This window comes from Thermobia domestica, chromosome 11 (assembly GCF_964235325.1).
Source record: "Thermobia domestica chromosome 11, izTheDome1.hap1.1, whole genome shotgun sequence".
In the NCBI taxonomy this organism is placed as follows: Eukaryota; Metazoa; Arthropoda; class Insecta; order Zygentoma; family Lepismatidae; genus Thermobia; species Thermobia domestica.
In genome coordinates this window covers 257035906-257180084 of record NC_137464.1, presented here as the reverse complement: position 1 = coordinate 257180084, position 144179 = coordinate 257035906, and the positions used below count along the sequence as shown (strand labels likewise).

General features: G+C 36.2%; 2 protein-coding genes across 2 annotated transcripts in view; both read right to left on the bottom strand.

Annotated features, from left to right (window-relative positions):
• The window catches only part of LOC145664969 (arylsulfatase G-like), a 54801-nt gene extending 5729 nt beyond the window's left edge, over nucleotides 1–49072 (bottom strand). Inside the window, exons 1-9 of the mRNA XM_081732122.1 lie at nucleotides 48659–49072; nucleotides 14990–15177; nucleotides 14075–14218; nucleotides 11638–11788; nucleotides 9085–9278; nucleotides 7840–8012; nucleotides 3832–3981; nucleotides 2879–2969; nucleotides 1–2040 (exon numbers count right to left, since the gene is read on the bottom strand). The exon at nucleotides 1–2040 is cut by the window's left edge and continues 5729 nt beyond it. Of these exons, the coding sequence (XP_081588248.1) occupies nucleotides 1766–2040; nucleotides 2879–2969; nucleotides 3832–3981; nucleotides 7840–8012; nucleotides 9085–9278; nucleotides 11638–11788; nucleotides 14075–14218; nucleotides 14990–15177; nucleotides 48659–48924 (1632 nt within the window). The 5' untranslated portion in view covers nucleotides 48925–49072 and the 3' untranslated portion in view covers nucleotides 1–1765. The remainder of the gene's footprint in view (nucleotides 2041–2878; nucleotides 2970–3831; nucleotides 3982–7839; nucleotides 8013–9084; nucleotides 9279–11637; nucleotides 11789–14074; nucleotides 14219–14989; nucleotides 15178–48658) is intronic.
• Nucleotides 49073–55073: 6001 nt separating this feature from the next.
• LOC145664968 (sodium-independent sulfate anion transporter-like) lies at nucleotides 55074–122821 on the bottom strand. Its single transcript, XM_081732121.1, is given in 14 exon segments — nucleotides 55074–58182; nucleotides 60096–60249; nucleotides 64043–64216; nucleotides 66024–66169; nucleotides 67168–67308; nucleotides 68894–69055; nucleotides 70600–70767; nucleotides 72860–73037; nucleotides 73844–73945; nucleotides 73948–74066; nucleotides 79217–79412; nucleotides 85420–85661; nucleotides 88262–88414; nucleotides 122690–122821. Coding segments are annotated over 13 exon segments (1920 nt in total). The 5' UTR covers nucleotides 88380–88414; nucleotides 122690–122821; the 3' UTR covers nucleotides 55074–58162.
• Between the last annotated feature and the right edge of the window lie 21358 nt (nucleotides 122822–144179).

Sequence of the window (144179 nt, the reverse complement as noted above, 5' to 3'; positions counted from 1 at the left end):
AACGTGTAAATAGAACAAAATATTGTAGATTTCGGTACAATGAGGTTTTTGTGACGGCAGAGCTTTCTGAGTACAACTTAGAGTTAAACCTGAACAAGACATTATAGAAGATTATAATTACAAGCACTCTACTCCAGGCTAGAAATAATTTCTGCATGTTCAACTGTACAATAATTTGCTGATGGATATTATAGATGCATATTATAGGATCAAGATAAAAATTTACTTTTAACAACATTGTATTAACTTATAACACGTAACCTACATCTTCAAGGCTATTGTGGTGGACCCTTCCTCAGTGTGTAGGATTCCGCTACACTGCTAGAGTACGTTTGTTTTATCTTGGCGTACTTCCCGCCAGTGCTTTTGGTTGGCCTTTAAACAGGGCCGTAACTTGTGGGGGTCAGGGAGGGCAACTGCCTCCAGGGAACGTGCCCGCCGTTCGAGGGGGACCCATTTTGAGACAAAACTTTCTTACTGCATATAACGATACAAACATGAAATTATAAATGAAGCATCAAACAGGTTCACTACATTACATAAACAAAGCAGCACACAAAATGTAAATAAAAATGAGTCGTTGACCCATTTCAGTAAAAAAAAAATGTCTACTATTAGGGGCGTTAGAAATAATATGTATTCGTATGGCTTTGAGATTTGTCAATATTGTCCCCCTAATTAATTTGTCATGTATGGAACGGGCCCAGAGGCATAACTAACGGCTCTGCAGACCTTGCTGTGCGGGAGGGTCCACAGGCTCCGGGAGGCACATAAAGAGTAAGAGAAAGATGGAAAGAGGGGGCCCAGGAATTAGAAAAAGAACTTTTCTATGGGGCCCAAATACGCGTATTAATGCTTGTCCCCAGAAAAAAAAATCTAAGTTACGGCGCTGCCTTTAAAGTATTTTCTGCTAGCACTCACGTGAACGTTTCAATCCAATAGATGTATTATTGGTTTTATCGTGTAGGTGACATTTCTTGTCAGCAACCCATCAAATGAGATCATTGCTATTTGGTGGGTAGTTGAAGTGCTTAGTTTGCACACGTCAGTGATTTGTGAGTGGTGTGGCATTTTGCTGTGTTTCCTGGCGTATTCTAACTTTCAACTTAACCATGGCGTGGCAACAACGCGTAGCAGATAGATCTATCCTTTTGGAGGGAAGCGTCCAAGAAGAAACAAACGTACTGTAGACTTACGACACGATGAAGGGATTTTTCACTCTAGAAAATCCCGTAAATGAAGAAATTTTTTACTCTGGAAAATATCACAACTCGAAGAATATGGAAACCTAAACAATTTTGTTCCGCACCAAGTGACATAGGACAAACACTTTTTCCACCTAGCACCGGTTTTTCAAGAGGGAACATTTGGATATTTTTGCCCTACGTAACGCCGGAGTATGGGATAAAATGGTACAGGCTTTCATTTTATTCGAGTTATGGGGATTTTCGAAAGGGAAAAATTTCCTTCATCAAGTCATAAGTTTGGTAGTGTATCAAAACACTACACACTGAAGAAGGTGACAGAGACCCCTTGAAACTGTAGTACAAGGATGTTAAGGTAAAAGGTGTCTTTGCCTTTTACATGTTTTATAATTGATTTTTGACCTTACTCACCAATGACTTATCTTTTGCACTATAAGTTCCAACGTCTTTTATATTTCAATAATTGCCTCTTTAACAATTCTTCTAAATTTTATCATAATCATAATAGACTATCATCCTGGACAAACATAATCCTTCTTTAAAATATGCATTATTCAGTTTTAGTCCCAAGGACATCGACATACAATATCATCCTTATTGCAACAAGGTCTCATTGTCCAATTACCATGGTAGTCAACATGACTTGTCTTATCATGTCGAACATCCTCCATTAAACGATCTAAGGCTTCACGCATTTTCACAGCCATTGTACTGTATTCCTTTGACTGGGGATCGATCGGTGACCTTTCTTGAGGATCCAGAGCCAGATTAAATAGCAATGGAGGAGTTAGTGATCTAGGCCTAGGATTAACTCCGTTACAGTCAGGAGAGCCACCTGAAAAAAACACAATTTATTATACTCTTATTCGCAAATTTTCATTAATCTAAGAATACTCGCTTTCGATTAGGGAAAGTTAAAGGTCAAATACCAGTCCTATTCAACACAATTCCGCCTCTTTATGAGTTCCCAGCGCCCAAAAATCACTTCTGTAGGTGTGTTATAGAAGGAACATGTCAATTACCCATGTCGAACAAAAATATATAATTTTCATAATGAGAAAACAGGCAGAGTACTAGAATTTAAATGTATATTTCATGTTTACACCAAAGGATATTAATAAATCACCTTCTGCCCTGGGGACTCATTCCTTATAAGTCTTCGCAACATTTGCTATTTCCAACGCAAAGAAATGAAACAGAAATGCTGTGTTATTGTCGTAAACTAAAACGCAAATTTTGAGTTGTTTTTATTCAAATCGTTCGGCATAAAGCCTTTAATGATAAATTATTAGTTTTGGATCTTCAAGTAGAAATGTTGAAGTGATATTCTCTTACGAAAGGGTTTATATACAACATAACTAAAAGTAATGATAAATTATTAGTTTTGGATCTTCAAGTAGAAATGTTGAAGTGATATTCTCTTACGAAAGGGTTTATATACAACATAACTAAAAGTAATGATAAATTATTAGTTTTGGATCTTCAAGTAGAAATGTTGAAGTGATATTCTCTTACGAAAGGATTTATATACAACATAACTACAGGCCGATGGTTGCTGGAAAAAGGAATAGAGTTTGTAAATTGGGGTGTTCAGAACACACGTGAATTAATTCCAATAGATTCCATGACAAACAATTTTTTTTTAATCTTATATAATAGAGTAACGACATTACCTGTATAGTAAATCATTTTGTAGTTATTCATTCTGACTGCTCCAATTTGTCCTGGAATGCCTGCAGCACCACTATTTGGATGAAATAGAAGCTGGAAATAACAAGACAACAGGATAATCTACTGCGTAAAGATCATTATTTAATAAACAATATTTTTTTAAATAATTAATAAGTACACAGGTCAAAGCAAATCAAGAAATGATACTCATTGGGTATCGTGCAATATCCAAATTTCCGACTTCTAATTATTGATACCATGATCAAGCTACATAAAATTTACTTCGAGAGTAGCTCATTGGAATTCTGTTCTAAACGAGAATGCTATATTTACATTGGTATAACAAACCTTAACTCTCAAATGATTTGTAAAATTTAGGTTAAGTATTCAATTTTACAACTTTTGACAGCTCGATCAACCAGTAGAATTTAGCATCTGGTTGGTATTTAATTGGGATACAACCAAATCAGATTACTAAAGGGTTAAAATTTTCCAGTTAAATATATTAAACACACAATTTTATGTTGTAAATAATATTAAGTTAAATTTGTTAATGCTAAACACACAAGCATGTTGAAAGATTTTTTGTCTTAAAGTTTAGGTGCTTTTACGTTGATTTTGAGGTGACTTATTGATGGTAGAGAAAACGAAGTGCAGATACAGTGCCGTGCCGTGGAAAATCAGCGCCCGGGACGAGAGTATAGGACGGCGCCCTTCCCTCCGTTTGTTCGACAGATCAGGCGCGAAGCACAATAAAATTTTCAAAAATAAACCCTGCTTTTCCTTGATTTTGAGCACTTTTTATTACTTTTTCCTTCCATTATATATATATATACAATCCTTTCCTCCCGAATTTTGCGCCTCCCTTACTTTGGCGCCCGGAGCCGTCGCCCCCCCCCTTTCCACGGAACGGTACTGTGCAGATCTCCTTTAGAGACTTAACAGAGAAACTCACATCATGTCCGTGTTGATTTTTTCCAAGTAACACTGACTGGACAGGTAGGCCATCGTAATTACGATCCTCTGGCAGAGATGTTCTGGCCAAAGCAGCAAACGTCGGCAGAATATCTAGCGATGAAAGGAGAGCCTTCGTCACTGAACCTGGCTGGAAATAAAAACATATTAATTTAGGAGTTACTAATGCAAAAAGGAGAAAAAAAAACTTTGTACTACATATGAATAGTAGACGGAAAAAAGGGGCTCATTACAATATTTGCAAAAAACCCACCACCACCCGTTGCTGCTAGATTGTACTTCTAAGTGCACTACAAATATTGTGAAAAAAAAAGTGACTTGTTGCAGAGAAACTTACACAAGAAAAATAGGTATACAAGGAAGAAAGGCGCCCATCAACATTTTAAATTGCTTCTCCTGAAAAAAAATGTAATATGTCGATTAGGCCCTTCTTTCCGTGTATTCTTCATATGTGTGAACATTATTTAGTCTCCTAACGTCGTTTGGAAACCATCATATCTTTTCCTTCATTCATATTATCAAAGATTCCTCGTGTAGAACAGACGCTTAGTTACCGCAGTATATCATCTCAAAAATCGGTAACTATAAGACCACAGCATATAATTTCTTTCACGTTAATTACTTTAATCGTCCACTGGTTTTTTCATGAAATTAAGTTATTCTGGCTTTCTTGGATGAGAGAAAGGTATTTAGCTCGCAGCTTTGGGGAATGTAATTTACATCTTATTTGAAGCTGGCAGGACAGGTGCGGATCTTCAATGCATTCGAACTCCATCAGCGAGATCCCGATCCAGAAGACAAACGTTGAGTGTGTTTCAAACATTTTGTATTAATAGTGTATGTTACTGAGCGGGAAATGATGCTATGGATAACTTACTTTTCTATTTCTTTTAAAAAAGAAAAATATAAACAGGGCATAAAGTGTCCAGTTTACTTGTTTGTGCTATAATGTAACCTGACTATTATTTGGAAGTGTTTCAAAACAATGAAAAATAGTTTCAACTCATATTTTTCGAACAGATGTCACCGTATGAAATAGTTATAAACTCGTTGCATTTTAATTTGCGTATTCAGACCTTAACGCAAGAGCCCGATGGTCACCTGTTCGGGGGCCCCGCGAGCACAATTACAAGTATTATGTGTAAAATTTAGTTGTAGGCCCCAGCACACTGGTTTACCCAGCGGTCCATAATGTTAAAACGCCACAGTCGATATCACACACTGATTTTGAGCTATGACGTCAGTGACACAAATTTTGAGTTTGCGATCATCCTGTTTACTGCATATTACGTAAATCATCGTTTCCGACCGTTAGCCTCGCACTTTTCCTTTTAAGGCTCACCATCAAAAGTTCTTAACGCATATTTTGCGTTATTCCACAAATTTTGTAACGACAGTTACGAAATAAGGCCCCTAGTGTAGATAAAGGTTTAGAAATATATGTCGCTAAGTAAATGCGCACCCAGAAATTTTAATTGATGTTGGGACTTCAAAGTCGAAAATATACACCCCATTCTTTTTCGAAGTTTATATATGTATTAATACCTATGTCACTAATACATTTAATGTTCGATGTTTCGATGTGAAACGATGCTATGAAATCTTTATGTTCAGTAATAAGTTGATTAAAGAGCGTTTTCCTGGAGGATTTGAATAAATGGGGAATCAAAGTATTTTACGAAAATGCTTTCAACTGGTTATCCAGGTTATGGACGATCGGTGAAATGTTCGGATGTCATTTTGAAGCTTTGGTTTCTACCTGGCCACTAGACTTCCAGTGAGCAGAGGCGGATCTACAAGGTGAAAACTGGGGGGGGGGGCAGTCAAACCCCAGACTATGATAGGTATATGATGAGTTTACTATAAACTTTCAAACATACAGTATATACATAATAGCTTAAATTAATTTTGTCACCCAAAAAACTGGGGGGGTCCTAGGCCCCCCGATCCCGGCCTAGATCCGCCACTGCCAGTGAGGGCTATAACCATTGATGAAATACAATATGAAGAACAAACAATGAGTTGCAACTACAATTTCTTCTGGAGGCTGCAATTAGAAATAGCATCGACATTCTATATTAATAGTCAAGAATAATAAAGCCAAGCGGATTATAATATTCGTTTATATTTGCCATAGTTTAGCAATTGAACTTGCGTATTTGTGGTGTTAGAATTCATGTGTTCCTCCCTGTGTTTTATTATTATTATTATTATTATTATTATTATTATTATTATTATTATTATTATTATTAATAATAATAATAATAATAATAATAATAAAATTTAAATACGCCCGAGATGTAAGAAATGAATGTGCTGAAGCAAAAGACGCGATTCCCCTCTCTTCCACGTGACGTCACAACAACGAATGCCTGTTCAACTCGTACTTTTGGTGCATCTTGCGTTTTCCCTTTACGTAGTTTGAGGGAAGTTTTTCTAACCTAGGGAAATTTCGTAAGTAAATTTACCAAAAAGGAAAAAGGGGATTTTTCGATAAAATTGAAGATGCAGGGAAATTCTCACGCTAATTGATTGACCAATACAAATGCTTAAACTTTTCTTTTTTCTTCGGAAATAAACCAATACCGGTACATTAGTAATAGTTTCTGTGTGTGTGTGTGTGTGTGTGTGTGTGTGTGTGTGTGTGTGTGTGTGTGCATAATTTGCACGCATTGTTCATTGGCTGTATATGTTTGTTTAAAAACAATAGAAGCAAAAACCATTGGACAAAAAAGTAGTTGGCACTTCCTTTAATAGCCTATATTAATCGTACTTCTGTTATACGAATTAAACACTCAACAAACCAGGGAAAATTTGAAAAGAAAAGGGAAATTTTTGTTAGTCGAGGGAAATTTTCTTAAAACCTACGAACACTGGATTTAAGACGTTTAACATTTACGAACATCAGAGGTGGCTCGTCAGGAAAGGCACATCTGTAAACATTGAAGTTTTAATGCTTCAAACCAAGAGAAGAAAAACTACCTAATGTTCGAATTGTTGTACATAATAATTATAAAATTGAGTCACTGATTTCCTTCTTCCATTAGTTTCAAGTGATAATCGTTTAGAACCTTATGCATAGACGTTTTGACGAATGAGTAGTGCCGTACTAATGGTTTGACTAACACATGGTTATCAGTTTTTTCAGAATCTCTGATTAACACGTAGTACTTGAGAAAGTTAATTACATGTGACTAATTAATTTAAAGCAGAGGGTTCTCGTTTTTAGCCTCTTTAAACTTACATAATGAGAATACAAAGGCAATTAATTACCAGTCTTTCTTTCGAACCTTTCACCTCATCAGGTGAATTAATTGTGAGACAGCTATTAAGCTCAGTCCTCTACAATAGCAGAAGTGATTCTTAAAGTGAACAGTGAGAGATGAGTAAAAAAAAATCCAGTTTTCTGAGGGATACATACAACTGATCGATAAATTATCTTCCGTTATAACTACAACATAATCCTTCTATGGTCAGTAATATTAATTGATTTCTACTTATTCCCCCTTTAATACATCTCTCAGAAATGAATATGTTAATTATAGTTTAATTTCCTAACTATTTGTAAGTTGTTATGATGTCAAACCACGAAGAATACATTTGGAATTTCGTATTTCACATATTTTCATTTTTATAGACTACGCATGCGCACATCTAGATTTCCATAGTTGCCATATTTATTTTTCGAACTCGATGTATTGGGATTATCGTTAACGGATCGGATTATTAGTTAACCATACTGAAATCAACTTATTAGCTGAACACCAAGCAGACTCTGAATTCCAAAAAGTACCCTCCTTAGTACGGAGTTAATACGAACTAACTAATAGCGTGACTAACGCTTGGTTAACGAAGTTCTCCGAATATTGCCCTAAGTTTTTCATATGTGATTTCCCTTCCGAGCCGCCACAAAAATAAGTACACATAGCTTTCTTCAATTGGCATGATCCTAAAGTTAACTGTAAATTCTCATAATAAAATCAGATACCTGGACATCTCTAGGAAAGTAGACAATGGATGGAACTCGATGTCCTGCTTCCCACACTGTTTGTTTCGATGCACTTCCCCCACCGCCCCCTCGTTTGCTACGCTGCCATAAACCTTTAAAAGGTCCCGCTGAACCAGCGAGATTGCACTTCACTTCCCATGGTCCATTGTCACCTACAAGGAACATTAAATTGTTGATGTTAAAGACTATTACCAAAGATTGCAATTGCTGTACAAAAGTTACACTGAATTGAAGCTTACTGGTAGAGTTCACACCTGTGACGCGAAGAAGAGAAAATTCTATCTGAATCATACGACGTATGCAGTGGCGTAGGGAAGGGGGGCCAGAGGGGCCGCCCCCCCCAAAGAGGTCCGACAATGTACTTTGGTACTTTGAGGTTTGCAATTTTTTATATTTTTTTATGCTTATATATTTTTTGTTTGTAATTTTTTTATGTGTACCTATAACAGCACTTGCCCCCCCCCCCCAAACACACATCCTTGCTGCGCTACTCGACGTATGAGTCAAGTGAACAACACATTTCTGCGTTCTCTTGTTCCCAGCACTTTCTTTATTCCACTGATGATGATTTATGGATAAGACAATCAAAATGTGTACAAATGTTTAACCTAACACTAAAATTTAACACTACAACAAATAATAACAAAATAACACTTTACACATCGAATTTTGTCACGTATAAATACAGATCATTCCAAATGTTGTGAACAAATTACTTTAATACACACTTTAGTAAGGGTTAAAAGTGATCTAAATAGGCAGGGGGACGTTTGACGACACGCCGTCCTCAAGCCTACCTTTGTCCATTGTATTTTTTTTTTTTAAAAGAAAGTAAGGGACGCCATAGATATTGTTGAAAGTGGAGGGAACAACGTCCGCCTGCGTTCCCCTTCAATCCCCTGACTTTAATTATACATACCAGTATTATAATAGATACAATTAATATTAAAAATAATAGGTACTTGGTTATAATAATCTCTTTAATTTAAAAGAAGAAGCGTAGTATTTATGTATTAGAAGTGAAGCACATACTAGAGAGTTAATAATAGAAAAGTACAACATTCAATTTCCATATACGAAAGCTTTAGCATAAATTATCTTTCTCTACCGCAACAAATAAAAATTCTCCGCAAAAATCAAATATATTAGAAACTACACTGTAACATTCCTGCTCGTGGGCAATTATAGTTTTTTTTTATCTATGTGAAATTAGAGAACACTTACTTAGAAACCAGACCATAGTATCGTTCAATGGTCTTTTGTCAACGGCTGCTCGGATACGACCAACCAGAGCGTCCATTTCACGTAAAGTGTCTGCGTAAGTTCCTCTCCCTGTTATGTTGTCAAATTCATGTCCATGAGCTAATGGCACGTGCATGTGGGATAGAGCAACGTATAGGAAGAACGGATCATGAGGCCTAAGAACAAAAATAAACACAATGATTTACAAAAAAACACAGTATTCAGTTACTGTTTAAATATTCAATAACAACCCTACTATTAAAACTAACTATGGACTAAGATGTGTAGTATCTGAGTTTCTACGTCACTCATAGTTATATCGTTGTATGGTATGTACCCTACCTAGGGGCGCACCCACAAGCAGTGACTTGCTTGTAACTGCTCCTTCCTTCTAACTGTCCATTGGGATACCCAAAATCTTTAGAGAATATAATGAGCTAAGCCCATTAAGCTTGATAGACCTCAGTTTCATGTTCAGATCTCTCTGTCCCCTGAGTATCTACCACGTACATACTTGTTGAGTGGGCTCCCCTAGCAAGTACGAGCATCAGCGGTTTTTGCAGCCGAGTGTTACAATGTAAGCTCACTTCCCGCTCGAGGTTAGACCCCAAGTTACTGATCTGAAGATATGATATAAAATGTGTGATATTACAGCTCAAGAACGACTATAGCAGACCAGACATGTTATACAGCAGTTTAATTACACATCATGCGCAGTTATATCTGCCTTTTCGCATCAATCCGGTATCTTGTAAATTCAAGTAGAGCACCGAAAATTGGAGTGTAACGGACCCAGAATCTTGCAGGGAAAACCTGGATGCTTCAATGCCATCAGATTCTGTACGTTAATAACCAGCAATATCAATGACATTAATATAAAATTAAAATTAGCAATCTACTTCTGAGTCAAGAATTTCTAGTATTATTGTTATTTTAAAGTAGGATTTTGTTTTATTTAGAGTCGCTGGGAATTTTAACACCAAACCGGTCAGTTGCCCTGAGTGAGGCTTTCCTCATTCACACCAAGCAACTTTCGAAATGTAACTTAACACAATGGTCCCAGACCGTTTCCTTCCTTCTCGATTTCTTTGTTCCCCAATTCCCCGGGTAGAGTGATCGCCAAGGGACGTCATCCCTCATATGTGACAAGTTAACATCGTCATAGATGCCAAAATCTAATTCCTAATTCTAACCCTTAATCCCTAATCATCAAGCGTTTTCTATGTTTTATAGGTGTTTAGGCTTCATTTATCCAACCTAGGTCAGTCTAACATCCCGGAAATAATTCAAAATCCTAGAATGGAAGTGTTGAGATCTATACCCATAACATTTATTTATTTTGAGGAATTCACATCCCCCGTTTCTGCATATGTATCCAGAATCTCCACCATGCGCATATGTAGATGACCTATTTGCTAGTTGGCCACTGCAAAGTATACCTGTACTTTGAATAATACAGAGTTTTATATCTTACGCACTCCAATTTTCTGTACAGGTGGATTATAAATGAATTTCGCCCATTTACGAAAGTAGTATCAAAGGAAAGTGAAATTCTGTACTTCAATTGAAGTACTTTGCAATAATTTTCATTACCTTAGAAAATTATTTTGTATACTTAAAAATGTGTTTTGTTTATAATATTATTCTACAACTGCTGCATCATAGTTTTCTGATATCTATTACATACAATAGCAAATATTGAATTAAGGTATTTTAGTGGATTCTGACTGTCACAATAAACTTTAACTTTAAAAAGGCTGTTTTGATCATTACGAAATATCGAAATGTTTTAGATACGTATTTTGTAATTTTAATTCGTTATTTTTTCTAGCAGCAATAGAGGATCCATGGGGCTATGAGCAGTGTTTCTTCCAGACATGTCTTTAGGGGGCACTGCCCCCCTCGGATCTCTGAGAATGTCCCCGGAGGAGACCAAAATAATACGTCTATAATATAATAATAAATAGAACAGTACCAGCAGTGCCCCCCCGGGAATACGAAGTGTACCCCGCCGGAGCATAGTTTCTGAAAGAAACACTGGCTATGAGCATACCATAATTAACAATATTTAATACAGTGAAGCTTTGTTTCGCGATTTTGGAAATTCTTACTTCAGTCAAATAGATTTGTCTTTCCGATATAATCCCGATCCTATCAACATTAAATAGGCCTACTTTTATAAAATTTTCTGTCCCTATATGTTTGTTAAGAAACGTGGATTATTCCATGAATAAATCACAATAAAGATCTATTGTTAACCCTGTGCTAAATGTCCAGTTTGCGGATGAAAAATTCCAATAAGATCAAAAATAAAGTTGTTTAGAATTACCAGCTACTTTTGCAGGCAACTCAAACTGTTGTGCGAATTTTTTTTTTTTTTTTTTTTTTGTCGCAGCACAGGACGGAAATCTATTTTCATATGATCAAAAGATAATAATAATAATAATAATAATAATAATAATAATAATAATAATAATAATAATAATAATAATAATAATAATAATAATTCTCACGTGTTTGTTAAGTTTGACTCACCCGCTCAGAATGAAATTTTCAGCAAACAATCCATACATAGAAGACAACTTCTGAAGAGGTGCTGGTTGGTGAATAATTGTTTTGTTGGAATACAAGGGTAATGCCAAATCCTCAGTGCAGGCAAGGGAATTCTCTTCACATTTAACACCACCTATACATATCGAAGAAGGAAGAGAAACAAAACTGGATATTAAAGACAAATTAGGAATAAGTGGAAATTTTAGTTTCTACAATATACATAGACATAAAATAAATTCATACATACATATTCTATAACATAAAATTTATCACCACATAAATATTTAAAACTATCCCTTTCCTCGACACACACTCGCGGAACTGGTCATAGAGGTTCCGGAATGTCCTAGGAAAGTTGTCCACTGGAATACTGTTCAGCCTTGCAGTCATATTCGCTTGAATCGATATAATATTCTCAGAACGCACCCCACTGAGGGCATATTTGAACTTACGGGGGGCTAAAAAGTAAAACAAAGCAAATTACGCGAACATGCAGGGTGCACAAGGATTATGACCCATCTTTTAGGGGGGGAAACTGGCACACAAGAAAACAGGTAAGGGATGACGCATTCCTTATGCGTCAATTTTGTCCCAACAAAGCATTATGGTTCATTAAAACACATTATATTCACCTGCTTTGGCCCTAGTGGACGTGATGCTCTTCCTAAGCAGAAATCTGTTCTCAAGGAAGGTGGGGGGTGTATTGAGAATGTTGCATCAATTCAAACAAGTGTGATGGCGATAGTTTACAGCATTTCAGTGAATGAATTTCTTTGAGCATTCCAGAGCCTCTATCGATTCAAACAAATGTGAAGGCTGTACTGAACAGCATTTCAGTGAATGAATTTCCTTGAGCATTCCAGAGCCTCTATCGATTCAAATGCGATGGTGCTGGAACTGTTGTCAACTCAAATTGTCTTAATGTAAGTAACTGTTTCGTAAAATAAAATAACTACTTAAGTTGTATTATTGAGCAGTACATAATAGATTCTGTATAGGTTACAGACGATCTTCCTATATGTATGTTAAGACAAAGTTGATACAGCTATTAATAAAAATGTAAATATTAATTCTCAGATGAGCTAAGGTTAGGCAATTTAGAGCCCTGTAAAAGAATTCTGAAGAATGATAGGGTAGTCAATGTGAATCACTATCCTATATTACACAATCTGAAGGATAGTTTCAGGGAAGGATAGAGAAATGGTTGACGCTAGGAATTATAAAGTAGCTACTAGTCTACACAGTAATCCTATGTTTTATGCTAGAAAAAATTATGGTACAGCTCTTCCTGTTCTTGATTGTAGACTTTTGAATACGAAAGGAGTAGCACCGAAGGTGCAGGTTGAATCAATTCAGGCTTTGCTGTATCTAATGTCAAGTACTAAAATTTATACGTGTTGTAATTTGAAGGATGCCTATCACCAACAAGCCTTGAATTCAGATTTTTATGCATGTACAGCTTTTCTGAATGAAGGTCGACATATGTGTGGACTCACTGGCCGACATATGTATGAAAAATACCGCATCAGTCTTAGTTATTTGGGTAATAAATCAGTGATTTGGGTTAGAGACTATAAAATGTCTGTGCTTTTATTTAGATGTCCAGTAAATTTTCTCTGATAGCTATTAACCTACCCACCCAGAGTACCTTGAGTATGATCTAAGTATTTGTCGTAAAGCAAATAAAACTTTAAACTTTGTCCAGACTAGGTTTATTACTAGAAGTATGAAATACTTAAGTCATATTGCTGACGGTAAGAAGATAAAATTTGATCCAAAGGCTAATGATGCTATTATGAGGTTTTGTGAACCAAAATATTAAGAAACATGTTTGTAAGTTGATTTTAGGCACTTGTGAAAATCCCGGCGGAATGAGGAGGACATGTCCCCTCCAATCCTGGAACTGGGGAACTTTCCCCCCAATAATCCGATTTAAAATGTGTTTATTGAGGAGAAATGTGATGATTTGTGCCCGATTGCAACAAAGGAAAGTGAGATGAAATTGATGTCCCCCAGAATAAGTCTCAAATCTGCCCCCCTTCCAATGTTGAAGACAACTCTACTCCCCTGATCCTCCACAAAATTGTTTTTCAACTAAATATACCCTAAAAATTTATATAAACTAAATATAAATATTTTGAACACCGCTTTAAAAAATTATGGGACAGTATCCTATGCTATGGAATAATTAAAATAGTTGCTTACAAACGTATTTCCAATTTGTACATAAAAGCATAGAATCTTTTAATAACTTACATTCTAAATTTATATTCCTTTGTAAACCCCTTACTTTTAGTGCAAAGCAACTGTTTTACGATAGGTAAGAAGCAAAATGAAATAGCACGCGGTTCTAAATTTAGAATAAAGGTTCGAAACGATACACTAAATATAAAATTGGAAACTAAACGTTTCTAGTTACCTTTGGGACAAGGTGCACAAGGAGGCAAATTCTTTCCAGGAGGGTCTGCACATCCCATGTCCACGCTGTAAGGAACTCCCAAATACTCGGTGAACCCTTTGTCCAATGGATGATGTCCTTTCGTTACACCCAGGTGCCATTTCCCTGTTGATGTACATTATTATTATTAATATTACTGTAATTATTATTAAAAATAAATGGGTTAAACACTGTAAGGAGAAATTGTATTGTGAGAAATGTGATAAAACGTATGAAGGAAAACCAACATAATCATAATAGGTATTCTGCCATTATTGGTAAGTAACTTGCCGCAACTGAAAAGTTTGCATGCTCTACGGTCTTCAGCTAATCTCTCCGACTTTACACATGATTTTTCTGATATGATACTGTCCATGAGCTGCAGTCTCCCTCGCACCTTCCCTTTCTTTCCTGCCACCATACCCTCTAGCATGTCTCAGAATACACGTTCTTCTCAAGCAACGAAAGAACGAAGGTTACAATTTATGAACTATATGAAAGAGAAATCATGAACGGAAGTGTCAAGTAAAAATTGCCACCCCCTGATTTCGATATACACACGTTTTACTTAATAATATAGTAATATACTTATTAATGAAAAAGGTAAAACTACGTCGGTGTGCTGTATTCAAGATATCAAATAAATTTTCTCAGCATCACATTTTCCCTTGAAACCTATTCATCCCGAATGGACCAAACAAAATCAAATTATAAATATTTAATGTCTATAGATAAATACTTTCACACTTGCTGTTAATTCATGAGTTTTCACAAGAGAGAATGTGTGTGTGTGCCTCGTATTTGCATACATGTGTATAGGTGGAGGGAATCTCCATTTTATTTATGAACTCAGTTAAGACATAATCAAATGTAAAAAAAATAATGAACTTCACTTACCTACCATTCCAGTGCGGTAACCAGCAGATCGCAGCACTTCCGCGATTGTTGTCTCATTAGTTGGAATGCCACCTGTGGCTGAATCACCAAAGTTCTGGACGATTCCAGTTCTCAAACCAAGGCGCCCTGTTAACAGAGCTCCACGAGATGGCGCACACAATGAAGCCGCGACGTGGAAATCAGTCATTCTGTGAACAAGTGTAAAAGAAAAATAAAATATTCTTGCGTGTAATGGTAGTGGGCTTAAGAAGGGAGAGTTGCCTTTTTATAACTTTGTTTTGCGTGGTAAGACCTGAAACTGAAAAAATTTTGCCAGTCCAGTGAAGGTCTGATTAAAATCTGGCTAAGTTTTACTTTTATCACTTTTTTCCTAACTGTAAAATTTGTTTGGTATTTACTTCTAAAGAGTATTTACTTTGTACTTGGCGTTAGAAGCATGCCAGGAAATCTGTCGATGGCTTGTCCAACTCTTTTACCTCCAAATTACACTCTACCAATTAGAATCCAGTTTATTTCAAGTCTTTACGAAGCAGAGTTGGGGTATTTGCATTCCTTCTATTACGTTAAAAAAATAATTGTACAGAAAAAAAGTTTAGTAACTAATTTCAAGTTCTCATTTGCAACAAATATGATAAATCAATGGTATTGTGTCCTCTATATCCTCTACAAAACGTATGGGAAGTTCATTACTCTATGGACACTTTCAATGTTTTGTTTCATAGAAGTTAACGTAGTTGTGCCAGGCTAAAGAGAAATATCATGATAACTTCTTTCAAACTTTTATATTTAGAACATTCTTCCTTGTTTCATACTGTAATAGTTACAAGGGTATTGCACCAACGAGAAGAATTCCCGAGCTAGTTTCGTCCCTTGACAGAGTTGGTTGTACGTAAAGACAATATCAAAACTAATAGAACTCCATTGATTTCGATGGCTAATTTATTTGTTAAAAATAAACGATGAAAATTACTACACAGAAATCATAGCCTGCATCCTCTTTCTCATTAGAAATAGATTTTTTCCTTATAAAAGTAACTTTTAATAACAAGAAATACAATCTATTATATAAAAGAGAACGCACAAATCCTTTGTTAGCTCATCACGCTAATACGGCTGAACCAATTTCTTTCATTTTTGGGGGGTTATTAGGATTTGGACCCTAGATGGTTTTTATCATATCACTTTAATTTTTAATTACCAGTGTCTTGAGATAATTGACCATTCAAGTGTCCATAACGTACAAATCCTTTGTTAGTTCATCATAGGTATAAAAATAAACGTATTTATATGCAACCCGCATGACCGTGTCACTCGGCGGGTTAACATAAATGACAGGCGCTATAATGTTAACATTTACTGCAATTTGAAAGCGAAAAAGTAAAAATTATCTAAGTAACAAAGTTTATTGCGTTCCGGGGTGACCGCAGCGAAGCGGGGTGAACGCTGCTAGTATGGGTATAAAACAAACAATATTGCAATTTCGTCACATTATTTGCTGCAATGAAGATGGAACTAGGCACTTTTGGTTTCAAGACTAGATATATTCATAAGATGATTACAACAAAGGTAGTCATTTACATCCCAAGTATTGTCCCTTGGTACATCAAGACGAATGTCCCTTGGCACGACCATTGCTCAATTCATAAACAAAACCAAATTCTAGAAAGACACTGCATAGTAAAAATTAAAATATCTAAATATAGAAATAATAAATAGACGTTTTAAATATACTACAGTATTTGCTTGTCACTTAAATCTACAATGTGGCCAGAAAGCCTCTTTACACCCGAACTAAATGTATGTAACAATATAAGATGTTACGATATTTAAGATGTGAACCTACCATCTTGATCATGGATATAGCAACAGGGCTCGTCATGTGAATTGCCACGTGATTGCTGTGTAATTGTCTTGTGATGCCCGCGGAGGGAAGAGAATGAAGTCTGTGCGTTGACCAGTTCATTGTCTCGCCTTTCCGTGTTTGGTGAAGAGCAGTGGCACGTCGGTCCATGAACGCTGCCTCGAAGTTCGGACCTCATGACACCAGACAATGCCCTGTAGAGTATGATCAAATCACAATTCAGGAAGAAGCGATACGTGGACAATGATGTTCTGTGGACAAATGCGCTTGAAGTTTTCCAGCTTGTGATGCCACATCTGCTAAAGCGGATGAGTAGGAGGACGTGGAAGCTGTGCAGGGATAATGGAGGTGCACATATGGACGTTTTGGGCACACAATTGTAGGATTAATGTATCGATGAAATAAGTGCAGATAAAAAGGGATTTTCTGGCAACCCTGCATATGCAGGAAGGAAAGTAGTTTCAAATGTCGAAATAAAAATTTACTTTTATACACGAAAAGCATAAATGGCCTTCTTCCTAACCTGTTTTGTTACTGTATGTAACTATTTCATGGTATGCAAATTGATATGCTTAGAAAATTCAGGAGGACCGTAGGAGCCATGTGTCAAACAAAGTACATCCTATTCCTGACATGAGCAACTTCCCCTACTTGGAATAAATTTGAAAATAAACGATTTATAAATAATATAACGTTTGGAGGAAAAGATAATGCCACGTGTATATAAACAAACATGATCTAATTAACTGACTTTGCTGCTTTTTCTTATTCTTGTTCAAATTATTCATACTAGTAATATCACGGAAAATTAGCTGTTATTAATGACATGACAGTTTGTATTACAAGATTATGTTTTACTATAACTTTGTGCACATTATGCATTAAATATGGAATAAAATATATTTTAAATTAACAACACTGAAGCATAGCTCACGTCGTGGAGCCTTATTCCGTAACAACCCTCGCAAAATTTTTGAATCGAATTGGTCATCGAATCAGTCATAGAAAACACTCTGTTGCCTTTAAATATCCCAATAGCAAAACTAATATCCCCGACTTCATGATCAATTTTGAGTACATCAGCATAATTACTCAACACCTAAGAAACTTTGTCATTTGGATATTCAAGCGGGAGGTCCATGATGTTCAATATTCACTTCAGTATTATTAAGAATGCAATTATGGAAATGAGTAAACAACAGTTTGTTCGGTGTATTTGCAAGAAATTGTTTATGTAATGCACTATTTTAAAATCGGATGAATATGTAATAGTCCTCATTGTGTAGCTACAATGCCTGCATATCTTGGGATATATTCTCAAAATATTGTAGCGACCCCAAATCTTCTTATTTTTTTCCTTTTTTGCATTCTCTTTTTTATAACAAAAGAGACACTGACTAAAGCTTAAAACCCACATTATTTTAAATTATAATTTGTAACTGTTTCGGATATCTCTTTTTTATGCAAACGAATTAGTACTTTAAAACATTCAGTTTAAATACGAATTCCAGCTTGAATATTTTTGTCTTCTGTTTAGTTAAAACGATTAAGTTGTGTTCCTCGTTTAATCTATTTATCTCCCCTTCGTTGGCCTCGAGATCAATTCTGTAGTTTATAAAGATCCATTTCAGCTAAAAAGCAGAATATTTATATTCCTAATCAACAAATATATATAATATGTAAACATATTATTAGTACTATTACTATTAATATTATTCGTAGTATAATCTTATGAAGAAGAAGCCTGTGTAATCTTTATGTTTTAAAATCTCTTCTTTCTTGCTTATCAAGTTAGATAAGATATTTTTCTTTTCTCAATATATAGATGTTATGTATGTTTTAACACTGTGGATTCTTTATATGAAGGCTGCTCAATATTACAAACATGTAAAATCCTATTGTATTCAACAACTATAATATTACTGTGTATAATTCTGGTATTATTCAATGTAATAGTAGTATCCAGAGCTGAGGGTAAATCACACACACCCACAAGGACACTTTGACCATCAACCACAGACATGCATGCACACATCAGGACCCTTATTCTGTAATCAATTCCGCACAGCCTACAACGGCTGTGCTTATCTTCTGTAACGTGTACCAATCAATATATGTGCTTGCTTATCTTATATGTTCTCTTGTTCCAATCAACGTCTTTTGGTTGCACGCAGAGGAGTTTTTCTCAACTTGACTTTGGCTCTTGTGCCGTGTGCTCACCAATGAACTTTATTTTCAAGATGATAAAACTATTTTGTTCTTCCCCAGGGAACTTTTTGGTTAATACGCATGACCAACCTTTAACCTTACGGGACGAGTGCAACTTCTGCGCCCGTTATATTTTTTTCCGAACGTCACCTGGATTGGTTTCGAGTGCAAAGCTACAAAAAAAATCGCTTTGAAAACTCAAAATGACGTCTTATGAAAATGCTTTTACGGGAAAACAATATGCAAATAATCTCCTTTCATTTAAATCAGTGATACGATCTACCTTCAACATTGTTCGTGGGTTTAGCACTATTTATTTACATACCTGTATTTGCAAAAATTACATTAGTCAGTTTAATCTGACGAAAACTTAGCTGATTTTTCTCCTTGCGTAGTGTGTGATTGTCAGGACCGGATTTACAAATTTCTAAGCCCTAAACCAAAGCACAATTCGTCGCCCTAGTCCCTCAAAAATATTATTTGTAATTTCTCTTAACTAATATCTTGCTGGAGAAAAAATGACATCTTCCCTGTGCTTGCAGATGTAGAAGCACTCGAAGCCATCTTGTTTGATTGTTAAAGAGTGTCCGAGTTTCCACCATGTGCGATGGAAAAAGTAGCATTGCAAATTTTGCAGTCAACTTCATAGATCAACTTCGTTGCTTTCAGAAAAGGATACTTCTCCTTCAAATTGAAAGAAAACGTTACTTCCATGTAAGCATTCTCGTTGTTACAAAATTGGAACATTTCACTTATTACACTGAGAAAAATGATTGGGTTGAAACGTGACCACGCGGTGTGGTTAAAAAGATTTAAACCAAATTGGGTTGTTTGGGAACGATGGGTGGTCACTTGCAACCCAATTGCATTAACTGTTGGATCAACAAAATGACTATATGTCACTGGAGAGTATTTCAAACCAACACTTGAGTCATACCTGGTTAACGAAAAGTGTCATGATGCGCGAAACACATAGTTTAAAGGAAGCTGATTAACATGAACAATTAAGTACTACAAAAATTACAACACATGTATATTATTTACTATCTATTCAGACGAAATTATACAGAGTTATATCTTGACAGAGTACGATTACATTAGCAACGTTAGCTCCGGTCCAAGCGAAAGGCTACAGAGGTAGAAAATAGCGCCAAAAAGAAAAAAAATCATTGCATCGAAACCATAATGCATGAATAGCAGTGCTGTAATCTTTTTTCCCACCTTATCTGTTATTCTTATGTCCTAGCATATAAGAATAATAGATGACGCCACTGTTACTCATGTAACTGTTGTCAGACTATTAATAAGTTTGAAAAACGATTATTTTGGCCAATTATAGGAAACATAGAACATTATTTGTTGCTTCGCACAAATGCCAAATATATTGCGCAAAGCTTTAAAATAACTACTTACTGGCTGTGAGAAATAAAAATATTCACAACCAGTAAGTAATTATTTCTGATATGCTCAGAACACGATGTATCCTTGGTCGATCATCAACTCAGAATTCAGGGTCGAATCATCGATTCATATATCTGAGCTTGATTCTTAACGCTCTGTGAGCATCTAATTGTTTTTTGTTCATTTAGGGAGGATTGTTCTGCTCTAGACAATCGACATCCCCTTGCAGTCCGTATTGCTGACTCAAGTGGGAGCCCGTGGTCATCATCATCTAATCGTTTCTTCATCTCTTGTTGTGGAGGGCCAGTGCTTGCACTGACCGACATCTCCGCGAGGACGTATTGCTTCCTCAAGTGAGAGCCACAGTGGGCTTCCTCTCGCTCTTCATTCATACTACTGCCTAACAACACTTTCATCTGAATCGCATCGTTGCTAGTTTAGATCATCATCATGCCCCCCTCCCCGACGGGAGCGAAGGGTACAACCACGAAACCAGGTCATTCTGCTGGTACGAAGACCACTAAAGCAGATACCTCTAAGCAAACTGAATCTCGATCTCGCTCACGATCTCCGATTGGGCACTCCAAGGAATCAGACGCTAAGAAACCAAGACACTATAGCTCTGATGGAGAATGTTCCAATGCCACAGTGACTGCGAGAAACTCCGAGATGGACTGGGCTAATGCGCCATCCTCTCCTACTTTGCCAGCTAACAGAGAAACCATGTATAATTTCATCCTAAAGAATTTCGATACCAAGTACCGGACTGCACGTGCCATCTTTATGCAAATCAATAAATATGTTCCGCGCGCTGATGTCCACCAAATCATTCCTACTAGGGATGGAATCATATTGAAATCGCCTAACCCTAACTTTCATATTCATGTTAGAAACAAAGCTACCTATGAAATTTTTGGACCCCAGGCTGTGTTGTCACCTCTCAATCCGAGCCAACGGAAAACACCTCCGCCACCTCGTCGTCCACCACTTCTCTCAGTCGTTATCCGAGGCATTGAACCCGAACTCACTGACGATGAGATCTTTGATGAGCTGCGATACGAGGGCCTGGAAATCAAAAAATGTATTCGAATTCGTAACAACAATGGCCCTACCTACCTTGTGCGTGTTTTGACCGACCAGCAGCAAATAATTGATCATCTTTTGGCTAACGGTGCTTATATATATCGCCGCCGCTACAAGGTAGAGCCTTCTCGCACGCCTCCACCTCTTCCAATACGATGCGAGAAATGCCAAACCTACAACGATCATTACACCCATAATTGCACAAACACCGTCAAATGCGGGTACTGTAGTGGCAATCATCTGACCAGAAATTGCCCCAATTCAAGCGCACCTCCTCAATGCACCACTTGCCCTGAAAAGCACCCTACATACAGTTACCGTTGTCGTGCCAAGCCCGCACCTGCACCTGATAAGCCAGAATTAGTAGCACCTATCAAAACTTCTGATGACAGCACCCCACCTGCAAACTCACTGACACATCCTGTCACAGTAGAAGACCTCTTACGATTCATAACTCTTACTTTACAGAACATCCTGCCATTTCAGCGCCAGCACGTCCTCAACCAAATCATTCACTCCGCCAAACTTCTTTACAATCTCACATTACACGCCACATACAGTGGATCCAACGTTCATTTCCAAATTCAACCCATTGAAACGGCTGTTTGAACATGCTCCGTAGTATCAGTGCTATTTCCATACTTCTGGTCCACATCATTATGGCTTACAATTTCTTATTTTTGAACATAAGATCTCTTATTACGCATCAAGTACTGTTTCAACAACTTCTTCTGGAGGAAAACATCACCGCTTTTGCTCTCAACGAAACGTTCCTGGCTCCCTATATACCCTGCTATATTCCTAAATACGTTCTCCATAGACATGATGGACCGAACGGCGCTCGTCTCCATGGAGGTACAGCTATTGGCTTGCAATCTCGCATTCCCCATCGGTCTATTATCCTACCTCCTGCTTTTCAGTTGCCCGAATACAATGTTGTTCTCTTATATCTCAGGAATCATACTATAGCTTATGCAACCATCTATGTCAGGCCGAGACAGGATATACCATATCAGTTTTTTCAGTACCTCTCTGACACCTATCGTAAATTCATTATCATGGGAGACATCAATTTTCACAGCCGGCCTCAACACGAACAACAACGATTTTTGAATTTCGTCACGCTTAATACGACCGGCCACTTCCATGTACTTCCTCGGCCAACTCGGCCATCTAGCAATACCACACCTGATATTGTTATATCCTCTACAACACTCAACTCTCATATCAATATTGACGTTTTGGATTCCTTGGGGAGCGACCACGTTCCTATCAAGCTGTCTCTTGCTACCAACACTTCTTCACACCATACCATACCGAAGAGAAAAGTTTATATGTATCATCAGGTCAACTGGCCAGCGTACCAAGCGACCATCACCGCAGCACTTTCTGATACTTTAGAGCTAACATCACAACATGACCTAGACACTGCCGTGCAACATCTCACTCAGACCTTACAAACAGCAGCTGATCACCACATTCCAACCGCATATATTTCCCCGCACAAACCGAAACTTCCTCCACGATACCTTTCTCTCATAACTGCAGCTCGACGTGCCTACAGAGAATACACTCGCAGCCGTAATTTAGAAGCACTTCGCCTTCATAGACAATATCTTCGAATCACTCATAACTACATAATCGCATACAAACGCCTTCACTGGACCAGAACTTGTAATAAACTCAACGAAACATCCCATCCTACCAAATATTGGCGACAGTTCAATCAACTCGTTGGCAAATTCCAAAGGACACCATACCCACTAGTTGTAAACCAGCAAGCACTCTCTTCTGATCAGGACAAGGCCAATACCTTTGCCGCCCACTTCCAAAATATCTTTACTCCCTTACCTGGCTGGCATACTCCACAGCGTTTACTTGCAGAAATCGATCGGTTATCTGATCCTAACTTAACACATTTGCAACCACATCATAGTCACGCTCTGGAACCAAATAATGCACTCACAGTACCCATCCAACCGCCAGACATCCAGTCTACTCTCCTTAAAAAACGAAATACTGCACCAGGCTTTGATGGGCTTACCTATACTCTCATTAAAAACGCACCTCCTGTTGTCTTCACCATCCTCAGTTTTATTTATACATTTATACTCCGTACTGGTTTTTTCCCCATCACTTGGAAGTACTCAAAAGTATTACTCTTTCCTAAACCTAATAAACCACCCTCTGACGTTACCTCTTATCGACCTATACAATTGACGTCTACGTTCAGCAAAATATTTGAACGTATATTAGTGCGTCGTCTCCACGATCACTTAGAGACTAACGCTCTTCTACCATTGCATCAAGCTGGATTTCGCCCCAATTTCAGCATTCTGGACCCCCTGTTACGTCTCAGCACCTCTATATACAATCAATTCAACCAGGGTCATCCATCATGTCTGGTTACATTCGATCTAGAAAAAGCATTCGATAAAGTTTGGCACCAGGGTCTTATATACAAGTTATACTCTTTCCAACTTCCTCTCTCTTACATACGAACTATACACTCCTTTCTCACAGCCCGACTTGCTTACATATCGATCAATGATGCTCTGTCATTTCCAATATTCCTTAATTCTGGCGTTCCTCAGGGATCTTCTCTCTCTCCTCTGCTGTATTTGCTATATGTCTCCGACTTACCAACTATTCCTGGTACACAACTTTTCCAATTCGCTGACGATACTGCATTTCTCGCTGTCGGACGGACAATTACTGGTATCCAACAACGCCTTCAACAGTCAATTGACATATTTGTTGACTGGTGCAACGTTTGGCGTTTGGCTATCAATGCTACTAAAACACAAGCTATCGTTTTCTTACCATCTGGTCGTCGATCTAGAGTACACCGAAATCCTCATTTGTTACGACTTCATGTTGAGAACTCACCAGTCACCATCCATAACACTCTTAAGTATCTGGGCATTGTGTTCGATTCCAAGCTTACTTGGACACCGCACCTTCTCACTGTCATCGAGAAAGCCAAAAACAGACTTAACTTACTGAAACGACTAGTTGGTACCACGTGGGGTCTACATTCAAATCTCCTCCTAAACACTTACAAAGTTTTCATGCGTCCGGTCTTAACCTATGGTCACAGCTTGGTTGCCAGCTCCTCCTAAGTACTATCGAAAGCTAGCAATACTCGAACGCCATGCATTTCGTTTAGCCTTCCGTATCCAGCTCCCCCACCCAACCCGTCTACTCTACGACCGTATTCATTTTCCCCCGCTCTTATCCCATCTTGAGGCTCTCCGCTTAAAATACATTACGAAACGCATTACAACTGCTCATCCAGTATTCCTGAACATTCTCCGCTATGATAGAGACTATGACACCCCTGCTGTTTATTATCCGACACCTTTACAACATCTGATGACCCTGTATCATTTGAACATCGGCCGCGAGAACGTCGATCCGGAAGTTTTCGACATTTATCATCCTGGCACAGTTTCACCGCTCATCTATCCATCTCATGCACAGTAAATCAACCACTAACAGGGCTGCCTTTGTCTTCATTAGTTCCTGAGTCGCCCCAGGAACAGAAGCTAACAGCATTCGTCTTACTAACAATACCCATGTGTTGTGACGTCATAGCACTTCACCCTCATGACATCTACCACTCTTCCTGTCTTGCCTACCGTCTATTTCTGTGATTTCACCGTATGTTTTATAGCTCCAGATGAACCTGAATCATCGCATCTGTGTTTTGTTATGTTCTCTTCATTTCAGGCGCCGAAGTTAAGGAACGACTACGACTTATATGTCAGCCAGACGATCTTCCTTAGCATCCATGGCAGATGAAAATTGCCCTCACTTAATTGATGCCCATCCCTATCAGTGAACTGAATAAAATGTTAAATAAAGATGACTAAACACCACCTAGACCCTCTCATATTAAAATTGATGCTCCTATACAATCCGACCTCTTCCCGAAGAAAGGGCGCAACCCTTTAAGCGGGTAAACGTAAAAAAAAAAAAAAAATATCCTTGGTAAACCAGCTGCAGAGATGCTAAAACCCGAGCTCACTGTACCTATCCGCATTCATAACATAGATTCTACTACTCCTCCTCCTAGCTCTGCACAACAACCCATCACCATCGATAAATTTTTGTCATTTCTCACTGTAACCTTGCAGAACATACACCCATTTCTTCGTCAACATATCTTCCAACAAGTACAACTCGCTGCTAAATCTATCCTGCATGTCAACTTCACTGGCACTTACTCCAACAACTATGCTCATTTTCATTCTACAGTCTATGAATCTGCAGTCTAAGTTCTCTCCCCATCTCTTCTCATTATTTTTCATTATGGCAGTGCATTTTCTCTTTCTGAATATTCGATCTCTACAAAAAAACAAGCCTTTGTTTGAGCAGCTACTTCTGTTAGAACACGTTCATTGTTTTCTTCTCAACGAAACGTTTCTCACTCCTAAAATCTTCTGCAAACTCTCACCCTATCACATTCTTCGACACGATAATACCATTCCCACCCGCCGTGCTAACGGTGGCGTAGCTATTGGTTTTCCTCACTCTATTTCACATAGAGTACACGCTACTGGTGATACATCTCTGCCTGAACATCTTATCGCCACTATATATTTCAAACAATGCTACGTCACTGTTGCTACCATCTATATAAGACCAGGCCATCCTATTCCTCTAAGTTTCTTTCAATATATTTCTGACAACTTTCGGACCTACATCATAATGGCCGACATAAATTACCATAGCCGCTCCGATAATCAAAAACGCACCTTTTGCCATTATATTCAGACTCAAACGACGGGATTTATTCATCCCATTCCTAAACCAACTAGACCGGCTTCGAATACAACTCCCGATATAGTCATTACATCACCCAATATTCTCTCCAAGCTCACTCTTTCTGTGCTTGATCCCCTTGGGAGCGATCATATCCCAATTAAAGCTACTCTTCAAAATCCCGGTACACCTCAACCCGCTCCGCCTACAAGTCCCCGCACAGTGGCTCGTTTCGACCGTGCCCGTTGGCCTAACTATAGGGAATACCTTTCCAACAGGTTAACACCTTTATCCGCTCCAACTTCAGAGTCTGAACTATACGACACTATTGATGAGATCACTGATAGTATTCATCAGGCGTCCTTGCAGTATATCCCTCAAACTACAATTGATCCCTATAGGCCAAAACTACCGCCACAATACATACCTTTAATACGTCGTTCCCGCCAACTTTATCGAGATTTCACTCGCACGGGCAATCTGGAATCGCTTCGTCAACATCGTCAATACCAAAGGGCAGTTCATAATTATCTCGTGGCATACAAGACCAGAAGCTGGATAAAAACCTGCAATACCCTCTCTGATACAGCACATCCAACTAAGTACTGGAAACGCTTTCATCAGCTCACCGGTAACACCACTCGCTCTTCATACCCACTCATTCTCAATGATACGCCATTACACTCTGACGTGGACAAAACCAATGCCTTCGCTGACCAACTTCAAGGTGTCTTCACGCCTCTTGGACCTGCCCTCTCAGCTCGCACTCACCCTACTGACCGGCTCAATCTCAACTCACCATCACTCCAACCTCATGTTGATCATCTTCTCCCCGACAATTCACCCTTGACAGCTCCTGTTACCGTCACCGAAATTACTACCACCGTCGCTCGTAGACGCACCACCGCTGCCGGGCTAGATTCTATTACGTATCGTCATATCAAAGAAGGGCCATATATCCTCCATTATCTTCTGTCTCTCATCTTCACGTTCATCCTCCGTACTGGTTTCATCCCCAACGACTGGAAAACATCTAAAACTTTAATGTTTCTGAAACCGAACAAACCAGCTTCATCTGTGTCTTCTTATCGCCCGATTCAACTCACCCTTGTTTTCAGTAAGATACTCGAACGGATACTTGTCTCTCGTCTACACACCCATCTCGCTGATCACAACCTAATTCCCTTTCATCAAGCCGGATTCCGTCCGAATTACAGTATTAATGATCAACTACTACGCCTGACCACGTACATCACTGCCCAGTTTAATCAATCTAAGCCTTCCTGTCTTGTCCTTTTCGATTTAGAAAAGGCTTTCGATAAAGTTTGGCATCTTGGCCTTCTCTATAAACTATTTTCTTTTCGACTGCCAATGTGTTATATTCGCTTCATTTACCATTTTCTCTCAAGTCGCCTCACCTACGTTTCCATTAATAATGCTCACTCTCACCCTGTATTTATCCATTCTGGTGTTCCTCAAGGCTCTGCTCTGTCCCCGCTTCTTTACTTACTCTATGTAGCTGACTTCCCTACTCTCCATCCAAATGTCAGCCTTTTTCAATATGCGGATGATACGGCTTTTCTGGCAACGGCAAATACCATTCAACGCATCAACCACATTCTTCAAACTGCCATCGATGCTTTCCTTCAGTGGTGTGATACGTGGCGCCTCAAGCTTAACGCCAATAAAACTCAAGCCATTATCTTTCTACCACCAGGCAAACGCAGTCGGGTCCATCGCAATCCCTCAAACCTCAGTATTGAGATTGCAGGTACACCACTTGCTGCTAGTCCCACAGTCACGTACCTGGGCATCATCTTCGATTCACATCTGAAATGGACTGCTCATCTGAAAAGTCTTGCTCTAAAAGCGACCAACCGACTAAACTTACTTCGACGCCTAACTGGGACTACCTGGGGACTGAAACCTAAAATCCTACTTAATACCTACAAGGCATTTTTACGTCCTGTTTTGACTTATGGCTTTACAGCCTGGCTTTCCGCACCCGAGGCATACTACCGCCGACTCCAAATTCTTGAGCGCCACGCCCTACGCCTTGCCTTCCGAATTAAATTACCCAGCCCTACCCGGGACTTATATGACAAAACACCTTTTCCACACATTCTCTATCACCTAGAAGACCTTAGACTCAGGTACATTACGAAGCGATTCCAGACTCACCATCCATTGCTCTTTGATGCTATGCACCACGAAGCCACTCTCCGTAAACCATCAACAATTCTCCGGCATTCTCCACTCTCTCTGCTGTTTACTCTGTTCCACTACGTTCTCCCACCAAATAGTCCAGACTTTCAACTTCTTGAAGACTTCCTCATTCCACTCCCCCCACCACACATCATTCCATCTCATGTTGCACAGTGACTTCCCCGCACTAACAGGGCTCCCTTCGTCTCCATTACGTCCAGAGCAGCCCCTGGACAGAAGATAACACTCATTCGTCTCTCTAACCCTCGTCTATGTATGGTGTTGTGATGTCAAGTGCACCTCATTGTTTCATTTTCATTTTCACTGATGCTCTACTCTCTCCACTCTCATATTGAATTGCTCGCCAGTGTACATTTCCTTTTCCAGACCTGATGATTATGGTTAAAGTCCATAATGTCCTCTAATGATAATGAAGTTCAAATATAATAAAGTTAATAAAATCTCCTTTGCCTGACAAAAATAGCCTCACACCTAAAGTTCCTGTCAACTCCGCATCCCAAATAAAGGGCGTAACCCTTTGGGTGGGTGCTAGCTTCGGCTAGCAAAAAAAAATATCCTTGGTATGCACACACTACATCCAGCATACAAAACATTATGGAATAAACTGCGTGCGAAGCTCAAGATGCTCACACAGCGACAATATCAACAGTACTGGGAAGATACTTTTCGAAATATCACAGCAAATGATCGAAAAATTTGGACATTCTCTAAATCCTTTCAGCGTGCTACAAATGCTTCCAGAGCTAGAGTCCTTCAAGGCCCACAAGGACTGACTCAAGACCCACAGTCGCAAGCGGACATTTTCGCTGACTCCCTGGAAGAACAGTTCCAGCCTAACAAATCACGTCTTGATCCCTATCTCAAACAGCACATCCGAACCACACTCCATAGCCTAACTACACAAAACCCTATACATGACATCATCTTAGTTACACCTCGAGAAATAGAAAGACACATCAAATGTCTGCCGGCGAAGACAGCATCCGGGCCCGACAGGATTCGATCTGATATCCTAAAACATCCAACCAGAAAACTACTGGTCTTCCTAACCTATTTATTCAATGCCATCTTTCACTTATGCTATTTCCCGAAGACCTGGAAGGAAGCTCGTATTATCACCATCCCCAAGCCCGGGAAGAATCCACTTCTCCCGGAAAACTATAGGCCAATAAGTCTTCTGTCACACCTAAGTAAACTCTTTGAACGTGTGTTTCTTTGGAGGCTGAAACAGCATGTAGCTACTAGAGACCTTTTACCATTTCATCAGTTCGGTTTTCGTGCACAACATAGCACTACTACACAACTCGTGCGAGTAGTGGATCATTTAACAGTGGCTTTCAACAGAAAACAACACACCCTTGGAGTCTACCTGGATATCTCAAAAGCCTTTGATAAAGTATGGTTAGCTGGACTTTTATATAAACTATACACGCAAGGTTTTTCAGATCGTCTTCTGCATTTACTGCGTTCCTACCTCATTGGCAGAAAATTCCATGTGTCTGTTGACGGTGTTAAATCCACGTCTAGACCTATTAAAGCAGGTGTTCCACAAGGCGCTGTACTTTCACCGCTTTTATATAATCTGTACACAGCAGATATCCCGACCTTACCCCATTGCTTTATTGCAACATACGCCGACGATACTGCCTTTTTCACGACCAGTAGCTCACTTGCACAGTGTTACATATACATGCAACGCCAACTCATAGCTTTTCAAGAATGGGCAAGACGTTGGAGAATCAAAATTAATGCAGACAAAAGCTGTGCTGTCATCCACAGTCGGAGACGCATCCGGGTCCATCAAAATCTAAACTATGAGAACACACGCATTCCTCATGCTACGCACGCCAAATATTTGGGTGTAACTTTAGATCGTAGTCTAACGTTCGCCGCACACATTAGAGACATAAAACAGAGAGCATTACGAAAAATCTCAGCGTTGTACCCCATCTTGCGCTGTAGCTCCCTTTCTCATGAGGTCCGAGTTCACATCTTCAAAATGATAATCCTGTCTACCATCTCTTATGCATGCCCTGCCTGGCAACATGCTTCCCATAGTCAAGTACAAACTCTCGAAAGTGTGCAAACTCGAGCTGGTCGTATAATCACTGGTCACGACAGATATACACGAAACAGCCAGATCCTGGAAGACTTAGAGCTACCCACTGTCAGAGACGTTCTACGGCATCTCCACAATAAGTTCTGGCGTACTTTACCCAGACATATAAATCCAGCTATAGTTAATATCGGCACCGAATGCGCACTGCGGAACGTCCATCGAACACCACGCATTTAAAATCTCTCCAGAACTGGTAAAGAAGTCATAATCAGCTACTCTGCGACAGTTGCAGATGTAGTCTCCCATACATACCAAAACAATAGTAACATCCAACAAACCACCAGCACATCTTGATATATTCTTTATAACATATTACTCATGGAGTCAGGGGCTCCGGCCCGATACTCTATACATAACCACAAAATTACCGTGACCGTGACCGTGACCTTGGTATACTTTCCCAGAGCTTTGCTTTGCTCTGCTCTGAAGCGCCACTAGAGCATAGTGACGAGTTTTGTAATTTCCTATCCTCTATCCTGGTCACTGAAGCTTGATCTCTGTGTGTATCGGTTGAGAGACTAATCTAGCCCAACTCATCAGATATCTACGCAGGTTGATAGCATCTTTGGCCCACCTAGACCACTATCCAAACGGGTGGTCTTCAAACCTGTAACCTAGACGACCCCTGCTATGGCATCTGGACAAGGCCCCGGTCATTCTGGATTACCTTCTGTTGTTGTACAGGGCCCCTCTCTGACGGCGGCAAAGCTTGATAAGCGCAAAGCCCGCCAAGAGTCAGAACCGAGCGGTACAACGGGTCAATCTGCAAAAGCTAGTTTTGCTGCTGCATTACAGATGACACCTCCAACGAAACGCCATCATACTTTGAGTGAGTCTTCCTCTGCATCTAGCAATATGGATACCGAGATCACTGCCAATACATCATCAGCTAAACCTATCGTTCATTCTTTTCTCCTAACAAACTACGACGCCAAATACCATGATTTGAAACAGATCTATTTACGTTTACTTAAGTACGTGCCACGGTCGGATGTCAAGCAGCTCATACCCACCAAGAATGGTATTATCATCCGATCCACAGATCCAAACATGGCAACCACACTTCGCAATACTTACTCTTTTGAGATCTTTGGCAAATCGGCAAACCTTCAAAAGCTTACCTCTCAACAAGCGAAACAGCCTCCACCTCCTCGCAAGCCTCCGGCTCTCTCTGTAGTTATCCGAGGAGTTGATCCACAATACACTGATGCTGAGATCGCTGAGGAACTCAACATAGAGGGTCATTCTATCATTAAATGCATTCGCATTAAGAACATATCCGGACCAACCTACATGGTCCGTGTTCTAACAAATAACCAAGAGACCGTGGATGATCTCCTTAGTAACGGTGCTTTTATATACTTAAAACGGCATCGAGTAGAACCATCCCGCTCACCACCTCCACTTCCAATGCGTTGTGAGCGATGCCAATTCTATAACTCGCATCATACCATCGACTGCAGGAACCCTTTGAAATGTGGGTACTGTGCCGGCCCACATTCGACTAAGTCGTGCACCAACCTTACTAATCCACCGCAATGCTCAGCTTGCCCAGATCAGCATCCTACCTACAGTTATAAATGTAAGGCCAAACCTGCTGCCGAGATACTTAAACCAGAGCTCACTGTTCCTATATGCATCCATAACGCCGATTCTGCTACACCACCCCCTACTTCTGCAAATCAACCGATTACCATTGACAAGTTTTTGGCATTTCTTACTGTCACATTGTAGAACATACATCCCTTCCTTCGTCAACATATTCTTCAACAAGTGCAACTAGCCGCAAAAACCATCCTGCATGTAAATTTTACGGGCACATACTCCAACAACTTCGCACACTTCCATTCTACTGTATATGCATCTGCAGTATAACTTTCTGCTCCGTCTAATTTCCTTACTCTTCATTATGGCAGTTCACTGTTTATTTCTGAACATTCGTTCTCTCCAGAAAAACAGGCCTTTGTTTGAACAGCTGCTCCTTGAGGAACACATACATTGCTTTCTACTTAATGAGACATTCCTCTCACCGAAAATATCCTGTAAAATTCCATCTTATCATCTTGTCCGCCACGACAATGCCGTTCCAGCCCGCCGTGCTAGTGGCGGTGTCGCAATTGGCTTTCCATCAACTATCTCTCATCGGCTACATGCTACCGGAGACCTAACGCTGCCTGAACATATTATTTCCACCTTATATTTCAAACATTGCTACATCACGGTAGCCACCATCTATATACGACCCGGCCAACCTATTCCTCTCAGTTTTTTTCAGTATATATCAGACAACTTTCGCAGCTACATTATCATGGCCGATATTAACTACCACAGTCGCACAGATCACCAAAAGCTTACTTTTCGCAACTATCTTCAGACCCGCACGACAGGTTTCTTTCATCATATCCCTAAACCGACAAGACCGGCATCCAACACAACTCCTGATATTGTCGTAACTTCACCCAACCTTCTTTGCAAGCTTACCTTGACTGTCCTTGATCCGCTGGGGAGTGATCATGTCCCTATAAAACTCACTCTTCAACAACAGAGACCTATTCAACCACCTCCAACTGCTCCTCCCCGTTCAGTAGCTCGTTTTGACCGTGCTAATTGGCCTAAGTACAAGGAGTGCCTTTCAAATAAACTCACGTGTGTATCAGCCCCTACTACAGAGGCAGAACTTTACGATGCCTTACATACCATCACCGACAGTATACATCAGGCATCCGCTCAATCCATACCCCAGACTACAGTAACTTCCTACAGACCTAAGCTACCGCCTCAGTATTTACCTTTAATACGCCGTTCCCGCCAGTTCTATCGAGATTTTACTCACACAGGTAATCTGGAATCGCTTCGGCAACATCGCCAATACCAAAGAGCAGTCCATAACTATATTCTTGCCTATAAGACCAGAAACTGGATCAAAACTTGTAATAATCTCTCCGATACAGCCCACCCAACTAAGTACTGGAAACGATTTCACCAGCTCACTGGTCAAACCTCTCGTACTTCTTATCCGCTCCTCCTTAATGATACGCCCTTACACACTGACGAGGAAAAAGCCAATGCTTTGGCTGACCAGCTGCAAGGGGTATTCACTCCTCTTGAACCTGCCCTTACAGCTCGTCGTCATCCTACAGCTCGGCTAAATCTCAACACACCATCACTCCAACCTCATACCGAACATCCTCTACCCGACGATTCACCTTTAACAGCTCCTATCACTGTCGCAGAAATTACCACCATTATAGCTCGTAAGCGTAACACTGCTCCAGGGCTAGATACTATTACCTACCGTCATATCAAAGAAGGGCCGTACATTCTCCATTATCTTCTGTCTCTTATTTTCACGTTCATTCTCCGTACTGGATTTATCCCTATCGATTGGAAAACATCAAAAACATTAATGTTCCTAAAACCGAACAAACCAGCCCCCTCTGTGTCTTCCTACCGCCCAATACAACTCACCCTTGTTTTCAGCAAGATACTCGAACGAATTCTTGCCTCACGCTTACACATCCATCTCACCGCTCACAACCTTATTCCTCTTCATCAGGCTGGATTCCGTCCAAACTTCAGTATTAACGATCAACTTCTCCGCCTGACCACGTACATTACTGCTCAATTTAACCAATCTAAGCCTTCCTGTCTTGTCCTTTTCGATTTAGAAAAGGCGTTCGATAAAGTCTGGCACTTAGGTCTTCTATACAAACTCTTTTCTTTCCGCCTTCCAATATGTTACATTCGGTTCATCTACCATTTTCTCTCCGGTCGCCTGACATATGTTTCCATCAATACTGCTCTCTCACACCCGGTGTTTATCCATTCTGGTGTTCCTCAAGGCTCGGCTCTGTCCCCGCTTCTTTATCTACTGTATGTTGCTGACTTTTCTGCTCTTCCTACGAACGTCAGTCTATTTCAATATGCGGATGATACGGCTTTTCTGGCAACGGCAAATACTATTCAAAACATCAATCGCCTCCTTCAACCCGCCATTGATGCTTTCATTGAATGGTGTGATACATGGCGCCTCAAACTTAACGCCAATAAAACCCAAGCCATTATCTTCCTACCACCAGGTAAACGCAGTCGGGTTCATCGCAATCCATCCAATCTCAGTATTGAGATTGCAGGTACCCCACATTCTGTTAGTCCCACAGTCACATATCTGGGCATTATCTTCGACTCCCATCTGAAATGGTCTGCTCATCTCAAGAGTCTTGCTCTTAAAGCGACCAACCGTCTGAACTTACTGCGACGCCTAACTGGGACTACCTGGGGCCTGAAACCTAACATACTTCTAAACACCTACAAGGCTTTTTTACGCCCTGTTTTGACTTGTGGCTTTACAGCCTGGCTGTCAGCTCCAGAGTCATATTACCGCAGGTTACAAATTTTTGAGCGCCATGCACTACGCCTTGCCTTTAGAATTAAATTGCCAAGCCCTACACGCGACTTATATGAGAGAACACCTTTCCCACACCTCCTATATCACCTAGAAGACCTCCGACTCCGGTACGTTACGAAGCGATTCCAGAATCACCATCCATTGCTTTTTGATGCTATGCACCACGAAGCCACTCTTCGCAAACCTAAAACCATTCTCCGGCATTCTCCACTCTCTCTGCTGTTTACTCTGTACCACCACGTTCTCCCACCAAATAGTCCCGACTTTCAACTTCTTGAAGACTTCCTCATTGCAATCCCCCCACCATATATCATTCCATCTTATGTTGCACAGTGATTTCACCGCACTAACAGGGCTCCACTCGTCTCCATTACGTCCAGAGTAGCCCCTGGACAGAAGATAACATTCATTCGTCTCTAACACTCCTCTCTGTGTTGTGTTGTGACGTCAAGTGCACCTCATTGTTTCATTTCTCAACATTTTTCTGCTCTCACACTCTCCTGGTGAAATGCTCGCCATTGTTAATATGTTTTCCTGTCCTTATGATTATGGTTAACGGCCATAATGTCCTTTCATTTGAATGAACTTGGATATAATAAAGTTAATAAAATCTCTTTTGCCTCACGAAAATCAACCTACACCTGCAGTTCCTATTAACTCCGCTTCCCAAATAAAGGGCGTAACCCTTTGGGTGGGTGCTAGCTACGGCTAGCAAAAAAAATATCCTTGGTGTCCCCCGCCATCTCTCTTGTTGCTCCTCGTCACAATATATAATTTCATCCTCAGAACCGGGTTTTACCCCTCAGATTGGAAAGTCTCCAAAATATGTATGTTCCATAAACCGAATAAACCTGTACATTCAGTAGCTTCTTACAGACCAATCCAACTCACCTCAGTTTCCAGTAAGATACTGGAAAAAATTCTAGTATGCCGACTCCATAAGTATCTTGACGCCACTTCTCTGCTACCTGTTCATCAAGCGGGATTTCGCCCTGGTTTTTCCATAAATGACCAGCTACTTCGTCTCAGTTCAATAATTACTAATCAATATAACAAAGCTTTTCCATCCTGTCTCATTCTCATGGATTTAGAGAAGGCATTCGATAAGGTTTGGCATTATGGCCTCATTAAAAAATTGCAGTCTTTTAATCTTCCTATATGCTATCTCAGGCTAATATATTCTTTTATTTCCAATCGCATAGCTTATGTTACAATTGGTACAGCACTCTCCTGGCCGATTTTTCCTCTTACTGGAGTACCCCAAGGATCAGCTCTCAGTCCTTTACTATATATACTGTATGCTTCCGATATCCCTTCTGTACCACGTAATGTCTTTATTTTTCAATATGCCGACGACACAGCTTTTCTTGCTCTCGGCAAAACTGTACATCAGCTTAACATTGCATTACAAACAACAATCGATAATTTTGTCAAGTGGTGCAAGAAATGGCAGTTAACGATCAACTCCGAGAAAACGCAAGCTCTGGTATTTCTACCACCTAAGCGTCGTTCCAAAGTCCGTAGAAACCCAACTCTGTTACAACTAACTGTTGATGGATATCATGTACGCCCTTCCACCACCGCTACCTATCTAGGCGTGGTTTTCGATTTGAAGCTCAGCTGGAATGCTCACTTGAAAAAACTAACGGATAAGGCCAATCTTAGATTAAATCTTTTGAGACGTCTCACAGGAACATCTTGGGGACTAAAAGCAGATGTTTTGCTTCATACATATAAATCATTCCTCCGTTCGATCCTTACTTTTGGGCATACCGCTTGGTGCAATGCTTCTGTTTCTTTCTATGAAAAACTCAGCATACTGGAATGACATGCTATTCGACTGGCGTATCGAATTAAACTTCCATACCCAATGTGGCTCACATACGAATATATAGACTTTCCAAAGATCACCGAGCATCTCGCACAACTTCGCCTGAGATACATCAGCTCTCGCATCCCAACAGGCCATCCACTTTTCTTGGACATCCTTCACGCCGACGCTCTTACTGACGCAGCCTATCGATACAAACATTCACCTTTAAATATTTTTGTATCTCTATATGTTAAAAACGAGCACCTTCCTGCGGCTGAAAGGGAAATATATGATATATACGTCATTGATCATCATATACCGCATCTTTTTCCATCTCAGCACTAGATCCTCACCATTAACAAGGGCTTCCCCATGTGTTCATTAGTCCCGAGTCGCCCCGGGACAGAAGATTTAACCCTGCATCTGTCTCACTAATCAAATTCTGTTTGTGATGTGTTAGCACTTCTCCTCATTCATCATCATCATTTTTCTTTATTCTATGTATTTGAGTGCCTATTAGCACCTTAGCACCTCAACCATATATCTGCACTCAACTTCAATATATATTGTGACATTATGATTACTATTCCTTATGTTCATACTTTCTGCACTTAGCCCATCTTCATTTATCTTATCATCAATAGAAATCCTTCAAGAATCTATGCCAAAGAGAGGGCGTAACCCTCTAATGGCTGGGAGTAGAGGTCTCTTTGCTCCTATAAAATAATTGTTGAATAAAGAATTATGAAGTTAACCCTATTCCCGCATCCTAAAAAAATCCTTGGTGTCGAATAAAATTCCAAGTAACACCTTAAAATGGTAATAATTTTGTGCTGTGTAGTATTGGGTCACATTTGTAACCAAGTGATGGTTTAATATTAACCACGTTTTGTTAAATCCAGTAACGGTTAATATGACATTTACTCTTTTAACCCATTATTTCGTCATGTTTTAACTCCACCGTGGTTAATTTTACCTCACTGTTGGATTATTTGCATTCCCTCCCTTTTGCAAGTGACCCCACAATGTGGTCATTTCTTACCCCACGCTTGTTCACTTGTAACGTGTTCACACGTTTGGTCAAACGCAATATCGGGTTGATGGAATTTACACTTTGTTGGGTCATATTGTACACCAACTTGGGTTAAACATATTAACCGGTAATGAGATTTTACACCAATTGGGTCGTTGGGTTGGACTCCTACATTTAACTACACGTTGGGTTGAATTTATTTCAACCCAATTTAACTAAACGCTTTGACCCTATTTGGCTCGGAGCAGTTTTAGCCACGTGGTTGGGTTAAAATATGCACCAATAGGGTCAATTTCAACCCAATCATTTTTCTCAGTGTATGAGCAATACCCCAGCTTACGCACTTTATCAAAGATTGCAGATCCCTTTGACTAACAACGGACAACTCCAATTCTGCACTGCAAGTCTATTAGCTTGCTCGTTATGAAATCGGAGAAGGTGGTGTGATAACTTGCTCCAAGCTGTTACACTGAGAAAATTGATTGGGTTGAAATTGACCCTATTGGTGCATATTTTAACCCAACCACGTGGCTAAAACTGCTCCGACCCAAATAGGGTCAAAGCGTTTAGTTAAATTGGGTTGAAATAAATTCAACCCAACGCGTAGTTAAATATAGGAGTCCAACCCAACGACCCAATTGGTTTAAAATCGCTTAACCGGTTAATACATTTAACCCAACTTGGTGTACAATATTACCCAACAAAGTGTAAATTCCATTAACCCGATAATGCGTTTGACCAAACATGTAGTTAAAAGTAAATAAACATGGGGTAAGAAATGACCACAATGTGGGGTCGCTTGGAGAAGGGGAGTGTAAATAACCCACCAATGAGATAAAATTGACCATGGTTGAGTTAAAACATGACGAAATAATGGGTTAAAAGAGTAAATATCACATTAACCGTTACGGGATTTAACAAACCATGCGTTGGTTACAAAGGTGACCCAACACTACACAATATAAAATGATTACCACTTTATCGTGTTACTTAGAATTTTATTCAACACCAACTTTTTTTTTTTTTTGCTAGCCGCAGCTAGCACCCACCCAAAGGGTTACACCCTTAAACCTCAACGTTTTTTTTTTGCTTGCATTTTTTTTTTTTTTTTTTTGCTAGTCGCAGTCGACTAGCTCCCGCCCAAAGGGTACCGCCCTTTATATCGGGAAGTGGAGTAATAGGATCGTGAGGATTTGGAGAGTGTGGATGGGTATTATTATTTTTATTAAACTTTATTCAACATCAGTTTATACACAATCATAAATACAGTGGGGATACATTAATTCATTTGATTAAATAAGCATATATTGTGGAAAAGGGTGGACATTATGGCCTTTAACCATAATCATAAATTAAGGTGAATGGGATGAATGGAAATGAGGTGCACCAAACGTCACAACATCGGGTATAGTTAGCTAAACAGATGCGTGTTATCTTCTGATCCGGGGGCGACTCCGGATCTGATGGAGACAGGGGAAGCCCAGTTAGACAATAGGACTACTGTGCATAAGATGGAATGATGCAAGGTGATGCCGTGGCGGTGATGTAGTCTGTGATGAATAGATGGTCTGGACTGTCGGGGGGTAGGGAGAAGTGGTAGAGGGTAAAGAGGAGGGAAAGCGGTGTATGGCGTAGAAGGATATTGGAAGGATGTAAAGCGAAATGATGCATTGTGGCTAGAAGCATGGGGTGATGAGTTTGAAACCGAGAAGAAATGTAGCGGTGTCGCAATGTTTCGAGATGGTAAAGAATGTGGGGAAATGGAGTGCGGTCATAGAGTTCGTTGGTAGGGCTGGGAAGGCGGATTCGGAAAGCTAGTCGGAGGGCATGCCGTTCAAGAATTTGTAGTCGAGTATAAAACGAGGGAGCAGCGGCAATCCAGGCAGTAAAACCGAAGGTAAGAACGGGACGAAGGAAAACTTTGTAAGTGGTTAAAAGTGTTCGGGTGTTTAGGCCCCAAGTTGTACCAGTGATGCGGCGTAAAAGATTGAGACGATTGTAGGCTTTGGCACATATGGATTTCAGATGGGCTGTCCATTTAAGATGTCTGTCGAAGACTATGCCTAAATATGTAACAGTGTTTTGTGGCTGGAGAGGAACGTGGTCGACATGGACAGAGAAGTTAGCCGGATTGCGATAGACGCGTGAGCGCTTGTTCGGAGGAAGAAATATGATTGTTTGTGTTTTGCCAGCGTTTAATTTCAATCTCCAGCGTCTGCACCAAGCGAGAAAGGTGTCAATTGCAATCTGCAGTGTTCGATTGATCTCTTGGACAGTGTTTGCGGTTGCGAGGAAGGCTGTGTCATCGGCAAACTGATATAAACTGATATTGCCAGGTAATGGAGGAAAATCGGCTACATATAAGAGATATAATAACGGAGATAATGATGAACCTTGAGGAACTCCAGAATGCAGGAAAATGGGGTGGGAGAGGTGGTTGTTGATAGATATATAACTAAGGCGGCAAGAGAGAAAGTGGAAGATGAAACGGATGTAACACAGAGGAAGACGGAAAGAGAGGAGTTTATATATAAGACCAAGATGCCATACCTTATCAAAAGCTTTTTCCAGATCGAATAAGACCAGACAGGAAGGTTTGGATGTATTGAACTGCAGTGTAATATGGGTTGTAAGGCGCATAAGCTGATCATTAATACTATAGGAAGGGCGAAAGCCTGCTTGCGAAAGAGGAAGTAAATTATGAGCGGATAGATGACGGTGCAGACGCGTAACAAGGATACGTTCTAGAATTTTGCTGAACACTAGCGTGAGCTGAATGGGCCGATACGAAGAGACAGCATGTGTAGGCTTGTTTGGTTTGGGAAACATGAGAGTGATCGAGGATTTCCAAGAAGTCGGAATGAAGCCTGTGCGTAAAATAAATGTATAGATAGCAGCCAGTAAATGAAGAAGAATATATGGAGCCTCTTTCACATGTCGGTAAGAAATACGATCAGCGCCTGGAGCCGACTGACGTTTTCTGGCGACTGTGATGTGTATATCTTCAACCGTAATAGGAGCAGTAAGATCACTATTTGCAGGGAGATGGTGGCTGGAATTGGGTTGAAGATCTGGTGTTGAAAGATTGAGATTATCGGCTGGATGGCGGCGTAGAGACGGATCAGGTGAAAGAGGAGTGAAAATTCCTTGAAGGTAATCGGCAAAGGCGTTTGCTTTCGCAGTATCGTCAGCAAGGGGTTGGTCTCCGTCTAAGAGTGGGTAAGGTGTGCGAGATGAGCGGCCAGTGAGTTGGTGAAAACGCTTCCAGTATTTTGTGGGATGAGTGGTGGTGGAAAGTTCATTACAGGTAGTGATCCAGCGACGGCGTTTATAAGCAACTATGTAGTTATGGACAGTCCGTTAATACTGACGGTGGAGACGGAGAGACTCAAGATTGCCTGTGTGAGTGTAGTCTCTATAATGTGCCCGGGAACGTTTGATAAGCGTTAGATAATGAGGGGGAAGAGCTGGTTTGTAAGTATGAACGGTGCGAACCGGAATGTTTTGGACAGAGGCAGTGTTGATGGCAGCAGTAATGGTATCGAGTGCAACATAAAGATCGTCTTCTGTAGTGGGTTCCTGGACAGTTTCTAGCTGATGTTCGAGTGTGGTGCGGTAACCATTCCAGTTGGCTTTATCAAACATTGGATAAGAGCGAGGAGGTTCAGAAGTAGTACTAGAAGCAGGACGTGGCGTTGTGATGGTAAGAAGTATCGGTACATGATCACTGCCAAGAGGATCTAGTACATCAAGTCTACAACGAGTTTGGAGGTTAATAGAAGTAATAACAACATCCGGCGTCGTGTTACTACTAGGTCTAGTGGGTTTAGGTAACGGATGAAAGTGGCCTGAAGTACGAGTTAGAAGGTAGTGGTGAAAATCTTGCTGTTGACGGGGGGTGCGACTGTGAAAATTGAGGTCAGCTAGAATGATGTAAGTGCGATAATTGTCTGAGATATATTGAATAAACTGATATGGAAGAGGATGTCCAGGACGAATATAGATTGTCGCAACCGTGATGTTAAGCTGTCTAAAATACAAGGTAGTAACTAGATGTTCAGGTAATGGCTGAAGGGGAAGAGTAGCACGGCGGAAAGGAAGAGATGGCGAAAAACCGATAGCTACTCCACCACTAGCCCTTCTTGCTGGAGTCGTGTTATCGTGTCGCAGCATGGTATAATTTGAAAGGTGTACGTGCTTGCGGGCCGTAAGATGAGTCTCGTTTAGGAGGAAACATGAAATATGTTTTTCAAAGAGGAGTTGTTCAAATAAGATCTTATGTTGCGGTAACGATCTAATGTTCATAAAAAGAAAATTAAGATCCATATTAATTAAAAGCAGTATGATGTGTGAGAGAGGTTTAAACATCAGTTTGCAATGGATCAGAATGGAAGTAAACAGTTTGGCCAGAATAAGTAGCTGTGAAATTGATGTTGAGGATGGTTTTGGCAGCTTGTTGAACTTGACACAAAATATGGTTGCGCAATAAAGGATGAATATTTTGAAGGGTAACAGTTATAAACGATAAGAACTGTGTAATTGTGATTGGTTGACAGACATCGTGGGGAGCAGAAGCTGTTTGAGTGACATGTGGTTTCAGTGGTACGGTTAATTCAGGCTTGAATGGATCCGCAGTAGGTTTAGCCTTGCATTTGTAGCTGTAAGTGGCATGTCCAGTTTCGTTACAGGTGGAACATTTAGGAGTGTCTTTAAGATTAGTACAATTGCGGGTGCTATGAGGGCCAGTGCAAAACCACATTTAAGTTGATTAGGACAGGAAGCAGTCGGATGGTCATTATATACCTGGCACTTTTCACAGCGCACAGGAAGAGGTGCAGGAGACCGAGATGGTTCGACACGATGACGTTTGCGATAGATGAAGGCCCCGTTTGAAAGAAGAGAATCAATGGTGTCGTGTGAGTTGGTTAGTACACGAACCATGTATGTGTTTCCTTGAGCGTTTTTAATACGAAGACATTTGATGATAGAATGACCATCAAGTTGGAGTTCCTGTGTGATTTCTTCGTCTGTGAAGGAGGGGTCAACACCTCGGATGACGACAGACAGAGCAGGTTGTTTGCGTGGTGGCGGCGGTTGTTTGGCTGATGGAGTGTTGAGCTTAGAAACAGATGCATTCTTCCCAAAGATTTCATATGAATAAGTATTACGAAGTGTTGAAGCGAATTTATCGTCTGGAGTTTTAATGATGATGCCTTTCTGTGTATAGATGATTTGAGCGATGCTTGTCCGTGGGATGTATTTGGTGATACGATGATACAGTTTCTTCAGATCGAGGTATTGAGGATCGTAGTTGGTGAGCAGAAATGAATGAACAGTAGGTTTGACAGATGTAATAGCAGAAGTTTCAGCGTCCATGCGATGAGATGAGTTTGAGTCGGTGGATGATTCACTGAGGGTGTGATGGCGCTTTGCTTGAGGTGACTGAGTCTGACTATGATGAACTTCGCTACGTGAGGTGCGTTTAGAGCTCTCCCTTCGCTTGTCGGCAGATGCTGACGGAGCGGAGGGGCCCAAAGAAAGATTTGTAGAAGCTTGAGGTCCAGTAGCCATGATATGATATGATATGATATGATATGATATGATGATTAGCACAAAAAACACAAAACAGCTAACAAGGTATGGTAAGCAGGTAGAAGCCACCCATTCGGATAGTGGCTTAGGTGAGGAAATGCCCCAGTCTAAACGTGTCGCAACAAGCTACCCTTGGCTGAGATAAGTCTGATAGCTGTTGCTCAGCGAATATCTGACGAGCAAGTCCCAGGATCGTGGACAGGTTTACAAAAAGCAGCCGTTCTGACGTTTGGTACGTCACAGCTGTTATAGTCGATATTGATATTGCTATCGCTATCGACCTGAAAGATGTCAACCTCAACGATATCGCCTTCCGAGTATATCAGAAATAATTACGTACTGGCTGTGAATATTTTCATTTCTCATAGCCAGTAAGTAGTTATTTCAAAGCTTTTCGCAGTATATTTGACATTTGTGCAAAGCTACTAATAGCGTTCTAAGTTTCCTGTAATTGGCCAAAATAATCGTTTTTTTAAACTTGTGAACAGTCTGACAATAGTTACATAGTAACGGTGGCGCCATCTGTTATTCTTATATGCTAGGACATAAGAATAACATTAGGAAAAATATTACAGCACTGGTATTCATCCATTGTGGTTTCGATGCAATGATTTGTTTTCTTTTTGGCGCTACTTTCTTCCTCCGCAGCCTTCTGCTTGGACCGGAGCTAACGTTGCTATTGTAATCGTGCTCTGTCAAGATATAACTCTGTATAATTTCGACTGAATAGACAGTAAATAACAAACATGTGTTGTAATTTTTGTAGTACTTAATAGTCCACTTAAATCAGTTTCGATTAGACTATATGTTTCACGTATTATGACACTTTCCGTTAACCAGGTATGACTCAAGTGTTGGTTTAAAATACTCTACGGTGACATATAGCCATTTTGTTGACCCAACGGTTAATGCAATTGGGTTGGAAGTGACCATCCATCGTTCCTAAAAAACCCAATTTGGTTTAAATCTTTTTAACCACACCGCATGGTCACGTTTCAACCCAATCATTTTTCTCAGTGTACATGTCACAGTTTAGTGTTCATTTAGCAATAGCAGAGTTTCCAGCCAATGTCAGAATTTTTGATTTCTTACTTTTCGATAAGCTGATGTTGAGACCAAAGATGGAACGTGATTAAAATATGGAAGATTTGCCTGTCCGACTAAATTTATGGGGACGCGGGACACTGGGGTCCAAAATTAGGATTGTCCCGTTTTTTACGGGACATATGGCAGACCTGCAATGAGTGTCTTTTGGTGGTATTTATGCTATGGCATTAAAGACTTTTAAACAAGATACTCAAAACAGACCAAGCGAAGCAATGACAAGATTATTTTTCCTAACTACTAGACTCACCGCCCCTACCAACATCAGACTTTCTCCACAAACGAGCCTTATTCGGTACTGGTTAAAAATAGTCAACCATACAAATGGTAATTTTATGGTTAAAACGAGTGAATGTATATGAAAGAAAATTGTCTGAAATATTAACTTCTACTGTTGAAACATTTCTACACAATATAAGACGGCACTATTTTATGTTTACAATTTTAATGTTACTAGTGACGAACTATGACGATGCTACGTAAGATAACTATTAATCGTAGTATACAAAGTGAAGTGAAATATCTAAAGTCAACATGTTAACTCATGACGCGCAACTAGTGACGATCGCCCCCCCCCCCCCACACACACACACACGAGGAAGGTGTTTTATTTTATTTTATATATAAATTAAACCCATTCCAGAGTTAGGAGCTCTTAAAAGTAGCTCTAAGTAACAGTATTACAACCCACCGCCCCCCAGAAGTCCGTCCTGGATCCGCCCCTGCGCGCTTAACTATAGAAATGTCCGAGAGCTAAGGGATCCACATAATTGTGAAATTTAGGTTAGTGTTATGCTCTTTAAGCTAAGGAAGACGAATGATTAAGACAGGCGAATGATCGAATTGGTGGAACGATAATGTGGAAGAAAACGGAAGTATCCGAGAAAACCCACGGACATGATGTCTTCTACAAATTTACTTGGTCGGAGATTGAACCAGGAACCCGACTCACCAAAGATGTATTATTACATTACTTTGGAACACAAATATGGAAGCAATGAAAACATATCGGGACAGGGATGAATTGAGGGGGTAGCCCGGGGGGAATCTCCCCCCGAAGAAAATTCATTCCCCTCCGGAGAAACTCTCAAAATTTCAATTACAAAATGTAGAAATTACTTTACCAAATTACCTGGTTTTCCTTTCAGTACATTTGCAGACGAAATCCGATATCTCAATATACGTATAAATGACGCAAACCAATTCTATATAAATATTAAGCATGCAACATGTAAGACAGAATACCAAAAAGTCAATAGACCTTGAATTTCTTAATGCTATATGAGCGAGTTTGGCAAAACTGTCAACTGTTGATGAAAGGTTTATATTTTGGTAGGTACTATACTCTCGCCCAGGGCCGGATTTAGGAAGGGGGTGCACCGGAGCACGTGCACCCCCCTCCGTTCTGAATATACGCTATCTAAAGTGAGAAACTGGCAATGGAAATATCAATACTTTTCTAAAATTTCATGTCATGTTCCAGTTTCGGGCTTAAAAGAAAGCGGTTTTGCTAAACACAATAGTTTAAGTCAGTTCACCACAGATGCCTAAATGCATTTTAAAAAATTTAAATTTGATTCAAATGTACTGATAGTTATTGGTGCACCCACCCTCAGAAAACACTGGTCGGGTCCTGCTCTCGCCCTATATTATATATTAGTAGGTAACACTAGTACAGATTGAGATGGGAAAAGAAAGATAGGAGATATCCTTCGATCATTCCATACGATCTTTAGCCTAATGTCAGCAGACTTCACTTCTTGAAAATTAACGGTTCTTGCATTATTTGAAATAGCGATCTAAATCCCATTTTTCGCATCGGAAGTAACAGATGTAAGTTGTTTTACGATTGTTAAATTCACTTTTCTTTAAATAAATTGAAGTCAAAGGATGAGTTTCAGAAGACGTCATTTGGAAGGATCAGGTAGAAACAGTTGTCCCCCCTGAGATTTATATAGGTTTTATCAATAGAATAGTAGTATATCAGTGAAAGATTGCTATTGAAGGTAATGAAGATTCTACTGAAGATTTCGTGAACAAAGTTATTGATGTGTATGCAGCGAAGAAGCCAAGGCGAATATGTTTGATTTAGAATCAGAAGTGTGAAAAGAATAAGAACTTTTTATTAAAATACTTCTATGTGTGTTTGGTTTAGGAAAATTAAAATATTTGAGTTATTTTAAGTCTTCTTTTACCAAACTTCTACATTAATAACAAACACTAACTACTGTAAATAGGAAATAATAACAAAAATAACTACTGAAAATAGCAATTAAAGTTTAATTTAAAAATATTTTTGCCAGTCTTTATAATTATTTAATGTTTTAGATAAATTAGACCAGGGGTTCTCAATCTGTGGTACGCGTACCACTGGTGGTACGCGAGACGCTGTTGGTGGTAAGTGCGAGTTATCGAAGTACGCTTTTGGTGGTACGCGAGTAAAAAAGGATGAGAAACCCTGAATTAGACCCTGTTTTTAATTCTAATTTTACATTGAATATTTATCTGCAATTAGTCTCAATCTTAGATCATATGTGCATATGAATGGAATTGTTGAATATGCTGCTTTCTTGCAAAAATACAGAAAAACTCCCCTTTCGTGCAAAAATACAGAAAAACTCCCCTCCCCAAAGAGTTCACATCTCCCTCTGGGATGAAAAATTTATGAATTCAAGACTGTATCGGGATGTTACCTGTAACGTCTTTAGTAACGTACAAATTCATAATTCAATCCGTAAGATAAGTAATTTTGTGCCATATACTGTGTTTTGTGCTATCTTCGTCTGTCTACAAACACCATCGCTGACGTGCTTGCTTCCTACTGGCTCCTGTCCTGACTCGGTTAGACAGCATTCCTGGTTTTTAGTGGTCACCTAGCATAAGTTAGTTAGTATCTTTTGAATAATAGTTCTTAAGAGTCTTCATCCCGGCGAAATTAAAATACCGCTAATTTTACAGTAATTATGTGATATCTTCAAATAGATAAAATATAATCGAAATGTGGAACAAGGGCGCCCTAGACAATATTATTTTAAATGAGATACCGTTATCACGACTCACTTACCTGCTTTCGATTTCGAGCCATTTTTAAAATCGGTATTTATTTTCGCGTTTCTAAACGGCTGAAAACGGAAAGCCATTAGGTGACTTGTGATAACGGTACCTCACGCAAAATAATATTGTCTAGGGCACTCTTGTTCCGTATTTCAATTATCTTTTATCTATTTGAAGATATCACATAATTACTGTAAAATTAGCGGTATTTTAATTTCACCGGGATGAAGACTCTTAACGTGTACGTACACCAAGGGCGCCGATTTCTGTGTAACTTTGGGGAGGCATTCAGATGCAGCAGACATATATGAGGTTTTTAAGACAAATTGAATTCAAATTATGCCAAATATTGTAAATTCATAAATACAATGCAGGGAACCACATGAAATTGGGGACCCGGGTCCCCCAGGACAGGCGTTGACGTACAATGAAGCCCACTAAAGTAAATCTGGGCAAAGTAGTGCCAGACTACACCCCAGTAATGATTGTTTAAGTTACACAAAGACAATTTAGACTGAAAAAGTATATATGCAATGAATTTATATATGAATCAGTACGAGTACAATAAATCTGAGTCACATTCAGGAACATAATGCAAGTTATAAAAACGCTGTTACACACAGCTTTAAATTAAAATAAAATTAGTGAGATGTGCAACATTGTTGAATGTACTGCTCATGCGCAAAAACTGCTACAACCTTTTCCTCTTTCAAGAAATGTATAATTTCCTTACTATCAGCGATATTCCTAACATTAGACCCATCAATCTTAAGAAAGTGGCAAACATATAGGTCACAGAGTAAAATTTCTCAAAGCAACATATAAAATAAAATAAAATCTGCCTTTTGTTTCACTCGGAACTGAAATACTTTCTGCAGTGTGCTGATGCTTCATTAATGTATTAGTGCTGCCATCTATTGACAATCTTTTAACTATAGGTAAGAACAAAGAAAATTGTAATATTTCTTTGAGTTTTTAATTATAACATTAGTATTCTTACCTCAAACCATCAGCTGCTAATGCATCAAGATTTGGAGTATCCACTGTTCCCGGCCAATTCGCTCCTAAGTCACCCCATCCCATGTCATCAGCCATTATTAGAACGAAATTGGGCCTCTCATCTTTTCGATTGATAACATTTTGAGATGATATTTTTGTTCCCTGTTCTGGAGTTAGATGAGAATCACAAGAATGCAAATGCAGTTGAATGAACAAAAATAAAAAAATCACAATGAATCGCTCGCTTACACTACGCAAATTCAACATTATTCTTCGACTTCCTTTTGCTACGTTGCAACTCTATGACAAAGACTAAAGTGAGAAAATAGTTGCCATCTAGCAAAGAATTAACAAGAGGACAACCAAGTGTAAAAAGAAGAAAAGTAAAAAAGTCGAATTGTGTGATGGATGTGCTTTGTTCTCTGCCAGAAAGGATAATATAGTGTATATTTACCTTACGTTTGACCACGCCCACTCACGCCATGTTTATTTGTTCAAGTTATCAACGATAGGATTCATTCCGTACCAACCTCCGCAAAATTTAAAAAAAAAAAAAAAAAAAAAAAACGGAAACGCAACACGACACAAAACATAAATATGAACTATTCGGAAGCAGAAAGGCAGAATTTGCGTTGCGTTACCGCGAACCGTTATGGAATATGCCCCAATGTTTCAGAAGTTCAGATAAAATAAAGAACAATATTTTGCGTGCTATTTCTTGACAATTAAAGAAACAGGAAGCATAAGAAAAGTATATTACTGACTAAACAAAAGTAATTCAAGTATTCAAATCAACTTTATAAAGGATATAATCAGTGGTGGCTTTAGAAGATAGGCCGGGTACACACGGGTCTACCCAAAAATTTTAAAAAATATATAAACGCTATAAGATACAATAAAGAGCAAATATATTTCCTCTATTTATAATATTGATAGGTCCCCGGCTCGATCCCAGCTCGTGTCGTGTGGACTTTGTGGTGGACAAACACAGTGCTCGAGGGTTTTCTCGGGGTTCTACCGTTTCCTCCCACTTTCTTCATTCCACCATTTCACACATCTCTCATTATCACCGTCTCCTTTAGCCTAACCGGCATAACCGTGGGACGTAAAACTTAAAGATTTCATTTAATTTTCATATTATTGATATATCTTTATTTAACAAATAGCATCAACCACTACTTGCTACTCTCATTAATCAATCAATTGTGTATATGTAACCATAAGGAAAGGAGCGGGGTTACCCAAAATTAAAATCCTAAAGCCGCCCCTCGATACAATTCACCAAAACTTTAGATTTTTATTCTGTCCGTATGATCGTCCTTCTGGGAGACAAAATATCTCAACAACTAGGCCTACTTGACGGATCACCACCAAATTTCTTCTTGATATAGACGGTCAAAAGTTAAAAAAAACGAATCCGTTTTTTTACAAAAGGAAAAAATCAACCATTTCCAATGTTCACCTTGATTCTTATACAGTATAAACGGTAACATAACGATAACCGGTTTTTGTAATAGATTAAGAGCCTTAAGACATTCCATCTCCTTTATTAACTTTCTACTGAGACCGGAAGTGGCAGAAATCACTACAATTTTCAGTTTTAATATTGATCTACATAAGTCAAAACCAATTAGAGATACCGAGAAGCGTTTTTCCGGAATATATTTAGCATTCTAAAAGTAGATATCATCATTTCCCTTAACCCACTATTCAAACCGGAAGTGACAGAGATCAACCACTTCCGGTTTTAATGTTGATCATCATGTTATAGTTAGCAAAAAGCAGTTTTCTGTAATCAATAAAATAAAGCGTTCCTAACAATTTATTCAATTTCTACTTTAATATATCTACTAAAACTGTAAGTGGCAGAAATCAATCACATCCGATTCTAATATTAATCGTTATGGAGTAAAATCGGTGACCAATAATGAGAAGTAGTTTTCTGCAGTCAAAATGTGTCCCAAGAATATATTCTATTTCCACACCAATTTCACTATTAAAAACCGGAAGTGGCTGAAAATCAACAGTGATCACGATAAGTTGCTTTCTGCAATCAACTAAGCGGTAGGCCTACATGGATTCATTTCACCTCCATCCTTAACACTCTACTAAAAACGGAAATAATTAAAATCCACTGCAACTTCCGGTTTCAATATTCATCTACATAGAGTGAAACCAATAAGAAATAAATAAAAGCTTTTTTTTAGGAATTGATTTAGCGATCTAAGGATAGAAACCATAATTTCTCTTATCCGTCTATCCAAACAGAAAATTACAGAGATTAACCATTTTCAGTTTTAACGTTGATTGCTATAGATTAAACATGGTAACAGATAGAGAGAAGCGTTTTTTTTTTTTTTCAACCAATTAAGCATCCCAAGAATATATTCCATCTCCACTTTAATTTTTTTCTACTAAAACTGAAAGTGGTAGAAATCTACTACGTACTACTTTTGGTGTCAATATTAATTAGAAAATATGACACCGTACGAACCAAATTCCTTCACGTGGTGTACACATGACATTGCTATATTTGTTATTTTAAAGAATTTAAATCGAATTCAAAATAAAGGACAAAAATAGTAACGTTTCTTTCATATTCCTAATTGAAATAGTTGTAACTTTTTTGCCGTTAATCTTTTACGCTTTCAATTTTAAACGAAATTGACTTTTGTATGTACCACAAGAAAAAAAAAACTGGAGAAAAGCCATGTAAAATCTTAAATATAGGCCTACGAACTTTTTTTTAACGTTTGATGGTACTTTTGTTTCAAATGTGTCTCAAAGTTAGAGAAATACTTGCCGATATATCGCGTTATTACTGAACGTTAATGATAATACAAGCAGTGTTTCTTCCAGACACGTTTTTTTGGGATCACTGTCCCCCGGAGCTCTGAGAGTGCCCCCGGAATACTAAGTGTGCCCCCCGGAACATTTCTTCTGAAAGAATGACTGAATACAAGTAGAATAATGCTGCGCTACGCATTCACCTTCACACACACAAACATACAATTTGAACTCTATACGATTATGTCTTTTTTTAAAAAAGGCATATAACATAGGAAATAGTATTTAAAATAATTAACCGTGAAATGCTCTGCTATAATCATAGGCCGGATTGGCCCTATCATCACATCTTCACTCCCCATCAATGTTAAAATGTCGTTTTCATGGATTGTATTTCTACAAAACAATTTTCCTGAGTTTTAAAAACTGATTACGCAATGCATTTTCATTTTAAGGACATACTATTTTCTTTTCTTAATTATCTGTTCCAAATTAAATATTATTAACGTCCCTAACAACTTGTTATCCTACGAAGAACTGTATAATACAGTGTAATTCATTTGTTATCACTGTAAACATTTACGCTTCCCAGGAGGTGTTCACATTCCCATAAAGGGCGCTGGAACTGGAAGGGGCGATTGGTGGACGATAGACTATTTAGAGGCCATTTGAGATTTCGTGACCTGGTAATTTTTTTTTCTTACTTTGCGACAAAAATTAACCATCAAATGTTTAAACTTCTTTTTACAAATAATAACGTACGTCGAGTCTTGTGCATGGATTAAGGGTAAAAGTGCGGGGAACGCGGGGAATGTCGTCCCCTCACTTCTAGAAAATATCTGTGGCGTCCTCCTACTTTCTGAAAAAATTATAATGGGCAAAGATAGGCACGGGGGACAGCGTGACGTCATGCGTTCCCCTACCTTTTCTCATCCACTTTTATCCCTGGCATGGATAATTGGTTTAAGATGACAGAAAACACTTGGGATGGTTGAGGACTGGTCCTTCACCACTGAATAAGATAGTTTTAAACCAACCAGTCCTATATTTACAGTTTCCTTCTTTAGATTTAGAGTAACTGAGTCCTCTAGAATTGCCTACGAAACGAGAGAAGGGTTAAGGCTGTCTCGTCTTCAAAAGGAATCCTGAAAGTGATATCTCGCATCGAAAAGTGGATCTGTTTCTATTGGACCGACTCGTGGGCGATTTTCAAGAGCCTCTTTCGTTCCCAGTGCTTTCATCGCGTCGACACTTACGGCTACCGTCTATGAGGAATGCCCTTCCCATAAGTATTTGAAGTCGCTTTCAGTACTTCTCTAAGGACCAATGAGGTGCCACATATAACCTATATAGGATAAGAGAGGTACAATTTCCAACACTTTAGGGTTATTTTTTTATTATTATTATTTTTGAACAAATGAAACATAAGTAACTTTTGGTAAACACAAAGACACAAACTCATATATTGTGTTACAGAAATATGAACCAGAAATAATTGTTATACTGACCACAAACATAAATTTTTAGATTGGAAAACAAACGTTCAGATATGTACCACATCCGGTACAATTCTGAATACTGGTAGGTGCAATTTTGATTAAATACATTTTCCACAAATAAACTGTTTCCTGCCTTGTGCACCTACACATATTTCGTGATACCACACGTTGCAAGACTGGCATCGTATCCAGTCAACTTCAACCAGGGACTCCTCAGTGTAATAACCCAATTGACAGAAGCCACATGTGTTCACATTTGCTGGAGCGAACCTCTTACATCTTGTGATTTTTTTATGTGATTTGAAGCACTCTTCGTTTCTGGTGTAAGCCGGTTAACGATAGAGGATTTGTTGGTCTGCACTTCAACAATATGTTTCTTGCTTGTAAGATAGAGCAGATAATTTGAATCTGGTTAAGATTTTGTTTGTATATACGTACAGGTTTGTATGTGCGAAGCCCAGTGGCAGCATCAAGTGAACAAAATGTCCCGACCATTAAAGAGGCAATTCATATTGACTGGTGAAATCATCTTCGAACATAGTCGAACATGCTCAACATTCCGTACGATATTACGATGTATCTATGTGTCCTGTATAACGAACTAAAATTTCTTAAAGTAAGTGCTTCAATAGATGTAAATAAGGACCAGCGAATAATGGCCTACCTGGACTATTTGGCACAATAAGCTACCGGTATCGTTACAGATAACGAGTCCTGGGCGTACAACTCCCGCCTGGAACAAAGGGAGCATTCATGGAATGAAAACATACTGATTCCCTACCGTAGAAGAAGTTCAAGGACACTTCATCTACGTGAAAAAATATGCTAGTGATTGTTCCGGAAAAATCAAAGGGTTTTCTGACACGAATTTATCGTGAATGCTGGATCGTATGAAACAATATCAGCAAAGTTACGTCGTGCTCTTTGTGATAAACGCAGTTACATTAATGCTGGAAATGTCAAACTCTTCATGTCAATACACGACCCATATTGCTGCTTCTGTTCATAAGAAATTCGAGAAGTTTAGATTGAGAGGTGCTCGAGTAAGCGCCGCGTAGTCCTGATCTGGCACTTTCAGACAATCATCCTTTTGCTCCAATGAAGATTATTGCCTGACCAACGTTTCAATTCATATTACGAAGTCAAATCGGTTGTACGCAAATGGCTATACTCCCAAAAGACAGTCTTCTATGAACAGAGTATTTTCAGATAGAAGTATGTTGAGAGTGTTGGAGGCTATATTAAAAATGGTTTCAATATGAGCTTTTACTTTGTATATTTCTTGATGTATAACCTATTACACTTTTTTCTGGATAAATTGTGTTACTTATTGATTCGTCCTCATGCAAATTAACTCCATTATCCTTCATATTCCCTTGTGTGGAAATAATGTTTGAATTTTCCACTTGATAGATCATTTGCTTAAATCCATATAAATAGATAAAACAGATCGATGGTTAATATCTAAATCAAGAAAGAAACTGAAATGTAAATACAGCAATGGAAGAGTAACTAGTTCAAGTTGGTGGATTTGTAGTTTGTATCACTGTATGACGAGTGGCAAACGCATTCAATAATCGATTGTAGTAAATGAAACAATATAAAAGAAGCTTATGAGCTGCATAATCTAAACTAATCAAATTTAAGAAAATAATTAAATTTTAACAAAAGAAACACTTGCCAAAGCTTCAAACCCACTATATTTTAAACTATAATATGTAACGGTTTCGGATATCTAACATCCTTCCTCAGACACTATAGAACATTTAGTGTCTGAGTTCTATAGTGTCTGAGGAAGGATGTGTTAGATACCCGAAACCGTTACATATTATAGTTTAAAATATAGTGGGTTTGAAGCTTTGGTCAGTGTTTCTTTTGTTAAAATAATCAATTCAAAGCCATGGATAGTCTTGCTATAAAAGAATTAAAGTTGTCTTACTACGTGTTAGGTTAAATTGTCAGTCAAATTCATAAATAAGACACTGTATTGTATATATTGTATGAAGCAAGACGTTCAGAATATATTTACACATGCCATACTTTTTATAAAGACAAATAACTTATCCTAACGTTATGCTTCGTTGAACCTCAGAAAGGTGACACAAAAAAGAAAAACACAAATAATCTGTTTAAATAGTAATTTAATCTAAATATGTTTTCTATACATATTGCATATATACAATCAGTCACTTCAACAAGAATATTACACAGAACTATTTACAATGTTTACATAAATAACAGAAATGATGAGTCTCGGAAACTCACGTAACATTTTTTCAAAGAAAAGTATTTTCATACATATTTCTACGTCGTACGAATATCTGATGTCCGTAACTCAATGTATAAATATGTTTTTCTTTTACTTGATAATAGATGCCAAGTCATGAACTGAGGAGTAGTTAATAAGATTTTCCATCTTCGATTACTAAGTGCAAAATACTAAATTTAAACTTTAAATAAATAAAAACCAGTTGTATTTACTTCTTCTTAATAAAATGTACACTAAATGTTAATATTTCTCTTCATGAAACATGATACAGCTTTATCTCTTGTGCTGGAGTTATAAAACACAAAAAGAGAAGTCCTGAAGGTGTATCCCTCAAAATACTATTTGTACCCGTTCATTATGCTCAGTGCTAAGTACATATTTTTAGGTAATAGTAGCAAAAGCAATCTTATGTTTAAACTGCTTAAGGAAAAAGTAATAAGAACTTTATGTTGGAGAAATAAAAATATTACTTCTCAATAGTTGTTTAAAGATGTTGATATTTTACCCCGTAGAAATTGTATCTTGTTATAGTATATACAAAGCTTTACTACTCCGAAGAGTTTATAAATAATAAATATATATATACATACAGTAATTACCGTCTATGTAAAAAAAATATTTTCATATTATTCAACATAGAAACAGTACGTATCAAAAAGATGTCACATACGAGAAATGTAATGAAAAATTAGAAAAAAAAAATTCTTAAATGTAACAAATTACTAACAGTATTTTCTGGAAAATTATGTTGATCCGTTCTATAATTTAGATTCTCATAACATGTAATTATTTAACTATGCGATTTGACAAATCTGAAATGAATATGATCAAAGAATTCAGTAAGTGAAATATGATCCTAACAGAATAGATAGTCTCACATGTCAGCAATTCTAGTCTCAGAACAATCATTATAATAATGAAAAAAGAATGACTGCATATTTGATTCTTTTTTTGCTACCTGAATACTGCTCAATCCTGCATTTGAACAACGTATGACTTAAAAATAAAATCTGACCAACACTTTATCATTAGTAATCTGGGTTTCAGTTTCGGCCATATGTGATTCCTTCATCATGTATGTTTTCTTTGTTATCATCAGACTGGGTAACGTCTCTGATAAAGGCAATGATATACATATATATTACCAAAACTGTAACACAAATTAATAATAATATAAATAAATATTCTCTTTCGTCTAATTCTAATGTTTATTTAAGTTCTCTTGCAATTTTGCCAACACTAGAAAAGTTGAATTGTAACTTTGGTTAGTACATACTACAATAAAGTTGAAAATCAGAGGATGTTTTATTTACAAACATGAATATAATTAACCAAATAGAAAACTGGACGATATCAAATGAGAAGACATAGGCATAGATTAATATTATCCAGAACAAAAGAACAAAAGATACTTAATTTTGCCAACACATTAAAAAGACTGAATTTTAACTTTGGTGAGTAGACGCTATAGTAAAGTTGAAAACCAGAGGATGTGATTTATAGACATGAATATAATTAAACAGAAAACTTGACGGAATCGAATATAAGGAGATATGAGCATAGATTGACGTTATCCAGAACGAAGAAAGAAAAGATGCTTAATTTTGCCAACATCAAAAAGACTGAATTGTGACTTTGAAAGTAGATACTTTATAATAAAATTCAAAATCAGAGAATATGTTTTACAGACACGAATATAATTAAGTTTTTGTCTGTGTAATGAATATAATGAATATAAACAGAAAACTGGACGGTATAGAATATAAGGAGATATAGGCATAGGTGAACATTATCCAGGACCAAAGAAGAAAAAGAAAAATGAACTTTCGAACAACAGGACATAGTTAAATAACGGAAAGAAAAATAAATGAGTCCAAATTCATTAATTCAATAACCCTAACTTAAGATATGAAAAGAAAGGTGGCAAAAGAAGAGCGAAGATCACTTTATAGCTAATATAGAAGCAAGGAAAGCATAGAAACTCACTGTTGAAAAATTGAGCTCTTAACATGTGATTAAAATTGTATAGATTGTTACACTTAGTACTCGAAGATTGTTTCTGAATTCGTACAGTCTCATACACATATTAATTTACAATCATAAATATAAATTATTAAACCAGAAACACATTGTAGACAGTAACCACATAAATAAATATGTGAATACACAATATTTTCTTTTTATCTTCATATAAATATTATTCTCATCACAGAACTTTCTATTAAACAATAATATTAATAACAATAATACTGTAGGCTTACGATAAGAACAGATGGCACTTGGACGGCTATAAAATGGAACTATGCCTAGTTACCATACACTACAATTCTACAACCCGTCAGTAGGGATACACTTTAGATACACAGGACAAGCACTAAATTCTTGCGTGATTCCCGACACTAAAAAGTTGTATTTTTTTATGAAGATGTGTATCCCTTGTATCACATCATAGTGCCTCTCCTGCTTGACAACTTCCTACTACGGGTTGCTACCGACATATTGAAATGTGGAAATTATGACTAGGAGTCTTCACATTGTCTCAGTAATAACAAACTTTCAGATCTACAAAACACAACCTAAGAAAAGAAACAATCTTAAGATGTACATCCGGATGATGACGAAACCTTGTATCACCTACTCCAGACGATTACGTAAGCAGTTTATTGATGTAATCCAAAGGTGTATTGATCCACCAAACTACTACTAGGACTTTTCACAATTGCTTCTTCTTCACACTTTTATTTTTTTAGATTTCGTGAATGTTTTACTCGTTCATGAGCGTCGCCCAATACTATCACCCAACGGTACAAGAATTAATTATTACGAACATTCCAGGTAGATGCAAAAGAAATTCACACTAAAGTTCAGCCAAATGGCTTCTCGTGTTTTCCTATCTTGTTTTGTAGGGCGTGTCAATGTTTTGCAATGTTCTCACAATTTTTCAACAAGCTCAGGCCGTGCCTGTTTGTTCTGTAAAAGACAAAAATGATATATTAAATACTGATAAATGAAAAATAAACTATTACATTTTATAGAAAATAAAAATTTTCGCATAAATTATCTGCGAAGGAGAATTGTATATTCAACAATTCTAAAACAACTATTACTCGCATGACTTCAATTTATTTATGAAGTTATACGTAAGCATTATATCTACTACATATCTTAAGACTTAATATATATAGAGGCTAATATATATGAACTAAACTTTTTGTATTTCTGTAATGATGATTCAATGCTTACTGACTTCTTATCGATATTTCCTGTATAATACACAAATGCCTTTCCTCAGGGTGTTTTCTAAGCTAAATTGTGAAAATGTTAGACTATTTACATTCTAGAATACAATTCTTCAGTATCGATAACCAGTTGCACTATTTAAGTCTATATGCACTATTTTATTTTTCAGGTTATCTTTACCTAGCCACTGGCCAATCTTGAAGTATTCGTTCAATCTTGAAGTATTGACATAGTCTTGGAATCAATGTTGCCATAACAAACTTGTATCCACTTTGGTGATTTAAAAAATATATATATATATATATATATTTCTACAAAAGTTTTGTTGTTTTCTGTATAATGGCAGTTCTTGTAGATATGTTTAATAACTAAAATGGTAAAATTAAATTTTGTGTCAAATATATGTGTAGAAATTACGTAATGATTCATTTGAACCTATTATACAAAATTTCAACATGTAAAAAGCAGGTATGTATGTTTTCATTTTTGTTTGTTTGTTTATCGTTAATATTTTTTTTAATAATGTCATCCCACTTTTTATCTAGATAACCTTTATCAGCATTGAGGCCCAGGTTTTTGGCTTCATTATAGCATGCCTTGAAACATTTCTTTCAATTCGAGAGGTAGTAACGGTGTAATATACCAATACCCTGAACCGTGTTCTTAGGTTTTTATAAATGTTTAGAGATTCCTGAAATAGCATCTTTTTCTTCCCTAGAAAGTCAGTGAGTATTGGATCATCCTTACAGAAAAGCTCCCTCGTGGCTAAGAGTTAGCGTACGCGCTTTTGGCGTGGGAGACCCGGGTTCGATTCCCGGCGGTAGCTAATGTTCGAATTCCACGTTACGCTGTAGGGCCATGTCTCATATAGCCTCGCTGCTAAACGGGACGTTAAACTGAAAATCAAATCAAATAAAATCGTTGCAGGAACACGAAAAGGTTATTACAATGTTAAAATTTTCAAAATGAGTTCTATACGTGAAAATGTATTCTAGTATGTATTTCTGTAACAACATTAATAAAGCTCGCAAAATTTAACTGATTGTGGTTCTTTATTATATTTTCTAATATCTAACATCGTATAAATACTAAATATTGATGTGACTTTCTCCATGAAGTTAGAATTTTTCGTTATTTACTGGCTTTAGCGAAGCTGAGATTTCTTTCGAAACTTTCTGAACTTGTAATGAACTTTATCCATTTTTCCTTTTGAAAACTTCCTAACTTATAGCAAACTTTCATTTTGCTCTTTAACAAATTCATCCTAAATAAATTGTGAAAACTTGATTTTTATTTCTTGTGCTCGTACAGTTAAGTTTCCAAAATTAAACAAAATATAACACCATATACTTATATGTATAAAGATTTAATGTATTCACTGTTAAGGTTGTATTTTATTTCATGAAACTGAATTATTAAATTCTTTAATATATATATATATATATATATATATATATATATATATATATATATATATATATATATATATATATATATATATATCTTAAATCCTTGATTTAACTCCTATGAATGAGAGTACAATTTGTACCAAATAAAAAGTAGGTAGCAAGGTCTGTAAGACATGTTTTAATGTGTAGTCATGCTTGCCATGATAACTTGTGCTTAGGAAAAGAAATATTTACCTTTTAGCTGCGTTTCGAGATCTTCGTAGGTATAACAGATAATAAAATTTTGCGGATGAACACCTTCAAATGTTGAAACAACACTAGGTTTGAGATTATAAAATAGTAATGGCTGCTTCCTTGCAGCGAAGTCCTTGCAGAGTGTATCTACAACCTGAAATTGTGGAAATTATAAGTTAATTTTTTATTATTATTGGAATTGAACTAACTTAAATATCAGTGTTTAATATATCATGATAGTAACTTACAATATCATGTTATATATACTACACTTCTTTTCTAAATCCATACAGTTCCGATCCGTGTGTTTCGAATAGCCATACACGCTAACTTTTGATGGCGTTTTGATAAGTGCAAAGAAGATGTTTAGTGACTTCCTATACAGTATATTTGAATCCACCTATTGCATTATTAACACCATTGTCAATAATTTAGTAGATATGGATAACTTATTAAATGATTTTACATCAATGTAAAAGTCAAATTTAACCCATTCCTTTTCGACATTCACTTTGATCTTAATTACCATTTGTCTACATGTTTGAAACAGCTTCTAATTTTGAATTCGATGACTACTTAAGATCTAGTAATGTATAGATATTGAAACGAAGCCTTCTATCATAATCAGAGAAAGAGCAAAATACCCAAATGATACTCTTGAAATTAAAACTAGTAATTCAAGAACTATTTATTAAGAACTACACTGATTGAGGTGTACTGTCATTGGGAAAGTATTAAGTTACTTTGGTGGGAAATCCAGTATGATATTTAAACTTAAATCTGTCAGAATGGTAGGTCAAAGCAGAAAGAAAATATGCATGTTTGTCTTATGCCTAAACAAAGTTGATAGTTTTGACTTTATTAGAGATATAAGAAAAATATATCAAATGATAGAGCAATATATGAGCTATGAACTGCTCATAGAGAAATTATTAAAATGTCTGCTCTAGAATAAAAGGAAATGTTAAATATATGTATTAATTATTTTTTGCTTTCATCGAAAATATATGAATTTAAAAATAACCTTGTTTTTCATGAAGTTTAATCACCACTAACAGATATTGATCCTATATGTTTGTTGAACAGTTTATATGAATGCTATATTTATTATCTAGCAATATCCAAACGAAATTCTCCTTACTTTCATCAGATCTTAATTGCTACTGTTAGATCTCAGGTAATGTAGTTTACGGTGGGCAACATCACGTCCGGGGTTTTCTCGGAGTTCTTCCGTTTCCTCTCACATTTCCATTTCACCAATTATTTTATAATAATTTGCTTTCATCAGTCGGCCATCCGTGCAAAACCGTGCAAATTTAAATTAAAGATTCCACTTCAGTTTTTAAACTGATATTGAAAAAGAATCGAAAAGTATCGAAAGATCTACAATTTTTGTTATCTACTGCAAATATTGATCTATTAATTTCAAAAGGTAATAAGCGATGCAAGTATGGATTTAGAAAATGCCAGGCAAGAACAGGAAATGACTCTGTTCTCAATTTTAAGGTGATGTAATTGTGCTAATATTAATAAAGTACTACTAAATTTAGTATGCAATTTCAAATCTAAATACAATTCAAAAATACATGTACACATATTTAACTTAACTTATATCTACTAAGAAGGTGGTCGACCACATAAATCAATAAATAAGATGGACTCTAATTTATCTAGTGTTTCATGAATAAATTAATTAAGAAATACGTATAAGTGGCCGATTATTTGTCAGTGAAACAGTTAAAGAGTTCTTTTTCTCTCTGACTTGAGATGTAAAAACTAACAACAAAGATTTTCTATTGTTTTCTTATTTTCTTTTCCATTTCTCTTTTCTTTTTGAAGATAACCTATTTTTTCGTTTTGTAGATTCGTTTTGTAAATTAAGAAACACAAATCTCCGGGTGTAGATGAAATTCCGGCTGAGTTAATTTTATCTGGAGGCGAAAAATTGTGGAACAAGATACACAAACTCATTCTCCTTATTTGGAACAAGGAAGAATTGCCACAAGAGTGGAAAGAATCAATCATTGTTCCAATTCACAAGAAAGGCAACAAAACTGACTGTAATAATTATCTAGGCATTTCTCTTCTGTCAACATCCTATAAAATCCTTTCAAATATTCTATTAGCAAGATTGACCCCATATGCAGATGAAATTATTGGAGATTATCAGTGCAAATTTAGACAAAGTCGATCAACTATCGACCAAATATTTACCATTCGCCAAATACTCGAAAAAAAGTGGGATACAATAGCCCGGTATATCAACTATTTATTGATTTTAGAAAGGCGTACGACTCGGTTAGGAGAGAAACATTATACAACGTCCTTACAGAACTTGGAATACCGAGAAAGCTAATTAGATTAATTAAGATATGTTTAAATGAATCCCAAAGTAAAGTCCGGGTAGGAAAATTTTTGTCCACGAGCTTTCACGTCGAAAATGGACTGAAACAAGGAGATGCGTTGTCGCCATTATTATTTAACTTTGTTCTTGAATACGCTATAAGGAAAATCAAAGATAGTAACCAAGGCCTAGAGTTGAACGGTATTCACCAAGTTATGGTATATGCTGTTGATGTAAATTTAATAGGGGATGATAGGAGAACAATGGAAAGAAATGCAGAGATCTTATTAAACACTTGCAGGGACATGGGTTTAGAAGTAAATGCAGAAAAACTAAATACATGGAAGTGCGTCGGGACCGGAATACAGCAAATTATGGATGCGTTAAAATATTAAATAATACTTTTAATAAAGTGGATAGTTTCAAATATCTAGGATCAATATTAACAGACGAAAATCATTCACGAAGAAATTAAATGTCGACTAAAAGTAGGGAATTCGTGTTACTATTCAGTTCAAAATCTCTTGTCGTCGCGAATTCTGTCGAGGAATTTGAAGCTTAAAATATACAAAACGATAATCATGCCTGTTGTTCTGTATGGTTACGAAACATGGTCGTTTACTCTGAGGGAAGAACATAGACTGAAAGTATTTGAGAACAAGATCCTGAGACGAATATTCGGACCCAAGAGGAACGGGAATGGGGAATGGCGGAAACTTCATAACGAGGAACTACATAATTTATATGGTTTACCCAACATTGTTAGGGTTGTCAAGTCTAGGAGGTTTAGATGGGCAGGTCATGTAACTAGAATGGAAGAAAGTAGAAACGCTTTCAAAGTCTTGACTGGAAGACCAATCGGAAAACGACCATTAGGAAGACCTAGGCGCAGATGGGAGGACAATATTAAGATGGATCTTGCAGAGATTGGAATACAAAGTAGGAACAGGATGCAGTTAGCTAAGGATAGAAGTCAGTGGAGAGTTTTTGTGAATGTGGCATTGAACCTCCGGGTTCCATAGGCCATAGAGTTAGTTAGTTAGTTAATTAACCTATTTTTTCACTATCTAAAACGTTGATCTACTTAGTGCTTTACTTATATTTGTTTCAAATTTAAGTACAGTACAACATTCCTGACTCATAGACTATCATTTCAAGTTTAAGTACAGTACAACATCTCTGACCGATAGACTGTCATTCAACCATTGATTGATTGATGGCGTTTACCGTCCATTATCATCACAGAGATTATATCAGATGATTTAAGTAGATTTCATGCCAATGCTCAGTTTTATCCAAAGCTTTGTGCCGTGCCAGGAATCGAATCCGGACCACAAGAGTCAGGTGCTTTGCCACGAAAAGGCACACAAAAGGGAAAATATGGGGATAAGTTGTGAATGTGAAACGATGAAAATCTATCATCGATACTCTAGACGAAATTCAAATCTTTGACTGACATATCTTGTTCTCGATAACTTAGAGTGTTAGACCACTTTATTTTCTTCCTGTTTCTATGTGTAATTTATAATTGTATGTAACATAATCGAGAGTTTCCCCACTATTTCCATCCTACAAGTAACATAAAAGAAATACCAAATCATACCTTCGCTGCTGAAAAATCAGCACCATAAATATGTGAACAATCAATAACAACTGGTATTGTACTAAGGCCTTGCTTAGTTCCAGATTTCGATACCAGGTTTCGCACGTAGTCCACAGCAGGGAATATAAGGCATCTGTCAGGTGTGAGCATGAGATACTGAATGCCACCGGCAGTCTGAAAAATTAAATAAAATAACAAATTGTTAAACCTCTATTGTTTGTTAGCTTGTTACCGGTATTTATTATCAATTTCACATATTTTAGATTTAGCTGCCAGTAATATTATGAATTGTAATTGTTTTGAAATTAAGTTGTATGAATTGAAGAAAAATCTCGTAGACCAAATACAGTGTAGTGAAATACCAAAGGTGAAAAGTTTCGTTACCAAAGAAATGGTGTGGTTGTTTGTAGGAAGCTGAAGGAAATAAAAGCGTACAGAAATCAAAACATATTAATCTTGAAAGTTGTGCATTTCCTTATTTCCTCACATGGGAAGCAAAATCATTTCTTCAATCCCCACTCTTAAGATTTATCACCAGACGAACCTGCTCTGCTTTTTTCTCTTTCTTTCATATATATTTATATAGAAGATTATTACGTTCGTGACTATCTTCCTCATATATTTTCCCACCTAAATCTTCACAATGATCTATCTCTATTGTTAGTAACATGTTATTGTTTGTCTCCCTCAATCTACAGCTATTCCTAGCTACAATATAAGTTAATGTTCCACTCTAAATTTTCTTTGTGTTGTTGTGTATACCACACCTCACCTTTTCTTTCACCTAAACTGATGTCAATGATATTACTTCTTAACATCATAGACATTAAATAAAATCATAGAGATACTTAGCGACAGTTTTAGAGTCTGTCTCTCCCCGTATTTCTTTTAATTATATTATATTCTATCATTACTCTTATTGTAATATTGTTAATTTAAGTTTGCCTATTTCATTTTTGCTACTGAAAAGTATGTAAAAAGGGAGCAAAAACTGATAAATAAACAAAGGTATGTTCCTTTTACATTGATTCAAATATTTTGCTGCGTACAAACAATAACTGTATTAGTAGGGTCTTTATTATTATTATTATTATTATTATTATTATTATTATTATTATTATTATTATTATTATTATTATTATTATTATTATTATTATTATTATTAAGAAAGTGAAGACCAAAACAAATAATCTTGAATACTAAATAAAACGGCGAGAAGAAAAGTAAGAATTGAAATTTGAAATGTTCGAATAATACGTATTTAAAAAAAAAAAAAAAGAAAAGAAAGAAAGTTAAAGTAATTCACATCTTGAAAAGTACCTATTTTTTAATTCAAAGTGTTACCGAAGTAATATATTTAACATCACGTTGGATTTTTTTTTAATACAAATCTTTTCTGATGCACTTGTATATGATGAATCCTACAGAAGGAAGAAATTTCTTAAGGAATACTTCTCAGAGTTAAAAACATGAAACCATAAGAAGGAAAATAAACATTAATTTAGTTTCCGAAAAGCCACCATTAAAACATACCATTATCAATTTTCTACTGTATAGCAAAGCGAGATTAACTCTACTAAAGAAATAAAAATAAATATTTCGTCAGCATTCAGGCAGAAGTCACTAACTCGAAAAACATACGAATTGAATTAGGTAATTCTTCCAGTATGATAACGATATGCAAGGTGAAATACACGACGTTCTAACATTGTCAGGCTAGATGTTGCAGGTGAAATTCTGATGCTAAGCTTGGTTATCTTTAGCATAACAATGCCTCTGCTACATCTATAACCATAATATGTATCAGAACGTCGTATACTTCACCTTGTATATATCGTCCTCGCACTGCAAGAAGTGCCTAGCTCCATCCGTATGTTTTTGTAGTTAGTGACTTCTGCCTGAACGCCTACGATTTGCTTTCACTAGAGTTCCTTGAATGTATATTCTATAAAATAAACCAAATAATTGACTTTATTCGTACCTCCAACGCTTCCACCCTGATTTTCGGTCTCGCAGCTTGATATAAGATAAACATAATGTTGATGCAGATTCCAATAAGAATTCCTATCTCCAGACTCAAGACTAGACAACTGATGAAAGTAGCAATTCCAGGAATGAGATCAATTTCTGCAATAAAATGAGAAGATGAACGTTAAAACAGTAACGAACAGGTGCTTCAAGAGACATTAATATTAACGATATTCAGGTTCATGACTAAAAATTTTATATATTATGCAAAAATAAGTAACATTCGAAATGTTGACTAGAAATTTATTATATTACTACTAAATCTATACTGACTTGACAATAAAATTACTTTGCATTGAGAAACCTTAATGTGAATGATTGAATTTTTTGTTGTTGTAATGTTAATCATACTAACAAAGGAACCAAATATGCCTTCTTAGCAACTAATTCATTATAATTTGCAATTGAGCGTATGGGACACATTATATATCAAAAACTAACCTCTATTATGTTCCTTTCTAAAAGAATTCTTTACACTCATAATATAGTAACATGCAGGAGCAAAATTTTCGGTCTTATAAGAGGAATATCAGTTCATACTAATTGTTTCAGCAGGGTCAAAATAGCTCAACTATTAGTGTATTGAGTTTCTCCTGTCCAGACCGTTCGGCCAATCAATAATCACCCTGAAAACCTCAGCTCTGCTCAACCTGTCCTCCCGATCTTTAACAGTTAGCCTTGCAGTAGGATAAAAGAAATCCAGGCGAGGTCAACCACACCGAGCGGGTCCCACCGTGTGATTAGGTCTACAGGAGTCAACCCTACACGCCAATGCCAGGATACGGGAGACCACAACCAACCACAACCGTCTAGTAATTAATTCAATAAGAATAGGTGACGTCATCTCCTAATCCAATCCAAACTACAAAACTTATTTAAAATAGTAGTACAAATGAATGAAATGAATAGTAATGAATGATGATAGTGCAATCCAAAGTTTTCAAATAATAATTAAAATACGAAATAAATGTATAAATTTGTTATTTCCCTTTCGACTAACATGAACAGGGTACGTGTAAGATATTTGTGATAAACAAATGTTCTAATAATAATATATATTAGAATCTTTATAAACTAACAGAAATAACGTTACTTACTCTTCGATCTCCACATTGGTTTGATTACTTTGACTTCTACCATGAAGATAACAGCAGCTATGATGATTCCCGCCAAAGTGGGCTTCGGGATGTAGTAGAAACAAGGGGTTAGGAACAACAGAGATACAATAACCAATATACCTTAAAAGACAAGAAAATTGGAGTTAATTATTCACATTAACATCATATATATAAACTTATAACATATTAAAATTATAAGCATTAAGAGTTAACTTCCTTTTGTTAAAGTAACAAAATCCTTAATGTTTCAAATTTTAATAATTTTATATTATGAACAAATATTATTAACATAATTTATCATAAGATAGTGTACTATAAATTTATTTATGTAACTATCCATTACGACTATCGAACTTATTATAAAAATAAAATATTTCTGGCCAGAGTAGCACATTTATTTATTAAAACCAAAATAATGTGTAATAGTTTCAACAGCTTCACGTCGTCTTCCTCAGACTCAATGAAAAATCGTCTTAGGAACCCAGATACCAGGCAACATAAACAAGATAAAGAAAAGGGTAGCTGATTCCTAAGTTTTTTTTAAAAAAAAAATGAGTGACTGAGAAAGACAACGGTAACTCTTGAAATTGTTACAAACATTATTTTGGTTTTAATAAATATTACTGTGATCAGAAAATTTAATATATTTAAATTTATTCAGTGAAACCTGCTTATGAAAGTTTAACGCCAAATGAGTTACCTATAGTTCGAATTCCGCATTAATGTCCCATATACTTTCAATGCCCAAACTCTAAAGAGTTTAAATTGTAATTCTAAACTAACGAATGATAAATTTTGCTTCCTCTGCTATCTTCCCAGCTTCCAATGAAATATTTAAAACTGCATATTCTTCCATTGTCATAGAACTCACATAAATCATAATTTTTTTTGTTTGATCTTATTACGTATAAGCAGTACCGGACCAACAATACTGCCAGAAAAAAAGTACTGAAACCCTGCATTAATTTTCTTGTTTAGTTATCCAATAGAATTCATTTCTGGCAATAATCTACCCATTTTAACATTTTTGCTAAAAGTATTGAATTCTGCTATATTGTCCACTTATTAACTAAATATTTTTGATGAAATATAGATGAGATTCTTTGAATCACTTTCGAGTAAATGGAAACTTCCCATCAGTAAACTTTTCTTTCGACTTTTCCATGAGCAATAAATAGTACCACATTTTTTGGATTATTAATGAAACATAATTAATGAATCACGAACCAAATCATTAGAGCTCTTTCTGGGGGGGAAAAATCCTAATATTATGGTCTTCTTATCACCACATTCTTATTTTTGAGTACAAGTGCAAAATACTTTTACCATAGGAATGCAATATAATTCTGAAATGTTAAATTTAGCCTCAATACATTGAACGATATAACCGCTAGAATTCTATGCATAAAAATGGACAAGCAGAAGAATAATATTTAGAAACTTCTTTTCTGACATATATGGAATCTGTAATTATATTATTATTATTATTATTATTATTATTATTATTATTATTATTATTATTATTATTATTATTATTATTATTATTATTATTATTATTATTATTATTATTTCATGATTACAAAATTTTAATCACTAATCGCTCTAAAGTGAAAGGTAAACTGGCAACATATTTAGTATTCATGTTACACATAATTGATGATAATATTAATTAACATTCTGCTAAAATATATCTGTGAATACTTACCAGTATAGATGCCGCCGAAAGGTGTTCTGACACCGCTGGCGTTGTTGACAGCTCCTCTGCTGAGGGAACCGCTACCGGGGAAGGCTTGCATGAAGGAGTTACCGATGTTACAGAGACCGATGGCAATCAATTCCTGAGTTGCATCCACAGCCTTACCACCAGCTAAATAATAATAATAATAATAATAATAATAATAATAATAATAAACACTTTAATAACAACAGGAAAATAAAAGTTAAAAATCTGTATTGGAAGTAAATGTATATTTTAAAAAAAATGTAGTTGAAAGTATAACATGTTTCATTATTTGATATTTTTTTTTACCGTTTACTTGATCACAAGAAACTAGATGGTAGAGACTTTTAGATATTTCTTTACTCATATGGATTTTAGAAATAAATCTAATCAGAAACAGTTTGCATATTCATAGTGATATGCGTTTTCAAAATGCGATTTAGGTACATAAATATTACATGTGTATCACCAGGGCATTGCGTTAATGCAACCGATGTTATGGCCAGGAACACTAAAAGAACACAAAATTATTGAGGTTTATAGTAGTTTAAATAACTCATAACAATATTTCAAAATACTAATAGAAAGAGCATATGTTATAATATTATTTTAGCTTGCTCCGATTGAATAGGTTGATATGTGAATCAATGGAGAATGTTGTTACCGGTGAGGAGAATTGTAACAACAATAAACAGGGTACTCCTGTTATTCCATAGATTTGTGGAGGGTAGTGTAACGGCTACTCAGGTGTCCTGTTACCGTTCAGCTGGACGGTAAAATGTCAATTTGCTGTGAATGCGGTGAGAGTACCTGAATGACAAGGGAGGCTATTTCATTTGGGCACCAGACGTAGCGTGATGAAAATGTCGTTTTCAAAATAGATTAAGGCCAATTGTTAACACATACACACACACACACACACACACACACACACACACACATATATATATATATATATATATAATATAGATATAAAGAAATTACTGACACTGCAACAAATTGTATTACATTTGACAATCTAGAACCAATGAATAAATTTTGATAAGACTCTCACTGATAGATAGCTTGCAACTCAACTTAAAAAAAAAAAAAAACGTTACTTTCCAGGTTTCTTTCAGTAAATCCATTCTGCAGGAGAATGTATTTTTATATTCATGGGAAGACCGACCAGTGCTATACACATTAAGTTCTGAGGAGCATAAATCTCACTGCCTGGGGTTAATTCTTTGTGAGTAATGACCGGTAACATTCATGTACTACTCACACCACGTTGTTGTATATCTCATTCATTTGTAGTAGAATCGTTACTGCGAATAACATTGATACCAGTGTTCCTGGGTTCAATTTCATCTATTCATTACAATATTTCCGCGCCATTTTTTAACGCTAAATTTCTGTTCTCTGTTTGTCAGTGACAAACTTTCTTATCCATTCAATAGAATGGGCAAAATTAATGATTTTATAGATTTTACGGTCTTCATTATTGATTGCTCAGATAAAACGTTTCGTACTTGGTAGGAAGATACATTTTCCTAAACTAGACAAAGCTTCCTTTTGCATGAAAATAAATCAGAATTATGAAAACTTCTCCATCCGTGCTCTACAAGATATGCTTTGTTTAGTTTATAAGAAAAAAAAGTTATGATAAAGTAGAAATGGATAGGGGAAATGATAAACGCATATACACTTACCGAACGCCTTGCAGAGGGCAATGTTCTCCATAAGAGCTACCAGAGGAGTAACAATGAGACCGGAACCCATTTCAGACAGCATGTCAAAGAAGCTGAGAGTAACATTGTTGTGATCGACGTAACTGAATGGAGGTGGTTGGGGCACGGGGAGACCAGCGGGCAAGTGACCTGTGAATAAATAAATATGACAGAGAGTTAGAATAGAATTACAATCCTTATAAATAAATTCAAGTTAAAATCAATGATTTTTCTTAGATTTGTTTTTTAAAATAATTAATTTTTTGTAAAATTACTGATTGAATTTGAATTATAATAAAATTAATTGAAGAAACCTATGTTGTGTGATGAAAGTGAATAAAAAAAAATTCCGGTACTTGTGAATAAAGGAAATATGGTCTCGAAATGTGGTGTAAATGATTTTGAAGTTTCGAATAGTGAGTACGATCATTCCCTAATGCGAGAAAATTATTCCTACGTCCATATCCTAATCATATAAGTATTTATATATTCTTCTTGAAGATTATATAATGATACAAACCAATGATTGACCAAAATATTAAAGATTTTTATTTACCAGTAAACTTCTTGTATACGCATAATATTCTTTTGTTATTTTGTAAATAAATAAATTGTATTAGTACGATTACTAACAGAAAGGACATGAAAGAGCAGTAGGCCTAAGTTTTTGACTAGAAGGCATTATCAAGTCAGAATTTTAAATACAGAATACTCAAATTTATATTCATCTGTGGATATCTTTCTCAACCATTACCAACTAATAGTGCGAACTACACTAATTAGCATAGCCTGTAGAAGCACTATTATATCCTAACTATATATATGAAACTACATGAACTGACATAAAATAAAGGGGTAAAGTCGCCAGTTGACATGTAAAGTTGAAATTTGGCATGATTGTAGCCTTTCGAGACTAACCCACAAAAAATTACCAAAAGTGAATATTTTTAATTTTTAGGGGGTCTAAAGGGGGATGAAGAAATTCCCGATGTTATTAAATTGAGCTCTATTTTTTGGACCTATAATCTCATGTTTTGTTTACTAGCAATTGTAATAAAAACTTGAAATTCAGTATACTTGTGCGTTTTCGTTGGCGTTACCTAATTAGTTTACAAAAATAAAAATATCCAACTTTAGAGTGGTTTTGTATCTTACTGAAGTCTTTCCCATGTTATTTATATAGGACATTTTCTATATCCCACGATGTTTAGGCGCTTCCGGCAGGATCAGAACAATGAAATTTGGCATGATTGTAGCCTTCCGGTACTAACCCATAGAAAAATTGCCAACAGTGAATATTTTTATTTTATTTTTTAAGAGGTCAAAAAGAGGGTATGAAGAACCACCTTTTCCCATGTTATTTAAATGGGCGTTTTCTTGGGACACAAAATTTTATCTTTTAGATAGTTGAAATAGTAAAAAATAAAACTTGAAATTCCATAAATTTGTGGGCTTAAGAGTACAAAGCCATAGGCAGAGCAAGTGCGGGGGTTTGGGGAGGGGCCCACAGCTAACCGGAGGCTAGTTTAATAATATAATGAATAAATATAATATATCTTGTATAGATATGTGTTTGTTAGTATCTGAAAAACCGGCAACCTCGTACTACTTTCATAGTATTAAGAGGCCTCATCCCGGCGAAATTAAAATACCGCTAATTTTACATTAATTATGTGATATCTTCAAACAGATAAAAGATAATAGAAATGTGAAACAAGAGCGCCCTAGACAATATCATTTTACATGAGATACCGTTATCACGAAACACTTATCTGCCTTCGATTTCGAGCCATTTTGAAAATCGGCATTTATTTTCGCGTTTCTAAATGGCTGAAAACGGAAAGCGACTAGGTGACTTGTGATGACGGTACCTCACGCAAAATAATATAGTGTAGGGCGCTTTTGTTTCACATTTCAATTATCTTTTATCTATTTGAAGATATCAGATAATTACTGTAAAATTAGCGGTATTTTAATTTCGCCGGGATGAAGACCCTTAAGGAAAACATTCCCTTTGTTAAACAAAACTGCCAATATATAACATTATTTTCTTTCCTTATTGCAATATTTTTTCAAACTTGATATTTCAACTTACATTTTCTTTAACTCTTCAGTCAAATACCTCTTATCTTCATCTCATTAAATGCTAATTCTTGTGTCATTAAACATTATTAAGGGTATTGTATTTCGCTGTTAAGAGCCAGAACTATAGTAATTATCATGTTCCCCGTTGTTTACTTACCAGTCAACCTAAATGGAGCTGCACCTTTTTCCGTAAGAGCATATGCGAAACCAGCGCAAGCGATCACTAAGATGGCGTTCCTGGCGGTTCCAATTAGCCACAGTGTCTTGTTAAAAACTTTCTGTCCGGTTGTTCGTAATGATTCATCCTTGGCTCCAATCTGAATTCTTGGGAGCAACTAACAAATAGAAAGAGAGAGGAAAAATAAAATATTAAAATTTGAAATGTAACAACAACGTTTATTCTTTCGTAATACAATATAATGGGCGCATTTTCACATAAAATACCGTAGTTTAGTTATGGAAAACAACAGGCTAAAGTCTGAAATCTTCTTAGACAATCCTAAAATGGGAATTTTGGTTGTTTTTGGTTTATATTGAACATAGAATGTTATAAATGGTACAATTAAGTATATATATATACACAGTACAGCCCCTCAAATCCGAACTAATTGGGGCTGAAGCCTGTTCGGATTTCGGGGGGTTCGGATTACCCGGGAAATAATATTACGTACTTATTTCGTCACTGAATTGGCGGTAAAACAACGACTGACGTTAGACAGGGTGGCCCAGTGGTGATTTTTTGTGTGAATCGTAATCCAGTTAACCTAAAATGATTTCGTTGTTTTGGATTTTTTGAAATACGTAAGTAGACGTAAACTATTTCCTATTTTATCTAAACTTAACTGTATTTTATAACGTTTTGAATAAGCATTAAATCTAAAAATGTTAAAACCTTAAAAAAACTAAATTTGCGTGATTAAATCTTTTTTTTTTTTTTTAATTTTCCAGCTGTGGTTAATTTTTTCCCCTGAGAACGTGTTCGGATTTGCCGGGTTTTCGGATTTCTGGGGTTCGGATTTGAGGGGTTGTACTGTATATATATATATATATATATATATATATATATATATATATATATATATATATATATATATATGATGGAAGTCTGCATACGCCAATGGATTTTCAGTATTAAACTTACCCTCATCAATAGAAGAATGACAATGCAGCTAAGCCCAAGAAGAGTATCCCACAACTTTGTGTTGTGAATCTCCCCAAATATGTTGGTCCAGATCTCCATGAAGGGGTATTCCCGGTGATGCTAATCCCAAGAATATCCTTGACCTGTGACGTCAGGATAATCAGTGCAGCAGCGGAGGTGAAACCCGACGCCACCGGACCGGAAATAAAATCAATTAGAAATCCTGGAAAGCAATAAAAAAATATAGATAAGAAATAAGTATCAAAATCGATGTTTAGAGTTGGTTAAGAAGTAAGAATCACATACTGTTGCTAATATGGAAGGATTCTAAGCCATTGTAATAAACATTAGTAACATAATCAAAATGGATCAAAATGGATTCTCAACATCAAAATGGATTAACGTTCAATTGACAAGCGACGTTTTGTTCTAATGACGTATTTTACAAAAGAAGAAAAAAAATGAGACCTCTGTATGAAGATCTGAGGCCTTACATTTATTAATTTAAAATGTTGAAGGTGTTTTTAATAACGAAACTAATTATATGTTCTAATATTATACTTTAAGAGCCTGACATACTAAAAATTACACAAAATTTTATTTTGTTTGTTTTTGATAAGTGAAAGGAGATAATGAAATGTAACTTACTACAATCATAGATAATATCTGATAAAGGATACGTTAGGTATCAGAAACCGTTACACATTATAGTTTAAAATACACTGTGTGTTTAAGCTTTGGTCAGTGTTTCTTTTGTTTCAATCACAGATATTGTTATTCTACAACAGAAAATATGAATCTGAACAATTTTCAGTATTGCCATCCATAGAAATTACAGTGTTGCCACAATAACAATTTCTCCAAAATTTAAGTTAAAGCAGCGACTAGAGCAGGCCTGCCCATGAATTGGCTCCCGGAGCCGAAGCGTGAGCGACAACGAGCGAAGATAAGAACAGGTGAGCACAGGTGTTGGTAGCTCCGCCCCTTCCACTGCATCCGATAAGTGTTGCCAACCACACATGATGGTAAAAAACCTACGGCCAAGCCTGGTCACAAATTTGCACGATGTTGAAGCATTGAGCAGACGCAAGCGTGAAATGTGCAGGTGTGCTCTCCCCCTCCCCATTTCGAAAGCAGTGACGCGAAAACACTGCAGGAAATAAAATTGGTACGTTTTTTGATCTAGGAAGACGCATGATAGAGGTTACAGTTAGCGTTGAAGTAACTAACAAATGAAAAAGAAAGAAAGAAAGAAAGAAACGAATATTAAACATGTCAGCTTACAGACGTAAAAACGACTGCAAAAATCGGAAACGAATTGTTTCAGGCCTTTTTTTTAGCTTGCTTACACAATTCGTGACATTGCATTACATTAGCACTCGGTCTGTAACTTGTCACTCGCTTCACGTTTGCTAAGTTGTGAACGCCTTTCGTTGCTAGATTGATAGCAGAACGACGGGAGGTTGAAAATAATAATAATAATAATAATAATAATAATAATAATAATAATAATAATAATAATAATAATAATAATAATAATAATAATAATAATAATAATAATAATAATAATGCGTATTATAATTATAATTATTATTATTATTATTATTATTATTATTATTATTATTATTATTATTATTATTATTATTATTATTATTATTATTATTATTATTATTAATAGTAGTAGTAGTAGTAGTAGTAGTAGTAGTAGTATTCGGACCAAAGACGGATGAAAATGGGGATTTGAGGAAATTCATAACGAGGAATTGCATAGTTTATACCGCTCACTTAACATTGTTAGGGTCATTAAGTGTAGAAGGCTCAGGTGGCCATTCCGTGTAGCCAGAATGGAAGAAATTAGAAATGCTTTCATAATTTTAACTGAAAACCCAATTGGAAGAAGACCACTAGGAAGACCTAGACGTAGATGGGAAGACAATATTAAGATGGATCTTTCAGAAATAAGAGTACAGAGTAGAAACTGGATCCAGTTGGCTAAGGACAGAAGTTAGTGGAAATATGTTGTAACCGCCGCATTGAACCTTCGGGTTCCATAGGCCATAGAGTTAGTTAGATATTATTATCTAAAAGAAATGTTCAAATGTTGTTAAGAGACAATTACACAGAAGAACTGAGTTCCGACCAAACAATAATTTGCCGGAAGGAAATCCCAGTGCAGTTCAGCCCACTTTAAGCGTTATCCGTGCAATCCACGTTTCATGTTCAAGACATTGGGAATAATTGTTCGTATCATTCAGTTGGAACGTTCCCTTCCAAGTTTACGCTATTACAGTAGGCCTACAACATCGTGACTTTCCAAACCAGTCAGTAACTATCGAAGAAAGACAAGCATGTAGCTTCAGTCGTTGATATGATTTAGCCACCGGCAAGCAACCAGCCAGGGACAATATATTTTTCCTTATTAAAAAGACACTCCTTGTTAAAAAAAAAAAAAAAACTAATGGTACCCACTAATGGTCACTCTTAAAAATGGAAAATCTCTTTGGCTCTCTTAATATTTTGTTTGATTCTTTGCGATCAAAGTAACATTAAAAGTGGAAAAAATGAAATGAAATCTTTGGGTTTTACGTCCCACGGTTATACCGGTTAGGCTAAAGGAGACGGTGATGATGAGTAATGAATGAAATGATAGAATGAAGAAAGTGGGAGGAAATGTGAAAACCCCGAGAAAACCCACGCATACGGTGTTTGTCCACCGCAAAGTTCACTTGGCGGGGGCTGGGATCGAACCCGGGACCCAAAGCACCAGATGTGAACGTTCTACCACTGAGCCACCGCGGCCCCACTTTAAAAGTGGAGTAAGAAATACTATTCTTCCTATTGATAGTGTAATAGTGGCTTCTAATCTCCACAACCAACCCCTTGCTAAGCCTATTCGTACACACATACATGCATAAGCTATTTTTCTGGAGATAATACTTAGATAATTACAAACAAGTGCTACAGTATTTTTTTTTTTCGTATCAACAGATTATCTCTTTTCCTAAAAAGCGAAACAACATACCCACACTCGGATTAAGAACTTGATAATATATATATATTGAAAACTGGTTTTCCATTGGGCAAACTGGCAAATTTTTATAAATGTAAGCGATGGTTTGGTTCCACCACATCCTTCTTTAACAAAAGGAAAGAAAAAAGAAGAAAAGGAACGTACATAGTTTATCATTTGATTGCTGTTACCAGTTTGTGTTGTCTATAGTTAACGGTTACCACATTGTAAAAAACACTATACACTAAATGGCAATCAGTTACCATACATACTTTTTTTTTTATTTGGTAAGCTAGTGATTACCGCCAAGGTTGACAACACTTCCGCTCCTCTAAGGACAAAACCCGAAGATTCACGAAGCACGAACAATGGTATTTGCTCGTAGAATGCTCGTGAGCGTTCACGAGGAGATTTTCCACTATCTGCTCGCCGTGGCCAGGGCTGGACTAGAGGAACGAACCCAATGCATTTGATTACGTATCATGTTGTTTTGGTATCCTGTGAACTACTTTTTAAATAATAGTTGTATTTAGTTAGTAATAATCAAAATAGTTTTAACATACAGTCATTAAAATTAAATAATAATTTTATTTAAAACGTAGTTCACAGGATTCTAAGACAACATGACATAATCAAATGCAGTTGGGTTTGTTCCTCTAGTCGCTGCCTTAACTTAGATTTTGGGGGAAATGTTATTCTGGCAACACTGAAAATTTGTCAGGTTCATATTTTCTGTTGTAGAATAACATTATCTATGATTGTAGTAAGTTGCATTTCATTATCTTCTATCACTTATGAAAAACAAGCAAAAGAAAAATGGCGAATTTTGTATTATTTTTAATACGTCAGACTCTTAAAGTAGAATTAAGTAAATGTGTTTCTTTAACACAAAAATAACCACACATAAATTACTATATTTAATAAAGATTAAGTCAGATTTGAATTAAATGTTACACTCAGAACAGAAAACAAATATATATATATATATATATATATATATATATATATATATATATATATATATATATATATATATATATATATATATATATATATTTTGGTTCTTCTGATATTTGAACTAATACGACACATTGCGAAATGAAAATAAAATAGTTTTAAAGGTTTATGTTTGCTAAGGTTAATCTATTGCAAGGCGAAAACATTGTTAGAGTATAACTTATCAAGGCAGCAGATTTCAGTTATTTATTAACAAATTGATTATTTCTATTGAACTAAAAAAGATCGCTTACCATTTCTTCATGACTAAAGTTGTTGTTACATGTGCACTGGTTCATCAGTGTCTATTGTAAGTCAAATTAATACGTTATTATTAGAGAATTTAACTTAAGAAGTCATATAAAATAAAACTTATTTAAAATAGCATTGTTTGAAGCACAGTTATCAAATGTTCGGCTATCGATGTTTTAATTTCAAAATTCAACTATTTTTCACTTCTTTTATTTTTAAATCGTTTAAAATTGAAGATGAAAAACACCATTCGTGTAATAAATTTCCCTACAGGTATTTAAATACATAGACAACAAAAAACGTGTGCAGTCACGATTTACGTAATAGATTTTCGGATTTCTCATTCATTTAGGTTATAGATAAACAAATCCAAGACGCTTTTGCGAAATTCAACTTAGCAATGTCCTTCTGGACTTCGTCTTTCCAGAAGCTAATAACGTTTATGTATATTTAATTTTAAAGCGACAAGGACAATAATCCGGTACCTCATGATAGCAAATGTTGTGGCCAGACTTGTTTAAACTTGTTTTCTGTATCCTGTTAAAAATATAATAAATGAGGAAGCCATAGTTAATGGAAGTGTCTTTTTAATTTCTGAGAAATGAATGATAAGCATTAAGAAAATACGAAGTTTAAAAGGAACAAAAATAGTTTAATTTATTGAAATAATTATCATAGTAAGTTTTGGTGGTTATTCAAGTTATTTTAAACGAAATGGAATCACAATATTTAATTGTATATATCTATATGTGTGTTACAATATCATCAACGGGAACTTAATTTGTAAGAGAATAGTTTGTAAAGCCATTCTAAACTTTCGAAATAATAAATAGAATGTTCTTATAATTGTCTACTTCCATATAATATACAGTACTTTAATGAGTCTTTATTTTAGTATAAACTATTATAAAATTACGCTGATAAGCAGAAACGGGTAGATAAATAAGTTTGTTGTATTTGATGTGATAATGCTGTCACTGTGTTACTTGATTCTTCTAAACATTTATTAATACTAATCTAACCTAACGCAATTTGTTTCACGTTATCCCAATTAATTTTGTGCCGTATATCGTTGTAGATTATTAACGTTATATAATATATTCTGACATACTTACCTAACCCTAATATCCCCATAATGACCATAATCACTCCTGTCATGAAACATAAGAGAATGGCGAAGTCCACACCGAAGTCCTTAATGGTTTGGTTGGTCAAAAGCGCCACAACAGCTGTTGGCCCCATAGGAACATCCTTGCAGCTACCAACGAACATGTAGAGAATGCAACCGAAGAAGGAGCTATACAGACCATACTGTTAAGAAAAGAACATAAGAAGAAAATAAACATCAACGCATCTACATTTTAAGAGAAATTTTTAACAAATTCTGGCATCTCTCTGAAATATTTTAGAAGTAATTTATAGTCACAAGGTCCATAGAAATGTTATCTACATCAATCTTAATACATCTTCTAAATGGACTTTGTGGTGAACAAACACCATCTAAATAGGTTTTATAGGACTTTTCTCATTCCACCATTTCCTTCGCTATCATCATCATCATCATCATCATCATCACCGCCTCCCTTAGCCTCGGAGCATAACAGTGTATTGTAAAAGAGAAAGAAAAAAGTATTTCTGTGTGGTTGAAAGTTAAACTGAACCTAAAAGGTATTTGTAGAATATTCTACGGTGTATTTTATGATTTTCATGTAAATAGTTAATTATCGCTTCTAATTTGCAGAAGGAGTTTTCATTTGAAGAGGAATCATCGTGGCTCAATGGTAGATCACTCACTTCTGGTGATAGAGAGACCTCTGATTCGATCACAGACAGCCTGAGTTTGTGATGAATAACATTACGCTTATGAGTTTATCGAGATACTTCCATTTCCTCCTACATTTTCGTTCCACTAATTATTTTATAATCACCCATAAGGTAGTCAAAGAGACTAACTAAAGCAAACAATCAGTTTCGTTAATCATTTTACATTTCTATTAATTAATGTTCATATTAAATTGAAATCCATAAATTTGGTGTTTTCTATCCAAGTTATTTTTGATTTGATTTCAGTTTAGCGCCCCTTTCAGTAGCAAAGTTATATGAAAAGTGGACCTACAGCTTAACGTGGGATCCGAACCCCGCCGGGAATCGAACTCGGGTCTTTCACGCCAAAGGCGCGTACGCTAACTACTTAGCCACGTGGGAGTTCCCGAGATAATTTTTAAAATTAATTATTACTAAAAAAAACATTACTAAATATTCATTTATATGCTTTGTATTAAATTCAAGCAAATTCAAGTTCTACAATTGCCACGACAGTCAACGTGTTGTGGTCCTTAATTATTTCATCTTTCTCGGCGTCACTTAGATTAAATTCATGGAAGTAAATTACTGATTCGTATTTTTGAAACCAAAAACTTTACCATATACCAAATTTTGTGGCTCTACATACAGCTAACAGTAATACGTATGCCATTACATTATAGTATTTAATCTAATTCGTGAGTTTAATGCTGAAAGCGTAACTCAAAATCAAGAAATATTTGTATTATATCAAAAAATTTATTATTTAAAACTGATTTAAAAAGAGGAGGCAAGATTTTCCCAGGCTAAGAAAAAAAGATTAAACATTCCAAGATTTTTTCTTCCTACAAATGAATGAACGTTTTATTTGATATTGCTTCGTAATATTGTGTTTGGAGATCAGAAAAGTGTTCGAGTACAATTAGCAATTTCAAGATTCCACAAGTTTACGAGGCACCTAATTTTCAAATTTAACCTATCTGAAAAAATGGACAGAATTATATAAGAATGTAACGGAATTTATAACTATAAATGTCTCGTATATGAATTGTGGTGGTAATTTTTCTATGCTATTCTTTGCATTGACAAAAGAACGTTTAAAATGTTTCATAACACACTCTTATCTTAAGTGTTGTGAATATTTTATGTTATTACACAATATTTATATTTCTGCTTATTTACGATCCGCGAAATGCTATGCAGTATATAATAGTTAAAATAACTTGTACAGGAAGAAATATATAAATAAAGCGATTACGGGAAAAATCTTCCACAGTTATTTGATGTATTACTAAGGTTTTCTTACAAGAACATTCTTTCTTCGTGTCACAGTATTTTAAACAGTAAAAATGTAAATAGAAAAGGGTGCCCATGTTTCAAAATCCAGGGAAAGGAGCAACAGAATGTAACGATAAGCAATCTTCCTGTCATCTCAAAAATAATACTTTAAAAAAAAAATCTTTCGCATAAATACAATGCAATATTACAATTATGAATCATAATGATGTTGAATTAGGGGTGTCATTTGGGACAAAGGGGGCAGTTGCTCCCCTGAGTTTGATCCATTATACACATTTCAATGAATTAGTTAATTTTTTTAAAATTATTTTTGAGTTTAGCGTCCCACTCAGCAGCGAGGCGTGTGGGATCCGAATCACATGAGCTCCCGCCGGGAATCGAACCAGGGTAATTCAATCATTGAAATATGGATCATTACAACTAAACACTTTCGTTAATGTATGATCTGCAAATATTGATCAAAGAGTACATATCGTTCAACAATGCAAACATGCATGCACGTACGTATCTAACTTCATGTCCTATAAGCGCCACTGCATTGAGTTGACATAGTGATCTTGAGAAAAAAAATAATACCCCGATTAAAAGTACTTTGCGATAAATCGTACAATATTTCCAAGATTTCATCTGCATCATTATCTCAAAATTGTAATGATTCATGAACTGGGATCAACATTCATAATACTTACCCTTTTACAGATAGTTTCATACCTCAAATGCCTGCCATACTCTCTTCCTTGCACGATTGGGCGGGAGCGAGTCGTGTCAGAGAGTAAGTAATTCGTGTGTGTACATTGTCTGTACATATTGATATCTTAATGCAGGAAACAAAGCTTTGCTTTAGTAGAACACTATTCTATATTTGCTTATGAAGATAAACTGATTTTAACAACTTAAGAAATTGATTGTACATTTTCAAGCGTTTCTTTCAGCACCGAGACTATATAAGATATGGACCTACAGCTTAACATGGAATGCGAACCACTTGAACTCCCATCGGGAATTGAACCCGGGTCTCTGCACCGAAACCAAGTAGGCAAGCCATACAGCTACGAAACGAAAATGTCTTTTACTGTACACGTGTGAGAAAGAAGATTGAGCAGAATATATATATGGAATTGATTGGCATGTGTATTCAGGCCCGTATCCGGGGGGGTCTAGGGTGGCCGGGCCCCCCTAAATTTTTGCTGGCGCACCTAAAATTTTCACGGTAGGCTTGTAAATGAACTACAATATGGTGATTAACTATAGTATGGTTGGATCGCCCGCCCCCCCTAACTTCATCCGGGCTCCTCCCCTACATTTTCGGGCTGGCTACTGGCCTGTGTGTATTGTATCAAAAAAGAATAAAACGGATGATATAATATTTTTTTTGTTATAGGGTTACTATTAAGAGTTTGCGATACATAATCTAAATAGCAGGTTGTTTTTGTAATCTAAACAGGGTTACAAAACAACAAACTACATAAATATGGAATTTTTTTTTTCCTTTTCTGTCACTAAAATTTAGCAACATTTTAAAAATAAGTTTAAAAACCAAGCAGGTGTGCTTTGCTATTTCAGTTTCCAATTTTAGGTTCAATATTTGCATTATAGATTTTTTTTTTAATTTACCGGAAAGAAATTATTGTTTAAGTTACAGAAATACTTAAACTAACGTACATCTTGTTAATTATGAATGACATGAATCTAAATTTTAAAACTTTTGTAAGTACGTGCTAAATTCATGTAACGTCTTATAGTCTTACCTAACCAAGATATAAATAAATAATATTTAACACTACTGGTTGTGTTGTATCATATTCATCCATTTACGCCTGACCAATGCCACTTTCCACACCAATTTTCATCCATTGAAATTTAAAGTAATAATTTTATTTTCTTGAAAAAATCTGCCTCTATTGATCACTTTGGTTATACCTTCCCCGCTGAACTACTGGCCAGAGCGTGCGCCTTTGATCCATGTGGTCACAGGTTTGATTCCAGGCGGAGAAGGACCAAAAAGTAATTTCACGATCATTCACTTTTATTAACCATCCGTTCTTTTTAGCCTAAAGGGTATAATCGTGGGACGTTAAACTAATCACATTTATATTATTCATTATTATTATTATTATTCAGGGATAACCATTCTAAATATTAGAATAATAGGTTAAACTAAAACCCGCTCGCATTAGAGCTCATAACAGGCTATGGTCAGCCACCAAACTTTTTGTTTAAATGAGATATATCATGTATCGATTTTTATCCCAGTTATTTCTTGTTTATTTCTAATTGGTTCCCATGTTCAGAGCCGTGCCGTGGAAAATCAGCGCCCGAGGTGAGAGTATACGACGGCGCCCCATACATATATTCCAAGCAATTTTGCCTATCTTTTTTCCTTTTTTCTCCCGAATTTTTCGCCCCCTTACTTCGGCGCCCAGGGCAGTCGCCCCGCTCGCCCCCCCCCCCCCCCACGGCACGGCCCTGTCCATGTTGTTTCATGATGCTGAATCAACATAAAATTTCTGTACGCGCACCAGGAATTGAGTGCGAGACAAAAACACAGAGGACCGGCTCTACCATATGTGAAACACCTGCTTTTGCACGGGGTGGCAAAATTTGGCATAACTATATTATTTAAAATAAATATATATATATATATATATATATATATATATATATATATATATATATATATATATATATATATATATATATATATATATATATATATATTTTGCTGGAAACAGACTTCATGATGATGGTAATTAAATTTACTAAGCTGACCTTCTATATGAATACTACATTCATAAATCATGTTTAAGTCGCATTAGTTTAAAGTCATGTAGACAGTGCTAAAGCAAATGGTCAAACAAATCCTTGCATAAATTACTTGATTGTTGTCAAATACAAGAACTCAATTCTCAAACAGTAGCAAACACTTGTTCCATTTAGTTAGTTATCACAGTTTTGATGTGAAAACTAGTTTTGCCTTTGTTACAAATAAGTTCTATATTATTGAAGGTGAAAACAAGTTTTATATATATATATATGCAGGGCCGGATTTAAGGAGGGTACACCTGTGCACGTGCACTCCCATTTATTGTAAATATACACTATCTAAAATGAGAAGCTAGTAATGAAAATAGCAACATTTGCATAAGAATTCTGTACGACACAAGTACCCATCATATTCCAAGCGACCATGATTAAATAAATTCCTGATCTAAAACAGCAAGTTAATTATATACTGAAAATTATACCGATAGAAATCAACTGTGGCTCAGTTGGTAAAGCTGAGTTGAGTTGATTTTGAGTTTTACGTCCCGTTCAGCAGCGAGGCTATATGAGACGTGAACCTACTGATTAACGTGGAATCCGAACCACATGAGCTCTCACCGGCAGCCGAACCCGGGTCTCCCACGCCAAAGGCGCGTACGCTAACCACTTAGCCACGAAGGAGCTCTCAGTTGGTAAAGCGTTGGCTTAGCATTCGGAAAGGCGTGGGTTCGATTTCCGAGACAAAGCACAGCATTTCCAGCTTCCAGGACAATTCCTCATTCACATCTCAGTTGTCTAAAGGCATTTAAAAATTCAAAGTTAATTTAAATGAATTGGTTGTTATTGGTGCACCCCCATCAGAAAATCCTGGATCCTGCTCTGTATATATATATATATATATATATATATATATATATATATATATATATATATATATATATATATATATATATATATGTGTGTGTGTGTGTGTGTGTGTGTATTTTAACTTGTGTAGAAGGAAAATCAAGAAATAAAGACAAAAGAGCTAGTTACACTGGAATTGCGAACTAATACCAGGTATATTGAGATTGAAGCTCGATATTGAATTTTAAAAAATCCTCTGCAGGTGTGTTTGCTTTATCTTTCACTAACATAATAGATTGTTATTCAAAGGAAGAAAACAATCACAACTAGATTGTATTTGTTGTGTTTAGGCCTCTCTGAGTGCGAGTGCACTTTCCCTCCCCTTCGTTATTCACGATGGGGCAGGATACTTAAAATGGCGGCTTTTGAGGTTTATTCTTTCTGGAGAAATGGAGAGCGGCAAATGATATAATTGCACGGGGTGGCAAATTGCCTAGGGCCAACCATGAAAACATATCTTTCGTTTATATGCAAGTGAGTAGTAATGGTTCATTAATGAGCATGAAAAAAAAATGAAGTGTAGCTGTAAATGTGTGTGTTCACTCACCTGAGGTTCCAACCCTGCAATAAGAGAGTAGGCTAAACTCTGAGGTATCACAGTGAGTCCTACTGTGAACCCAGCCACCAAGTCACCAACAGCGTCCGATGAATTGTACTTGGGCAACCAGTTGAGGATAGGAATCCTTTTGTACAGAAGTTTCTTCGTGCATGACTTTCTTAGCTTATCTTGTGCTTTTGGAACTAGATTTTTCAATTTTTCCTTCGTACTCACATCTTGGTGTCCGTGAACTATAATTATAGAAGAAAAAAATAATCATACTATTTCAAAACGACAAAATATAGAATGCTTCAGTGTTGCTATAGAATAACGTTCAGTGTTGCCAACTTACTAGAACACAAATGGCGGGCATTTCAAAAGTTTTCAGTACAAGCTCTTAGCCTTTAAAGCGATACCAATTTCAACGAACCCCTATAATTATTTTACCATATTCATAAATGGAGTTGAACTTGATAATGAACATATGACATTAAAATCTGTAATTTACGACCTCATCAAAGATTTTTTTTTTTTTTATAGAAAAGGGAGGAGGATACGGATTTATTTACGCACTTTTCTACCGTATGTAAGCGTAAAATTGTATTAGGTGACTTAAGAGCCTGACGTACTAAAAAAATAATACAAAATTTACCATTTTCTTTTGCTTGTAAATTCATAAGTGAAAGGAGATAATGAAATGCGACTTACCACAATCATAGAAAATGTTATTCTACAACAGAAAATATGAACTTGAAAAATTTTTAGTGTTGCCAGAATAAAATTTCCCCCAAAGGCAGCGACTAGAGGAGCGAACTCAACTGCATTTGATTATGTCATGTTGTCTTGGTATCCTGTGAACTACTCTTTAAATAACATTATTTTTTAAAAAAAATTAATAAGTATATATTAAAACTAATTTGTTTATTACAAATTATTTACAAGGTAGTTCACAAGATGGGAGCCGCGGTGGCCCAGTGGTAGAGCGTTCACCTCTGGTGCTTGGGGTCCCGGGTTCGATCCCAGCCCCCGCCAAGTGAACCTTGTGGTGGACAAACACCGTGTGCGTGGGTTTCCTCGGGATTCTCCCGTTTCCTCTCACTTTCTTCATTCCATCATTTCATTCATTACTTATCATCACCGTCTCCTTTAGCCTAACCGGCATAATCGTGGGACGTAAAACCTAAAGATTTCATTTCATTTCATTTTTAGTTCACAAGATACCAAAACAACATGATTCGTGATCAAATGCAGGTGAGTTCGTTCTTCTAGTTGTTGTCATAAGTTAGATTTTGGGGGAAAAGGTTATTCTGGCAACACTGAAAATTCTTCAAATTCATATTTTCTGCTGTAGAATAACATTATCTCTGATTGTGGTAAATAGCATTTCATTATGTCCTTTCACTTATGAAAAACAAGCAAAAGAAAAATGTTAAATTTTTGTATTATTTTTAGTATGGCAGGCTCTTAAGTTTCGAAGTATCTTTCACTCTCCCTAAGCGCTGACAAAGGACGTAAATACCAATCATTCATTTTTTTCTCTAAATTACTAGTTTCAAAAGTTGACAACCCTTGCCCAATGGTTAACCAATGTTGGGTCAATACATTTTTATTTTCTACAGGAATACAACCCAGACACGTTCAAGTAAGTGAAACGTGTTCGACGCCATTGTTTCTAGCCATTTTCAGTATTCGGCGCATTCTTGTGGAATTCCCGGAATACTCAGATCTCAAAGAACATTTAGGAATGCCTGAAAATCTTAGTCTTATTTTGGAAGACAATAACCGCATTCTTACTTTTGTTCGTGAAATTGAAAAATAGTAAACGTTCTCTGAGATTTTTCCCTATTATCTTTTCCGTGTTACTATTATTGCTATTTTTGAGCTATTTTCTTGTTCTATATTTTGTTCTTTTTTTTCAACTTCTAGTGTAATTATTATAGTTTTTTTTATGTTGTCTTATTTTGTAATACTTTTATTATTTGAATTTGAATTACCCTTTTTTTAGAAAATTTATTTTGAATTCTTAATGTATTGATTTGATTTTCGGTTGAGCGTCCCTATTCATCAGCGAGGCTATATGAGGTGTGGACTTACGGCTTTTGTTGAATCAGAACCACATGAACTCCATCTAGGAATCGAACCCGAGTCTCCCACGCCAAAGGCGTGTACGCTAACCTTTAGCCACCAGGGAGCTCTTAATGTACAGTATGTGTTGGCCTTTGGCCTTATCATGAAGGAGACAAACAGCCTTCCTGCTGACGCTCCTATTAAACCGTAATAATTCATTTTCTCATCCTGACTCACTGTAGACCAAAGTTCAACGCCACTGCTTAATTAAAGTACACTGTTAATTACTGATCACAATCAACGAAAACTAGGTTTCCCACTCAGAATCGAATCCTGGCTCACATGTCTCATAACCAATAAGGTTAACCTGTAGTCCATAGCAGGCACGTACGCAGGAATTTATTTCGGGAGGGGTTCAAAGAATTTTTTCTGAGGGCGGATCTAAATTTAACCTTTAGATAAATTATGTTAAAATTTGTAGAATAACCCCTAAAATTAGACTAAATTTACAGGAAAGTATGGAGAGGCAGAGGCGGATCTAGCGGATGGGGCGTAGGCCCCTCAGTTTTTTGAATCACAGAACTATTTTAAGCTATTATTTATATTTTTTTCGGAAGTTTATAATAAACTCATGATATACCTATCATAGTCTGAGTTCTGGATATATGCCCCCAGTTCTTACCTTCTAGATCCGCCCCTGGTCCGAAATTCCCAGGACCCACTCCCCTTCGTACGTCCCTAATCCTTAATATCTTGAAGAAATCTTTTATGTAAAATTACTTACGGTTATAGCCAGTTCCGTCATGCCGTTTGTCGTCGAGATCAGATTCTGTTGTGTAGCTGACGCCATCCATGTAGGATGCGAGTGTTAACTCGCTGGTGTTACGGTTGTCTTGCTTCATGGCTATCACCTACCACGATTCACTGTTTCAAATTCCTGCAATCAAGAAAGGACAACATTATTAGCTTAGTTATAGTACGTACACGTTTCATTTTTTTTTTTTACGTTAACTTCTAATTTAGATAAATAAAAATAAATGAAAGAATTGTTTACTACTATCTGAACCTGCGCTCTCTACACAGCGCAATATTCACATATGAGTATGAATCTTCTTGTCATTCCTCACAACATATGTACACTTGTACATGTACTTTACAGACACAAGTGAAAACGCCTTGATAAAAATCGGCAAGAGGTATCATAAAGGGGAGATTTTTTTCGATTATTTTTTTCAATATCTCACACCGTTTGCAAGATTTGAGCCTACTTCCGGTTGGAGTTTCTAATTCATGTATGATGAGTGTTTTCCTTCTTCTTGCATGCAGTATGTAATAAGCAAACACATTACATACACAATTAATTATAATGTCAGTGATATATGGTGTTCATTGGGCAAAATACTCCAAACAATAAAGATTCATCTTAGATTGGAAAAATGGTTGTTCTTCGTTTTCTATTATCATTTGGCCATGAAACAAACACCGAAGACATATACTAACCTCTTCTACAAAAGTATGGTGTTGGAATGTATACCTCGTAGGATATGATGCTTTACTTTTTAAAATTTCAATACTTTCAGTGTACCTCTTAAAAATGTAATAAAGAAATAACGGCCATTAAAAAAATATTCAATTAGAACTGGACAATCTACATAAAATTTGCAATCGATCAGTGAAAAGGGAATCTTTCTAGAACCTATGGTTTGGGAGAACTCACTTTCGAAAGGATTGGCTACAAATGTATAAACATTTCTTGACCACAAATATACAAACCTAGCATTTTAATATACAAATATTCAGAGTGAGGAATCATAATAATCGAAGTGTGGGTGTAAAATAAAAACTTCATGGCAAAAAGGACTGATTCCAAGGGAGAAGGGGGCCAAAGCATCTACACACAAGTATAGTTGCGAATATACCTACACTTTAAAGATCGCACTCACATAATATATTATATAAAACATCAATTATTTATGTAGATTTCCTTACTAACTACAGTAAATGACTTGTATTTTTCTAATGTAGTAATTTAGTATTTATTATAAATATATTAGCTACTATAGTGTGTGAGTAAAGACATTATTGTCTTGATATATTCTTCGAAGAACTGAAGGCACACTTTGTTTCGACATAGAGAGTTCGCATATTTGAACATCCATAATTAATAAACTACGCACTAGCGGTTCTGTAAAATGTAATTAATATGTATTAACTATGCAATTAACGAGTGAACTATAGTGCTTAGTGGTATACGTAATCTTATGTAGTTTCAGTGGCGGCATCTCTTGAAGGAAGTCATATATATAAACTTTTATTGCTACAAAGTAAAGGAAGAAAACTTATTTCAAATTTCTTGTACACAAAAATTAGTACATTAGGTAAGTTTTCTGACATGAGTTTGAAGGGATAAAATTTTAATTTTTACCAACATGACGTACCTCGAGAGCAGCCGCCACTGAAACAATGTAAGATTAAGAATGTCATAAGCACTAAGAATCATTTGTTAATTGTGTATCATATATATATATATATATATATATATATATATATATATATATATATATATATATGTTAATGACATTATAAACTACTTAAATTAATTTGCAGACTTGTACAATTACGTTATTCACCCCAGTAACTTATTAGTAGGGGAATTTTCCCATTCCCCAGGATTTCATAAACTGACTATATTGTATATATTACTAGCAGAATAGCCCTTCTTCGCACAGGGAAAATAATTTTCATTTTGGCCATAAGTCTAAAGGGATGAATTTGGATTTAAACGGCATTGGAAGTGTCACTGTTCATCTCAGCGTCCCCACAACTATGGATTCGACCCAAATATCGGTCATTTTCGAACATTTTAAAATATCTCCGCCCCTCCCCTAAGTATACAACGTCAAAGTGAGTTTAGTTCATTTTGAGTTTAACGTCCCTTTCAGCTGTTTCAAAAATTATTCTTTTTGTTAGTGCCATGCCGTGGAAAATTAGCACCCGAGGCGAGAGCATAAGACGGCGCTCCCGTACATAATATGATTGAGTAACGTCGACAGACCAGCCGCAAAGCGCCACCATGGTTGGCGCGAAGCATAAGAAAATATTCAAAAATAAACCCTGATTTTCCTTTATTTTGAGCGTTTTCTATTACTTTTTTCCTTCAATTTTATATATATGCAACATGCATTTTCCTAACATGAGTAATATTATAGGACCACATCCTAAAGCAGGAAGAGGATTTAACTAAGACTTACATACTAGTAATATTCAAAGTAATTTTTCCTCTCTCTTTTTTCTTTCCTTCTTTTCTTTTCTTTTTTCCTCCCGAATTTTGCGCCCTCTTACTTTGGCGCCCAGGGCCGTCGCCTCGCTCTCCCCCCACGGCACGGCACTGCTTTTAGTTATTAATTATAGAAGGATTAGGCTGAATCTTTACCCTTTTTAGTAAAAGCATTTGAATTTGAATATCACCCGCAAATATATTCCCATTTTGTTGTCTAGGTATTCTCAATCTGTACCGGTTTTGGCTCAATAACACCTCAATTCGCTTTTTAAAAAAAAATTCTCAAATATTTCAATACATTAATCATTATTTTCTCATTTAATGCATAAAACATTTACTAGGCTTGTCTGTAAGGTGTTTCACATACATCAAGCTAATGTGCTGAATATCACGGTTGTTATTTTTAATAAAAAGTATACCAATCATCTTGTTTTTATGAACAAAGAGGGAAAAAAAGACAAAATAGGAGAAAGGTGATTGAAGGCCAAATAAAAGCAGTGTTAGTCTCAAGTAGGCTTGCCAATCATATGATAATTTATACGACAAATTAAGTCTTAATACTTTACCCAACGCACACATTTTTGCAGTTTTTGAATGTGCAAATTAATTGTAGATGTGCATAGGAGCCGACTTGAAAAAATATTGGGAGGGGGGTCAAACAATGAATAAATATATCACCATATTCGGCTGTTTTCTATCAACTGCTTGATGAAGGCCTCCTTCCTTCCCCCATATCTCAGTCCGCTATTCGGCTGCATCCACTTCGCTGCGAAATTCACATCCTAAGTCAAATTCGCTTAACGGCATTAAAACAAATGCAGGTTCACAATTTGGGAACTTCACTGCAACTTTGTGCACTACATTGATCTTTACTTTTCATATCAGTGCTGGCAGAGTGTTTGTTGAAGCTTCAAAATACCGTTTTGAAAACTGCAAAGGCACGACGAAGTTTACGACAGAAATTATTGCTCCTCTGTGCTAATCCTTCTTCGACTGGATTATATTAGGGTTACGAGGACCCCACCTTGAAATATTGGGGAGGGCAAGTGTCTTCCCCCCAACGAAAGTTGACGTCTATGTAGATGTGCATTAAATAATAATAAAACATACACATTGAGACTTTTAACAATCATTCCCGCTAAAATAAACTAATAATGATTAGAATTGGCAAATGGAAATATCCTACATTCATTCTTTAAATTCAATTACGTTTACCAGGGGATGGAAATTTTGTTGTTGTCCGGAGCAGTCTTTATAAGATTTGTGTGTGTGTGTGTGTGTGTGTGTGTGTGTGTGTGTGTGTGTGTGTGTGTGTGTGTGTGTGTGTGTGTGTGTGTGTGTGTGTGTGGTGAGGACAGTGACGCCGATTTGGAGTTCCAAGCTGAAGATTACTAGATAAGTTTATTATATATTTTTGCTATTATTAGTATTATTAGCCTATATTTCGAGTCTTGAGAGCACAAATATCATATGTCCAATTTTTCTCAATATTGACTTTGTCAGCTATTTCCATAACTTGATACCTGCTATGTCACGCGCACAAATATCATATCTTAACTGTAAATAGCTCCTTGGTAATATACAGTGAACAGTCATCGCAAAGCTTTGCTCTCTGCTTTGCTAGGGCACACTTATCACTTCGAAACAGTCTCCTGAAAAATTTTGAAAACTGGACATACGATATTTGTGCTCTCAAGTGTCAATTTGTTTCTACAATTGTCACGTACATAGCACATATTCGATATATATATATATATATATATATATATATATATATATATATATATATATATATATATATATATATATATATATATATATATATATATATATATATATATATATATATTGTAATGTACGATAATTTTACAGACAAAAAACAATAATTTTGTTATCTGAAGTTGGCAACTCTGATCTCAAGTTTTATGTATACATATGTGTGTGTGTGTGTGTGTGTGTCAAGAGAATGATTTCTAACACCACATTTTACAACGTTATTTGATTTTTCAAAACAACAACAATTTCGCTATAAATGAGTACTTATGAGAAGCAAACAATGCATTAGTTGAAGCCATATTTGAAGAAAAAACATATTATAGCTCTCCTGCATATCCTACACTGGTAATTAATTTTGTTAATAACATGCTTCAAGTTATACATTTTTATTGTTGAATTATTTGCATTCTTAAGTTTTATTTGCAGATCTATAATATCACGTCAGCATATCTAAACATAACAACAGCTATCTTTGCACAAACGTAGTCAGTTTTTATTTTACAGGTGAAATATAAAATTTATTATTTAGATAAACAGATCGTGATTCTTTCGTTTTCCTTATGGGTGAGAGTTGGAAACCAAATGTGGGTTCGAGCCTTGTTGACACTTTTGAACTGGTATGAATGAGGAAAGATTAGTAAGGGAAATTTCTCTCGAAAAAAAAAAAATCCTTTGGGAAATTAAAAATCCTCGAAAAATAAAATCTTTAAGTGTTACGTTCCATGGTTATGCCGGCTAGGCTAAAGGAGACAGTGATGATGAGAGATGAATGAAATGATGGAATGAAGAAAGTGAGAGGAAACGGAACAACCACTAGAAAGCTTACGCACACCGTGTTTGTCCACCACAAGGCTCATTTGGCGCGAGCTGGGATCGAACCAAGGACCCGATCCACCAGATGTGAACGCTCTACCTCTGAACCACCGCGGTCCCCTACAAAACCTCGATTTATTAAATACGAAACAAGAATAGTTATAAGGAAAATTTTCCTCTTCAACCTTAATCCAAATATCTGAATTTTTCAATGCTTTCGAGATGAATACCAGCAAAATGTCAACATAGATAATGTCAATTATTAAATGTACAAATGAAATAGATTTTGCATGAAAATAATGACGTAGTCAGCTACCAAAGAGAAAATTCCAATACATTCAAAAATGTGTTTATTGGTTATCATCGGAACAACTTTTTTGAAGTCAAAAACATCATAAATGGTGTGTTGAAAACATTAGACACACTCTTTGATCACGTTATATTTCACTGTGCACCTGCACAGATTCTACTATCTACAACTGTTTGTAGGTGTATTTGAAAACAACGATAAGTACCAAGTTTGTAAAGAAATGAATGTTATACATTATAAAACCAGATTTCTTTTTTTTTTTTCTTGTTTTCTTTTTTTTCTTTTTTCTTTTTTTTTAAGATTGACTTTCCGTTGCCTTAGATAGAAAAAAATCACTGAAGGCAGTTAACAACATGGCGACTGGATAAGTACTAGAGTTTAAGATTCATATTTAATACTTTTTTTTTTTTTTTTTTTTTTTTTTTTACTATGTAACAATGTTTGTTATAGAAATTTGTATTTTGCCCTTTTCGTCCCGTGAACAACAACGCCACTAATTACGATATTTTCGAAGTTGCACTTAAAAGTACGGATAAAAATACGAACAGCGGAAATAAATGCTCATATGATAGTTTTCATTGGGTTTCCGGTTATACAGGAACTTAATTGAATTTACGAGTTTCGTATCTTCTGTATGTAACTAACTTTTTACCTAAACCCCATCCCTTTTCCTAATATATAGATTGTTAATCAAAGACAACAGTTCATTTGCTGATAATTTGCTTATACTGTATAGTAGAATCCCTAAAACTCGGTACTCGACAGTGTTGCCACACTCTTAGCTCTGGAGTGGGCTGAAAAATAGTACCAAATTGAAACAAAAAGGGCTTAATTAATTATTTTATACCAATGTAATACATGGCTTCTTTACAACACGAAACTAAAAGAGATAAAGTCCTAGAACACTCACCCCCCCCCCTAGAAGAGCCAAAATCAGGAAATTACTCTTTTCAAAAAAAATGCTTTCTAGAAACATCCAAATAAGAGGACCCCGAAGAACCGTGGAAGTAGATGAAACTTTTCTCGCGTGTAGAGAGTATAACAGAGGCTGCAAATTAAAAGGGAAAAATGTTACCATCTTTGGTATGTATTGTGAGGAAACCAAACGCGCCTCTATTTCAAAGTGACTAATAAACCAAAACGGTATTATAGTCATATTTGAAAAGGCCTATAAAACGAGGAACAAGTCAATCATCTCCGAGTTCGTGTGTTAAAATATAAATTATTGCATCTTATTCTTGCTTATTTCACGAACCGAAGGAGGATAATAGTACTGACACTTTTTAAAATGTGACAAGTATTTGATAAATAGTGCTGAATTGGGTAGAATTGTACCAACTTTTTCACAAAAGGGGCTGAAAATGCCCAGCGTGGTACCAACGTGGGCCGTTAAATGACAAAAAAGGGCTGAATTTGGTACAATTGTACCAAGTGTGGCAACACTGGTACTCGATAATCCGGCAGACCGGATAAGTCCGCCACACTCTGGCAAGGCAAAAAAATACCCGCACTTAGAACCATTCAAGGTTAATTTTCATTATAGACAGCTTTGTGCCTTTATAAAGTATTTTCTGAGATCTGTCTTATCAAGTAAATTAGTGTACAGTGTGTATTCATCAATTTTCATTTCCATGTATAAGTAAAGGTTCTATGCCTTCCTAAAATACGTACTTTTCCTTTGTTTAAGAGTAATTGGGCAATTTGTTCTCTGTTGCATTCTCAAGCAACCAAGTACTGTATTTTCTAAGGAAACACTCGTACTTATTCTTGTTTTTAACCCTATTCCCGATAACCCAACATTTTCACAAACTGTCACAGGCCGGTAACCAGCCCAAAAATGTAGGGGGGGGCTGAAGTTAGGGGGGGCGATCCAACCATACTATAGTTTATCATCGTATTATATAGTTCATTTGCAAGCCTACCGTGAAAATTTTAGGGGGAAGCGAAAATTTAGGGGGGCCCGGCCCCCCCCCCCTAGACCCCCTGGATAAGGGCCTGCTCACCCTTCGGTTCACATTGGCCGAGTTTTCGAGACTCTTACTGCAGCATTTCCCAACCGGTGTGCCCGTGAATGGGTCGCTGGTGTGCCGCGAGGAAATCGAAACAAAATTATTAATTCTATAGCAATCTAATTGCAAGACATAAGAAAAAAATGTATATTTGTATTTCACATTACTATGAACCTCTACTATGAATCTACAACTTTAAGTTTCATACCGTGTTACTTTTCTGTACATTTTTAATGTTGAAAAAAAAAGTATTTGTTATCATTGTTATGATCATTATTGCTTCTTTATTGTTGCAGACAAGTTCGTAACTTGAAATTTTAAAATATCATTCAATCTTTTCGACAGAGCAAACATGCATACAAATGACCTACATTTGTGTTTTAAAACTAAAAGAGATTTGTTTGTTCGTTCGTTATTTAGTGATTTTTCTTCTTAGTGAAAGGTTGGATACAGTTTTCGAAAAAGAAAGCTTAGTTTTAAAAACCTGAGTCCAATATTTCATTGCAGTTATTTTCTATTTTTAAATTAGAATGAAAAATAAGCATAATGATCTATCACGGAAAAAAAAAAAAAAACAGTAATCGAGCTTTCTTCTCTGTGAAAAGAAGATCAATAATCACAGAAAAAATACCACGGTATTTTATATTTACAAATAATAATATCTATGAGTGTGCCGCGAGAATTCAAGTTACATCCGTAGTGTGCCGCAAGTTGAAAAAGATTGGGAAACGCTGCTCTACTGTATAGTAAACCAGAAGTTCACTTCGAAAGGTAATTCTAGTACAGATATATCTAAGCAAAGTGAAATTTTAAAAAATTGACAAGAATTGAAAATTAAATTGAGTGTGAAGTAAGTACCCTAGCAACTGAAAACAATACCTTACAACGCTCTTCTTTTTTCTCTCTTTAGTAGGCACTTCCAATATAACACAAATAACGATGGTCATATTCGAAACGCTGTTTTAACCGGAATACGTAAAACGAAACTCTTGGAAACATTACTGATCTTTCAAGTTCAAATACACAATTTCTGATCCATTATTAAGCATTAGTTGTCGAAGGAAGGAACGAAATGTAAAACGATAATCGTATTGAGTCATCAAACAAATACAAACTGGATACATCAAGATTTCATTATTCAACATTCGAGTAAGGAAAACAGGTATTGTTGTGCAGGTTGACTTAGCACACTGTCAAATGTCCTTTTGTGAAGAAATTGACAGAAATTGCTTCACTCTTGTCGGAACACTGTGATGTCATGATCGAAAGAACTTCAAATGTGTTGGAAGACGGTTAATTGCTTGTGCTTTTTTGACTGGTGTTTGTTTGGTGTGAATTCATGATATATGGAAACGTGTTGTGATGTATGGAGAAGCAGAAAAGACTACCAGATGCTTTAAAAACAAGATTGCAAAACTAAAATGCATATAATTACTTTTCACAGACAAACTTCATTTACGGAAAGAATGCGAGAAGAACCGTGAAGCAACAAGAGTCATATATTTTTTGCGTTTGACAGCTAAGAATTTCCTCTTACGATAACTGATGCATCTTCTAGCATCCTTGTCAACAGGGTGAGAGATAAAGTCATGTTACTCTCAATGGCTTTGAAATACCAGACAGCCACCCCTCTCGACTTTATTTTATACTCTCAGTTGTATTAAGTCCTTTTGGGTTTTGCGTTTTTAGGCAACATGGGGGTTATGATGGACGGTACCTAGTACTAACGCGAGTCTTGAACCACAGCCGTAACTTGAATTCGCTGCTGGCCGCAGATGCTCGTCCGTGAGTCTTGAACCATGACCGGAACTTGAATTTGGTGCAGGTGCTCATCCGTGAGTCTTGAACCATGACCGGAACTTGAATTTAGTGTAGATGCTCATCTGTGAGTCTTGAACCGTGACCGGAACTCGAATTCGGTGCAGGTGCTTATGCGTGAGGCTTGAATCGTTACTGGAACTTGAATTTGGTACAGGTGCTCACTGGTGAGTCTTGAACCGTGACCGGAACTTGAATTCGGTGCAGGTGCTTATGCATGAGTCTTGAATCGTGACCGGAAATTGAATTTGGTGCAGGTGTTCATACGTGAGTGTTGAACCAAGACCGGAAATTGAATTCATCCCAGGAGCTCATATGTGAGACTTGAACCACGACAGAAACATGAATTCAGTTCAGTGCTCCGGAGGTTCTCATACAATCATGGAAGATCAATCCTCATAACAAACATGATTTATGTTTCGAATCTTTTTTAACATCAAATATTCTTTAATTGTATCCAATACTAAAACCCGAAATAGATATAAGGGGCTAAAATCGCTTATAATTCACATGACAAATATCCTCCACTTCTAAGATCGATGAATAACAAGGTTGCCTACGACAAAGAGTTAAAGTTGTATTCGTCACGGAAAGGTGTCATGAGAGTGTAGAGTGATGTCTCTGATGTCGGAAATGGTAGTCCTACCTATTATTATTTGAAGAGTTCTGTCTCGTCTCGTCTCGTAGACGTCCCTAATAAGCAGAAGTCAATGTCCCAAAATGTCACGTAGAATGACCGTGAGATTCTGAAGATTTTATAACACTAAATTCTCCCATCATCGAGGTCAAAGTATTTCTAGTGTAAATTTTTTCTTGTTTCTTTGTTTGTTCTATTCCAGATTATGTAAGGGCCTATCCATATGCAATGAATGTGGATAGACTTTGGGGGAGACAGCTGAAATTTGTCCTAAATGTAGAAGAGACTATGTAGACTATATTCGAAAAGCAAATTGTCCTGAAGTGGACGGAACTTAGTCAGAAAAACAACGAAACATTAAGATAAATGTCAATGGAAAATCAATTAAAAAAACAAATAATTCCTAAACTTAACTAAAAAAAAAAAGTATGTTTAAAATTCAGCTCAAATATAGAAGAGACTGTAGATTTTATATTCCAGAAGCAAATTGTCCTAAAATGGATGGAACATTGTCAAAAAAAATTTTAAAAAAAGCAACTTAACATTATGTCAATGGAAAATATTTTTTTTTTTAAAAAAAAACTAATAATTCGTAAACTTATCTCAAAAACCAAAAGAGTGAGATGACTAAAAATTACCTTAAATATAGAACAGGGTCTATAGATTCTACATTTAAAAAATAAATTGTCCTAAAATGGACGAAACGTAAACGTGAAAGTAGGGATGCGTACGAGACGAGTCGAGACAGGATTTTCCTAACAAAATTCGAGTCGAGACACGGCTCTTCCAATAGAAAAAAATATACATTTTTCGAGTCGAGACATCACTTTTACAGCACATTTTCGAGACGAGACAGCCTCAAATCTTGTCTCGTGCGCATCCCTACGTGAAAGTAACGGAAAATCAGTGAAGAAAATGAAGTTGTCCACATATCTAAAAAAAAAAAAAAAAAAAAAAAAAAAAAAAAAAAAAAACTATAATAAGGAGATGGTTAATTGAAAGCTTATTGCAGACATAATAAAGAGCTTAATAACTATATGTATAACTTGTACGGTAAACATGGATAGAAAATTGTCAAAAGTCAAGTTGTTTAATCAATAATTATGATAAAGTATATGCATCTTCTTCGAATTACCGAGGGCACCGCACGCGGAGATTACGTGCTTGAAATATCTCACACATCTTGATTTGCAATCTCCAGACTAGAGTTACCATGGAACATGAGTTTTGACCTGATCACATGACAGAGTCTGGTGCTTATGGCAAACTTGATAGGCCATTTGTGATGAAAAATGTCATATTTGTGGGTTTTCTAAGAACTCATTGCCCACGTTTCTAGAGACTCACTGTTCCTTTAATTATCATTAACTTCAATTTATCATTTTTTTCTTTTAGTCTACTGGACGTAGTTGGGAGACGTTAGACTAAATATTTACTTGATTTGAAGAAGTCCAAAACGTGACGTATGGGTCAGATATGGAATACAGACATGCAAATTGAACTATCGAGACACGAGGAAAACTTCAAGTACAATACAATCTAATAATAACTGTTTTTTTAAAAAAAAAACGAACGACCAATAAGCCTTAAAATCTTTCATAGGCCATTATTCAGCATAATTTATAGTAAAAAAAATGAATTTGATAAAAAAATATTATTATTAGTTTCAAATTAAGTTATTTCTACTCATTAACAACGGAATGCTTATATACAAATAAAAGCATTTGATCTCTTGTTTGCAAACCGTTTAAAGAAAAGAAAACAAATCGGCTGATTTAAATTAGGCAACGTATGTCAATGCTTTATGTAAATAAAATTCACTTTTTTGTTTACCTGCTTTTAACTCCCTCAACAGGGGTCGATAATGATCCTTACCTTGGGACGGTAAAGCAAAAACAAGGTCAGGTTCAAAGTTAAATGTTAAGCAGTAGATAAATAAAAACATGTTTTTATTTAGTTATGCATTTGTCAGCTACAAGACAGACTGCATGTCGTTAATGACTGGAAGAATATTACTTACTCAACCTTGCTGTCATTGCGGCGATAAGGGTACTGCAGAACATGCAATGCAAGAGGCAAGCAGGTTATGATTGCAAAGATTTGTCAACCATTTGAATTTGTATTGAGAAGTATTCTTTTTTTTATAATGTACCTCGATTTAATTTAGTGCTTTTGTTTCACTGATTTCGGCTCCAAATCTATTCGAAACCGTAATGTAACATGTAAAAATAATCGAAAGCTGCTAATATTAGTGTCTAATCTATAATTTTCGGAGTCACTGAGTTGAATAGTGACACTCCCGTTGCCGCTTAAGTCCAAAATTCATCCATGTGCATATCCTAAAGGGAGAATGGCTTTAAATACTTGCTATAAATCTCCCTGTAATTTATTGCAAGCTAAATTGATAGTAAAAATACACATTTTGACAAATATACAAAAAAAAAAAAAAAAAATGAAATTGCGTGAAACCAAAAGCGACAAACGAAAAGAAGTATACACTAAAAAGATATGAAAGAGATAAGACGACATTTTCGCACTCTTAACATGACTATGTGTCACGTGATTAGTTTCTCAAGTTTTCTATATGTTTTCGAACTTGCAAACTGTGCTATGCATTAAGTATGTATCTCCTTAATACATACGTTTGTCCGTCTGCTGACAGCTATCACGGCAAAAAACGAGAAATGTATGTTGAAAGCAAAAGGTTCTATACAATGCATTTCTTCTTTGCTAAAACAGTAGCTTATCACTTTAGGTTTCAACGTTTGATTCGTTATACAGTTGTTTGGAACAGTGGCGGATCTACCCTGTGGCTGGGGGAGGCCTTACCCCCCCCCCAGCTTTTTGAGCAACAAAATTGATTGAAGCTATTATTTACATATTTTTGTAAGTTTATGGTAAGTGTTGCCTTTTATGCTTGACTGCAATTTTTTTTGAAATATTAAATATAGTTTCAATTGTTTTTTCTTTTTTCTTTGTCTTTTTCTTTTCTTTATTTATTTACTTATTTATTTATTTATTTATTCAATGTGCAAAACAATCCTTGAGGTTCACGATGTTAACGTCCAATCTAGCCATAATATCCATCGGAAGAGATTTAAGCTGGAAACTTCTGTAAGCCCCATGAAAAATTGTTTCGGTTTCGACATTTATGAATAATTAAAAATATTGCTTTTTTTAATCATTGCCTTTAGTAGCCTTATTTGTACGTATATGAAAGAATTAGTATCAACAAATTACTTACGAGTCTCCGTGTCGTCTGACCACCCCACACGTGAAGATATAATTTTACCAAAAAAATTTAAACGGCACACTATGCATTGTAGTGTTTCGACTATCAAGAGCACAAAAACACACTTCTCCCTCACCACGTCCTCTACATTGTGTGAAGAAGGAAACTTCCAGGTATTAACAACAGTGCAGCAACAGACACAAACGCGAACACAATTATGACACGGATATTGAAACAATGAAAAATATTGAACGAAGTTACACGCCGATTTTGTTCAGCTATTGAGAGAACTTACGGATGTTTCGAAAAAAAATAAGAATGGAAAAAAAGGTTTGTTGCTCTACATGGTTCTTACAAGCTAATGAATCTGAGCCTCGAAGACGGAATACGCCGAATTAATAATCGCTTCAGAGTATAAACAGAAACAACTAACATACGATAAGGAGTGTTACGAATTTGTCTTTTATGACAGCGAAGAAAACAAAAAACTTATAATCCTGGCGTAAGTAGTTACTTTTGTGAGGAAGGATGTCGTAAGAATATTGAAAAAAAAAATGGAATGAAGTCTTTGAGTTTTACGTCTCACGGTTGTTCCGTGTGAGCAAAGGAGACGGTGATGATGAGAAATGAATGAAATGGGGGAATGAAGAAAGTGGGAGGAAACGGGGAAAACCTCGAGAAAAGCCACACATACACACGGTATTTGTCCACCACAAAGTTCACTTGGCTTGAGGGGAGATCGAAGCAGAGGTGAACCAGAAATGATCGCTCTACCACTGAGCCACTGCGGCCCCTTATAATATTGAATTAGGTACACCTGATTGATTGACATTCTCGCCAACAGTGTCGTTTGAGATTTTGCTTGGGGACGAGGACAAAGGGCAGTGGCAGATCTAACCCGGGGCCGGAGTCCTAGCTCCCTCCAGTTTTTTACTTATAAAAATAATTTAAGCTATTATTTCTATATTTTTGAAAGTTTATAGTAACCATGGGATCTGGCTGCCAACCCCCAATTTTTACCTTCTAAATCCGATACTGGGAAAAGGAAAAGACCTTCCGGTATAAGTGAAGTTTCGTGTTTTTCATTGGTACATTGTTATTCTTTTGATTAAAATGTGTATCAATCTCAAACGTAGGGGTGGGTATTGCCTTCCTTCATGGAGCCCCAAATTACGCCCCTGTTTCTCGCCTCGTAATAAGAAAATCCCGGGCTCGAATTCCTGTGTCGTTCGTTAGACGATTTCTTTCCAGAGGGGTTTTCTGACTCCTATTGAATTTGAGAATGATATGGCTTTATAAAAATTCTGTTCGAATGCTGTTTCCATTTTCCACAATTAATTTTTCTACGCTAAAATGGTAATGCAAATTTTTACTGGTCAATAGATGTATGAGAATCGGAAGCTTTATTGGTTTATAATATTTGCAACGATGTCGTTTATGTATATTTTGTTTTATGTCAATAAGGATAATAGTCCGGTACCTTATGATAAGAAATCTTGTGGCCAGACTTGTTTAAACTTGTTTTCTTTATGCTGTTAAAAATATAATAAATGAGGAAGCCATAGTTAATGGAAAGTGTCTTTTTAATTTCTGAGAAATAAATGATAAGTATTAAGGAAATAAATATTCTAAAAGCAACAAAAATAGTTTAATTTATTGAAATAATTATCGTAGTAAGTTTTGGTGGTGATTAAAGTAATTTTAAACGAACTGAAACCACAATATTTAATTGTGTATATGTGTGTTACATATTAGCTGTATAAAAAAAAAAAAAAAAAAAAAAACTTACATGTGCATATATTTGTTTTTATTTAACTTCAATATTATCTCGTGATTTATACCAGGCCCGCAACCAGATTTGGGGCTAGGGGAGCCAGGCTCCCCTAACTTTTCATGGCCCCTCCAGACCTCAATACAAAATGCACAATTTAGATATTTGTAAGAGAATTTTTAATGACTTGCCCCCCCTAACATATTCATGCTCCCCCCCCCCAAAGCTCTGTGGCTGGTTTCGGGCCTTATTTATACGAAGTATTTCTACTAATATATGTGTTGGTCTTTCAGGATTCTTATAACTATCATCATGCTGAACCCAATACCTTAAAATGTCGAGCAAAGAATATACAAATCTAATAATGAACATGTGATTTTCTTTTGTTTAACTGTTTAGAATGTCTAATGGTTTCCATAAAATGAGATGAACATGCCATCTTCGAGTACGTCTACATTTCCGGAAAATTCATTAAGGGACTAATTCTGGAGATTCCAGAATTCCAGTGAATTCGATCTCGCACTAGCGAACTTCCAAACCCAGAAGGAAAATGATTAGCTAAGGTTCCAATACTTTTTCGCTGATCATTAATCTTATCTCTTAGCGGGCATTTCGGCAGAGAAACAAATAGACCCTAACAGTTGAATATCGACTTACGAAAACTCTTGCTCCAGTCACAGATAGGTATTCCTCTGCCTGTTTTAAATGTGTAAAAAAAAAAAAAAAAAAAAAAATTAGTGTTTATTTGTGTGTTCTATGTTTACATGACACGCACTGCAAGTATACAATGTAGTCTCAAGTGACACATTAGAATGCACAAAATCAAGAAATTGTGAGTAAATGGCACGCAACAGTGCTTTAATATACCTATGGGCGATTGGAAGTGTGACAAATGACGATCTTCGTTGCATTTTTTTTTTTTCTCAGAGCACACTATTTCATGCATCATTTCATTTCACTAACTTACACATTAACGTAGTTCATTGATAAAGCATCTTTAAGCTTGTTTTTTATTCAGAACAGCCATATCACTGCAGTCAAAGCAAAAATATATGTTTTACATAGCACAACTATTTAATGTGCCGTGGGTGTACTCAACTAAGGAGACTGCGTGACGAAAACAAAGTCGAGGACTATCTAAACAGTATCTCAACTATCCTCTCCTCGATTATAAAGAATGTCTCACAATCTCTTCGGTTAAGTGTTGGTGTCTAATGCAACACCAAGGTTGTAAAGAACACAGCCTACTTTTAACGTGGATTCCGAACAACGACCCCGGTTTCAATCTGGTGGGAGCACAGACCATCATGAAATATCAATCTCTGACAGTAGAAGCCGTTCCCTCCCTCACCGCAATATCACGCTTCCAACAGAGCCCGACTACAGGACTAAGCCACCAGCTCCGCTTAAGTGTCGTGCGTGTGGCTCCCGGCTGTATTCCCAGTAATCCAATTACTACAAAAGTTTCAAAATATAATGTGTATGGAAAATATAACATAATAAATATTTTAGTACCTATAAGTGTTAATTAGGGTTGCCAACCATCCGTCCAGTTCGGTTTTTTACCTCCTTGTCAGGTGTCCAGTACGACCTCAAACTGGACGTTCAACGTTGTTTCTCTCTCTTTTTTTTTTTAATTCCGGAATTTTCGAAATTCCAGATTTTTTCAAATTCCGGAAAGTGAAATTCCCGATTCCGGAAAATAAAATTTCCAGAATCCGGATTCCGGGAAATTTTGGCCATCCCTAATATCGACCTATCGTGCTCGGAATTTGCTGAAGAGTTGAAGACAGGAGAATTTACTGAACTTATCAAAACTGCTAAAGATCAACAAAAGTAGATTTTCAAGAGCGCAGCTAGCACTGCTTCATCCTCAGCTACATCTTCCAATTAAATAACACATCCATATCTAGTGAAAGTATGTAGGCATTATGACACATTCCAGTCCCGGCGAAGTTGGTACGACATTTTGTGTATGCCATAATATAATGCCAATTATATTTGCTTTTCTGTTTAAAATACGATGTATTATTGATGGTAGACTACAAAAATTACATGTACCGACTCAACTAAAACTTGAATAAGTAAGTTTAATAAATACTTCGAAAGTAACTAAAGTAATCAAATTCAAACTCCGAATCTATCAATTTTATGTGAAGTAATCACTTTTCAGGGTGTTCACGTTTTTGACGAGCGAAAGAGTATACGTACTCCAAAAGGGAGCACGTCAACGTCTTTACAACATTGCGGCAGGTACTAATTAATACCTAGTGTTTGTTCTTAATGGATTTGATTTTTTTAAAGTTTAAAATCCCGTTCAGCAGCGAGGCTATACGAGACGTGGACCTACTGATTAACGTGGAATTCGAACCACATGGGAATCGAACCCGGGTCTAGTATGTCAGAGACACGTACGCTAACCGCTTAGGCACGAACACCTGTCAAAAATTGACATTTTTAGGTCTTTGGAAAATTTTTTTTGTTATTGATGTGCCATATTGATTATATACTGATGTGCCATATTAAATTGTTTCGTATGTAAATGTGTGTCTTCTTGTCTTAATTCATATAAATGATGTATTTTGAGCATGGGCGGATTTAGGGGTTGTTTGCTGTGGGGCGGATCTTCCGGGGATTTGAAATATCCCTCAATCGAGTGGAGGGCCCGAGAGTTTTCCCGCAGGAAATTGTTAATATAAAAACTTGGTTTTTGAGCATTTTCGTGTATGATTCTCTATAATAGAACACAAGGGAATATTTTTATTATTTTTTTTTTTTTCAGAAAGTTATTGGCGAGGGATCAAGGTCTCTCCAAGTTCTCCCCTCGTATCTACAGAGAAGCTTTCCAATGGTTTTCAATCTATTATGTAAATAGAAATGCAGTATTTTAGGCAACATATCCTAATTATATAACATTTAGATAGCCGGTATGACGAGTTAAAATCGTAATGAAACATACCACCTTTGCTTTTTTCCACTTCGAACACTGTCTCCATATCCTGGTCGAAATTAATGGTCATCCATCAAATAGTCCTTGAGTTTTATTTTTATTTTATTTTTCTTTCTTTCTTTTTCTTTCTTTCTTTTTTCTTTCTTTTTTCTTTCTTTCTTTTTTCTTTCTTTTTTCTTTCTTTTTTCTTTCTTTTTTCTTTCTTTCTTTCTTTTTTTTTGTCTTCCGGACGACCAGACACATGGACAGACAGGGTAAGCATATAAAAAAAAATATGGTTTATAAAGCAAACTTCTTTTTAAGGAAAAACGGAAAACTTGTGAAAAACAATTCTAAAGATTAATTGAGGAAGTTTTTTCCATTTCCTTCCCTTCAACAAAACTCTGATGCGATCAAAAATAAAACTCATTCTCAATACAAGTGATAGATTTGAATTAACTGAGCAGTGTCACTTTTTATCCTAAATACGTTAATGTTTATTTTTACAATAACAAATCTTTTACTACTTACCTTGAAGGGATTTTTTTTCCTGATTTGTTAAGTGAAGAAGAATTATTAACTTTTCATTTGGTAATTAGAACAGTTTATCATGGTGTACAGGTATCCTTTTTATCTATACTATCAAATTCTATGAACACACTGATATTTTGTTCCAACACACGATTAAAATACACAAAAACACTTGTTTACTCTTCAAAATATTATTAAAATAATTTCAAAACTCACCAATAAATTTCTATTTTTACACTGTTTCCATAATATTATATACTGTGTAGAAAAAAGTCTAACAATTGATTGTGAAATTTCTTTTAGACTTACAAGTAACTCCCGAGTTAAAGATAAGTAGTCGCTTTTAAGACATAAGTCGCACAATTAATCCGTTGTTAGCGTATGTTCGTTTTGAAGGCCATTAAGCATTTAAACATATATCAGCCGAGTTTTTTAACTTCTTGAAAAAGAAATTACGCATATTATTATATGTTTTTTACGTCATAAAGTTAGATTGAACTGGTGTTGATAAAGAAAGGTAAGTTCCCTGCTTAGTTGCGGATCGGGTATCGGAATTGCGTACTCAAAAATTGTGGGTGGTGCCACGTGGAAGAAAAAGCAGGGTTGCCAATGGATACTTATTTAAGAATGTTGGACTTCCTTTTCTACTGGTTGTACAATAACCAGACACATTCTACAATAGTCGTTTATGGTACGAAATGAAACTTTGAGTTTAGCCGGTGTCTCTGGTAGAGCGCTTACATCTGGTGCATGAGGTATCTAGTTTGATCCCCAGCCTAGTAAGTTTGTGGTGGACAACATTAAATCCGGGGTTTTTCTCGGGATACTCCCGTTTCCTTCCACATTCTCATTCCACCAAATTCTCCCATCAACATTAATTTGTCTTAATCATCCGTCTCCCTTAGCCTAAAGGGCTTAATCCTGGGACATTAAACGGAAAGATTTCATTTGTCAAAATACATTATTTAGTAAACGTTCAGCATTATTGTTCTGCCATAAACAAATTTATTTTATTTTATTTTATTTTATTTATTTTATTTAACAATCACCAGATACAGCTCAGAGGCCATTTTACACTGGATATCTAACAACAACAATGAAAAGGATTTTGGGAAGGTATCGGCCAGGGCCTGCTTAGTAGGTACCATCCCAGCATTTGCTTGGTAAGACTGAGGAAAACCCTGGAAAACCACAGTCAGGATGGTCGGCAGCGGGAATCGAACCCGCGACCTCCCAAATGCGAAGCCAACGCTCTACCACTTCAGCTACTTCGCTCGAAATAAACATATATATTCTATAACATATTACGAGTATGCGATATTTCATTCAGTCCATGCCACACAATACGTCCATGTTTTATTTATTTATTTAATTAATTAATTTCTACATACATTCCATTTTTGGAACATGCAATTGAAAAAAAAATATAGACGAGTTTTCTATTTGTGTTTATTGTGTGAATAGTACAGAATATAGAGGTTGATTTTGTATACAAGACATTTAGAGATTTAAAATGGTGGAAAATATTATCTGTTCCAATCGTCGGTCATTTCGTTTATTATTCTTTTTGCATCTCCTCGAATTGTATCCAATTTAAAGTTGAAACAAAAAGTGGTTAAGTAAGCCAGTGTTCTACACACGAATTAACAACTAACGATTATTTTCGTCAAGGTTTAATTACACTGTTCGACAGACTTCTCAATTGTTTCAAAGAGAGAAATAAAAGCGTTTTTGTATTTTTAATATTCGGTCGTTTCCAAGTTTGCGTCAGATGCATCATTAACTATTGTCAAAGAAGCATCAAAATGGCGTCAGAAACCAAGCCTCATTGAAATCACGAGAAAAACACAAAAAGACCAACTAATTGGCAGACTGAGTTGCGAAAGCTTTTTTTGCTTGAATTTTATGTTTCTAGTTTCTTAAAGAGTAATGCCATTTGACATCAATAGTATGAGAAATACCTAGACATTTATACATTTGTTATCACCGTTGAGTACCTATAAGAGAGCTCTGTTTTTAAGCCCATTGGTTTATGTGAGGAATAATTGTTCGTTTTCTTTAAAAATGAGCTAAAATTAAATTACTTGATTTGTGGCCCCGCATGGCGTTCTCGCTAACATTGTTGTCTTTGGTGCGAGCGGTCTTGAGTTCAATTCCCACTGGAGGCACTCAGTCGAAAAAATGTTAAAAAGCTTTTCCAGTCCAACCATTCTGAGTGAGGTTTTCCTGGGATTTCCTCATTCACACCAGGCAAATGCCGGGATGGTACCCAACATAGACTGCAGTTCCCAGGCCAGTTCCTTCTCTTTCCTGAGATAGTGTGATCGCCGAGGGACTCATTCCTCATACATGTTGGTCTATCATGACCATAGATGCCCTAAGCCCAGAAATCTAATTCCTAATCCTAATCATCATTACGTGATTTTACTTATTTCTTTTTCAAATTTAGCTAAACGTCCCTTGCTCTTTCTAAATGAATTTAATCCTAATTAGAAGGAAAGGAAAATATGTAATTCTGTACGTCCTGTTATCACGGAATCTTACACAATCTTGCTTAATATATTTATAATGTTGGTTGTAGAAAATACAAGGGCAGAATTATATTCCCTTATAGTAAATTGTAAACGTATCAGTTGCGCCATGCTGACGGATGTAGGTACGTACCTTCCTGGCGCTAATAATTGTCGCTCTCTGTGGTTTTGTTATGTATAACCAAGTACTTAAATAACTGCATTGAAAAAATATGAAATGGAATTCGTGGTAATTAATGGGTAAATATTAGAAAAAAACCCTATCTATTAAAATGTTACAATAGCAACAAAAGCGCCTGAGCTCCAATCTATAACTTTGGATTTCAAACCTTTGATTTATGGTTATTTGTGATTTCACGTTTAATGAAGACAAATATTTTAAAGTATTTGTACTTTAAATAAATTACTTAAATAGACCCCTTTTTCATAAAGTTTATCTTTTCTTAAATTATTGTTCAAAGCCTTTGTATTTTAATAAGCCTTTTCCAAACTCAATGCAAATGAATTGTGCTGTTATCTTTGGAGTTCTTTTAAACTATACGTTTGTGGACGTTTATATGTTTGTGGCCAATCCTTTCACAAATGAGATCTCGGAAAGTACAAGCTCTAGAAAAATGACGTTTCCACTGATCGATTGCAAATTTTATGTAGATTGCCCAGTTCTAACAGAATATTTAAAAAGCATGGCCATTATTTCTTCATTACATTTTTACGGGTACACTGGAAGTGTTGAAATTAGAAAAAAAAAAACTAAAGCATCATATCCTACGCATTATACATCCCAAGACCACATAATTGTATACTGGGGTTGCATGCCCCTCAGGCGTTTGTTTCATGGCCAAATGATAATGAAAAACGAAGGATAACCATTTCTCCAGTCTAAGTTGAATCTTTATTGTTTGGAGTGTTTTGCCTAATGAACACTATATATCACTGACATTATAATTAATTGTGTGTGTAATGTATTTATTTACTTATACATACTGCATGCAAGAAGAAAGAAAACACTGGTCATACATGAATTAAAAACTCCAATCGGAAGTAGGCTCAAATCTTTCAAACGGTGCGAGATACTGAAAAAGTAATCGAAAAAACCTCCCCTTTATGGTATCTCTTGCCAATTTTTATCAAGACGTCTTTCACTTGTGTGTGTAAAGGAACATGTACAGATGTGAGGAATAACAAGGAGATTCATGCTCATATGTCAATGATGCGCTATGTAGAGAGCGCAGGTTCAGCTAGTCTATATATTAAAATGCTAGAAAAGTTTATATGTTGCTGGCCAATTCTTTCGACAATGAGATCTCAAAAACCACAAGTGCTAGAGATGTGCCGTCTTCGTTGGTCGATTCCAAATTTTGTGTATATTTGCCAGTTCTCATTCGTTTTCAAAAAAAAAAAAAAAAAAAAAAGTTGTCTTTATTTTTGTATTCCACATTTTAGAGGTCGTTTTGGCCCTATTAGTTTAATATTGCAACTAGGTTGATATCCTTGTGGAAGGCAACCAGCAGAGGAGCTATGTATAGCGGGTTGATGGACATCTCAGGCGCTTTGCTTTAATCTGAGAATGACAAAACCTATTGCAAACTGGCAACTTCGAAGGCTTATGGACAATATGGACCCATAACGAGACGTACTCGGGTATGGAAAGGAAAAATATTACTTATCCAAATTTGTCTTAAACTCATCCCAACATTCTACATATTAAAATACTACATTTATATGTTTGTCTATAGCAATTCGTTCCCTTTGAGAGTCTTCCTGTCCTTTACTTGTGTTCTTAAAGGGACTTGCACAGATATAGTGAGAAGTGCGAAGGAGATTCACGCTCATATTAGAACTGTGCGCTTTGTAAATAGCGCAGATTGAGCTAATGATTTCCATAACTACCTCCATATGATTACATGGGAATCAATTTTTGATTATCCGTGTTTTGGAATAATTGAATGGATCACCTCCATTAGAGAACTCAATTCCTAACCTTTGACTCTGTACATTTTGGCCAAAATTAATGCTGATCCATCAAGTAGATATTGATATCTTTTTGTCTTTCGGGCGGATAAATTAAACAATCCTTTAAAATCCAGCAACGCCACGAATGAAAAGACCGTACCGTTTTTCTCTTTTTTTTCTAAAAAAAATGGTAATTTTTTGCACTCTGCAACACTGATGGGGAAGCAGTGGGTATAAAATAGCACGTTCAAAAACGAGATAAAACACTAGTTACATGAAAATGACGTCGTCTCCACGCCTTTTTTCTTTATATATTTAAAATTATTATGTTGACGGGGTTAAAAAGGAAAAGATACTACGTCAAGAACATAAAAATACATTAAGAGAATTGTGAGCATTATTTTTGTTTTTAACTGTAGTCATTAAAACTCTCTGACGAATCATAATTTTGTGTACATGGTTTGACAACTATTATTAGTTGAATCAGAGAACGGCACGTGTTAGAGAAGCAAAATTCTCTATTATGATAAATCTACGCGTGAAAGACCTTGAATTTCCACTAGATGCTAACTGTTAAATGTTAAATTTCTGATGGAACCCTTTGCTATGTAATGGAAGACGAAAGTTGAAAACTTTTTGATTCAGATTCAAAGCGAGTCCAGAATTCATATGATTCGTGCAATTCCCACAGAACATCCCATGAGGAGGAAATCATCCCCAAAGTCCATTAAATAAAATTATGGGTACACAGTAAAAAATGGTTGTGTTAATTCAACTCAATTTTAACACAGGGCAGTGGTTCCAGCGTGACTACCACTATGCGGTGTTAGTTCAACACATACCCCGCGGTGTTGGCGTTAAATATAACACTAACAAATGGTTAGAACAACTCACTCTCCATTTGGAGTTGTGTGTCAAATGCAGGTAGTTGAAATGGCACACAGACTATGTGTTAAATTAACACAAGTGTAGAATCTTCGGTGTTCTTTTCTGCGTCATTGCCAAATATGTTGGGCATCTAATTATAAAGGCTTATAAATTGAAGCTACAGACAAACATAGTAGAAAGAAATACTTAAACAAATCCAGATATACGCAAAATTTCATCTCCCACATTTGATGAATTTATTGCTTCTTTTTCTAAGCGATTGTGTACTAGAAGCAACAAACGCATCAACTTTATTAGATGGCAACTGGCGCCGATCATTTGAAAGTGAATATGGACGAACTATAAAATAAAATAAATAGACAGTCGTCATTTTGTTATAAAATTACATGGCGAGCAGCTTTTATCTTATCCCAAACGGTTATCGTCGAATATACGCGGCTTAAAGGAGCACTCTGATTAGCCAAATTCAAAAGACTTCAACAATTTATCCTTCTACAAGCGACGTTTTCTTCATCGCTTCCGTGGGGAGCAGTGAACCCCAGAAAACATGTTTGTAAGAAACACTGCGCTTCATTTGTAGTCTTTCCCTTATAAAAAATTTCTAGTTCTATCACTTTTTCCTGAAAATATACGTGGAAGTATTTTACAATTACTTACGAGAATAATATCCGTTCAATTCAATACTACATAGACGTAGTGGCTTGTCTATGGACCCTCCCGAAGCTTGACCCCCCAACTAAAATTTCTGGGTGCGTGACTGGGTGCGGGCCCTGACAACCAGAAGAGCGAGAAGAGCTTTCAGTTTAGTAGCTATTGTAGATTGTAGTGTCTATTGATTGCCGTAGAATTACGAAAATATATTTTTAATTCGCCGCAAGGAGTCGTGAAGCTTGACCTAGATCTACCAATTTCAGCATGTAGTAGAACGTGAGGGTGTAACTCTGGTCGTCAATCCTAACACATGAAATTTTGTCAGTGTCACCTCAGCGCTATATAAGAACATCTGAGGGAGCAGAGTTGTCGGATTGCCTCTAAGTTTGGTTTTGTTTATTTTTGTTGTTATTATTTTACATTTTTACTATTATTATTGTTAAAGTTTAATTTGAATAATTGTTGCTGTTCGTGTTATAATTCTTAAGTGCTTTTCTTTTTCTCTCGCTTGCCATGACTTCTAAGTTTGGCAACATTGTTGGTGTACTTCAGCTGTTTCACTTTTTTCTCAAGTGTGCGTTCGGAAGGCAGTGCCACGAATCGTACCGAATTCTTCCGATGCATCACACGTGACGGGAAAACAGTTCTATGATTCGTGTAGAGCCCAAGCTTCACGAGTCGTGGCGCTCACTGTAACCGAAAATGCATGAAAAAAAAATGAAATGAAATCTTTGGGTTTAACGTCCCACGCTTATGCCGGTTAGGCTAAAGGAGACAATGATTATGAGAAATGAATGAAATGGTGGAATGAAGAAAGTGGGAGGAAACGGAAGAACCACGAGAAAACCCACGCACACGGTGTTTGTCCACCACAAAATTCACTTGGCGGGAGCAGGAACGAAAATGTATGAGTCAAGTAACATAATTTCGTAACTTCTGCTGTTCAAGTAAGTGCATGAAGTCCCAAAACTACATTTTCAGTTCCAAACAATACGTCTTCTTGTTAAATAAAGTAGTGGGCGATAGAGGTCTGCACGGGCCGGAATTTTTTTAGCCAGGGTCCGACCCGGCCAGTGAATCCACAATGTGAGGTCCAACCCGAGTCCGAAATATGTTTTAGTCTTTAGGCCCGAGCCCGACCTGAGCTCGTATGATAATCAAATGAGCCCGAAATAAGCTCGAATTACAGAAACTTAATAATTAATGCAAAATTGTATTTTTATTTACAGCAATTAGAAGTTTTGCAGTTGTGCTTTAAAAGTTCTCCAGAAATAACGGTCATACATATCGTTGTACAGTATATTTACAAAGTTAGGCCCGAAAAGGCCCGATAAATTTGATTGTATATTTAAAAATTCACGGCCCGGGCCCGGCCCGTGCCCCGAGTAATATATGCTTTGAAGGCCCGAGCGCGTGGAGACCTCTAGTGGGCAGTGTGTGTGTTTTCTTTATTTTCATGAAATTACATTTCTTGCCTTTCTTATCTTTGCTTCGTTTGCTTTTCATAGTTCCTTCTTATGGAAAAATAATTCTTTCTTTCATTATAATGGTCTCTTTTTTTTAACATTATAAAACATAACATCGTTAGTTCTATATGTAATACATTTTCTTGGAACCACCGGAAACAAGTACTAATACCGGAAACAGTTCCGGAATTACGTTATGCTTTACCAATCCATAGCAAGCTTGAGCCCGAGAAAGCCGCGATTGGAAAATATCTATGAATCATTTTCATAATGAAGGTTATGACGCTTTTCTGTATGATATAAGCAACTGTGAATACGACAGTAGACACTCTTTTCTCCATCCTAAAGTTTCCTGTCAACTTAAAATAGGTTTTTGCAATATCCCAGCAGGCGTGGGTTGTGCTATAAATGGTGTTGTGGCTATTACATTTCTCTTGTTTTTAAATTGTTGTATGGTTTCGGGAATGGTTTTCTTTGTAGATGGATATCTTTTTATCAGTTTATTGTGATTCAACATTTTTTTTTTAAATTCAGGAAACGACTGAATGTTGATTGTTGGTCAAATGACTGCTATGGGGGAAAGTACGTCTTTCAGCAATGAACTGTTTCACAACCGAGGAAATACAGTGGTTCAGTAATAGAGATCTTACCTCTGGTACGTGGGGTGCCTGGTTCGGTCCCAGGCTAGAGAAATTTGTGGTGGACAACAACATCCCAAGTTTTCTCGGTGTATTCTCGTTTCCTCCCACCTTTTCATTCCACCATTTCTTCCATCATCATTAACTTACCTTAACCATCGTCTCCCTTAGCTGAAATGACATAATCGTGTTACGTTAAACTAAAAGATTTTGTTTCATGACCAGGGCCGTGCCGTGGCGGGGCAACGGCCCCGGGCGCCGAAGTAAGGGGAACGAAAAATACGGGAGATAAAAGGAAAAAAATATAGGAAAAATTGCTTGGAATATATGTATGGGGGCGCCGTCTTATACTCTAGCCCCGGGCGCTGATTTTCCACGACACGGCCCTGTTCATGACAAAGCCATTATTCTCAAGATGAACATCTATAAATCCACCTTGTTATGACTTACGGATTATCGGCTATATTTTGAATTTTTACTGCATCGACATTTACTTATTTTAATCTTTTCTAGTGATTTTCTTAACGTTCAGTAAATTGATAAGAATTAAATATATCTTTTACGAAGTATTGAATTGAAAATATTACGTATTGATAACAATAACTCCTTCACGCTGTAGGACGTGAAGAACTGTGGCCATAGTCATATTGTATACATTGCAAGCATATCGATTTCCAGCACACCAATAATAATAATAATAATAATAATAATAATAATAATAATAATAATAATAATAATAATAATAATAATAATAATAATAATAATAGCCGAGTTTCTCAAACTGAAGGTAACAACACTATTCAAGTATCTTAATGAACAAACTCCATGGCTCTGGATAAGTAGAGTAACAAATAAAACACAGTTCTGACCAGAGCAGAATGAAATATATTAAAAACTATACTTACAATGTAGTAGTACACATTGTAAGTATAGTTTTTAATATATTTCATTCTGCTCTGGTCAGAACTGTGTTTTATTTGTTATTCAAGTATCTGCAAATAATTATAAAGAATAGTTTCTTACAAGCGTCAAGAACCCGCTTCGCTGGGATCAAATAAGAAAATATAGTAACATGTTCCGTTAGTTAGTAAAGTTTTACTATTACTAAAGTGCTCTCTAATCGTTACAGAAAGAAAATATAAGGAAAAATCAAAAATAATAAGTAACCTATATAAATAAAAGTTAAATATTACTACTATGAGGTGAATCTGGATTTAAACGCAATTGGAAGTGTCACTGTTTATCTCAGCGGCTCCGAAAGCTATGGATTAGACACTAATGTCGGTCATTTCGATCACATTTATATATCTTACCCTCCCCCTCCCCTTAGTTGGACCCTCAAAGTGAAATGATAAAAAAACACCCCAATCCCGAACCCCATCTATGTTGAAAATTTGATCGAGATCGGTCGAGTGGTTCAAGAGTTATTAAATAACAAACATAGTTACTTTCATTTTTATATAATTATATAGATTCTGTTATTCTTTGTGTTTAAACGCAATTACACCAGTATTCTAACCATGTTGTTCTACTAGTTCCTGTAAGATTATCAAAGATAAGCTGTCCTGGGCTTGGCCGGAAATAAGTGACCGTTGGAGAAAACAAGTGTATTGTGTTGCTCATGAATGGAGATGAGACGAAAAATGAGGCTTCCTCGTTTCGTCGCCTCGTCTCGATCCTCAAATAATTCTTTCATGTCTCTCTCAAAAATTTTGTTGTCTCGTTTTTATAACTTTACATATAGAAATTTTGTCCTGACTTTGTCCTAATTTAATCTAGAGGTTGTCAAAAATCCTTTCGCATCAAGAGAGCTTACAAAAGGTGTGAGATAACAACATTCAAAATATATTTACTATTGAAATATATTGTGTAATGACTTGCATACCTTTAAACGTTGATAAATGTACTTCATTGTGTTCGTACAATCACTTCATTAATTGCTAGTTTTATGCTATGTCTTACGTAACACTATAACAATGTCTTAGTACGAAGACTTGGGTGAACCAGTGTTGCCCTCGAGAAATTTCTTTGTTTGTCATGTTTCTTGTCTCATCTCGTTTGGAAATTTTAAAACACGTTTTCGAGATGGCATGAGAAGTTTTTCGTTTCGTAGGCAACGTATCCTGAATAATAATTTTCACTCTAATTGAACTCTTTCAGGGTTTGTGTCATAAAAAATTAGTTTCAGTTTAGTTGAAGTATAGATGAGAATGCGTATTTTACGTTAACGCCTGCGGAATGCCTAAACTATCTTTGTTTTCTTAGCCTATTGATTTAAATCAAGAATTATTTTTTTCTGCTTTTCGTGATATGAACTGAAGTTTAATGATCTGATTTTACTGATTTCTTTCATAGAATTTAACTTTCACGAAATAAGTTATATTTGAATATCCCTTGTTTCGTGAAAATTAAATTTTAATTGTAAAGGATATCGCATAAAGTACACAACTTTTGAAATTCCCACCATTTCTGTTCTAGTAAGTTGGCAGCACTGAACGTTACACGATTTTCATCTGTTGTCTTTGTGGTTGGGAGTCACGTAGCGCCGAATAGCACATGATCGTCATCTGAGTTTGCGAACAGTCTCTGCACAACATTTACTACATTTACGTGTATATACAGCACCACTGCGTAAATGTAGTGAATGTTGTGCAGAGACTGTTCGCAAACTCAGATGACGATCATGTGCTATTCGGCGCTACGTGACTCCCAACCACAAAGACAACAGATGAAAATCGTGTAACGTTCAGTGCTGCCAACTTACTAGAACAGAAATGGTGGGAATTTTCAAAAGTTGCGTTTTTTATGAGGCACCTTTTATGTCATTTTAGTATTTAATAATCGAATTTAAGAAATATTAAATTTACATATAGTGCAAATTGTTTATTTAAAGAAAAAAGGTAAATGTAACTATATTTGAAAAAGTAATCAGTACAATCATTAAGATTCTAATCCAATTCAAACGAAACAGAAAATAATTCTCAATGTAAACAATGGGCTAAAAAAAAAAAAAAAAAACTTCTGGTCTCGCGTAGCGTAATCGCTAATACTATCGCCTTTGCTGCGAGCGGTCCTGGAGTTGATTTCCTGTGAAGACATTCTGTTGTAAAAGTGTTGAAAAAAGCGTTTTCATTCCAGCCATTCTAAATAAGTTTTTTTCCCTTGGTTTTCTCCATTTACACCAGGAAAATGCCAGAATGGTACTAATATACTGGTATGGGTCCCAGCCCACTTCCGTCCTTCCACATTTCCCCGGGTAGTGTGATCACCGACGGACGTCATCCCTCGTACGTGGCGGGCTAAAATGGCCATACATGTAAGAAGACCAAAAATAAAATTCCTAATTCCTCTCGTAAAAAAACAAAGATGTCTTAGATATTCAACATTTTAATATGTCTTTGACCACAACAGCATTAACTGTCTGAAAATTGTGTACTCTTTAACCGGGCAATGTGTATAAACACTCCTTCTCCGAACAATGAAATGGGCCTATGTACCCCATCCATTATCAGTCAGTAATTAATGTTTACGCAGTTACAGCAATGGTGTATGTAGGAATTTACGTACATCTAACTGAACATAATATAACAGACTTTGTTTTATGTTTGTATTAGGAAAGAGAACTACTTTTTTTGTTGTTGTTGTTGTTGTTTTTTTAAACCTCATATTGCCACGTTTATCAGAAACTGTACTTAAGTAAAATTTTATACAGTCTTTTTCTTTTACACTAATTATGATATTTCGTCATAATATCATTCTAAATATTCTGACAATACTAGAAAAAAGATTATTTCTGCAATTAAGATGTGTCTATGCACAACAATCCTGTGTTAACCTTTTTCTTAAGACGCATCAATATATTTTAATACAGACTATCAACCAGAATCTTTTTTCATTCTCTACCTTATACTGTCTTCTAGCATAAAGGTAAATTCTTCTCAAGCATGTCCTAAACAGTTTCGTTTCCTCTCTTTTAATATCACCAGTTTTACTCTTCCTTCCATGGTACATCATTCTTTCGTTTTCTTCCACGCAGCTAATTTCCATATTCTTTCACATACCTCAGCTCCAACCTCTTCTGTTCTTTCTTTCTTTTTTAAATAACTTTTTTCAGTTCACATTTCGTTCTCCTTTGCATGAGAAATACATTTCTTCCTGAATCTCTATTTCGCCTTTGCACAAAATATGCTTTTCTTCTTCCTAAAACTCCCTTTCGCCATTCCCATTGTTGTTTTTCTTTTCTGTTCACATTTCAGATTTCTTCTAATATTGTTTTCTTCCTCCTAAAGGCTTCTTTTGCAATAACTATCCCTGTTTTAATTACCTATTCACATTTAAAATCTTCACTAATAATAGTACTTAGATTTCAGAATATTGTCATTTGTTTTACATTTTCACCTCCAATGTTTTGAGATAACAGCGTTACACTGATTGCTTCTAGTGCAAAGGGTCCTTGGTTTACCCATATTGATACATTTCTTTTACAGTATTTCCCTTCTTGTAGGAGGTGCCGATTATTCCCCACAAATCCATGACGCATTAATACTAAACTCTATTTGCATGTGTCCCTGCAGGAGTAGTATCTTCTTGTACATTTTTTTTTCGATTCTCTTAACTTCAAATAACCTCCCCATCCCTCGTGAAGCATTGTTGATTTATTATATATAAGTTACGTTTTTTAAATATAGAAATTTTTTTTTAACTAGTATAAATATCTGTACTAAAAGTCAGTGAAGCAGTTTGGTCATAAGTCAACCTTGCAGACACTAGACGTCTGCACAGACTCGGGCCTACAAAGCATAGATCACTTCGGGCTCGGGCCGGGCATGGGTCGTTAATTTTTTAAATATACAACCATATTTCTCGGGCCTTTGAGGACCTAACTTTGTAAATGTACTGTACAACGATGTTTATCGGACTGTTCTTTCTGGAGAACTTTTAAAGCACAACTGCAAAATTAAACCTCTAATTACTCTAAATGAAAAACCAATTTTGCGTTAATTATTAAAATTCTGTAATTCGGGCTTATTTCGGACTCATTTGATTACCACACGGGCTCGGGCTAGGTTCGGGCCTAAAGGTTGAGTTGAGTTGATTTTGAATTTAACGTCCCTTTCAGCAGCAAGGCTACATGAGACGTGGACCTGCTGATTAGCGTAGAATTCGAACCACATGAACTCCTGCCGGGTCTCCCAAGCCAAAGACACGTGCGCTAACCGTCGGGTCTGAAAGCTAAAACATATTTCGGACTCGGGTTGGGCCTCATATTATAAATTAAAGGCCAGGCCAGGCCGGGTCGGGCCCGTGCAGACCTCTTGCAGGTACACATACCTTCTAGATGCAATAATAATAATAATAATAATAATAATAATAATAATAATAATAATAATAATAATAATAATAATAATAATAATAATAATAATGTTTTCTATTTGTTTTTCTTCGGTTTGAGAACGAAGTACAACGCATTTAACTGCGATGACTTTATGATGTGTTCAGGGGAAGTGATGACTCAATGGCAGATCCCGTAGTGGAGTATGTGGTTCGACCTCAGCTTCCGCAAAGTGGGCTTTGTGGTCGACAACACCATGTGCGTAAGTTTCCTTGGGGTTATTCCCCAGTCCCTCAAACTTTCGTTATACCACCATCATTAACAATCGTGGGACATTAAACTAAAAAAAAAAATAATAAAATAAAACAGAGTACGGGTCATCACACTAAACTTTTTTGCTCCAATTTCTTAAACTACGCAAATCATGTTGTGCTGCAGTTATTAATGAAACATTTTGTCGTGAAATACGAACAAAATTCTAAGGCGTTCTCGAAAAACTTCACCCAAGGAAAACTCATCCCCAAAAGTGATCTATTCCTTTTAGATTTTCGCATAAGAAATGACTCATTCCATATGCTAGGGTTATTAATTATTTAAAAAAAAAAAATAAGCACAAAATTGCATGAGAGATATTCTACAAAATTGTTAAATAAGCACAAAATCGAATGAATGGTATTTTACAAAATTGTTAAACCCCAAGGATAAACTCTCTCTTCCATCTATTCTTATGGAACTGATTTATGCAACATTATAGGAATAATAATGAAATATTTACCTATGAATATGAATGAAATCGCCTGAGTCAAGGGGGCTCATCAGGGGAGAAAAGGTGGGGCGCTCGCCCCCTCTAGAGGAAATTTTACTTAGGAAGATCAAAAACCCAATAGATTTTTAAAAATATTTATTGCAAAATTTGAGACTACATTTGAAGTGTCGCTTATAATTGCCCCCTCCTGGAAACCACAACATGGGTGTCCATGGCCTGAGTCGTTTTCGAGTAAGTAGTCTGAAAGGAAACTCACTTTAAGAGTAAACTATGTCTTGTGATTCTTTGTGTAAGGAATAATTGACACAACACTATAGAGTTACTGATGAAATATTTATTATGCTATTTATTATGATCAACAGTACTTGAGTCGTTTTTGAGAAAATCATCCTAATAAAACTCACCCCAAGAATAAACTACCTGTCATAGATCTTTTCAGAACAAATTAAGTTATGCAGTGTTGTCAAGTTATAGATGAAATATTTATTCATGAAACATAACAGAAAAATATCTGAGTCATTTTTTTAAAAAAATGTCGAAAAAACTAACTCCCGAGAATAAACTACACCTCGTATTTTTTTTAAGGACAAATGAATTGTGCAATATCGTCAGGTTATTAATGAAATATTTATTTATGAAATTTGAACAAAATCGATAGAGTCATTTTCGAGAAAATTGTTTCCAAAAAAAAACTCACCCCTCAGAGAACAAATTACCCCTTCTCGATTTTTCCCAGAGAAAATACTTATATCACAATATGACGTTGCTAATTGAAAAAATGGATTTATGAAATGTAAACAAAATCGAGGGACAGCAGTTTTTACGAAAATAACAAGTTTTAATTTTCTCCCTTCAGTAAACTGCTCGTATTTTTTAGAGATAAGAAGAATATTCGTAAAACTTCTGTGGAGAATCACTTAAAAACCTTACGTTTAAAATTTGGTTGAGATACGTTAAATGGTATGGCCTCTAGGTAAGTGTACATCAGAACGAACGAAAGAACAGATAGACAAATGTCAAAAATTAGTTTTTCGGTATCTATACGTCATGAAACGTGTAAATTTATTGAAATTTCGAATTTGATTTATTTTACATGATCACTATAGCTTGTCCTCTACTTTCCTCGGTCGAAAGTGAAAAGATGTGTTGCGTGTAGCACGGGTGAAAATAATAATAATAATAATAATAATAATAATAATAATAATAATAATAATAATAATAATAATAATAATAATAACTAACCAAAGTACAACACCAAACATTTTCTATGAACATTTCAGAAAACAACCTGATATGATCGTTCTGAACACCCATCCGCCCGAACAAAAATCAGGTTCTATCGTGGACGTTTTGTTGCTAAGTTTGTACAGTTTCCGTAACACCCATCTTTCTTTGATTTATTAATTTCAGTATAATGTCCTTCTTTGTTTTAACATCAAGGCTATATAACACGGGAACCTTTCGAGAGGATAGTGGCATATGAATACATGAATTCCTAACATGTTACTAAAAGCCGTACTTAAAGTGTTAAAATGGCATATAAGCACATAAATCCCTAACGTGTCACTAAAAAACGTACTTAAAGTGTTAAAATGATATATAAACACATAAACTTCTAACGTGTCACTAACAGACGTACTTAAAGTGTTAAAGTGGCATGTAAACACATAAAGACCTAACGTTTCAGTAAAAGACATACCTAAAAGTAGCATCCAAACCACTACGTTGATTTGTCTTTGAAAGAAAACCACCCGCACCAAGAAATGAACCCGGGACAACGCGTAAAGAAAGCATGTGCATTAGCGACTTGAACTCTGTTGCGGAAAGTATGTATACACGGCATAGGAAACCCACTACAATTAGAGATTAAGCTGTTGTTACCTGTTTAGAATAGAGATGATGGATCACCAGCAAACAAACACTTTAATATAAATAAAATCTTTGGCGACAATACTTTGGTAGATATAGTACGACGCTTGAGGCGGAAAAGGAGGAGTTAAAATATTGTGACGCTAATACCACTTTTACGTCCATCACAGGGAAGTACCGATTTTTCCATAGCAAATGCTCCAGGCAAGTCGCTTGATTTTGAAATTAGCTACACGCTGATGACTAGCAGGTAAAACACATTAATTCCCGGAAAAGTCCATTGCGAGCAGCAGGCACACGTGGACTCTGAAGTTTGTTTTGATTTTGATAATACTTCCAGTGTATACATTGCAAAATAATTAGCACCATGTGTTATGGTGTATGTGCTCCTGGGATCGATTCCTTGTAGTGCTCAATTTCCCAAACATAAATCACATGGTAACTTGAGAGATATCGGTACTTCAATTAAGAAGTAGCGGGATGCGTATAAAGAAAATTATAGACAAGGCCGTTAGGAGTCCATGTGCGAATGACCTTTATTACAGAGTTCAATGTACGCCATCATCATGTGTCAAGCCACAAGTCTTCGTATCAATTGGAAAGGCCACAATTTCTTAAATATTGGAGAGATTCTGTTATTTTCCAAATTATGAGTCATGTAGAGTTTGTACACAAGCAAAACCAACTTTTTCTCTGCCAAGGTCAAGAACTACAGGTGATATTTCTCAAGTGAAGAGCAGGTCAGCAGGTCACCTCCTTGTGACAATGACAAATATGTAATTCTTTTTCACAGAGTGGTGGGCGCGGTGACTCAACGGTGGAGAATTCACATCTGGTGCAAAGGATCCTTGGTTCGACCTTAGACCATGTGAGTTTCCAGCGGACAGCATTGTGTTTCCATGGATTTCCTTAGAGTTCTACCGTTTCCTCCAACATTTGTGTTGCACAAATCCTTTCATAAAGGTTTACTATAATTAGTTATCCGTCTCCTTTACCCCCAGAGTGATAATCACGGGATGTAACGCTACAAGTTTCGTTTCCGTTTTTATTTTATTTTTAGCCATCCTGAGTGAGATTTTTCCTGATTTTTCCTCATCCACAACAAGCAAATGCCGGGATGGTACCTCGGACAGTGTAATCGCCGAGGGACAATATTCTTCATATGTGTGATGGGCTAACATGGCCATAGATGCCGAAAGCCCAGAAATCGAATTCCTAATTCTAGTAATTTCGTACTTTTTCTTTCTGATACTGCAAAATTCAACTCATTCACAGTCCACATGTGACTGCTAATATTTTTCTGCTGATAAAAAAAAAGTTGGTTTCGTTTGTAACTCTAGTATACACAGTAAGATCTATTAAGAGTCTTCACCACAGCAAAATTAAGCTACCGCAAAGTTTAGAGTTTTGCTGCAATATCTTCAAAACAAATAAAAATAATCGAAAAACAAACACAAAGTGCACTAGACAATACGATTTTGCATGTGATACTTTTACCATAACTCGTATATCTGCTTTTGATGTGCTGCTATTTATAGAAACCGCAAAAAAAAAAAAAAAAAAAAAAAAAAAAAAAAGAAAGAAAAAGCTACATCTATCTACAGTTGCAAATCGAAAGCAGATAGATAAGTTGTGATAACGGTATCACATGCAAAATAATATTGTCTAGTGGACTACGTTTCCGCTTTTCGAATATTTTTTATTTGTTTTGAAGATATTACAGAAAAATTATAAAATTAGTTTAATTTCGCTGTGGTGAAGACGCGGCTGTGGATGGACACTTTCCTCACTTGGGGCCTATTTTCGCAGTACTTGTAAGATTGTTGTTGAAAAGTCTCGGATTGAATTATCTTCCTTGCTTCACGTAGAAGTCTCTTTTTCAGTATGTAGGGACCATGAAACGAGTAAATTCGTTGAAAAGTCGAACTCAATTTTGTTCACAATCACTATAATTTCTTTTCTCATATCGTGGCTTTGAAGTTAAAAAAAAAAAGAAAAATGCGAGAAGGAAGAAAGCTGATGAGAGTTTTAGATTTTATAACATACGGTACCAGCTGAAATCCCCATTTTCCGCACGGAATGTATAGATTTATGGAAAATACTTAAAATGTATATTTAGGCTCTCTTATAGTTTAACAATTCTTTCAGCACCAGGGCCACATGAAACGTGGATCTACAATTTAACGTCAAATTGAACCACATGAGCTCCCACGGAAATCAAATCCGGGTATCTCGCTCTGTGGCCGCTTACTGCGTATTTAAATTGAAATCAAATTATAAATACTTAGGTCGACTCAAGTGTTAATTACGTTCTAAAATTAAACGTTTTCAGTCGTTACCTCATTTGCGTAATGTTATGAACACAAAGTCAGAGAAAAATAGAGAAACTGCTCCGTTTTCCCTTTAAAAGTGGAATTTTCTAAATGCTAGACCAATTAATTTTGGAGGAGCTTATAAAATGAAATGAAAATCAAATCTTTAGGTTTTACGTCCCACGTTTATGCCGGCTGGGCTAAGGGACACGCTGATTATGAGAAATGAATGAAATAGTGGAATGCATAAAGTGTGACAAAACGTAGAAAACCCCGAGAAAATCCATGGATACGGTATTTGTCCACCACAAAATACAGTTGGAGCGTGCTGGAATCCAACCAGAGACCCCGTGCACTAGAATTGCAGGAATTTGTAAGCCGATCTGTCATCTTTCTAATTTGACAAGACCATGAAGGACTCTATTTTTTGGCAGAAATTATCTCCTCTGTTTGGAATACGTATTTTTATTTAAATTTATATTATACAAGCCCAGTCCCAGGTACATACTTACAATGTTCCAAAAATCTATTTGAATCAGCTTATTAGTTTTCCTCATAATGCAATCACAAACAAAAGCAGTTTCGATTTTACTTTCGGGCGACGATAGAAAAAAGTAAGTTCTTGTGGTGATCGTGAAAATAAAGATTAAATTCTATGGCCCCTAAGTGTAGAATATATATATATATATATATATATATATATATATATATATATATATATATATATATATATATATATATATATATATATATATATATATATATATATATATATATCCGTCCGCTCGTTCAGATGTAGGTATAGACCTACTCCGCGTATCCGGTCAAAATACAAAAACTTAAGGTTTTCATAAGATTATCTATATTGAGAGAGAGAGAAAAAAAAGCTAAATTTTAATCTACAAAAATCCAGAGAGGGAAAATTTATCAGAATTCTTTATCATTATCACACACAAGATTTTCTGTATTGGACTACGTACAGGTTTCTTGTTTAGTCAAGACCAATTTCTACAGGTGCAAATAGACGGACATCAATATGTCAGCACGTGCAAGATATAGAAAATCACGATTATGTACTTTGATAAACATAACATTGATAAAAAAAAAACATGTGGCGTACGTAAAAATGCAGGTTACATGTCGTTTGTTTATTTCAAGAGAAACATAACTAAAAAATCGCCCTTATTGACTTATGGGCAGAAAATGAAAGCCAATCTTGATGTCTATCTTTGGGAAAAGCACAGACGTGCTTCCAAAACTGGACGTTAGAGAGAACTTTGTGTCGTTCTTGCCCCCATTTGTTTTCATTCCATTTGGAAATGTCAAACGCTTCTCCTGAAAAGTTAGGAATTTTGAGTTATGGCACTCTTGAAATAAGCAGGCGATGTATAAATTCTGTAGGTTTGGACTTAATGTACAGTAAACGTATAACTGAAAAGGCATAGTTTATACGTACTTTCTGTATAAGTGTTCCAAATAAAGATACTTTCCGTACGAAAGAAAGAACTGTATAGCACAGGCGGTCAGGATCTCACATACAGATGGACGGACGTATGTAACATATAGCTGGCGTATGTAACATATATTTTTCTGAGTGTATCTGGATGTGTACGAACATTACAGAGTCCATAAAATTTACACCACAGCACGAATTGCAGTTCTCTTGCTGTGCCAGGAACAGTGCTAGGAATGTCGTCTGTAGCCGGAATTAACATAATTTTCCTGTAAATAATCTCGATTTTTCTCTCAGTGTAAGATGAAGGTGGCCGAATTTTCTTCCTCCCTCCAAAACCAAAGGCAGTTTGCTAGAGACTGAAAATCAAACTTTGCGATTTTCTCGAAAAGGGCTCTAACAATTTTGTTTAATCTAATATATAAAATTGAAATTTGACTCACAAAAAATTGAAATGTGACTATGTTTGTGACTTGATATCTCTTGAACCACCCGATCGATCTACTTCAAATATTCAACTTAGGTGGGGTCCGGACCTGGGATAGTGTTTATCATTTCACTTTGACGGTGCAACTTAGAGGAGGAGGAGATATATATAAAAATTATAGAAATTGACCGATAGTGTCGAATTCATAGTTTTCGGGTCGCTCAGACGAACAGTGTCCCTTCCGATGCCATTTAAATCCAAATTCAGCCCCGAAACTTGGAGGAGAGGGAGATATATAAAAATGATTGAAAATGACCGATATTAATCTGGAATCCATAGTTCTCGGAGTCGATGAGACGAACAGTGACACTTCCGATGTCGTTTATAACTAAAATCAGCCCCATTGTCCTCTATGTCCAAAACAAAATGTATTCTCTCTGTACTAGAACGGGCATTTGGCTAGTTACTTCATAAATCAATGCAACATTAATAATCCTATAATATGATATAATCCAAAAGATTCAGAAATTGTAGTTCATTGTTGGGGCAAGTTCTTTTCGATCAATTTTCTCGAAAAACGACTCAGGCGATTTTATTCATACTTCATAAATAAACATTCTATTAAAAACTATAATTTGTATCTCGTGAAAAAATAAAATCACAAGAGATAATTTACTTTCGGGGGTAAATTTTCAGACGCTTTTTACATAAACATCTTAAATGAATCTCTTCATGTTTCGTAAATGCATATTATAACTTTACTCATATTTTATAAAGAATTGTTTTCAGTAATAACTGATTTGATGTAATTTAGGAGATTGAAGAGGGAAAATTAGTGCGATAGTCCATACTTTTTATTGTTTATGTGTATTCCTATAGATCTCCGTTACTTTTTAAAGACTAAACTACAGAAAGAAAGGCTAACATTTACTTTGAATAAAATAAAAAGAGAAAAAACGTATTACTTTCTAGAATTTGTCATTGAGGGGGATCGGAGCCTACCATAAAGCAAGGTATAACAACGGTGTGAGAGCTAATATAGTGCTCGCTATGATCTATATTCTTTGAAAATATAACGTAAAAATGGCAAAATATCATAGAACGACCCACACAAAGTAAATATATATGTAACAAAATTTCCTTAAAAACAGTGATTTATTAAGAAGTTTACAATGTTTTTCTTTTCCTGTTTAAATATCTTTAAGCTCTGAAACTTCGATCATAGTAGGTTGCTAACTACATTTTAAAAAATTGCGAACCGGATTGAACCTTTTAAGGATGACATCTGGTCAGCGGGCCGTAGTTTACGCATCACCGCTTGACGTTCTCAATGTCCTTAGCTTCTGGAGATAGAAATTTGCCTAAATTGGAATTGATGAATTCTGTCATAAGAAAAACATAACTCGGTCTTGCAATATTACTTATTAAAAATGATGTTTCATTATTACTAGATTGTAATGAAATTGATACATTTTCTGCCAGGCCCGTATCCAGGGGGTCTAGGGGGGACGGGTTCCCCTAAATTTTTGCTGGCCTCCCTAAAATTTTCACTGTAGGCCTGCAAATGAACTATAGTATGGTGATGAACTGTAATATGGTTGGATCGAGTCCTCCCTAACTTTATCCGCCCTCCTCCCTACATTTTTGGGCTGGCTACTAGGGTGGAGTGAAATAGTGGTCAAAAATTTTTTTTTGAAATTAATTTTTCTAATAGGGCGGAAAAGTTGCCTTACCATTAGAGAACTGTGTCACAAAAATATTAGTCTCGTTAATTAATTCCTTTGGGTGCCACACGGGACTTGAAGTTTGACTGAAATCCAATATTTTTAACCGTATTGGTAAAAGGGACAAAATTATTTTTTTCTGTATTAACTTTTCTAATAGAGCGGAAAAGTTGCCTTACCATTAGAGTACAGTGCTACAGAAATACAGTGAAACCTGTCTTCAGCGGAATCGAGCGGGACTCGCAAAAATTTCCGTTAAAGACAGGTTTCCGCTTAATGGAGATAGACCTTTCCGTTAAAAAAATATATATGCTTATAACGGACATAATGAGAAAATATATTGATGTACGCAACTTGTTCAATTACAGTACTTTTTCCTTCTATCTACGAATTAATACCCAAAAAAACTTAAACACAAAATATGCTGTGCACACTTTCCTTTATTTTTCCCAATAGTCAAGCAGGATTTTTTTTTGTATACATTGCTACTACTTGGCTGCGGTATACTTTAGGACACAGAAAAGCTTTCTCTGGAATTTTGAAAGTCCTCTGAACTCTTTCCTCCTTGTTTTCACGACACGTGATGGAGATATATAACTTCTGCTTTAACTCAATTCCTTTTTTCCAGAACTTTGTTTTCTCAGTTTTCTTCTCATTTTTGTTGGCTGTCGCTAGTTGCTACACAAGCGGAACAGAAGCACGCCTACAAAGAAGACTGACAGCTGACATGCTACGTAGGACTAGCGAAAAATTGTGGGAGCTGAATATGAGTGGTGATTGACGAAGGTCAACACTGCCCATAAAGATTTAACAAACGAACGAAGTATTTATCGCGGACAGTATATGTTTACCCTCTCACAGGATGTTTAAAAATTTTCTAAACGATGTAGTCTGAAACTCAGAATTTTCCGTTAAAGGTTTATTTTGCTTTCCGTTGTCCGCATAACACAGTTTCCGCTTAATGAAGGGACTTTTACATGTCTTTTACTCCAAAATCCATGGGACCATGAAATATTTCCCTTTAAGACAGTTTTCCGTTTAATAAAGGGTCCGTTGAAGGCAGGTTTTACTGTATTAATCTCCTGAGTCGTTTCCTTTGGATGCTATACGGACTTGAAATTTGGCTGAAAACTGTATTTTTAACAGTATTGTAAAATGAGGCATTTTTCTTCTGTTTGGAAAAGTTGTTATACAACAATATTGTATCACAGAAACCTCACTGCTCGGAGCCAGTTCCTTTTAGTGTTATAGATATACAGGGCTTGAAAGTTAGTTCTAACGAACTTATATTTTTACATTATACTTGAATGGAAAAACGAAACTAAGTGTCTTACCTATATGCTATATTCGAATACAACATCTTTATAATTATTACAAATATTACACAAGTTTCATAACATCAACTTTTTTGTTTCTTATCTTAGTTTGAAAATCAGTTGGAAAATTTTTATAAGCATATCTGAACAAACATAAAAAAGAACACTACTTTGTACATAAAATTGGACTAGATTTATGTGTAGCCTGTATTACCCAACGTATATATTCGACTATAGGCATCATTGATAAATATATTAATAATATTAGAGAAGTTAGTGAGGCGATTTTTCATTCTTGTCTGTTTGAATATAAGTAAAGAAAGCTTTATAATATGATATGTAAAAAAAGATGCCAAAAATACATCACACACTACAAACATAAGATTTAGGTTTTTGTGTGTAGTGTATGTTACAATAGACATCTTCACACAATTTTTAGATTAATTGCAAATATAAGAAAAGTCATGTAATTACATGAACATTTCTGATCTCAGTTTGAAAATAGCCTAGGAAATATTAATATACAAATAATATGTGAAAACATGTCAAAATACGTTACTTTCTATTCTTGAAAATGAGCTAGGAAAACTTCATATCAAAATAATATGTGGAGATACATGTCAACATACATTACACTGTAGAAAACTCTGACTTTGTGTTGAATACAGGCGTACCTCTTCCGGACTCGAGTCTTGCCCTATGTATCCATCTCGTGCACTTACATCACAAACACAAGACGATGCTTCTGTCACCAATTTTACACATCGTTCTACAGCTTGGCTAAGACATGGAATATTCGGAATTTCAATATTTGTGCTATCACCTTGAATGACTATGAATATTCGCAGCAGTGAGGTCCATAATAAGTGTGTGTGTGTGGGGGGGGGGGAAGTTATAGCCAAATCTGTCCAGTTTACGAGTTCTGTGTAGTCTTCAGCTTCAAAATTGAGTAATGGAATGTCGTAATTTCTGTTTCCAGGCATTTGCGAGGTTTTTGCCTTAAGGACTCGTCTTAAGTCCAGTTCTCTGATATGTTTCTTCTCATCTGTCATCATAGAGAGGAGAATGTTTTCAGGATGTGCATAGTATCCATTTCTTTGAAGTACGGGATCAATGACAGCCTTGTACTTTTCAGAAAGGAAGCGCGATAACTGAATTATTTTGAAGAAATGTCTTGATCCATCTGTGCAAAAACGTTTCTGTTTTATGCTGAACCATACTGGCGCATACACTTTTACAACATACTGAGAGAGCACTTTTAATTCTTCTGAAGGGTTTGGTGTAGCTACATACAATCGAATAATTCTGTTTGCTGTAGGAACCCACCTGACGTGCGAAATGTTTGCTGGATAGCGTTTTGCAAAGAATCAGGAAAATGTCCATTTGAAGCAGCCCTGCAAATCTCATACAAATATTTCTGATCCGCAATGAGATCATTATAATTCTCGAAATCTGAAAGATGGCTCTCAAGTGCATCTTATTCCACAACTGGTTGGTTTTACAATTTAATAATGATCTTCCAATCTGTCCAGAAAATGCATGAGGACCTGTTGTCTTACCATCAATTGATTCTAGCAAATGTCTTAAAGGGAGCTCATTTACGTGCAGCAGACAAACAAACCATTGCAAAAGTCTCTGAACAGTCTCTTCTAAACGTCGTATTATTCCAACCTTTCTGCCAGTATTTGTAGCAGTCCTTGTATTTGTAGCACCAAAATTTCAAATATTTTCACTCTACGTATTGTAAAATGCTTTGGCAGAATAAAAACACATACTCTCCATTTCAATTCTTTTTAGTTCAAGTTTCTAAGACAATTATTTGGCAGGATATCAACCATTCCTCTAGTCTCCTTGCTAACCAACCTCAAAGTTGAAAAATTTTGCGGAAGGAAAGGATTAACCAGGCTGGTGGCACCCAAAAATAATAGATTTCAACGAAAATAAATATTGATTTTTAAAATACTTACTAAGGAGCAATAATCCCGCACTATTAGAATACCGATGTGCAAACTTCAATTTTTCACTCCACCCTACTGGCTACTGGCCTATTTTCTGCTACTAAATCAAGAAAGGTAATATATATATATTCTCTTGTAACTTATTATGTTCACTACTTACAAGTCTGCTATTTACTGAAATAACTATATGCATTACTGTTACTACCCCTCAAACTGAAACAAATGATAGATACAAATTGTAAAACATTGCAATATTAAATCATTTATATACTTTGTTTTCAATACAGCGCGTGCTACAATGAATTGTGACTGAATTTCAAAGTTCGATTAAAGAAAGATATTTTAAAGTTATTAACAACACATTAATAATGTTAGATTTTATGGTCGGTTACTTACTTTATTTGAGTGTTCATTGAAAAAGGCTGTTCAAAGGACCAAGTAACATGAATTTCATACTTATAAATCGGGGGGGGGGGGTAACTCTCTATAAAATGTAATTTTAAAGTATTATATTACTTTAGCTTTTAGGTTCAGATAGCTCTGAAATGAGAATTTCGAGTGTTCACTTTTAAAAATCAGGGGCAGCAGTCACCCCGGTCTCTTCCTTTCGCTGGAGAATATTCCATCCAAACCCGTCGGTGTGAGGGGTGCCAACATTCAGTCTTGCTCACATACCATTTGGCTCTTAGGTCGACACTGAATACCATTTGAGAATAAGAGCAAAAGTGTGTTTCATTGCCTGTTTCTTTATTTCATTGCCTGTTTAACATTACACGTGTCTCACTCTTCTCTCTCAATGATCTTTTCTCTTCTCACCTGGGGCCACGATGGCGCTTACCTCTGGTGCCTGGGGTCCCTGGTTTGACTCCGTCCAAGGAAATTTGTGGTGGACAACACGGTATTAAGTTTTCTTGGAGCACTTCCTTTTCCTCCCACTTTCTCATTCCACCAATTCTTAAATCATCATTCACTTGCCTTAATCATCATCTCCTTTAGCCTAAAGGGCATATTCATGAAACGCTAAACTAAAAGATTTCATTTTCATTCTCTTCTCCGCTTTGTGATCTGAACAATTCGCATACCTTAGCCATACGCGAGATTTTTTTTTTTTTTTTTAAATAATGTGATCCGAAATTATTTAAGAGGCAAGGGTATATGTAGGGGGTGGATTCTGAGGTCAGGATTCTCCCCCCAAAATTTCCGACTTTTCTGTAAATTTAGTCTAATTTTAGGGTTGAAAAATTTTACAAATTTTAATATATTTTATCCTCATAATGAATTTGAGCTCCCCTCCCTTCCGAAATAAATTCTTGCGTTCGTGCCTGTTAACAAATACGGTATTGTTAACTTTGCAACGTTCCTTTTGAGGAATTTGTATTGAGAGGAATCTTAAGTAACTACTGTACATTTTGTTTACAGTTTCAATTTCAGTTTAAGGCCCCACGATTATGCCCGTTAGGCTAAAGAAGACAATGATTAAGGCAAGTGAATGATGGAAGAGTTTGTGAAATGTGAATGTGGGAGGAAACGGGAGTACCCGGAGAAAACCAAGGGACACGAAGGTGTTGTTCACCAGTAACTTACTTGGCCGAAGATTGAATCAAGATGTAAATGCTCTACCACTGATACACCGTATTGCCTCCCATTTCGTTTTAATGTTGTAATTTGTATCTACGTATATGGATTTTACTGTGTTTTATTCAGCGTAGTTACCTACAATAGAAAAGGATTGTATTTAACGTAATTGACTTATCATAAGATTCTGAAACCCACGTATAGAAGAGGACGCTCCACCACAGGATGCATAGTTCATCATCCCGTCCCATTCGACAGCGAAGTTATATAAGACATGGGCCTAAAACTTAACGTGGGATTCGAAGTACATGAGCTCCCGCCGGAGTTCGAAGTCGGGTCTTTCGCGCCGAAGATACGTATGCTAACCAAGTTACTATGTGGAGTAAGGTACATGTAACATCATAATCTTATACGGTCCACTAGCGTGAGCCTAATAAGGAAATGAGAATCCCAAATCCAGTTGAAACATGTTTTTGAGTGCATCGCTGGAACTATACGGAAACTATAATCCTTTAACGTAATGATGGTCCATTGGAAGGCTTGGAGGAGCATTCAGCCAAGGTCAGAGGCATGTTTGGTAGTAGAGGAAAATGTACCATTCTTCTTTTTACAGCACACCAGGAAATTTAGCGCAATATCTTCACGTTCTCAGAGTCATACTTTTCCTTTTAATGAATCATTAGCAAATTGAACTACGTAACTCGGAAATTCATTCACAATACTATAGCAGTACCCAGTGGTGTATTTAGGGGGGCTTCCGGCTTAAGCCCGCCCCCGAAATCTTACTATAGTAAAGTATATGAAATATCTTGCAGAAGTTTCACATTTTCAGGCAAAGCGCCCCCCGAAAGTTAGCAAAGCCCACCCGAAACAAAATCGTAAATACGCCACTGGCAGTGTCTATTTGTACGGTACGTTCTGGGACCAAAACAAATACAGCATATTACGTATAAACTTTGAGTATGAAATAAGACATTTTCTTTTGCCGATTACTGTACAGGTATTATACAATATGGAGAAAGGTACTGAGGTTAATCCCCGCAAATGCGAATTCGATAGATCAAAATGCGTTCCACATATCAAACAGCAGCTCGCAGGCATTAGTAGGAAGGAAATCAATTACTGTCTACCTCATTCTTTTTTTTTTTTTTTTTTTTTTCGAGTTACCTTTTGTTGGCAATAGATGAGCATGACATTACATATTACGTCTACTGTACACACAGGGCGAAATGTTGACTAATGCCTCTTCAGTGAAACTCTCAGTTTTATGGCGGATAAAATGGATTTTAAGTCATTGTCAATTGTCTATAGTAGCTCATAGTTGTCTTTTTCTCTTTCTTTCTTCTTTTTAAAGTTTAACGTCTCGTGATTATACCCCGAAGCCAAGAGAGACAAAGACAAAGATAACGTAAGAAATATTGGAATGAAGAAAGCAAAAGGAAACAGGAGAACCCAAAGAAAGTCCGTGTATTTGTCCAGCGCAAACTCCACTTGACGCGAGCTGGAATCGAACTAGGGATCTCATGTGTTACAGAAGAGCGCTCTAGGGCTGAGCTACTGCAGCTAGAGTTGCCAACTGGTCAATTTTTCACCGGCCTGGCCGGAAATATTGCTGTAATTTTGATACAAATTTCTTACCAACTGCTTTACAATCGGTTTCTTTCAAATTAGTATCTAATTCGAAGCTATTTCATCTAGTTCGAAGTATAGATTTTAAAACGTAACTTTCATTCTGTAAATCCAAAACTGTCACCTTTCACCATGTATGAACGACGATTAATATATTTTGTTCATTTGTTTAGATAATTTTAAAGAGATGACAGGGACTGCATCAGGGAAATTTGAAATTTACTTGTAAGGAATTTTATACATTTATTGAGAGTGTAAAAAAACTTCTTCAAGTAATTTCCTGTAGTTGAAGTGTAAGTTTAAAAAATAAATTTCATTTTAAAATTCCAAAATCGTCACGTAAAGATTAATTTAATTTTGTTCATCTGTTTCGATAAGTTTAAAGAAGTGGCAGTTACTGGTAAATACAAAATGATCAATGCCGATTTCAGTTTCTCATCTATGGCACAATGTATCTATTAAGCTTATTATTGAATGTACTAAGGGTATGCAGAATACAGGTGCTAATGCACTTTTGTTCACGATAGTACATTTTCCTTCCCATGGATGGGTCCGAACAGAGATACTTCACACTTAGGCCTATATTAACTTGTTAACTGGAAAGTTTCCGAATCAGAAAGTTGCATCTGAATGGGGAATAAATTTGTTAGAAATGCTTGTTATGAAATGAAATGAAATCTTTGAGTTTTATGTGCCACGGAAAAAACGTATTAATTCGTCACGCCCAATACGAATCTTATGGCCTTCGAAATATGACGAACGTAGTCGTCAGACTGCATATACAAGCAAAATTCTCATGACGAATTGACTTGTCATTAGCAGTTAAGAGGTTAAGGAAATGTTTAGGAGGTGCTGTTTTTTTTATCAGAGTTGGCAACCTTAACTGCAGCCCGATTAGTAGATTTATAATTGTTTGGAGGGAAACACAATGTATGCACTATTAGGTTCGAGGATCCTACCGACTGCATTAGAGTTGCCCACGAATTCCGAATCGAGACATTACTTTCACGACACTTTCGAGACGAGCCATTATCAATTCCTCTCTGCTAATCAATTCTAACTGCACCATTAAATATAACATCAAAATGTTATTTAAAACTAACAGAATACGATTCATTTTGTACACAAAATGGGGGCTGAATTCGAATTTAAAAGACATCGGAAGTGTCACTGTTTGTCTCAGAGACCACGAACACTATGGATGTGACAGTAATATCGCTCGTTTTCGATCATATTTTATATATTTCCCTCTCTCCTTCCCCAAGTTGTGGAGCTGAATTTGGATTTAAACGGGATCGGAAGTATTACTGTTCATCTCAGCAAACCCGAAAAAAAACTATTGATTCGACACGAATATAAGCCATTTTCAATCATATATATAAGATGAAATTATATATATGCCCCTGCCCTAAGTTGAGGGACTGAATTGGGATTTAAATGGCATCGGAAGTATCACTGTTCATCGCAGCGAACCCGAAAACTATGGACTCGACACTAATGTAGATCATTTCCGATCATTTTTATGTATTTCCCCCTTTTCCTCCCCTAAGTTACACAATGAAAATGAAAAGATAAAATCCATTCCAGGCCCGCACCTCATCTATGTTGAAAATTTGACTGATGGGGCGTTTACACTTAGTCGATTTGCGTTCGATTCAGTTGAATTGACGTCACTTTCAACTTAATCGACCGTGTAAACGGGACTTCAACTTAATCGCTTGTTGATCGAAGGCGACGAATCGACTGGCAACTAAATTGAAAGACGTTCTATTTTCTGTGGCTGAAATAATTGAACACATCCATCGATCTGATTCGACCTAGTTGCTTCGATTTAGTGGCAAATGCAGCGAGTCGATTTAGTCGTGCGACTAAATCGACCAAGTGTAAACGCCCCATGAGATTGGTAGTGTGGTTCAAGAATTATTGTCACTTTCATTTTTATATACTGTATATGGATAGATATTGAAACTTGAAGCTGTAATGGATATCTAGCTCCTCCGGCTTCAGTGGAAAGATAAAAGGATGGAAGTGAATTATATTCTTTCACTACGCTGACGCTGAATTCATATTAAAAAAAAAAAAAAATGTTTATTGTTCTCTCCCTTCATTGTTCCTGTGACGGTTGTTGATAGAAATAGTACAAACATAGCTACAGCACTTAAGTAAGCATAGTTTATAAGTCTAATAAATGGAGAGTCGACGTGAAAAATAGTGAGTACAAATCATTAAATATAATTATTTCAAGCCATAAGGGAACTTAATGATATAAGAACTGTGATAATAAATTATTAAGGCTCTGAATGCTTAAATACTGTGAGGAACACTAAGTCGCTATTAAACATTATTCTCTTGTACTTAGGCTTTAATGTGGAAAAAAGTTAATTGCCGAAATCAAACCTTGAAATAGATTCCACACACACACACACACCCTTGGGAAACCCTTGAAAATTTCCACCTCTTCCCCTCACTCCGTACTTCCCGCCTTTTTAAAAATAACGACAACTTTCCTTTCTTGGGGAAGGAATTTTTAATGTGGTTTGTTAATAGGAAGAGATGAGTCAAGCATGATGGATTACCTTCATTATTTTTTTGTTTGTAGTGATTTCCAAACAAGTTGACAACAGGTCAGTCTGTAAATTACACCTGTAAAATGTTTCACCAGGGAATTTCGTAGACAGCAAATTAAAGTACGAATCATCTCACTAAGCTTTATATGTATATATCTATCGCATTTTTTAAACAGTGCCTAACTCTTACTGAAGTATTTATTTATGAAATACGAACAAAATTACCGTAGAACACAGTATGTTACGAAGTTATGAGAAAGTTATGAAGAAAATTCATCCCATCATAGAACCACAATCCTTTCTTTCCCTCTTTGGATCAAAAGATCCAATATATTTCAATCAAAAATTTTGTTGTACGCCTTAGACCAGGGATGCAAATAACCACTCGCGAAGGGCGAGTGGTTCATCGGTGCGGGCGAGTTTTTAATATCACTATTATTTATTTCAAAAGTAAGTAAATGATTTCTATTGTGGCATGAGGGCTAGTAGCTTTTTTCTTGGGCTAGTAAAATTTTGTTACTTATTTTCAACCCTGCCTTAGACTATATCTGGAGAACTACATATAGTGTAAACAAACCCAAACTATCACTTAAATCAGCATGAGGTGCTTATTGTGCAGAAAATACCAAAACTCGATTTAGAGGCCGTTCAAAAATGTTGTGGGCCCTGTAACAAGTATTTCCCAAAATCGAAATCTTTTGATTCTTTTTTTCTTTTTTAAATCATTCCTAAAATTCTTGTTCTTTCTTCAAAAAGAAAGAAAAAATTCATCAACTATGTCGTACACTTTAAACGGGACAGTAGGGAAATGAGAAGGTCAGACGTAACGGAAAGTTTTCCAAAAATGCCTATGAAGTCGCGTAGCCTGCAGTCGAACCAAAAACCCTTAAATCAGAAGTAAGTACTGCATTTTTATCTTTTTTTTTTTTTTTCAAATAACAGATTCGTCGACCAATCTTCAGTTACCTAGATCCTTATTATTAACTAATATTCTTTGTTATTCTTAAGAACAGTGGCGGATCTAGCCCGGGGCCGGGGGGTCTAGACCCCAACTTTTTAGAGTGACAAATAATTTAAGCTATGATTTATATATTTTTTGAAAGTTTATAGTAAACTCAAAGTTAGCAAAACTTTGTTACCTTCAGATTAATCATAAAAAGTAAGGCATCGCAAATACTCAAAAACAAAGCAATCTCGACTACAGAATTATCTTACAGTTAGTATATGTGTGGAAAAGAGTTCAAATCTTGAGTCGGAACCATAGGCGGCGCCACAGTGGGTGCAGTGGGTGCAACTGCACCCACATTAACTTTGATTTTCAGATTTCGTACAAAGATCCTTTCTATTTTGCATATTTCATGTTTCATATCTTTGGATATATTTGGGTGACTTCTTATATTTGGATTTTCAGATTTCCTACACTAATTTCTTTCTATTTAGTATATTTCATGTTTCCTATGTTCGGATATATTTGGGTAACTGAGTTTCTCAAAAGCTACTTGCTATTATACCGTTTTTCTAGTTTTTTTTTTTTTTTTTTTTTTTTTTTAAGTAAAACTTATTATTTTTGAGATCTTAAGATTTAATAGTGCAGAGCGTTCTGGCAACAATGTTAGGATGTGTTGTCCCATCCTAGTCTGCACCCACATTACTAAAATCCTGGCGCCGCCTATGGTCGGAACCATGTGAAGTGAGACATGAAATTCAGAATCGGTTATGCCAGTATTCCAATTGAAACCGCGTGTTCCATAATAGCACAAGTTCACGTTTTGGCACTATATGAGTTACATATAACGTTGTAATCATCTAACTGAGCTCTAATATCGTTTCACAATCAAAACAACACAGATCCCCGTATCTCCCGCGTGTTACTGATGTGTTGAGTTTCATTAGCGACTCAATGGACTCCCTGGACTTGTGCTGTTCTGGAAAGAAAACCGCCGACACGAGTTTAGCGTGTCTCTAAATCATAACAGCACAACGGTCCACTGTTGCCGCATAGAGTAATTGAATAATTGATTACAGAGCTAAGATGATAACTGCAAACAAGACATCAAGCGGCTTAGTAACAGAAACATTCATGATGACAGGAAAAGCAAAAGTTGATGAGAAAAACTTGGAGAGAGCATAATATATAGTTGAAATTTCCCCTGAAAGCTGCTAAAGCAAGGGATATTCAAAAATATTTGTACCCAATTTTATCTGCAGAGCAACCATATGGGGCGTTTACACTTAGTCGATTTAGTCGCACGACTAAATCGACTCGCTGCATTTGCCACTAAATTGAAGCAACTAGGCCTAATCAGATTGATAGATGTGTTCAATTATTTCAACCACAGAAAATAGAACGTCTTTTAATTCAGTTGCCAGTCGATTAGTCGCCTTCGATCAACAAGGATTAAGTTGAATTCCCGTTTACACGGTCGATTAAGTTGAAAGTGACGTCAATTCAACTGAATCGAACGCAAATCGACTAAGTGTAAACGCCCCATTACTTTCAGAGACTTCTGGACCAGTATGGTAAAGATCAGATTCCCAGTGCTGAGAAATTAGGAAGTGAAGTGTGGGATTCTGATTAAGTAAAGGAAAGATGTGAGTAAACTAATTCTGTTGCTTGTTGTATTCTATTATTGTGAAAACAGATACTGGGTTTAATGCAAAGTGACTGTTTGTTGTTTTATTTCCAGACATTATTGCTTAAACATCAGTATATTCCTTTTAAAAATCAGAGTTACAGTATCTAAAGCCAGTGTAACAGACGAATGGGTTCCATAATAACACAAGTCCAACATTTTCAATATATTATAGACAAATTACTTGTAATACTCATTATTTTAATACTTAGTGTCATTTGTTATTCAGCAAAGTGTATGAAAAAAAACTGATTTTAAAGTTCAAATTTCCAAGAAATATACCATTTTTATTGATTTTCTCAATATGTTTTCAGCTGAACTTGTGTGATTATGGAAGTCACGGCTTCAATTGTACTTTTTTATATATACCATTCAGAATATATTTCGAGCCCTTGTACGTAGTGAAGTATGATTTAGTTTACTTAACAAAATCTTTTTGCAAATCCACACTTCTGTTAACTTAATATCTTTACTCATCCATTAGATTTCAATTTCATGACACTCATTGTGGTCCTCTGCGATCCCTTTTTTGGACAGGCATGATCTAAAAGCTAATTATTAGAAATGTATTATTAATATGTAATTGATGTAGCAGCAAAAATGTCCAATCACACACACACATACATGCGTGCACAAGTGTTTCCTTGTAATAGTACGGGAAATCGAATCCATTTACAACTAAACACCTACGAATTCCTTTGAGAAAATAAGTGCTTATCATTCAGTTCCTTGAGAACCCGGAATAAACTGTGAGAATTGAACAGGATGACATTTGTCTATACATATCACAATAGAAGATCGGATGATAGAGGAAGTCTAAATGACAACATTCATTTCCGTTTTTGTCATTTCGGTTAATACCATAAATAGTTTGAACGGAACGGAAGTATATCGTAATTTAATTCTAAATACGTAAACATGATGACTTAAATGGCAAATAGTTTTACACGTTTTTTTTTTCTACAAGGTTGTCTGGAAGTCTATTTGATAAACGATATTGCTTAACTTCAACCCTGATTGATTCATGCTTATTTTAATCTTTCTTAGATCTTTATGAATACAAAAGAATTAATTCTAACAACTAACCTTTCTTCCAAAAAATATTCCGGGAACGAAATATAAAAAATTAAGGGGGATTTGTACAGGAGCACTATGATCAACTATTGTCAACCCATTATAAGATGAAGATCTCTCCAGCTCTTCTCTACAGTCTCTTTATTTCAGATGTGTCCTCGGAAAATATGCGAAACATACTTCAACCCCACACCTGCTGCACTCTTACGGAGGAAAGCTTTCCTTTGGTTACGGAAAAGAATTGAATGACCTCGGCTGTGTTGCCAATTTGTGATTCAGTCATTTGGTCTTGACGAGTGAAGGTCGTAGTCTACTTAGAATGGCTAACAAGACAGAGTATAGCGAAGTCCGTGAAATAATTCATTGTGGCAACGCTTCCGCAACCAACAATTGAAAGATCTCGGCCGCTGCAACTTGTTCCTCCTTTTTCGAGGGAGGAACGGGAAAACACATGGACAGCAGCGTCAGAAGGGACACAGTTGAAACAGAAAGACTCTAGAACCATCTATTTCGGCATTTTATTCTTCGCGTTACTCCATAGTACTTCTTTATTTTTGTTTATTTACTTATTGAAATTAAGTGTTCGATTGCACCATCGAGACTTAATGAGACGTGAATCTACAGCTTAATCTGGAATTCGAACCATCGTGATGCGTTCAATATTCTCGCACTACCACCGGGAATCGAAACCGAGACCTCTTGCACCACAGGCGCGTGTTAGCTATTAGACCAGCGGGAAGAATTGCTTCTTGATCTTGTCACAACACACTGTATTAGGATATTTCCGTTGTATTCTCTAGTTTCTTGGTATTTATCAGGAATCATTCTTGACAACCGACCATCCTTTTTTCTTAAAATGTTTCCGGCCAGCTATAACTTCAATGCTTTCATTTTGATTAAGAACTCCGTTACTTGTATCAGTTGTCTATTCCATTAGATTATTTTCCTATCTTTGCGAATGATTCCTATCATTATTTCTTTCAATACTTCGTTGCGTGATCCGTTGACTTTGGTAGTGTCCACGTCTACAGAGCTCTTATCTCTGGTGCATGAGTAGTGTTGCCACGAGACGAGACATTTCTCGTGTCCCGTCTCGTCTCGTCTCGTAAACGAGACGAGACACGAGACGAGACGGAACCCTTTTAGACGAGACACGAGACGGGACAGACTACTTGTCCCGTCTCGAAAACAAGACGAGACACGAGACGAGACGGGACGTCTCGTGAAATGTCTCGTCCCGTCTCGTGTCTCGAAAATGCAAACGCTGGCGGGAATGGCCAAGATTGAAATTGCCAGTGGTCATATAGATTGCAAAAGGAAAATCCCCTTTGTGAGAAAACATGTTGAAAAGCCTTCATAGAAAAGTGTCCTCTGTCTATTGAATGAATCAATCGTGATACATGAGCTTCCAGGAATATCATCCTTAATGTCTTGTCCCCAATTCCCCTTGCTGTAAACTGAGGAATTCTTATTTTTTTTTCATTTCTGGCTGGAATGATGAAAAACAAAATCAAAGACAGGGAAGATTTTTACAAGGTCAAGAAACCGAACTACCACCCCATCTATTCAATTTGAAAACTGGATAAGGTCTACACTCATTACAGGCTGTAGTTGAAAGTTCTGGTTGAGATGGCGGATTCTCTGGTGGCGGTATTCTTTTTGCTATATGAACCGAAATTAACCGAAAACGGTAATTGAAGTATGTCATCTTGCAACTAATATTTTGTCTTCTCTCTCGTTCTCTCTCTCTCTCTCTCTCTCTCTCACACACACACACACACACACACACACCCATACACATAAAAATACACTTTTACCATTTTACCAATCGCTCGCTTATTATACAGCAGTCATGTTGTAAAATTCACCTCTTCGTTTGGAAGGCGGGCGCAGGACAAAAAAAGCAGATATTATCGACGAACCCTTCAAATTGTTTGCTTTCAGCAAATTTATGATACTAACAATAACACTTTAAATGAAGAGGTTTTACAGGGGGACCTTCGTTTTGTTACGCGGAAATGTTTGATCTGACCAGTGTGCGAAATTGCCCTCTACTTCCAAGGTTCGCCGACCCTACTGTTCCTTTCCTCTTTTAAGGTCGCGTCATAACTACCCTTCTTTGAAAACCGAAGATGCAGTAAAATTGTGACGTCACGGCGGGAGCAGAAACAGCTTTCGCCCAAGGTCCTTGTCATTCACCCTTGTTTGTTTCTTTGATTTTTGCAGGAAAGTGAGTGATTCTTGCTTTCCTGTATTAAGAAAACATTAATTACTGTAGTGCTCGTGTTAGCCTATAAGCATGTCGAATTCTACACTAAGTATTTGTCGCAATTATAGTAGAAATACTACGGGTTCCAAAGTTATTTATCATATATTTCCCTCGGTTCCTTTGCGGAAAGTTTGGCGAAAGAAATGCTGTCGGAAAGATATATTTAAAGTTGAAAACGCCAGAGTCTATTCCGATCATTTTATTCCCGAAGCTTATGGACATAATTTAAAATGTGAGCTTCTAAATATTCTACCCAAGAAAAAGTTTAAACAAGACGTGCCTTCACTAAACTTACCTTTACTATACGGAACCGTGTTGATGTAAATAATGAAAGAATTAAATGTACGGAAGTTAGGTGTTTAAAGAAAAAAACAAATCAGACATTGGGGTGCAGCCAGATGAAATAACTATTGTGACTGAAATAAAAAATAACTCTTTGTTTATGTTATTTTTCGTTTGTTTTGTGGAGAGGGAGGGGCATAAACCAAAGGAAGAGCTCTCCTTTTTGCGTAAAGAGAACGAAAAACTGAAGTCTAACAGTATGTACAAAGCCAAAATAATATGT